This window comes from Polyodon spathula, chromosome 1 (assembly GCF_017654505.1).
Source record: "Polyodon spathula isolate WHYD16114869_AA chromosome 1, ASM1765450v1, whole genome shotgun sequence".
Taxonomy (NCBI): Eukaryota; Metazoa; Chordata; class Actinopteri; order Acipenseriformes; family Polyodontidae; genus Polyodon; species Polyodon spathula.
In genome coordinates, this window is record NC_054534.1 from 81,898,869 (window position 1) to 82,025,594 (window position 126,726).

General features: G+C 36.7%; 1 protein-coding gene across 1 annotated transcript; it reads right to left on the reverse strand.

Annotated features, from left to right (window-relative positions):
* Nucleotides 1–35,279: 35,279 nt before the first annotated feature.
* LOC121325055 (coiled-coil domain-containing protein 171-like) lies at nt 35,280–121,008 on the reverse strand. The gene is made up of 13 exons (XM_041267385.1): nt 120,937–121,008; nt 113,670–113,837; nt 109,765–109,953; nt 107,354–107,846; nt 106,671–106,787; nt 98,505–98,731; nt 97,212–97,394; nt 94,410–94,595; nt 83,716–83,861; nt 82,947–83,001; nt 67,866–67,994; nt 59,099–59,251; nt 35,280–37,021 (listed from the first exon to the last, which is right to left on the reverse strand). Exons 1-13 carry the CDS (start codon nt 121,006–121,008, stop codon nt 36,857–36,859), a joined length of 2,283 nt encoding a protein of 760 aa, XP_041123319.1. The 3' UTR covers nt 35,280–36,856.
* Nucleotides 121,009–126,726: the final 5,718 nt, after the last annotated feature.

Sequence of the window (126,726 nt, forward strand, 5' to 3'; positions counted from 1 at the left end):
GCAAAGCCATTTTAAATAAATGGAACAATCACTAATTGGAATAGTCAATCAATCAAAAATGGTTTCTATGCTTTTAAGTTCCTACTTGCCATGTAAGTGTTCTTAAATGTGATGGTGTTTGGATATAATCTCTCTGAGGTTCAGATACATGAGCTTGTACTATGAGAATTGCATTGGTTAAAATCCAAGCCACTTTATAGGAATTGCATCAACTCACAATACCAATGTATTTCTGTTACTTGGTTATGCTAACCAAGTGTGTACAATTTAAACAGTGAGTACTTAAAATTACAAAATGTATTATACTTATGTATAATATCTGAATAAAATTATATTTGTTCAATGTCTGCATTTTATTCAGTGTCTGGAAGAAAATGGTATTACAATCCCTTAAGGAAACATAATACTGTATCTTGCATAATACTGAAGTATGGTGTAATACAGGGATTAACATATTATCATGGATCAGTATTTGTATAACATGTCAACATAATATTCAGATAATTGCTGTTTTCCTTTATGTCATAATATATTAATATATTTAAATGTATCTTGCAATATATCAATATACAATCCCAAATATAAAAAGCATATTTGTGTATTGTTCCATCTACTCTTCGCGAACATAGAAGGTGATGATTAGACTTATATAAATTTTTTCCGCTATATGAAATGAAGTGATTGTACTTAACATATACACAGATGTCATTGTGTTTTACATTTTAAAATTTTTTTTTTTAAAAAAAAAATTTTTTTTATATTAAGTGTCAGCTGACATATAAGCAAACATTTCTCTCTCTCTCTCTCTCTCTCTCTCTCTCTCTATATATGATATATAATATTATATATATATATTATATATATATATCTCTCTCTCTCTCTCTCCTCTACCTCTCTCTCTCTCTATATATATATAATATATATATATATCATATATATATATATATATATATATATATATATATATATATATATATATATATATATATAGTATTTGCTCAAAAGAGCCATCTTCCCAATGTTTCTGTATGTTTAACATACCTTTGTCAAGGGAAAGTGAGTTTGAAAACAAACATTGGAGGTATTTATAGGCTTCTGATGCCATGGCAACTGAACTCACTTATTTCTATTTAAATCTATGAATGTGTTTGTGATGGCATTTACTACATTGATAATGATGTAACAATCTACTATTCCTTTCTATTTAAACCACCAGGCATCATGATATTGAGTCTATTATCCATTTTTTCCTGCTATTCTTCTGTACTGTACATTGTCTAATGAGCTAATTATAGCTACCTATATCTGCATTTCTCATACTGGTAATGTTCTAGGGAAAAATAAACAGATTTTTGCTTGATAACAATACCAGGCACTTTTATCAACCTATTATCAACTTCAACTTACAAAGCACTCAAGATGTGTAATTATTTAGAAGAAATGCACAACCTGTCATGTCTTAATGCTTAATTCATAAAAAAAAAAAAAGTATACATCAGGCACTTCCCACAATTCCTTTCAATGGCAAAGTTAATAATTAATTATTGAGGATGACAGATAGACTGACATACAGACAGACAAATAGATAGTTAGATATAAAGATAGATAGACAGACATAAATGGAATTATTGCAAAAGCCTGGATAATCTCATACATGGAAAAAGCAATCATTTCATTTATTATCTTTGCTAAAAATTAAAGCATTAGCAAGAAACAAAAAAATCAATACTTCCAAGATTTTAACTGTTTCTTCTCTTTTCAGCTGCTAAACAGCACCAGCAACTTACAAGGATCAGCCATTGCCAGAGGGTGAATCATAGCAATATTGATTTGATTATGTAAAAGCTCTATGGAACCCAGAGCCAGATACAGAAATATCTCATAGTTGAACTCCTAGGGGAGGCACACTAGTAAAAAAGCAATCTTTATATTGTTCCAGATAAAAGCATCATTAGTTTCCTTACAGTGAAGTAGTTTCCTCCTTAGATACCTATTTTTTTTTTCCTCTAGAATCCACTCAAACGTAATTATCACTCAGTTCACTCTCCGGAGTGAGTCCTTATGAGATTTGTACGACTGTACCTGTGAATTAGCTGCCAGGAAGGGTGCCTTTATTGCTCTGTGAATGAAAACAAGCTCTGGCACTGAGCAGTGGCACCCTCTTCTGGAACTTTCTTTATTCCAGGCCCTCCACATTCCTGAAGAACAACAACCTGCACTTATCAACTTGTTTGTGTGGAAACACAATTTAGGGCAACTCTTGACAAACACCATAACGACTCTCTACATTAAAAAAATCAGTTGTGTGGCTGTGTGGCAGAGTGAAAGCCCTTCCGTTGCACTTGTGTGTGTGTGTGTGTGTGTGTGTGTGTGTGTGTGTGTGTGTGTGTGTGTGTGGAGAATATTGGCTTGGCAAGGAGGGGGTTAAAACATGTGGGAATGTGGCTGGAGCTGACAAGTGAATAAATGATTAAATGATTTATTAGGTTCCAGCCACGGGTATGCAAAATAGGTGTTCACGGGTGATAAAATAGAAAAGAATCGGTTTTAAGAATGTATGTCAGTGTTGAAAGTATGTGTGCTGTGCTGTGTTGTGCACGTGTGCATATATATATATATATATATATATATATATATATATATATATCATCTATATATATTATATATAATATATATCTAATATAATATATCTATGTTGGGGGTGTAGGGAAGTTTTTGAAGCCATATTTTATTGAAAGCAGTAGCTCGGTCTCCAACCACGATCTTTAAAATGATACAAAACTGTCTTGTTTTGGCCACCGTGCCACTATTGTTTTGTTTCTGTCTTTTGTTTGTTTGGTTTATAATTCATAATTAAAGTCTACAAAAGCGTGTTTAAACCTTCAGCTTTCTTATCTCTGAGTTTCCTTCCTGGTAGAAACAACCTTGCCAGTGACACTACCCTGTCACAAGATATATAATAATAATAATAATAATAATAATAATAATAATAATAATAATAATAATAATATAAACTTTAATTTATATACCGCCCTTAAAGCATTCGTCTCAGAGCACTTAACAAAATAAAAGAAGTCATCAAAACACAGAACCCAAACAAAAATATAGAATCATAAGAAAGCCTTTCTAAAAAAGTAAATCTTAAGACTCGATTTAAAAACACTCAAAGTAGCAGAGTCCGTAATCTCTATAGGAACAGAGTTCCACAATTTAGAGGCATAACAACTAAGTGCCCTGTTGCCCATACTGTGTAGGCGAGCACGAGGGACACTCAACAATCTAAGATCATGTGAGCGGAGGTTGCGGGTAGGAGTATAAAATGATAAAAGATCAGATAAATAAAGCAGGGCCAGCCCATGAAGAGCCTTATAGGTAAGCAGTAGAATTTTAAATCGGAACCTAACAGGCGGCCAGTGCAAGGCCTCTAAAACAGGAGTGATATGATCTCTGGTGCAAGACCTGGACAGAATTCTGGCTGCAGAGTTCTGGACATATTGCAGTCTGGCAAGGATACAATTTGAGATACCAGCAAACAGGGCATTACAGTAGTCCATCCTGGAGAACACAAACGCATGGACTAGTTTTTCAGCCGCAGATTGCGAAAGCATAGGTCGCAGCCTAGTTATATTTCTGAGGTGGAAAAAATAAACCTTGACAGTGTTCAGTACATGCGGTTCAAAACAACCCAAGATCAAACATCACACCTAGATTTTTCATTTTAGAAGTAAACTCAAGCATGGTGCCATCAACAGATAGGTTTAAGGCATTAGTTTTACCTAGCTGGCAAAGTGGCCTAGAGGTAAGATGTGCATGCTAAATAAAAGTGGGGCCACAATAGAGTCTTGAGGAACACCAGATGTAACTGACCCGACTTCAGAACTAAACCCGCCCAGGGATATGAATTGTTGACATCTTGTTAGATAATCCGTAAAAGAAAGAGACAACCTACTAACCACTATTACTTATCCTGCATTGAAAATCATTTTGTGTGTGTATATATATATATATATATATATATATATATATATATATATATATATATATATATATATATATATAAACAGCTGTGAAGCTATATTCATTACTGTACTTAAATCATAAATTAGGTATCAAAGCTCTTATTATAAAGCTTGTATATTATTTGCCGGCACATACAGTATCACTGCTTAATCACTAGGCTCCTTTAAGACCCAATTTGACAAAGTTTGACATCCATTAGCCATAACGAACCGGGCAACTATAAATTGGCCATTGGTCCTTTCATTTGTAAATGTTCTTATGTTCTTCTGTTTCTTATATTATATTAAGAGGGTTCTGAATACTTTATTGGGAGAACAAACAATATTAAGAGGTACATATAGCCAAAAGAGTTAAAGCAGCCTTTCATTTGACTATACTCATGTTTCCCTCGAACTCACTTCCTACTGGCCCCTACATAAAGGTCAAAACCAATACTTATACGGGAACCCTATAGTACAAATGCAAACACTCATTTATACAAACCTGTTATTTAAAGATGAAAAGGTCACATTTCAAAGATAACGTGTAAGTAACTGATACAAATTATTTATTTTTTGTCCTACATTATCCATGACGATTTTCATATCTTCAAAGGTCAACACCAGTTGGGAAGTGCAAAGAGTTATAACAACTATTAGTTCAAAAAGGCCCACTAGTTTAATAGTGAGGGGTATTTTGAAAGGATTTGTAAATCCTGTATATATACATTAACAGGATGAACAATGGCCTGATCCAATTTTAAATTCATGGTTCCAAGGGATGATGTTATATAATTAAGGAACATTTAATTTAAAAAAAGACATTCAGCTCATGAAACCTCAGTATTTACAAAATCATCTCTATCTACTCTTTATCAGTGAAATGCAATAATTATTTCTGTGACCTTTGGGACTCTAAAAGAATAAGAAAAAAAACAACATCATTACCGTCTCCGAGAAAAAAAAGCATTTTTTGGCCTCTTCATGATAAGAAAGGTAAGAGACAGCAGTGTGGACTAACCTAAGGGTCTTTTTGTTGCTGCTTCTGAGTCACAGGAATGAACAAGAGTGAATAGCCTTTTGACCCTTGACAGAGGGTGAGCTCTACTGGTCAGGGGTGAGCCATTCATAATAAGCAGGCTGTCAGTCCTTTGATGAAAGCAAAATTAACAACAACAATACATGTTGTATCTGTATACAGAGGATCAGTGCAGTCACCAAATACAACACAACTACATGTTTTCATATCCCCCAAAAATGGAAGAGAAAAATGTATATATTAAAAAATAAAATAATATTATAGAGCCTGTTATCAAATAATAAAGAAAGCAAATGTTTCATCGAGGTCATTTTATAGTTTACCTCAACAAACAAGCTATTAAAATATATATATTTTTTTTTTTTTGCTGTTTCTGGAGCTGAACTTGCTTAGCTGGGGGAGTTTGTTGGGCGGTGATCAGGAAAGGCCTTGGCTAAATCAAATTCCTGTGGTTTCTTTTCTGCTTACGGGTTGCTTTAGGAGTCACTCTTGAGTGGAGTATAAAGGTTTGGTCTGGGGACACATTAGGAAACTTCACTATAGACTAGATTCAGTCCACGACAGCTAAAATATAACCATGTGATGGCATTTTCAGTTATTATGAAAGTTTATTTGCATAATTTTAATGAGAATAATAGTAATAACAATAATATCTAAAGTACCAGCACTTGTAAAATTAGTAGGTTAAATACATATGTTTTAGGTCCTATTCTCATTTGTGGGAAAATCTCTAAACAACATCAAGGTCCCCCCCTGACTAAAATATAGCCTTATATTATTATCAATATCATTATTATTACAATCTGTTTCAAATATAATGCAACATAACTCCATAAAGAGTTGAAATTAGATTAGCAAGGTTTATGCTAACATGGTCCTCATAGCATCGGTGTTAACAATACTTTCTAATTGTCAGGGGCAATGTTTTATTTTCTCAGGAGACAGCAGCACTTGAACTTGGTGTTTTTAGTTAAAAGCACCTTTTGAAAAACAGTTTCAAATAAACTTGAGTTGTGATGGTTACGGCCTAACTGCTCGATTACATCGTTTTTCAGTTTAACCCCATTATTACATTGCTGCATGTAGCTTCCTGTTACCTAATTACTTCATCTCCAATCCAATGATCTGGTTGTAACCAGACCTTGTGACCCACTGCAAAGGTACCAGGATGCATCAATGTATGTATAGCACTTGATAAACAAATTAATTTGCAAGTGAAGATGCAAAACAAGTGAGGAGGAAAAACAAGCAAAGAAGCAAAAGATTCTCAGCACAGTACAAGGTCTTTAAGATGTTATAATATTAAACAATTTGTATACATCCATTATTATGGACTGCTCTGGATCTTTCAGCCAATCAGCGCACACGTTTCGCCTTCTGTATTCCATTACACATCACAGAGAAAGCCTCTTCATGACATCAGCCATGCCACTTTCAGGTTTTACTGTGCTGCATTCTCCATATCAGTACAGTTGATGTTGCCTGCATTAAAAAAAAAATCATACCTTAGGAATTTCAACTGCAAAGACAATTCAAAATGGAAATACATCGTGGCATAAGGGCAAGGTGGAGATTGCTTTAAACCAAATATAAGGAATGGGGATTTAAATGAGAAGGTGATTTGGATAGGGCCAAAGTTTATTTAAAAGTTGAGCTTTAGATCCACATCCAAGCCTTAAATGTTTTATTTACCAGTATATATTTTTACACTCCTTTTCAAATATTTTACCACAGGATTTAATACTGCTGTGGTACTAAAATCTTTGTATTCTCAATGATGGTTGTTTAAGTAAATCTGAATGTATACTTTAAGCTTTTTTGGGCTTCCAAGACCAGTCATGGAGAGTTAGCAGAAGAATAATGATCTCTAGATACAGAATATTCCTCTAGTTGACACCTTGTCACAATTATCTTTTACTTTGCACATACAAGGCAAGCAAAGCTGATTCCTATTGATCTGGATCACTATTATTGGAACATGTGATAGTTTATGGTTGTAATACTATAGAATATTGACAGCTATAGGGATTAATGGCAGTGGGTGATCTGAGGTCTTTAGCATAACCCCACAACTGGTCGATAATGCATGTTTACAAATATGTTGTGACACTGGCTTGTTTTCATTTCCTGTTCAGTTTGTTCAGCTTTTACTGAATGCTTAAAGTGACAATATCTTTTTTTTAAGAGTAAGTTGCTTTAAAATATATTTTCATATCTTTTCTACTGCCCCCCTTACCTTTTTTAAGATTTTTGCAGATCCTATCTTATTATTATTCCATTATTGTGTTTTTTCCTTTTTTATATGGTCTGTGTTAAAGCTGTTTTAGTTGCTAGCAATCGCAAATATTTCTTGTGAATATTACTATTAGTAGTAATAGCCTGAGCCATCTAGTGGACAGCTACTGTGGACCAGGTTTCCTTATGTGCTTCATACATAGCTCTACACTAGATATCGCTGACTTTTTAAAAACACATTTTGTAATGCACTTTCGCTATCAAAACTGAAGTGCATGCTATGTAATGATTTCATGACAAGAGCATGATAATAATATAGTTTACAGAGTTAATTAACAGGCTATAGGTTTAAAACACAAAGTATTACTTTCCCTAGCTTTCTGCTTTGTTGTATATAGTATTCTTGCAATATCTTTTTCAACATGATTGCGGTTGTTTTTGATATTTGTTATTAACATATTGCTGGTCATAAATCAGTTTTAACTAGATGATTTTGTTTCACATCGGTTATGCTTTGGGACTTCCCGTCAAAACATTGGCAGCTAAAATCCAACCTTTTCAATCAGAAACATTCGCTTTAACGACTCTTGCCCGGTTTGAGTGAAGATGCAAGATATACAGGGGACATACCTCCAACCATATGAAAATGTGCGTAAGAGACACAAAGAACACTTTATAACCAAGGCAGTGGAGTTTGCTGTCCGTCTAAATGTTGTTGTGTTGCTTAGCATGTAGAGTTCTCTCTTAAGATTTTATTACTGGTTCTTATTCCACCACCAAAATAATAATTGTATTTATTTAATGCCATTATATGGGGCTTCTCCTGGATATTCATAAACCTGTTCCCTCTGAGCCTGTGAGCGTGGAGGTAGGACAGACGGACCAGTCAAAATGCTGAACTTTGGGAAGTCAGAAACCAATGAAATGTTTCTGACTTAATAATTATAATGGCCGATGTTATGAATTCAGAAGACATTTTAATGGGAAAACCCAAAACAAGGTCAAATGTGGTTGGGGGCTACAATAACCAGATCAAGACTGGATATGGCAATCAGAATAAAAGAGTGGTCTGTTTACAGTGTCAAAAATTAAGTTCATATTTTTTAATATATTGGTAGGAAGGTTGAAGTCTGAAGTTTTCAACAGCAGAACTGTCATGAATTTGAATACTTTATACAAAATTATCAATGCTGGCTTAAACTGCAATTCAGTCATTTAATTATAAAACTTAGAAATTACTTTTCATATACAAAGGATAAATACTGAATATATAAATAATTCAACTTCACAGCCTTATCTATAGAAACAGCGATGGGTTATATTTTATTCATTAATGTTAGAAAAGAGTAAATTGGCATTTCAAACTAGACTCAAATTCTGTTCATGTTTTATTGATACTTACATTGATTCATATCAAACAATACAGTGTTTTTAATATAAACCATATTCTTCAAAAAATAGTAGAATGTAGAATTCCTTACAGAAAAGTGATGTGCAATACAATAGCAGTGTTTTACTCTGAATAAACCCTAGCAGACACCAGCAGTACCTGCAATAACACATTGCTACTGACATACTGTAGTTTCAGGGTACTGCAATGGAGTACAAGTGTGTATTCTATCATATCATAGGCAGGTCCAATTATGGAAATGTCACCACAGCTAGCGTTCTACCAATGGTTTCTACCACTGCAGCTGACTGCTCTATAATTTCTATAAGAAACATCTATTAGAAAATAATCATGTGTACCTCTCAAATAAGGTAATTCCAAAGCAAGCTTAAAGTAAGATAAAGGTGGATTTAAAGAAAATTAACATTTGAAGTTTTACTCTTTCATTTCTAACAGCGTATGTCCTACATAATTGTCCACCAGTACCATTGACAGTAAAGACCATATAAGCGATAATGCCCATCGATGAAGGCTCTACAGTGTGGCAGTTGACCGCAGCGGGAGTTATGCATCCTGAGCAGAAGGCAAAGACACTAATGAAAGTCAAGGTCAACTACCCACGGTAGAGCCTTGATCGAGAGGGCACTATCACTATTTGAAAATTAATTTCCTCATTACTTACTCATTAATTTACTTGCAATGATTCATCAGGTACCCTTCCACTGAGAAAACATTTAGGGAAATAGTCCTGAAAATGTTTGTAAAGGATCGTACCTACTGAGAGAAATAAACCAGTAACTTTATAAACTTTATAAAAGTGCCAGATATCTGAATGGAGCAATATTACTGAACTATCAGTTTGTCGTTGTTGAAGGATGCTGAGCTCCATGAGAACTTACAGGCTATGCGGTTACTTTCGTAGTGGCAAAGTATTGACTGGCTAGTTCTGGTGGATAATAAAATACATTTTGGCCAATTGTGGGGTTTGTTTTGTATTTGCTGTCCAATATGAACTGAGCATTCACTGCAGCGAGTCAAAATGAAAAAGCCGGCACTTGCACGGATTGATTTTAAATTTGCCTCACAGTTGATGCTGTGGCGTAGCAGTGGGCATCTACCACCTGATATAAGACCGCTAGAGCTGGAAGCTGATTGGTTGATGGTACTGAACCGTTTTCTAATAGGTAATAGATAGACTTGAAGAAAGTCCTCTTGGACACCTTTTGTGTGTAATATTCTATGATAAAATATTTTCAAAAGGGATTGAAGTTATCCCACCTTCTGCCGATGCCTGGATACAGGAATACTGGGTAGACGGTGCTTGACAATTGCCAGTCATGAAACTGATTTAATCACAAGAAAGACTTTATTGAACATAAAGATGCTGAGCTCAAATTAGGGAAATAATTAAAGAGGGCCCAAGATGTAGCCAACCCTCTAGTAGAGTGCACAGTCTCTGCACATTCATACACCGCAAAGACTGTGTCCGCAATCCAATGCGACAGTCATTGCTTTGAGTGGGGCTGTCCCACAGTCCATATACTGTGACAGACAAAGAGCTTGTCAGTCCTATCCATGTAACACCTCAATGACCGCACCGGGCAGAGGAAATTCAATTTCCTATCATCCTCCAATTCCAGACTGATTCATGTGGAAGGCTGTAATCCCACCAACGCGTCTGATAGCCCTAGGGCTGTCCCAGTCCCATTCAGGAGCCAGACACAGAATGCCAAAGATTGCCTCTAGCCTGACTGAGGAGATCTAGGCGAAGCGGGAACTCCCAGGGCTGGCCTTGTATGATCTGGCACAGGGTCAAGCTGCTCAGTTCACCACTTCGGGAAGATGCAGCACCAGTAGGGACAGCAGGTTTCGTTGTGCCCAAGTCAGGAGCCGGAAGGCGATGCGATGCAACCCCGGGGACTGGATGCCGCCCTGGTGGTTGACATACGCCACCACTGATGTGTTGTCTGTTCAGACCAGCACATGTTTTCCGTGCAACACCGGAAGAAAGAGCTGGAAAGCCAGGAAAACAGCCTGCAGCTCCAGCATATTTATGTGAAGGGCTATCCAATGGCCCGACCAGGTGCTGCGGACTCCTCTGCAGGGCTGGGACCTCTTCTGGTGCCCCAGGAGCTTGCTGCCTCAACAATAGCTCAAGGACCTAGGCCATCTGCTCCATGAGATAAATTATATCTCTCGGCTGACTTGAGCACTTCACCCTTCTCGCCTAGGGGGAGGGGGAGCGACTACGAGGTTTTGGCACAGGAGCCTGAACGCAGGGGATCTCCTGCGAGGGGCTCTGTGAGAGCTAGAGGGGTGGGGATGGGACCCCGAGGGCTGCTGATGGTTCTGCCGTAGAAAACTGAATGTCTATCCCAATGGCACTTCGGAATCTATTGCGTCATACCCTGGGCTGAAAAGCTGTGCATAAGTTGCAGAAGTCCCATGGCCTCCATGGCATGTTGGACCCCTAGGAAACGCACACAGAGTGGGTGCTTGTCACTGAGTGGCATATTCGCCTTACAAGATGAGCAGGCGTGGAACCATGGGATGCTCGTCATGGCTGCAAATACCAAGTGTGGCAAACACCGTGTGCACTAATTGGCCTGCCTTGATTGGTATGCTCACCAAGTGCATCGGAACAGTGTGTGCCCCAAGTGCACCAAGCACTGGAGCGCTATGCGCACCTAGTGCACTAAGCACCTTGCTCACTGAGCAGACCTAGCACCGCGTGCACTGAGCAACGGGTACTATAATCACTGCACTGAGGCACCAAAGTACCACCTGGGTACCGAAGCATGCCCTGCCCTAACCGTGTGTAGTCACACACTTGGTCATTGCATAATGTATACCAGGGGACACAAAGGCTGAAGCCACAGTGGGCAAATCTGTGGATGGAGCACAATAACAAATAAACAATAATAGTGGGAGCACAGAGGCTCAAGCGCTGCTGTGTTGTCTGTTCTGTTTTTTTACATAATTCATTCTTTTTATTGGGTGCTGTCCCACAGGGTGTTCTGTTAACAATGACGTGCGGGACCCCACCGACACACAGAAGTTGGCGGTCCTTCACCCGCCATTACTAACAGAATGACGTAATGATTGTCTTACTGACACACCAATAAAGTGAACAACATTTTACACGATTAAAAAAACTTTTATAATTTTTTGATCGAAAAATTCCACAAACTTTTTTTACATAATACATAGAAAATGACTTTTTTTTACTGACACCTGACAAAGTCCCCTGTGACCTGTTTAGTCACTGAAATAGATATATATATATTAGATATATGATATATATATATATATAGTATATATATATATATATATATAATATATATATACTTTTTGTTATATATGTCACAATGAAACAGTCCATTGCCATAAACATTAAATTGAACATTGCTATTTATAGTAACATTTTTGAGATTAAATAGCATTTGTGAATTGAAAGCAGACTGATTTCCCACATCTGTGGGAGGATTCATGGAACAGCCAGAAGCCACTGCACTGGCACATGGGGCTGACATTGAGGGAGGGGCTTCTGAGCGTGAGGCCGTGGATGGAGGAGACGTCTTCTTGTAAATCCTACTCCAGGTTTTGCGGTCTTTAAGAGAAGCTGTCTTTAAGAGAATATGAACATCTGATTTTTCAAAAAATATTTGTTAAAATATTTCGATATTTGTCACAGCACTAAACAATAATAATAATAATAATAATAATAATAATAATAATAATAATAATAATAATAACAACCCTGGCCTAAACAGTATTTCTGAAAATACTGTTTGTTCCTGGGTAGTAAGTGTTATTTCATAATTGCTTATGCCTCAAAAGTATAGAAAATGGCTATTATTCTCCACAAACTTTGCTTTTGTGACGAGGACAGTGATATTTCAAAATATCACTATTTCCAATGGGAAAACGGGCAAATGTGTGTCTTTTTGTTCACATAAAGTCAGTAAAAAACAACATATGAATCCAAATTAACATGTATTTATACTAAAGTAATACAAAAATGACTACAAAAGATTTAGAAGTGAGTAGTTTTTTGCGATTTACGATTATACTGTATTTACAGAATAATCGTAAATCTCGAAAAATTAATTATTATTATTATTATTATTATTATTATTATTATTATTATTATTATTATTATTATTATTATTTAGTCATTTAGCACTCTTTTATACAAAATGACTTACAGAGACTAGGGGGTGAACTGCAATAGGACCTTGGTTGTATGTATAATGCAACCTTTCAGCTGCTCCTTCTGTTATTGAACCACCAATTTAAAAATTCATGCTGTGTATTATCATATCTACACAGTGTTCTGCTGTGTTCATTTTATGCCTGCAAAGTGCAAGTTTGACATATTGTTATAAAAGTTGATGTGCTGTGCTGTCATCTCTTTAGTAATATTACTTATACCCTGGGTATGCAAAATCAATACCATATTTTCTCTTAATAAATAACGTAGGCTTGAAGAAGGTCCAAATGCAAGCACTGACAGTCTCCTGCAATTATACTCAGTGGTAACAGATGACAGTCCCCTTCCAGATCAGCAAAAATAGACATGGAGACCACTATGTCACTGGCTGGGGGAGTTACTGGAAATGGTTCATAATGGAATAGATTCTGCATCTGCCGAAAAAGCATTCCATTCTATGGATAAATGGATTGTAGTGGATTTATTTTTTGTTAAACCTATGCTACCCTCTCCTGTATCTCTGAGGTAAAGTCAAGCAGTACAAGAGTGGTCTTTAGCACACACAACTGAATAGGTAGATGAAAAAAGGCAAAACATAAGTGACATGCAGAATTTTGAAAATACCATTATAAAATGGTATGCTGGTATTCTTTATTGCTTTAATTACATCCAGTTACAGCACTGTGCTACACACAACTGTGTACTTATTTGGATTGTTTTTCAGCAATTAACTCTGCAATGTAATACAACAGATACACGTCAGTCATGTTTTACCGACTTGTATTAAGAAACAAATCAATTCCCATTATATATATGTAATAAACGAATGCACTTACCCGTCACATGTGATTTCCAACCCCGTCACCAGTATTCTGATACAAAGCTCACCTCTTCAGTGTCACAATTTATTTGATTATCGGGCACAGCCTGGTTTTTGACAGGTTGACGGGAGGCAAACTTGTTACAGGCCTCAGCCAAACTTCTCTCAGCCAAGACAACAACAGATGACCTCATAATCAGACACACTGAAACAATCATCAGGAATAGCCAAATAAGTAAAGTGATTTCTCTGTTAGGTTAGTGGGAAAACTCAAACTCTAATTAGATAGTTTCAAAGGGTTTCTCCTACCAACCTGCCATGCAACTATGGGTGCACTAGGCAAGATTAGACAATAAGGAGCAAAATCTAGTTAATAAGGAAAGGAACACTTACTGTTTGGCTGTAAATTAGTTCAGTTGATGTTAAAACATACTTTATTGTATGATCAGGTTAGCAAACAGAGAAGACACATTCAATTTGCACTAGCAGTTCCATTAATTGAATTTAGAAAAAATGCAGCAAACCTTTTTAATATCACTTTTGTTAATGTAACCCTCTGCTTATTAGTACCACTTTGAAATACTCTATACTCTAGCCAGAATATATATATATATATATATATATATATATATATATATATATATATATATATATATATCACTTCAGTTATTATTATTTATTATTATTATTATTATTATTATTATTATTATTATTATTATTATTACTATTATTATTATTCACATATTGTTCACATATTATTTACAACTGACTTCCAAACCACTTATTTTGAAATTAAAACGTATACACTGTTGTAATCAATGTAATACCTGGCACTGGCATATTTGTGAAATTAACACTAATATAACTCATAACAAAGTCAACTCTGCTTATAGTTATCATCTGTCCTCAATCCCTTTTGAGTGATATTAAAATGACTGTATGTGAAATAAGAAAAGGCTCTTTTTCATTATTACTGTAAAACTTCAAATAATCGCCTGTCTCCAATACTCACCGGGTCTGTAATAAACGCCGGGGCTGCTGGGAAATATGACCAATAAACGCCGGGTCTCTTTTAAAAGCCGGGTTGTGAATAATAATATGATGCACGTCATAATGAATGTTCCAGCCAATACACACACGGCTGCCTCAACCTTACCAATGAGTGTTTCAACGGCGATGAGGAGACCCTGCATCTGAACATACACGTAATGCATAATTACTTTTATGATGTTATTCATTTTAAAACCAGTTGTGAAGCTTTTTTGAGCGTGCTGAAATTGAGCCTAATACAAACTTATTTTCTGATATTAACAGGGTTGCCTTTTAGTGTATTTGTACATATTCTTTTTTGTTGTTGTTGGTTTTTGTATTAACAGTATTTCGTGCATTTGAGTCTTGCAATGAGTATTCGTATGTTGCTCCTTTTCCAGTATTCTTATTTATCAATGTACACATTATAAAAACAAATTAGTTTTAGTTTTGTGATAAAACTGGTACTTTTATTGATTTTATTGTTAATCTTTAAAAAGTTTGAAGCATTTCTGAGTGTGTTGTGGCCCAACAGTATGAACTTATTCTTCGTATTAACACAGTATTTCATGCAGTTGTTTTGCAATGAAGATTCGCTGCTGGTTAATTTTTCATCGATTGTCCATGCTTACCAATGTACACGTTTTGAGGGTGAACAGTAAATGTAGTATGTGTTAATAAAGATTATACTTATTGCTTTTATTAATTTTAAAACCGTGTTTGTTTTTTTGTTTTTTTTTTTGTGCTGCAAGCCTACCTTAATCGCGATTGTCTTTCTGTATTTACAGGGCTGTCTTTAGTGGGTTTTGCTGTTTTTATTATTACAATACAAACTGTTATTACCCACTGACACAACCTTCAATGACGTTACTTATGTAATTTCTATAAGACTGTGTGCAGGCAGCTTTTTCATGATTGCATCTGAAGTATTTGATGTTAGTGATCTTATATAATAAACGCAGTCTCAAATAGTCAATGGTCTCCAATAGGCGCCGGGGCTACTGGCAAATATTGTAAATAAATGCTGGGGCATTTATTTCAAGTTTTACAGTATATAGAGGACTTACATTCTGCCAGTATTTTACAAGCTTACTGGTAAAAGCCTTAAATAGTGAACTCTGCTGATTGTCATCATTTTGCTCAGTCCCTTTTATTAAAATGGCTTGACTGTATATTAAATCATGTCTTGTTTTACCTGAGTTAAGAAGGACATTACACTTCACTACCTACCAATGAAAATTCCTTTAGAGAAGTTTCATATTTATAGAAAATATATACATTCTGCCAGTTAAATGTTTGGTTTTGTTTTTACATTGCACCAAAAGCAAATTTAACATATGTATTCCTTCATAGCGTTTCAGGAGAGAACTGTACCAGAGATATATAATGCTTTTCCGAGGGTGCCCTAAAATATTCTATTTCTGGAGGTAAATCTACAATATTGATTTAAAAAATAAATAGTTCTGGCAGGTTCATTATACTGAGTGACTTCTCAACTCATCACTGTGACCTTTACAAGAATCCTGCTTAGCGTACACTGGGTAACAGGTGTCACTTGTCAATCCCTCGGCTGTCTAAAATTAGCTGTAGAACCTACTTTAAAAAAAAAAAAAAAAAAAAAAACGGAATTAAAAGGAATCTGTCAGTACCAATACCATGAAATTGAGACTATAACATGCACATTATGTATAATGCTCATGACTGAGATGTCTTGGGTTACATGCCTTGTATAACATGCGCCTCTTGTACAATGCAATCAAAAAGGGAGTTGTATACCCTATAGAACAGGGGTCAACAAAGCCCAATCATTTTGGCTGGTGCATCTTGAGAGATTTGTAAACTATAATAAATGAAATAATTTTAAAGGTGTTTAGGCCAATGTAATAATGATATAAATCATACTCTTTGTGATCCTCCAAATACCAAATCCCAGCTTTCCTGTCTTATTGTCAGGGGGGCTGTTTCACTTCCTATGTCTTAGGTAATTTCTCCTCAGCAATGTTGTGAAAGGAGCCAATTAAGGGCTGTTTGTTATATCATATAGAAAATACAAATGCACAGCAGGTAATATTTATAGAAATTCTTTAATTGGCTAATAATCCTTTAAATCAGACAAGTAAAAAATGTGTTTGTGTATTTCACCAACTAGCAGCAACTTCTTTCTCAAATAAAGACTTTTGCTGTGATCCTTGTAGTCAGTACACATACAATCCTTAGGTTTTGATTAAACCATAAAACATTGTTCACTCTCAGCTGTCAATAGGTTGTGTCTAATATAAAATACAATGACTCAGGTATACCACGCACTTCCCAAAATGTGTAAATGGGTGTGCATTATATTCATTAAATTACGGCAGTGTGTATTAAACATGGATATACTTGCTGCCATTAGTCACTGTGGACCATTGTCTTGGAATTAACAAAATGCTACACTGGTTCTCTTAGTTAGAAATTCCAGTAATGACTAGCACTGGTTTAAGCACTAATTGAACTGCAAAAAGTGAAGGCTCTTTGCCTGCAAAATTCCACTGTTGAAAGTATAACTTGTGCTGGCTTTTTCTTTTAAGTAGTAATATAGCTAGCCAGACATCACTGTTCTTTCACAGGTAATACTGGTCAACATGTTATTACTGGTCTTGTCTTTATTTACATAGAATGTCAAACCAGCTCACCAACAAGAACAAGATCCCCCACTCTCACTTTGGAAATTAATTAATCAAAATGTTCTCATGTATTTTCCTTCCAGTTATCCCAGCTGACCGTGCTAAATAACATTCAATAATTGTGTCTAGCCCACTATTAAACCATAAAAAAGACAAGGTCAAAGACCTTGTAATTCAATGGGTGAAAGGTCAGCCTTAATGTCTTAAAGGTCAAGAACATCATGATAGACATTTGTGGGATTCAGTCATTTATTTGACACATGGCTCTGCTTTACAATATTCAGTGTGCCAGCAGTGAGGTAACAATATAGCACAACTATATAGTGTATTTATGAACACTTTTTTTTAAGATGGATGTGTTTAGAACTAAGAAGCCGTATTTAATCTATGCTACATATACAGTACAGCAACTTTTCATTGTATAGCAGCAGTATTCTGAATACATCATTTCATTCATTTAGCATCAGTAGTGCTACCAGTATACTGTGTTCAGGTTACTTAGTCAATTTAGATTCAGGCAACTCAGTTTTGCCAAGGCATCAGGAATCAATTGTACTTGTAGTTCTTACAATCTTTGAAAATAGTAGCAACTCACACACGTATTTTTTTTTTTTTTACATATTTAAGAAAGTGTTGCCTTATAAGCTATTGCCTAATATGCTTGATGTTTGCAAATTTTATCTAGCTTAAAAGTAAGTTCCCTGTCTGAACCCCTTGCTTTGCTAACTATATTATTCCCCCTGTCCTTAATGAGCCACCCTACTCACCTTTTTTATTTGTTTCTTTACAAACTATGTTTTAGATGTATATAGTAAATGGAAGTGCATGATAGGTAAGATTTATGGAATTATGTTAGCTACATAAATAACAAAACAAAACTGAATGACAATGTACCTGGATGGAAGGTCTCTGGCTGTGTGGCTGCAGCAGCAATGAAAGCTAATTTGCTGATCTTGAAGCTGGAGTATAGAGATGCATGGATGTGCATCATTTGCATACATGTAGGGGGTAAAACAAGGGTAGATCCATTACTGAGAGAATTGTATATGCAGCCTTGTGGAGGCATCGTTTCCACTGAGGAGATCTGCATCCAGAGTTATTCATTTTAACTGTCTGTAAGGACTTGAGTAAATAAGGTGATGCCTGTAATGATCTCCCCCTTGAAATATACAGTACCATATTTAATTATATAGTTTGAGTGGCTAGATGTGACATAAATGGACCTTTTCCCTTGCTATATGCTTTTCCCACAGGTTATTGAGCTGATAAGAAGAGTTAAATATCAGGCACATATATATGATGGTGAGTGCGCCAAGGAGATTTTTAAAATCCAGTTTGAGATCACAGCCAAGTCGAATGGGTAGACCAACTAGCATCTGTGTTACCAAGAAAAGCACCAGAAGTTCTAACAAGACTGACTCCTGCACAGCGTAAAGATTATCCACAGCTGAAAGAAGCTTTAGCATTCCGGTACGGCAAAGCACAAAAGAAAGTAATAGCAAAACTCCACCTTGAGGGTAAAACAGGCTAAAGGCAAGTCAATTATCAAGCTAAGACTGCATAGAGGAGTTTGTAAAAATTACGTATGCTGATTTTCCTGAGAGCAGAGGACAAGATAGCTAAGGATACATTTATAGAAGCACTCAGTAAAACCCAGCTTAGGATACAGGTGAAATTGAGCCATCCCCTGACTTTGAAGCAAGAAGTGGAGTGTGTTCGCCGTTTCAGAGTGATGCAGAGAGAAAGAAAATACATGCCATCTTTAATGCCGCTAGGCGGCAATGTGTAAATGAAGAGGCAGTACCTACTGATAGTCGGAGTGCAGTGGCCATCTTTGAGAAGGCAATGATGGCATTAGTTAAGGGCAAACCGGCAAAACTGCCAGTCAACCCCACATGTATCAGCAATACTGCAATGCAATACAACCAACAAGTACCTCCATCTATTTTAATGCAAAATAATAACCAGTAAATGTGTGGGAATAACATTGTTTGGTTTGTTTAACAGAGAAATAAAGGAACTGGAGAGTATCACGTTGTATCAGATCATGTGTCTGAATGGTACAGAAACTGAACAGTTACTGGTGCCTCCCTCCTATAGGAGCACAGTTACCTGTTTGAAGAACATTTAGGAGTAAACAAAACCGCACAAAGCATTTATTGGCTGGGCATTTGTAAGCATGTAGAGCACCACTGCCTTTCTTGCCTGGACTGTAGGCAAACTGTACCCACTTTAGAGCTTCATTAATTCCCCTGCCCATTATAGAAGTCCCATTTGAGCAAATTGCTATGGACCTGGTAGGGCCGTTAACACAGTCTGCCAGAGGCCATGAATATGTGCTTGTGATATTAGATTATATTAGATTATGCCTCCTGCTACACAGAAGTGATTCCCCTTCGGAACACAGCTTCTAAAAGTTGTAAAAGAGCTGATTCAGGTTTTCACATGAGTGGGAATACTGAAGGAGATCCTAACCAATCAAGGCACCCCCTTTTTGTCTCAGTTGATGAAAAATATGTGTGATCTCTTAAGAACTAAACCAATAAGAAAAGCTGAGTATCATCCTCAAACTAACGGGCTGTTGGAAAGGTTCAACCGGACTTTAAAGCACATGTTCTGGAAGGTGATAGACAAAGATGGGAAAAACTAGGACCTGTTGCTTCCATATTTAATGTTCACCATACATGAAGTACAGCAGGCATCCACAGGGTTTCCCCCCTTTGACCTGTTGTATGGAAGGTAATCACAGGGAATTTTAGACATTGCCAAAGAAACCTGGGAAAATCAGGCTAATATTGAGAAAATGTAATAGAACATGTGGTGGGAATGTGGGAACATGTTGATAGGGTGACCCCTATAGTAAGAGAACATCTGGAGAACGTGCATTCAGCCCAGAAGGCTAACTATAACAAACAAGTACAACTCTGTGTTTCAGCCCAGAGATAGGGTAATGCTGCTGGTACCAACACATTGTTTGCCAGGTTGCAAGGAAACTATGAGGTAACAGAGGCTGTCAGACAGGTAAATTATAGGATCCATCAGCCATATCATAGAAAACAGGAACAAACCTACAGGTGCAGTCATTATGACTTCCCCTGACAACGCGATTCGGTGCGTTTCACAGTACTTTGTCATTGTGTTGAGGCTTGTTAAGCATCTTTCTGACCACTAGAGGGCAATACCTAGTTAGAAACCGTTTTGACTATAGATTAATAGTGGGGTTGAGGTCACGTGCTAAAACTAACGAATAACAAAAGGGCAAAGCTAACTTCTAGTAAACCATTTTGTGTAAGGCAATAGCCCAAAATAAACTATACAGTAGCATATATCAATAAGTTAAAGCATGCTTTTTCTTAAGAAATGAATACATGCAAGATGGTTTTACGTTTTTGTAGTTATTATAAAAAGTTGTCTTTTTTTTTTTTTTTTAAACTAAAATATACGGTAGGCTACTAAAACGATTCCGCAAATATGTGCTTATATCAGTAATAGTTAATAACAAAACTCAGGGTAGCCTACAGTCTGACACGTAAAAACAGAATTTGATTTATATTTTCTCAGGACATTTGGCAGCTTTAACTTAAAATAAACATGACAAGAAAGGTTTGTACTTACTGTTTATAAGCCACTTCTCTCATGCAATATTTTTAAGAACATATTCTGTGGTAGAAAGGGAATCCTATGCAGCAGTATTTTCTTTATGATGCAGTGTCAATATTACGACCTTGGCTAAACCGAACATGCAATGCACTTGTTTTGTTTTTACACATTGCAGACAAAAAATACAAAATAAAATAATAATCATTTGGATATAATTTGGGCATCTTGCGCTGTTTTCAGTTTGTTTCTATCATGTGCACATCCAAAGTTATTAAAACCCCCCTCCCAAAAGCGTAAAAAGTTGACAGTTGAGCTTTTATTTGAAATACAAACCTGCGCTTGGCAATTACATCAGTCAGTAAGTTTACTTGCCTGTATCACTCATTTTGGAGAGCTCGATTTGGATGCAATCATGCAAAAGAATGGAGAAAGTTACGAGAAAGCAACATAGAACACATTTCTGAACACCCCTCCCCCACAACACATTGAATAAGCGTTGATCTGCTCCACCCATTCAACAGCATGTCAATCATTTAAATTCCCTTCCCCCAGTGTGAAGAGTTATTTTGGTCACACGTAACAAATTAATCCCTTAGTCCAAAAAATATAAATCAAAACAAGAAACAGCTATCTTCACAATCTCTTAAATAAACAAAATTAGATTTTTTTTTACATTTTCTTTTACACAAAATAATACAAATGTGTTAACTGTAAACAGTTAATGTAGGCTGCGGAGTCTGTAGCCTACATTAAAAAGAAAACCTACCGAAATTGGTTTAAGACGCAAGCTGGAACAGCACAAAACATTGTCCTTAATTTAAATAAAATATATAGGCCTATATTGTATTAAAAATTATATTTAACACAAACTATACCACAAATAAATAGGAATCACAGAGCTGATTTCAAGAATGTGCCAATTTAAAGCGGACGGGCAATATAGCCTATAACCTATCAGAAGATTAAAATAGAACAATCTTGCAGTGTCACAAGGGAAATCAGTGATAGTTTCTAAAGAAAGAGGCAGGCATTTCTATTAAAGTGCATGTGTTTATTCGATTTGTTCATTCAAATATGTTGGATCTTGATATTAAAAAGTAAACAAATAACACATTGATTAGGCTAATAGATTAATCTTTATTGGCACTATGCAAAGGTGATAAGTAGGCTATGCTATAGCTTTATGTATGTATGGTTTCTCATAAAGAATAGGACCACAAATTTGTCTCAAGTGTAGGCTAAATGTGTGGAGATGAATAGCCTACGCTAGCATTAACCAGAATGTATTACTTTTTACATTTAGATTTTAGTTTACAGTTTCTTACTATTTTAATTTTTTAGTTAAAACATCGGTTTCCTTAAGCATAGTCCCTACATTCCAAATTTGACATGGAAAAGATGTTGCTAATATTAGGATATAGGCTATTCAAAAAATCAAAACTAGTGAGTAGCTTACCGCTGGTAAAAAAAAAAAAAAAAAAAAAAAGTGACAGAATAGGCTACTAAATACTTACTAAACTAACGACTACAGCCTAATAATAACTATGCCATCATTTTACACACAGAAACCAAACAAAATATATACCGGCTGGACAAATAATCTGACGCGAAACCCAAGGCCTCATATGTCGACATGCCATTTTTTAGTTCCACCTCCATCCGTCTCTTATATAATTAAATAACAACATGAAAAAAGAAAACAAGGGATCAGTATAGCCTTAGCTCTATCGTCAACCCCTGCCCTGCAAAAAATATTGGGAAGTAGCATTAGTTTTAATTATAAGAGTGGAAATAAATACATTTGATAAATTGTGTTTCTGTATACATTTTATAAATTGTCTGCAACAAAACGCTTGGCCATACTGTTTACTCTTTTAGATTTTTCAAGTTCTGACTTTTAATGCAAATTGAGGAATACTGCATCAATTTAGTTTCGTTGCTCTCCATATTACTGGGCTATGCATTTTGTTAAATATTTAAAAAGATAGATTTATTTTTATGCGGGGGGAAAAGTGCTTTTATAAAGGTATACCGACCCAAAAAGTTACCATTTATGTTGAAAAATAGTCCTGGGAAAGTGGATTAGGACCTGTAGATGAAAGTAATATTGTGCAAAATGATGTTCTTGTCCCCGCAAAGCAGATACTATTGTGAAATAGTTAGTTTTAACTATAGGTAGGGCTTCTGTTTTTTGGTTTTTAGTAATATATTTTTCTGTGCTTATTTTTTAGCTATTTTCAGGTTTTATGTAAATATACTGTATGAAATTAGTGTTTTCAGTTACTTTCCAAAATGCTTGAGTGTTTTTTTTTCTGTCAAAATATGTAAATATTGACAGTACAAACTTTCCTTTGGCTTTCACAACGAAATCCCTTTGGTCACAGGCACATTCTTCTGGGGTTTTTGTGTGCAGGCATTTTTTTACATTTCACCACAATTCTGTTTTAAATCCTCTGTATGTTAACTGTAATATAGCTTTAAATCCTGCTAACAAGCCTCCATTCCTGATTGTAATCTCGCAAGAGGAGTCTCCAATAGAAATGCAGGAATATGCTGTCACTGAGTAGTTGGGGCAGGTTTAAAGTATTCAGAACGAATCAATGATAGATACAAGTCAGCAAGGCGGGACATTGCCCAGTAGCACTGGGAAATGTATTTATTATTTTTTTTTGTATTAGGTTTTATTTTTTAGTGGGAAAAGGGTAAAGTCAACGTGAATTGATTAATGATTTCCAGTTTGTCCGATGTTTATTGGCTATCCACCGATTTTCTTTCATTTTTTTTTAATAGTTTTATCAGGTTTTATCGGTTAAAACTGAAAATCAGAATCCCTAATTATAATGGAAATTAATACATTTTATAAATTATGTTTCTGCTTTAAAAAAAAAAAAAAAAAAAAGGATCATGTACATTACTACAACTATTGTTATTGTAGTAATACAGTAATATAATAATATGAACATGATAAAATAGCACGTCTGCACACAAATCACAGGGAATTGACCAAAACTGCAGCTTTCTCTTTCTCAGAAAGTTTCTGAATGGTGTTTGCAGCAAAACACTAGACCATGCTGTTTACTCCTTTAAAAAAAAAAAAAAAACTCTTACAATTTAATTTACAGAGGTATTAAAACCCATCTATTACTTTCACCGTATAGATTAGCCTGCTAGTTGATGTCACACTAAAGAGACACATTTTATATTTATTTTGCACCCTTGCACCATCTGGCGGTTGACCAGCGTAGTGATCTTTTTTTTATATTCTTATCAGAAAAAAAGGTGGTTTTAAGCAGCAGTATGTTTGCGACGTCGTTGGTTACTGAATGGGGGAGACAGCAAGGGGTCACTTGAAGACCAAGTGCACATTGGGCAGCACACAATGTACCAAGATGGAGGAGAGGTTCATACCAGAGTTTGCTACCATTGCAGCACAGTTAACCAAGCAAATTGGAGTTAAAGGCCGTTCACACCGGACGCAACATGGCACTAGCAATTGTTTTCAATGAAGGCGGTCATGCGCAGCTGCACTCAAACGGCACCGCAGAGGGACGCGCAGTAGTTAAAATATTTTCAACTTTCACCGCACCATGATGTACACTACCAGCAACCAATCAGGGGAAAGTAAGAGGTGTAGTAAAATGGAGGAAAAGCTTGCGCTTCTGATTTCTGATTTTCCAGAGTTGTATAAGACAACATTAAGTAGGTTTGAAGTCTGACTTCATCAAACCAAAGATCCTGTATCAGCCGATGATATTTGCCGTAAGTTTTTCTTTTCTTGGCGATGCCATGGATCCACAGCGATCTTTTATTTTATTTCTTTCTCCGAAAGAGCAGGGCAATTGCAATTATCTTTTTTTGTTTGCTGTTCATTGTTCCAGGTATATTAGATGCACAGAACTACTGACTGTTGTCGCATTTACAGCCCCCCCACCCCCACCCCCCTCCCAAAAGCGTAATGATGCCTTTAACACACACTGTCTTTGCCTATACCTAACATATTGTCCCCCATAGAGTGTAATTACACTGGGCTGACCAGTAGGGGCAGTTGGTCAGCTGAAAATCCTTTTAAAAAAACTATGTTTCCCAAAAGCCTCTAGTCTACAAATGAGGAACAGCTGTGTACCCTTGTTTTAAATGTTCACTGGTTGTTAATGGTGTGTTGATTGGTTGGAATGTTTGTATAAGAGGGATAAAAGCTGTCCTTTATTCAAAGACTGTGAGGGGTGTTTTGGAGGTGGTTATAGTGTAATATGATGTGTTGCAAGAGAGAACCAAAACTGTGGGGTTTTTTTGGAACTTTGGTAGATGTAAGTGTAAAACTTATCACCATTTGTATTTTGTTACAGGAAAATGGCTCTACTGTCCTGTATTAGTTAGGGAACATTACTGTGTTAGGACTTCAAAGTGAAGTTAGGTTTTGTTTGATAGTTTTGTTTATGTTTGCTTCGTGGTGTAAATAATAAAAATAATTTTGAACTGGACTAAATATATACATATAGAGAGATAGATAGATAGATGGATAGATTATTCAACTGCATATTCAGTATCATTTTATCATTACAGTACAAAAATGTGGTCCTTGCTTTCAGTTTGAGTTATTTTGCATTCCATATATTATTAACTGAGGGGTGGTTGGGCATGAAGCCAAAAGGGTTGAAGGCCTTCAAAAATGTTAAAATAAAATATCTGCCAGTTAAGGACTTCCATGCTTAAATATTGATAAGTTTGAGTAAATAATTTTAAAACAATCTTGTAATATTGTAGACAAACCACACTGAATAAGGTAAAGTTAATGTCTGCCATTCATCACATAGCTGTAAACAATGTGTTGATGGAAAATGTTAAATAAATAAATACATTTCAAATGCAAATGAGAATAAACTGCACTGCAGTGGACATCATTAGGTATGACATTTCTAATGTTCCTTTTTTATTTGAAAAATATGCTTTAATTATTTTAGCTTTTATGTATAAAAACGTCAAAGGTCTTGTCTCTTCTTCCCCGACAGATATGCACCCTAGGAGATATTGTTTTTGTTTTTTATTCAGAGATAAAATACCTCGGTTTGCTTTAGAAAAGTCAATTGTTATTGAGAAAGATGTATAGGAAGGGTGCCGCTCATATTAATTTAACCATTCAGTTCAGTGTCTTCTATTCCCTGAAGAGCCCAGTAATCAGTTTCTTCCTGTCTGCTGCTTTTTACCGAGGGGAGGGTTGTGTTAATCGGAACTGGCAACCAACTGCAAGGTGTGAGGAAATGGGAGGGTTTAGAAATGACATCTCACAGATCACTTACTTTTCTGTCTTTGAGCATTTCATTTATTTGTATAAAAAATAAATAATTGGGGGGGGGGGGAACCCACTTCTTTCGCCTTAGTATACAGAGCAAGTTCAAAATGGTCTTCTGTAGCACCTAATATGGTTTGTTTTGTACTCGCCTGTCACGGATAAGCTGTGGTGATGTCAGACCAGGAAGTACAGGACACAGTTTGGTGAGTGTACTGTTGCGCTGGTTTATTATAAAACAAAAGGTTGAACAAAACAAACACTTCACAAAACAAAACGCCACAGTGGGCAAAAGAGACCAACACTCAATAGAAGTATCGCGTAACAATTATTGTGATCTCTTTTTAATTTCTCTTTCACTCATGTCTCTTGTTCTTAATTAATCATTTATTCAATTCACGGCTCCAGCCACATTCCCATGTGTTTTTGCAGGTAGGATTTTAACTCCTTCCCTGCCACCTCTATATTCCCCCCCCACACACACACCCCTGTGCACCACCACTACATACATACATACATACATACATACACGCATACAATAACACTCCACCTATAAGATAACAAATAAACCAAATAAACGGTCACACCGCTGTAGATATCCACAGTATAAACAACAAACAGTAGTTGAGTGGGGAAAGAATGGGTAAGGTGTTGTTATCTTATTAATCTGAAAAAAAAAAAACACATTGGAAATGTGAAAAAACATCAAGTTATCAAAAGTACCCAGCCATTTAAAGTGGAGCTATCAAAAACAAGTTTCAAGAAACCACTGGGGCACCCTTGCCCAGCACCAAGCAAATAGGCACAACTGTAAAACCGATGGGGACCAAGGTTCCCCCAATTTTTTTCTTCCAACTTGTATAAAAAACACAGGCTAAGTTAGAAGAAACAACTGGGGCAACCTTTGCCAGCACCAAGCAAATGGGCACAATTGTAAAAGCGGTGGGAGTCAAGGTTGTCCCAACTGTTTCTACTAATGACTTGGCTTGTGTTTTTAATGTTTGATTCACTTTTATTGTACCTGAAAAACACAAGCCAGGTTAGTAGAAACAATTGGGGCAACCTTGACCGCCATCACTTTTACAGTTGTGCCTGTGATCAGAATCTCAGAATGGTGAGATGACTAAAAAAAATAAACCTCACAAAAATATAACAACAAAGTCCCAAGAATTAATCTTTCGAAACTACTTGTTTTCTCAAATAATCGTGTAGCACCGATAACAGTATAACACAACACACTTGCAAACTGAAGGTTAGAGTTTTATCAAATCCCACTAATGTCAGACCTTTTTTATATTTGTTATATAAAAATATATATTTTGCAGGCAAATGTTCCATTTTAAAACAGAAATAAATAATTTAATACAAATGATGCAGACGTCACAATAATTGCGTTCCCAAGTATATTTCCATGTTGACAAAACAAGTTAATTGTCATTAAACTCAGATGTCCTGTAATATACATATGCGTGAACAGATGTGCCTGGGGTGTGCAAAAAAAGAAGGATACATAACTTTTCCTCATAGATCATTCATATGTGACTTCAATATGTTGAGGTGTGTCCCCAAAAAAACTTGATAACCCATAATTTCAGATTCACCTTATATGGCTTAATATTGCCATTTTTTTTTTTAAATTCAGATTTTAATAAGAAGCAAGGATAGGTTATCTAAAGAAAATGAAATTGTGGGTTTGTCTTTAGAACATTTCTCAATTGTTCCTAATAGAGTAACTATATTAGGTACAGTAGAAAATGTTCCATTAAAAGAACATAAACATTGGAATTAGTGTAAAAAGAGTAGTGTAGCACACCCAAAGATACTCATCCAATCTGTTGCTAAACTCTGAGGTTGTAAAACGGATGTGATAATTGTTTAACTGTGCAGCCATTAAAATTGGTTTTTTACATGTGGGTGACAGAAGCAGTTATTGTGGGTTTTGGTGGGTTTACAGTGCAGGCTTTGAGGGATACTTTCATGGTTATAGCTTAACCAACTGCTGTTTGAAATGGTACTCTTTATTACTGCATTGTAAGATTTGCATTTAAACGGGTTTAATAGTAGTATCTACAATTAATCGACAATAACAATCCAAAGCAAATTTGCTTTTGTTACAGACTTTCTCACAAGTCTGGAATAAACTAGTTTGGCTGTTCAGTACCTAATTAACCCCTTGTAAAAAAAATAACACAAAACTGCTTAACATAAAAAACAACAGGTCGTACAGGTACCACAGTAGCAGCGCAGTTTACACTGCATCAGAGTTCCTGACTGCATTGTAAATTCCAGATTTTCTAAATCTGTTAATGTAAATTAATTTTTTCAAGCAAATTGGCTTCATCACACTGCCATTCTCTATTCACTTCGACAGCCGACACATTCTTTCCCTTGCCCAGCGCTTCTTTAACCTATGCTGCATACCAGTCTGTCAGGGGCCAGGATCACTCGTTGTATGCCACACTGATTGATTGGTAGAGGAATTATTGGCGATCCAATCAAAACCGGCAAAATAAATTCCCCGCCAAAATTTCCTGTTATATATATATATATATATATATATATATATATATATATAATATATGCATGCAATGGCCTGTCTTTAAAGCTGTAATTAGCATTGTTAAACCCTGGGCTGGATTAAATTGAGTTTAGATATTTTGTAGCTCTGCATTCCTTAATGAAGACTGGTGGCTTTCCTCTCACTGTGAGGATGTAATCGTTAAACTTCATACCACTGATTTTGTAAAATAGCCCTACAGATATTCTGTCTGGATACACACGGCTTGTTAAACTTAACAAATAGCAAAAATGTAGAATTAGCAAAGTATTTTGGAACTCCCCCATTCCCTTGCAGTCAATTGCACTACTTTCAAATCAATGTAACGATCAACATTGTTCAATGGGAAAACTATTTACTACTGGAGGCTAAAAATAAAAGGGCAGTTAGTCATGTCGTGGCAAGAAACAGTTATACATCCATTAAAACAGACGTAAACTTACCTTGTTAATCTACCTTCATTAACGATGAACGTCGTTTCATGAGTTCTTACTGAAAACATCAAATGTCACTTCTATTTGAAGCCATTAATAATAAAAAAAATAAGATTGTGCCTTACTTGATTGTCTGTTGCAGTAACACAGTTACAAAAGGGCACAGTGAATAAAGAATAAAAAAGAACATGACAGAGAAGACGTCAGCACTAAAAATATAGAGTTAGAGTATGAATTCTTTGGTTTAATTAAATTAAAATAAGTGGCATACGCAACGTGGATTGGTCCTTCCTACTATAAAGAAACACATTATAAATATATTGACATATGTTAAGTTAAATATCCTTTATTCTCAACTGTTTTAAGAGTGGTTCTGGAAGTTACAGAGATTCATTTTTAATGGTTTCATTCCAACATTATTAAGCACAGTTTCATAGTGAAATTAGCTGTTAGGTCAGGACCTGTAAAGTAAACGTTGTCTTTCGCATGACAGTCCTTGGTGCTGATACTATCAGTGATAGGTTGAAACAATGAACCCCTGCCCTTGCATAGCAATGCTTAGTGATAATTGGTTGAAACACTAAATGCCAGCACTGACATGGCAATACTAATTGGTTGAAACAGTTGTTTCCTGACTTTCTTGGAGGCAGTGCAAATTTATAAACTAAAGTTAACGAGAAAAGCTGCTGGTACGTCAGCACCACCACCTCCCTCGGCATGTGGGGGTGCCACTTTCCATGTCCCTGTAAGCGTGACAGGCTTGCAATGTGCAGAATGTTTCCATTACATGCATTTAGCAAAGTGTCCTGTCCTCAGCAACACTGGCAAAGGGCCGCAGTGCCCAAGGTGCTCAATCTGTAAAATATCCCTGTAGTTGCATTCTCCAAAGGCTCCCTCTTCATTACCTCTCACCCGGTAATTCCACACTTGGGTATAAGGACACAACTGACTTTTTTTTTTTTTTAAGTGTTATTTATTTCTCATTGATATCAGAAGCATACTTTGAAAACCTGTGATCTGCGTTCCATGCTATTGACTATGCCATACAGGTGTGGTAGGAACAGTGGGTGTGGTGAGTGGGGGGCAGTTGAAAGGGGTTTTCAGCAGGAGTATGAGTAAGGGATCTGCATCCACAGGCAGGGTTCTTGGCTGGCTTCATGCTCAGATTCGTGTCTCTGGGGCTTCCGAATAGTGTTTTCAGCATTGTGGGTTTGTTTTACAATCCTCACTTCTGTATATGTTTATGTATAGTGTAAGGAGCACAGGTCAGAGCTACTCAGGACTTACTTTAAGACATTTTTTTATTATTGTTCCACTTTAAGTATTGGGGTATTTAGTCACACACCTCTTGGACTTCTGGTGTTAAATGCTGAGGTTACTCTGTATATACACTGCATGAGGGTCCTCCCTCAATGTACTGTGGGCTATATGCCATGAATCCTCATTGGTCCTTGGCCAGAATGCTAAAGGCAGTTATCTTCCTTTTTAGCACATCAGCTGGTGCTGCAAGTCCTTCACTTGCGACGGCTTGGGTATTCTATCCCATTAGGTAATGGTTACATTTCCTACTTGAAAGGGAACGTTAGTTTATTATCATAACCCTGGTTCCCTGAAATAGAACTGTAACCATTAACCTTCAAGGTCACTGCATTCACTCCAGCTCAGCAGGCCTGAAAATAAAATGGCGCTGAGCCTCATGTGTCATTCGTATTTATCTCCTGGGTGCGGAGGTGACGTCTGTCGCATACAGGGCTCTTAAAGAAGTGCTCAGGTATTTCAGGCTGTAAGAGGCTATATCCCATTAGGTAACAGTTACATTTCATAGTTGAAAGGAAACTGTATGACTTTTTATACGTAGATATATAGATGCATGTGTGGATCAATGAACACATTGCTTGTACTCTCATAAATGTCAAAACAATAATGAAACCAATAAAGATATACAAATAGATACATTAAACCATAATTCATTGAATAACTAGGTTTATTTCAATATTTTTGTATAAAAATATAAAAATATAATAACAATATATAATAAATAAAATTACCAGTAGTGAATGACAAAATATTGAGAAAAAGAGTGCAACAATACCCTATACTGAACAGGTATGTCATGACATTTGTGAAGGTTAGGTTTCTAATTCTCTGCTTGTGTCAATCATTTTGTTCAAAGGTCACAATGTTTTCTTTTTGTTAATTGGGGACTCAAATGTCTGTATAAGCCATAGCTGCATGAATGGATTTTTGTTTTTGAAACATGGATATGTTTTTTTTTTTATTATTTTGATCTCTAATACATTTTATAAGAAACTGTTTACTGGAAGTGAACGTGTGTCGTCTGGTTTCAGCTTTCCACAAACTCACAATCCTCACGTCAAAGGACAAGGGTCTAAAGATAGGAATTTTGCCTACAAGTGAAATATTTACAGTGGAAGGTGCTTCACCTTTAATAGAACTATCAGAGTATATTTACAAAAATTGATGTGTCTATTGCTTCCTTCTCTTTTTCCCCATGTGAATCAAACCTACTTGTACAATTCTGAATGTCTTATTGCAGTATGTTTATGTATAAATAGTGGTTTGCTGAAACTAGCTGCAAATAATACGTATGTGTAATAGTCATTTTATTTTGCAACATTTTTAAAACAATCCCATTCCAGCACTGAGGAGTGACTGTGGATAAAAACTAAATGTAGATGTTTTTAATCACAGTTTGGTGGCAGTCATGCTGAACACTGTAACTGTATGTATTAAACATTAGCCCAGCAGTCATTACCTACTGAACAATTGATGTTGATGACAGTTAGGTGTCCTGAACTTGACATTGGCACTCAAGATCAATGAGCACTGCTTAGTTTAATAATTGTATTATAAACCGAACAAATGTTTAGTGTGTGAAGATTTTTTATTTTTGTTTGTTTTAATATGAGTTTAGGTTTAGGACTGGATCGCTTAGGATGCTTGAAATTGATTTAACTGTTTAAAGCGAGTTTCAAGATTTTTAGAGTATGTCCCTGCGGGATAATGATTGCTCAGAACCCGATTGGCTGAGACAATCTACAAGGATTATAATCAGTTACTATAGTGCAGTATAAGAACTGTGCTCAGCTATAAGCATTGTAATAAAAATGCACTGCTAAACCTCTATAATAACAGAACAGCAGTTTTTTTTTTAAAAATTTTATTGAAAATGTTATTAGGTTAGGGAACTGGTCTGTAACACTTTAAAATACAATCCCATAACATATTGGTCAGTGCTCTGTCAATAAGCTGAACACAGAACAGTGAGGAAAACTAAAAAAATCCCTACAGTACAGAGTACAGTGAGAAATGAGTGGAGCTCTAAGTGAGAAGCAGAGAGGGATGTTTTATGAAGTGACCCAAAGTAGACAGCGGACTTTTCTGAGGAGGTATTAAATAATAATAGCATTTCATTCCCTTTCACAAGAAAGCCAAAATGTACAGAAGCAGCTCTATTGTCACCACGATAGGTCCCACACTCCCATAGTCTTAATGGCATCATAACACAATAGGGTCAAACTAAAAAGGATTCCTTATGAATTTTTTATTAGCAACTTGGTTTGTAAATTGCTACGGGAATGGTACCTGCTCTCTTTTTCCAAGGTATGGCTCACTTGCACTGCCTCACCCCCACAAGATATTAAGGGCACTCAAACTGAATTAACACCAAATCAGGCCGGTGCACTTAACAAATACAAATGCACTTAAGGGATGCCTCAGAATGATTTGTGACTGATGAAAGAAAAGCATAGATGAGCCTTTAAGACCACAATGCTGGTGTAATGTGTCATATACAGGAAAAGCCATCAGCCTAAGTTAGCATACCGGAAAAGAGTGAACTTTGGGGCCCTCCGGTACCTTTAAAACTGTCACAGAGTACTTTGTGTTTTTTGTGGTGTTGAGGGAAATTGTTTGATCTGTTAATAACCATAGTGACATGAAACTTCCAGTTATATTGACAACATTGTAAGTGCTTTACTAACTGTGCAAATACACCATTCAGTTATGGCCAAAAGTTTTGCATTCCCCTATAGAACTAAAAAATGTTGCTTCATAAAGTCAAATGAAACCTGCTGAATAATATTACGTTAACATATTTAATTAAAAATTCCATATACTTAACGAAAAAAAAGTAACTTTTCGAAGTCTAAAAAATCTTTTTTTTTTTTTTTTCTGTTTCAATCTAAACATTCTTGGATGTAAAACTTTTGGCCACTGTAAAATATCCTATATTTTTCCAGTCCTATCACCAACACACATGGTCCATTGAATAGATCAAAACACTGGTGGATCCACATACTGGTAGAGAGATTGTTTTTCACAAGTGTAACTTCTCAGCATGGTTTTATTTATTATTGCTTGAAGTTAAAGGTGCTTTTCTGTATTACTTGTACATTACTGTGTTTTAGAAAGTAATATGAAAAATAATCAGTTCTTACTGATTGGCTACACAATGTAATACACCTTTTTCAGTGGCTAAGGCCCTTTATGTCAACAGGTTTTTATTTATTTATTTTAAACATGAAAAATGACAAACAATTGAATTGAAGATATTAAGAAAGACTGACAGTCAAATCATTTGCAATTGAACTGTATTTTAATTGAACTACTTGCTATTTTATAAAAAAGATTAATAAAGGTAAAAATGAAAAATCTATCAATTGCAACACACTGAAACATCAACTGGAATAAAAATGTATTTTTAGTATTTGGAAATAAAATAATGTATAACTAAGACGCTGTTACTTTAAGACAATTTTGTTTTAGCGATTCCAGCAATGGTGTGGAACAGGTTGACTACATCTCTTGCTGTGTATTTTCACTGAAAGAAGACCATGCACTGCTTTATATCATGACAAGCACACAAAGGTAGCTAGGCATATCAAAATGTTGGTAAAACATGATTTAACTTTATTGCTTGTTTTACACGATGCATGATGAGCCTTTAAACGCCACTATGGGCCACAATGTTTGCATGAAAATCGTTTTATGGTAAGAACAGATTGTTAGTACCAATAACTCGGATAATTAATTCCCACATTATACAGCTAGTGCCAGCTGTTGAAAAGAATTCCTGGAGACTGGAGCAAAGAAAATTAGCTATGCTTGCCAGATTGCACTTTAATTTAGTGAATCATTTACATCAATCCATTTCAGGATTTTTAGTTTTGTTTTTATTTTCAGCACAGGTAAAAATACTTCTACATTCTGCAGTGAAATAAGGCCACAGACAACCTCTTAAATTACTATTTAATTAATAATAAAGGGGTGTTGTTCTGAGCATTCACTCTCCACTTCTACAAAGATTATAACAGAAATAAGCAGCAACTAAAGGAGCTGTAAATCCACAAACGAATACATCTTTTCAAAATAATATGAAGAAACAGTACGTTATCCAGAGAACGAGGAACTTCTTTTATGATACATAAATGGGATTTTAAAAAGATAGCCCTATCATATTAAAATAGCAATGGTACATAAGGAGATCAATGCTAGACTCTATGTGGCAAGATTGACCACTTTCAGGGGTTCAGTTAATTGTTTAAATTGAATTTTTAATGTTTAGGCAAGCATCTAGCAAATGAATTAGCTTGATTCTAAGTGTTCACCATTTTGTTTGCAATTTAAGCAACACATTTTCTGACATGTACTACATACTATGATAATAAAAATTAAACTCAGGCAAAATAAAACTGATGGGAAAAGGATTACTGTTCATTTCAATCACATGGAATCAGTTCAAATATACACAAAGATGACAACTATTTTATACCAAATAGAAAGTGGAACAAATGTTTTCAAGCACAGCACACATACTGTTTTTGTATGTTTTCTTTTTTATAACAAACATGTCACCCAAAACATTAGTTTTGTTGATGAATTAGCATTATTTTCAGGTTTCAGAATACAACACACACATAAAAGAAATAAAAAAAAAAAAATCTACCAAAAAAGAACTTTAAAAAAAGAACAGAACATGTAATATGGTTTACATAAATACAAATATTACTTTCACTTACTGTACAATTAAATGTTCTTCATAAAAAAGAAAAATCTAATTTTGTCTTACTTAGTGTAGCAGCAAACCCATTACCTTATTTTTTCCTGTTCTTCATGATACAAAAAAGGTCCTGGTTGGGAAAGGTTTTAAGTATTCAATCCTATCAAGGGGGCAAAACCATCTATGTTTTACAGTAAAATAACTTACTGTGCTGAATAAACTATGACTGTAGGATGATGGGGTCAGATATTCTAATGAGCTGTGGAATATCTTTGTACCACAAACATCAGAAACACACTGCTGGTAGCATATTGTGAACCCATCTCCATGCTCAAGGGGTTAAAGAGATTAATCTATGTCAATGCCTGATCTTTTGAAGGCAGTACAGAACAGACTGTCTAACAATACTCTACAGAACTTCACTTTAAGTCACAGAGCACCCCAGCACTTGTCAAGTAAGTTGCCAGAAACTGCCTTTTGGTTAGCACTCAAATCCTTCCTGCTTGACCTATTATTTGATATTTGACCACTTGGTTGCAAGACACTTGCTCTTTCAAGCTGAAATGTCACTGGGGCATCTTGTCAGCTCCCCGACATCTTGGCCTGACATGTGATTTTACTTTTGTGTGCTACAAGGCAGAAAATGCAGGGCAATGGCCTTGATTCATGCGCTGTCAAACATGGGCGTCACCCTTGGGGTACCAGTGAGAATGGGAGACTGTCTTCGAAGGTCAAAGCAGCATTTTCATGGAGAATTAAATAAAAATAAAAGTCAGAGGTTTTAGTTGCAGTGCCGGAATGGGAACAGTTCTTGTTAAGTTAATAAACATGTCATCTGAATCCTTTGCAACCCCTGGTTCTCCCTTATCAAATATACACTAATAAAAAAAAACAGGTTTTAGGAGCCTTCTGAGACCACAGCCAGCAGTTAACACATTCAGATGTGCATGTGTTAGCATGTAGCTTTACAAGAAGTAACCTAACCTTCTCACATTGACCAGGAGTGACATTATGGTGCAGAAGGGGTAGCAGTCACATCATTTCTGTTTGCAAGTTTGCAACTAAATGCTTGTCTTCAGCTGAGCTGACAAGAGAAAAGTGGGGGTTCAGTGAACCATGGCAGGGCTGCCATGAAATGACAGGAATCGTTGGCATACATTTCAAATAGCTTGCAAGATCCTATTAAAGTGCCGCATTTCCGCTTTAAAACAGACAAGTATGAAACAACTTTGATAGATAGAGACTAAAATGGCTTATTGATTTTTTTTTTTTTTTGTCTGTGGAAAATTACCTAAAATGTGTCACTTTAACAATTGGAAATGCATAATAAGCATCAAACATAAATCCATATTTTACAAAACGCAAAGACATTTTTTTGCATTGTCTGTTCAAGGCCCCTGATGACTTTTCATTCATAAGTAATAGACAAATAGAATCAAAATAAATTACAAATATACATTACTAATGAACAGATAGGAAAATAAAAGGCTACAAAACAATAAATCATTTCAGCATTCATTTTAATAGCATTCCCACAGTAGCTCGCTGCACTTTATTTTAATGCAGCTCTCATTTAAAGGATTTCTGGACCCTTTTGGATGTATATTTCGTTACAGCAGAAGAAGAGTCCTGGTTGATGCGTCTGCTGCTTCCTACTGTCTCTCTCAGCAAGCTGTATGAGGCGTCTATCTCCGGCTGCAGTGTGGTGAAGTTTTGATTGGGAAACTTCTCAGACTATAAGGAGAAAAAATTAGAAGTCAAAATGGGATCTGGCATTATTTGGAGGTACATACCAAACTACATTACTCAAAGCAGTAGTTTAAAACCCACATAAAAATGTTTTGAAAAATGTCATTCTGTGACCACTGTAACAGACATCAGGATAAACATGTGGGTGTTTTCCCCAGACGTTCCAAAGAGGAGACATTCACACAGAACACCAGCTCTCTCCAATTTGAATGTATTTATTAATGTTTTACTGTTCGGGATCAAAAAAACATAAACTACTGTATAACATATTACCATGTATACAAAAAAAATGATGAAGTACCTACTGTTTCAAAAATAGGCAAATATAAAATATATACATTGTTGTAGAATATAAAACATGCATCTAACAGAAGTAATTGCAACAGAAACACTGTGTGCTTTTCCATCATTGTTTTAGATAAATGTTAATTAAAAAAAAAAAAAATCATGAATTTTGTTAGAAAAATATAGCTCTAGGTATCAATATAATCTAAAAATTAACACACAGAGAAAAAAATCGTTCCATATTGATTATTCGAAATAGAAAATCTTCTGACATTCTTAAAATTAAAAGATATAGTTATATATATATATATATATATATATATATATATATATATATATAATTATATATATATATATATTAATAATAACTATATATATATCGAATGAAGAATCTTAACTATTTATTGAAAAAACAATCAGAATGCTGCACTGCACACAGTAATAAAAAAAAATCAGCTGTCTAGCTTTAAAAAAGGAAGGACAGCAAAACATTGAAATGGTAAAAGAAATCTCCAATTACACACTAAGTCTGATTATCGAGCATTACTGTCTGGTACACATTTCTGCATCATACTCGAGCTTCAGTACACCAATTAATGTACAGGTGCACTATGACCATATATACATTCCCAACCGATTTTATATATATATATATATATATATATATATATATATATATATTATATATATATAAAATTATCAGATTTTTTTTTTTTTTTTTTTTACGGTACAGCTGTACCGTACCTCCAAACTGTAAATTTAAGACTGCTGGAAATGGTGGTTTGTGAATAGTTACATACCAAACTAAATCATACTCAATCTTAAATGAACACATAAATAAAGCAAATTTTATTTAAAAAATCTGTCATTGTGGCATCCTCTAAATGTGAACTATAATACATGAACTACAAGAATTTAGCGATGGAGTACGCCAGAGAAAAATACCCCTCACTCATCCTAGTGATTCTTTTACTTTACTTTTCTTTCTTTGATTTCCTCTTTCTGTCAGTCAAACACATAATGTTGTTACTTAGGACTACTTTGCTTTATATAGTGTGTTCAATTGTTAAAGTTCCTGACTGCACCACTAAATAAACCTGGTTTCAGTGGGTCTTTACACAGTGCACAATTGTCTATTTGGGACCCCATTGCACTGTCATCAGTATCACTTCTGCGAATGTTACTGATGGGGCAGGCACTTTAACGGGGAAAGACATGTCTTCAGAATACCATTTCAGTGCAGTATTTATGTATTTTTTTACGTCTTCACTCCATTTATTTCTCAATACAGGTAGTAAAGTTCCCGCTCAAGTCATTTAATTCATAGACAGTAACAAGAGATGTTTGTGTTAATAAAAAGTTTTTTAAAAAAGTACAGAACAAGACAACTTTCTCTTTTTCTTTGATCAACTATGTAAAATAGGTAGTCCTATGAAAAAGTGTATATAATATATAGATATATATATATATTATATATAGATATATAATTATATATTATTTAATCAAGTTATTTAAATCATGATTTATATCAGCCAACCCTGGTATAATATTCAATTTCATACGATTTTATTCATTAACAATTTGACAATTCAGTATCCACTTCTGTACAAGGTATTTTATAGCTTAAAAGTGCTACATTTCTCCCACAAGGTACGCCGCCTTCCCTCTACTTCAGTGAACTACCATTCTACTGTAAAAGAAAGAAACACCTCCCATTGTCTGTATGCTGTGCAAGAAAGCATTTTTGCTTCCACAGGATCCACCCACACAACAAAAGGAATAATTCTGTTTAAGGTGATACCACTGAGATGCACAAAGAAAAAGAAACTCATTTTGTAGTTCCTGGTTTTCTAAACTATAAATAGCTATCCTTTTTTTTGTTTAAGTTGTCAATAAAAATGAACTGATCCACAATTCACTCAAATAAACACAGTGCGATCAGTACAAAACCTTCTACTTTGGACCACACTCTAAAGAAAAGTACCTTCAATTTGAAAGCTAAGCATGCAGATGGAACAGCTCTAATAAACCGCTATGTTAGCAAATACAGAAACACAAAATAAAGAACCCACAATACAAACTATGGCAAGAAAAAATAGAACACAAGTCAACAAACTCATTAATTATTTTGTGTTACAACAGACAAACAATAAAACAATCTTATGCATACTATTAAGCAAATTAAAAAAGGTACAAATTACACTGTCTAACTTGAGGGCAAATTATTATTTAGTTCCCTTGAGTCTAACTAGTGGATGACTAGATGTGCATTGTCACCTTTTTCTAAGGCACAAATATGCTTATCTTTATTGTGGTCTCAGGAAAATAGTTTTCATAATCCTTTGCCGTCTTTAAAAACCCTGTAGGAGTGTCTGATACAACCAAATGCAGGTTAACTCATAACACATCAGTAGAACCATACGTTATTGGAGAAATAAAGTAAGCACACACCATTAAAAGCATAAGAAATGGCATCTTTCCAATTGAGACTTGCAAAGCAAAGCCTCTCAATGTTCCAGCCCATCAAACTTACAGTTTATATATAGGTAACAGGATCCTGTTTGCTATTCCATGACCCAGACATGAAAAGGGCCCTTTTTATTTGCAATATCATTTTTATTTGTCAGCAGCAAGTTTCTTTGGAAAGTGATAGCATCTTCCTAAAGCAGAAATCTAACTCAATATATCACTCAAAACCATGTACATTCAGTTATGAGCTTATCCTCCTGTCAGGATATTACTTTGTTTTTCAAAATCAAATGTAAGGTCAGAGGAAACTATTTCAAAGTTTTTAACTGCCATTTCCAACAGTTATCAAAAGCAGGCCACCAACAACCAAAGACCCTGAATACTTATGAGAATGAATCCCTTTTTATAGAACTGGATTCAACTGGAATCCTCACCCCACCCCGCTCCCTGAACTCTGTTGACCAAAAGTAATTTTAGATATATTAAATCAGTTAGTAATAACTTTCAGTCTGATCACACACCAAATTGTGACCACAATTAAATGTATAAGAAGAGTGAATTAGAGATTTAAAGTGAAAAAAAGAAAGAAAAACAATGTCCCCACTGCGACTGACTGTAAATACAAAACAGAGGTATTAGAACCATGAAAAAGTGGATCACCATGACTAAAATCCACCATATATAAACAAACAAACAGCTTCCTAAATATGGAAGCAATGATTACACCGTGTAACAATTTTTTTTTTTTTTTTTTTTGTTCCTGGGTAGTAAGTGTTATTTCCTAATTGCTTATGCCTCAAAAGTATATTTAGAAGTGAGTAGTTTTTCGAGATTTATGATTATACTTTACATTTACAGTATAATCGTAAATCTCAAAAAACTACTCACTTCTAAATCTTTTGTAGTCATTTTTGTATTACTTTAGTATAAATACATGTTAATTTGGATTCATATGTTGTTTTTTTTTCTGACCTTATGTGAACGAAAAGACACAAAAGCACCCGTTTTCTCATTGGAAATAGTGATATTTTGAAATTTACCTGTCCTGGTCACAAAAGCAAAGTTTGTGGGGAATACTAGCCATTTTCTATATTTTTGAGGCATAAGCAATTAGGAAATAACACTTACTACCCAGGAACAAAAAACTGTGTTACATAGTGTTATATGGACCATTCTGAAGAACAGATTTCTACCAACTTCCATGGAGACGATAATTACAGACGAACAGTCCAGAATAATTTGACTACTTTCCAGGCTTTTCACACCTGTGCTGTCCTGGCAGATTGTGGCGGTCCTACACCTTATGACAGGTGTTATAAAGAGTTTTTATTTATTTATTTATTTATTTATTTTTTTGTCTAGGGAAAAAATCGCTTTTAGAATGAGACTTACTTATTAGAATCATTTTTGTAGTATGTTTTATGTTAATATTGTCATTGAAAACACAATCCACTATAAATAAAGACAATAACCACATTAAAACATTTTAACAATAAAACAACAATGGGCAAGATCAAAAAGAGATGCAAACCTGCATTCCAGCTTTGAGTGTGTGTTTTGTACTCCTGTTTTCCCAGAACATTAGAATATATTGTACAATCATCTGAATGCAGAAGGGTTAGGGGTAATGCTTAGAGCAAACAAGGGTTGACACATACAGTGTGGAATGTATTATTTTGGAAAGGATGGTGAAAGCGAACCACTTTCCAGTTCTCTAACAGTGCTATAGTCCACATGAACTTTGTGACAGGCCTGTCTCTCAGCCACACTTGACTGGCTCTTGCTGACACTCAACTGTCAGACAGCAACCTTTTACCATGCCCCTAACATGCTCTACAGCTTCACCCAATTAACTCGCTTTCACTTGACATCGCAGCAAAGAGCTTCATAATAGGTGGTCAAGGTGCACACTGTCTGCCTGCCCTCTGACTGCTCACGCACAGCAAGCAGCTTAACTACCTTTGCTTCTTGCCTTTGTGCTTTTCTCCAGGACTCTGGATCCTTTCCATGGCAGTCTGTCCATTTACTGGAATGTGACAAGAGAGAGCTGTGAAGTGGTAAGCTGTGTGAAACAAAACTTTGATTCAGTGTCTACATATAGAGGCCTTAGTTTACATATCACAGCAAAGGGCTATTTGTCCATCTTTTATAGATTCAGTTAATAAAGAAAAAAAAAGGTGACAGGTGCTAGAGGGTTGCTAACAGCATCCACCGGTGCCTTATCAATCTGAGTGGAATTTTTGGAGCGTTGCAAAATGGATCAGTGCCCAAACTGAATATTTTCTTTGATGCTGAAGGTGGTTTTAAAACTTTTAAAATGAAAAAAAGAACCAGCAGCAAGATTTGTTTCATAAAGGTTTTCCACAATCCACCAAACTACAATCTGTAGTCTCGTACCTTGAAAAAACACATCAAAACAAGTTAAGTGTAGCTGAGCTGAGGACTGTGAGCTTGGAAATCAGGCATGGCTACTGCGTAACCCTGCCAGCAAATCACCTTACTTGATTAGAGATTAAAAGGCTCAAGTTATAAGTAAATAGCGAAAGCCCACTTTGAAAGACCCGAGACATTTCAGTCTAGTGATCTAGGTTAATTGAAAAGTTCTTATACAAGGTTTCAATGCAGTTACCTTGCAAGCAATCTTTTAAATAAAAAATAAAGCAGACACACTAATTGATATTCAAGCAGCATATGAATTAGTCTTCCTTCTGGTCTTGAAATGAAACTGAATTAGGCCCCAAAAAGTAAATACGTTTCTCCCAGCCACTCCATCAGTATTGATCACAGGTATTGACCATTTGCCAGCTGCAGTCACTAGTACATAAGCAAACAGCAGAGGAATTAAAGTGCCTGTGTTTACGGCATCCCTTACGAAATTCAAACAAAATTACTTCAGAGACAGAGTTTTGTGCCATATGGGCCATTAAAGCACCCTTTTCATCAGGAAAAGAGTACCCAACAACTGTTCCCAGCAGGACGCACTGTATGCGTGGGAGCTACACTGCCTATAGAAAGTCTGCACCCCCTTTCAAAATTTTCACCTTTTGTTGCCTTATAGCCTAGAACTAAAATGCATTAAATTTTTTTTTTTTTTTTTTCATTTATCTACACATCCTACCCCACAACTTCCGAGTGAAAAAAATATTCTAGAGATTTGTACAAAATTAATTAAAAATAAAAACTGAAATAGCTTGGTTGGATAAGTGTACCCCCCCTGCTGCCCTCTGCAAGAAAGCTGAAACTGGGACGGAAGTTCACCTTTCAGCACGACAACGACCTACAGCACACAGCCAAAGCTACAATGGAGTGGCTGAGGAACAAAAAGGTAAATGTCCTTGAGTGGCCCAGTCAGAGCCCCGACCTAAATCCAATCGAAAATTTGTGGCATGACTTGAAGATTGATGTCAACTTGACAGAGCTTGAACAGTTTTGAGACCTATCCCAACAGACTCATAGCTGTAATTGCTGCCAAAGGTGCTTCCACCAAGTATTAACTCAGGGGGGTGGAGACTTATCCAATTATGACTTATTCAGTTTTGATTTTTAACATATATATTTTTTTCTCAATAAAAAAAAAATTCCCCTTAACAGTGTGGAGTATGGTGTGTAGATATGTGGGAAAAAAATCCTCATTTAAATGCATGAAACTCTGAGGCACTGACACAGCAAAATGTAAAAAAGGTTCAAGGGGGTGTAGACTTTCTATAGGAACTGTACATGTTCCAGGCAGTTCATGCTGTGTTAAAGGGCACCCACTTTAACTAACGTAAAACTTGGTAAATTACTAATGGTATAGGTGGTTATTTCCTCCCTGTGCTTTAAAGTACAAAGTATGCATTTTAAATGACAGAGCACTACAACAATTTTTTAGAGACATGTTAAAGAAAGAAATTATGGATATAAATATAAATACCATAATTAATGGGCAATAAAACAAGATACCCAAGGTACATTAATGGTTTTTTTTGTTTGTTTTTTTTAAAAGAAGAAAACAAAACTCATCCACAGTACGTCAACAGAAAGCGCGTAAATGCATAAAAGCAAGAACTGTAAAATGAATTGCCAAAATGCTTGAAATAGTTCACTTTGTATTTAAGGTTTATTTTGTTGAATTGTAACATAAAAGCTACAATGTCCTACAATAAATAGTGCATTTTACTTGCAAAATATGTCTCCTTGGCATTTGTTTACAAAACTCACCTGGGATGACAGTTCACTTTGTTTATAAACAATAGTTGTAGCTGTAGGGAAAGACCCCCCCCCTCCCCACCTTTTAAAACCTACTTACCATTACATTACTGTTACTGTGTGCCAAACTGGGATGGTCCTGCAGCAGTAGGGTGCTATTGAAGACATCTTCAAGCTCTATTATACTGTAGTTTAAGAAGTAAAACAACCCCCTCCCCCCAAAGAAAAATGCCTACAGAGCTGACAGTACAGTATATGAACAAAATTTATAAAAACATGACTTTTAAGCACTATTAAAAGTTGCTTTTGTTTCAAATTTAAAACAAACCATTACTTTTAGATGAATGTAAATGAGATTTTGTTCAATGCTAATGCCGATCCAAGATCAGATGAAAGTTGAATAATCTGTTCAACGAACACTGTACATTCCGATACTCTCAAACCTGGTATTAAAGAATGTCCTTAGCAAGTTTCAACACAATAGGACAAATGGTTCTGTAGTTACTGCAGTGATGTCCGGTGGATGAAATGTATGGGTAGGCATTACTGTTAGGTCACAATATTGGAAACACATAATACTACCGAAAACGCGTAAAATATAAACCAGTATTGTTCTATGGTACTTGTTACACTGCACAAAGGAACACAAAACAGTGTTTGCATCTTAACCACAGAGCTTGTTTATTCACATGCTTAAGATGGCATCTCTGTCGTACACACACACTGGGTGTGTTAAGTAATATGCCCTGCAAGTGAACAGGATTTATTTACATAAACACACTGAACAGGTCACACGACACTGCCACAATGGCAGCGCACGGAGCACATACAACACTGTGTACGAAAACTTTGGTAGGATCTGCAACATCTGAACTAATCTTCTCTGTTCAATAATAAACTGAAGAGCCTTGGTGCCTCGGTACCTGAGAGACATAATGCTGGGCTTTCACCCTTGAACCTTCCCCCACAGGACAAACACACATTGTGTGACCGGTGCTTTGGAGGGCAGAACACCTCTTCTGCCTTAGAAGATAGGATGTTCTGCCCCATTTTCACCAATTCCAGGGACAAAACCCTGCACAAGAGGTGCTTGTGGAGTGAGCCTCCAGCTTCCTCCAGGTTCCCGGGAAAGCAACACCTGAACAACACTGATGTGTGTTCAGACCGGTACACGCTTCGACCCCCCAGCCTTTTCGGGTATTCCTGGAGTTTCTGGAAGAGGTCAAGTCCTCCTGGCAGCGACCGGCCTCTCTGGAGGGTGCAGAGGCGCTGGGGCTAGCACAGTTTACGCCGGTGGATTCCACCATAGCAGCTTTAGTGCGATCCCCTCCAGTGGGAGGCCTGTCTGAAGATCCTGTATGCCCCAACAGCCAATGCAGGATCACAGAAGCCCACCTCAAAATGGTGACCGCAGCTGAAGTGCAGGTAATGTGTCTGGCCAACACAGGAGGCTTCTTCACGGCCTACCTGGATGGTATGCTGCAATCTGTATCCCAAACCGCTAGCTTCAGAGCTACGCCTGGTTTTGAGTAAGTTATTACAGATCTCCAGCTTCCAGGGGCAAGAGGGGTGAGAGAAGGTGAAGCGTTGGCGTCCAGAAGTTATTACGCTAACCCAGACCTCTGTGGCAACTAATACACAGGGCCGTCAGCAAGGACGGGGAAACAAGGAAGGGGAAACACCGAACGTGGGACCCGCCCCAGGCAGCCTCCAAGACAGGCTCAGCAGCCCCAGCAGGGGCCCTGAAGGCTTGAGGCCTGAGACACTCCTGTTCGCACAACACCAGCTGCAATACTAGCACAATTGCATGTCAAACTCCTGGGTGCTCGTCAGCGTACAAACCGGTTACGCACTTCAGTTCCGTAGGGGACCTCCTCCATTTAGAGGGATCATGGTTACATCTGTGAACACCCTCTCCATGTCTTGGCTCTCGGGCAAGTAGAAACACTACTTCTCAAACAACCCATGCGTCTCAGAAGGGTTCTACTCAAGACACTTTCTGGTGCCAAAAAAGGATGACGGCCTTCGCCCCATACTAGACTTGAGACACCTCAATGGATTCTTGAGGAAGAGGACGTTCCAGATGATCACACATCACCACATCCTCCAGTCTGTCTGGCTGGGTGACTGGTTTACCACCGTGGACTTAAAGGACTTGTATTTTCATGTCCTTATTTGTCCCGAGCACAGGAAATATCTCTGCTTCACCTTTCAAGGAAACGTCTTCGAGTTTTCCGTGCTGCCATTCGGCCTCTTCTTAGCCCCCCAGCACATTTTCAAAGAGCATAAATGCCATCCTAGCTCCCCTGCGGCTGCAAGGGATCAGGGTGATGAACTACCTGGATAATTGGTTGATCTGCTCAGTCACAGGAAGGAGCAACAGCCCACATGGCGGGGTCTTACCCTCAATGATGAGACCCAAGACTGGGTCTCACCCTCAATGATGCCAAAAGCCAATTAATACCGGTGCAAAGTATGGTGTACTTGGGTCTCCGGCTGGATTCCTTTACGATGAGATCTTACCTGTTGGATGACTGAGTAGCCTCCATTCACAAATGTTTAATCCTGTTTCAACAGGGGTTCACGGTACAATTGGTGTTGTGTCAGAAACTATTGGGTCTGATGGCCGGAGCTTCATCAGCCATCCAACTGGGGCTACTACACATAAGAACATAAGAACATAAGAAAGTTTACAAACGAGAGGAGGGCATTCGGCCCATCTTGCTCGTTTGGTTGTTAGTAGCTTATTGATCCCAAAATCTCATCAAGCAGCTTCTTGAAGGATCCCAGGGTGTCAGCATCAACAACATTACTGGGGAGCTGATTCCAAACCCTCACAATTCTCTGTGTAAAAAAGTGCCTCCTATTTTCTGTTCTGAATGCCCCTTTGTCTGATCTCCATTTGTGACCCCTGGTCCTTGTTTCTTTTTGCAGGCTGAAAAAGTCCCTTGGGTCGACACTGTCAATACCTTTTAGAATTTTGAATGCTTGAATTAGGTCGCCACGTAGTCTTCTTTGTTCAAGACTGAACAGATTCAATTCTTTTAGCCTGTCTGCATATGACATGCCTTTTAAGCCCGGAATAATTCTGGTCGCTCTTCTTTGCACTCTTTCTAGAGCAGCAATATCTTTTTTATAGCGAGGTGACCAGAACTGCACACAATATTCAAGATGAGGTCTTACTAGTGCATTGTACAGTTTTAACATTACTTCCCTTGATTTAAATTCAACACTTTTCACAATGTATCCGAGCATCTTGTTAGCCTTTTTTATAGCTTCCCCACATTGTCTAGATGAAGACATTTCTGAGTTAACAAAAACTCCTAGGTCTTTTTCATAGATTCCTTCTCCAATTTCAGTATCTCCCATATGATATTTATAATGTACATTTTTATTTCCTGCGTGCAGTACCTTACACTTTTCTCTATTAAATGTCATTTGCCATGTGTCTGCCCAGTTCTGAATCTTGTCTAGATCATTTTGAATGACCTTTGCTGCTGCAACAGTGTTTGCCACGCCTCCTACTTTTGTGTCGTCTGCAAATTTAACAAGTTTGCTTACTATACCAGAATCTAAATCATTAATGTAGATTAGGAATAGCAGAGGACCTAATACTGATCCCTGTGGTACACCACTGGTTACCACACTCCATTCTGAGGTTTTTCCTCTAATAAGTACTTTCTGTTTTCTACATGTTAACCACTCCCTAATCCATGCGCCCGATCCAAGCGTGGCTCAGTGCCTTCCAGCTACACACCAAATACGACAGACACCGTCAGCTGACCATGTCTCACTCATGTTAGGTAGCCCTACGCTGGTGGAGGCAAACCTCTCACTTGCGTGAAGGCATAATTGTGGGAGTGATACACAGCCGTCAAATGGTGACGAAAGACGCCTCCAACTCCGGTTGGGGTTCGGTCTGGACAGGCAGAGGAGTCAGCGAGTCCTAGCCGGATCACTGCACATCCCTGCACAAATACGCTGGAGCTCTGAGCAGTTAATCTCGCTCTCCAGCCAGGGTTACATCTGTTACCTAATGATTTCTGTCAAAGAAAATGCACAAATAAAACTGACCTGCAGTAACTTTAGAAATTGAAGCCTTCCTAAAACTGCAAAGATCCTCCAAACGAGGCATACATAAATCATGACTGTTTGCTTCTGAGACCTTGGTTTGAATACTATCCAGACCAGAGTTGCAGAAAACTCATTACTTTCTAAAAGCAAGTCCAGGGATATAGACCCTTGTGATTTAGACAAAAAAGTGATGGCAGATAATAGTTAATATATGCAGGGGCTAGACAAAAAAAATTGAAACATGTGCAATATGTAGCACACGCAATACACATGTCTGATGATGACTTTTCCTAAATACATGTTTTAAATACCCTGACGGTGTTTGCAAGGCATGACCACGAAAATAAGGAAGTTATAATCCCGCCCCCCCTAGACCCGCTAAAACAGTAATTTTGACTGCCTTTTACAATACTTTTTTTTTTTTTACTTTGAATAGAACCTACAATATTCTATATATACACTGAGTGTACAAAACATTAGAAACACCTGCTCCTTCCATGAAATAGACTGACGAGGTGAATCCAGGTGAAAGCTATGATCCCTTATTGATATAAGCTGTTAAATCCACTTCAATCAGTATCGATGAAGGGGAGACAGGTTAAAGAAGGATTTTTAAGCCTTGACACAATTGAGACATAGATTGTGTATGTGTGCCATTCAGAGGGTAAATGGGCAAGACAAAAGATTTGTTCCTTTGAACAGGGTATGGTAGTAGGTGCCAGGCAGGCCAGTGGTTGAAAACGGCTCATTGATGAAAAAGGCCAAAGGAGGCTGACATGAATTGTGCAGAGCAACAGACTGGCTACAGTTAGTCAACTGACAGTCCAGTACAACATTGGTGCCAAAAGACCCGTAAAAGAATGTACACCTCGTCTTACCTTGACACGAATGGGGTATGGCAGCCAACGACCTAACAGAGTTCCACTTCTTTCAGCAAAACACAAGAAACTGCGGTTGCAGTGCGCTAAGGAACGAAAACACTGGAGGATTGGAAAAACATTGCCTGGTCTGATAAATCCTGGTTCCTGCTATTTCAAGCTCACGGGAGGACTAGGGTATGGAGAAAACCACATGAGTACATGCATCCATCGTGCCGCGTGTCAACATTGCAGCCTGGTGGTGGTGGTGTGGGGTGTGTTTTCATGGCACACATTGGGCCCCTTGATAAAGGTGGAGCAACGTTTGAATGCCACAGGATATCTGAACATCACTGCCAATCAGGTGCATCCCTTCATGGCAGCAGTGTATCCATCTGCTAATGGATTTTTTCAGCAGGATAATGCCCCATGCCACAAGGCTAGGATTGTACAAGAATGGTTCCACGAACATGACAGTGAATTCAGCTTACTGCAGTGGCCTGTCCAGTCACCAGATCTCAATCCAATTGAGTATCTATTGGGTAGACATCCACTACCAGCCAACTTGACACAACTGTGGGACGCATTGGAGTCAACATGGGCCAGCATCCCTGTAGAACGCTTTTGACACCTTGTAGAGTCCATGTCCTGATGAACTGAGGCTGTTCTGAGGGCAAAAGGGGGTGCAACTCAATATTAGGAAGGTGTTCCTAATGTTTTGTACACTCAGTGTGTGCGTGTGTGCCTCTCTCTCTCTCTCTCTCTCTCTCTCTCTCTCTCTCTCTCTCTCTCTCAACTCTCTATATATATATATATAGAGAGAGAGAGAGAGAGAGAGAGAGAGAGAGAGAGAGAGAGAGAGACACACACACACACACACATATACACACAGCAGACTACTGCAGCTCAACCTGGATTCAGTGTTGCACCAAGTGACACACACGCACAAGAGAAACCATATGTTACGTTTGTTATAAATAATTCTGTTTTTGCAGTTTTGCTGAATTTTTTTTTTTAATAGTTTTTCATTTTTTTTTGAAGTAGTGCTTATATGTGGTAAGAAAATAAACCCCTTTATATTTAACTGTTCATTTAAATACAGTGTTTTGACTATGATGTGCCTGAATAAAACTTTTGAGTTGTATCCGATAGTTTTTCTTTCATTTTAATATTGATGTTGTTTAAAATGTAACTGTCATAATGACCGCTGGCTGGCGGTTTTAAGGTGTAAGTATAACCACAGCAGTTCTAGTGTTAACAGTGTCTGACATGCTCTGGAATCTGGAGGCTTAAATCAACATTGTTTTCACAGCTGTAATTAAGCCACCTAATCAGAAGCACATTTGACAGGACAGATTTTGCAACCAGACACAGCAAGCTCTTGTACTGTAGAGAAAAACAAACAAAAAAAACCCTAATTTTAAACCAAACTTAAAGATAGCTGAACAGAGGCACCTTTAGTTAGGAGGTGCGATAAAAGTGCTGAGAAGACGCAGGCCCATGTTTGCTCCGTAGCCTTGTTCAACTTCACATCCCACCCTCGCTAGGCCCTGCCGAGTCACCAAGTCTCAAATGGCAGCTGCATACAGAGAGATGAGGGGCCTGGGCCAAAGTCAACAGATGAGCTGTTCTGAACTGGCTTTCTGTGTGTTCTGATTGTAAATTGTGCTGGTGATGATTAGAGAACTCTAGCACAGGATGTAGGCTCTTAAAACTATCCAGAGAAAATAATTTTGTACTATGTTAAAGAAACTTTTTTTTTCCCTCTCTCTTTTTTAATTTAAACATCATGCTTGTTAGATGTTGGTACGCCTGTTGCTTTAAAATCCTACATGTCGTTTTCAGATTCAAGCTCCTTTTCACACACAGTGATTGCTACTGTATAGGCTGAGGATTTATTTGTGTGTGTTACATATATATGTTTCTTTTACCGGTCAGTAATGTCTGTACTCTGGATCAAATGTCATGTAAATTTCAGATTTTTCTAAGCTCTCCAGTTGTCTAGAATTTGTTACTCTCATTTCATTGCAGCTTTACACATTTTGTCCACATGTTTGCACTGGTTGATCTGAACATGAGTAAAAAGGGATAACTCATGCCCTTAGTGAGACTTTCTGTTCTCTGTATTATCTGAAATTAACTGGAGAGCCTAACCTGCCACTTCTAGGTTACTTGAAAACTTAAAAGCTCTAAACTGTCTTGCCATCGGGAACAATTCTGTACTCAGTAGCCTTTCAATATCAATACCTGCAAACAACTTAACAGAAACACAATAACATATACTTTTATATTAAGATATGTCTTACATTTTAGTGTTTTCCCTCCTTTTCTTTACAGACCTTCGTCTTGAGCTTGCTAATTGGTAGCATGATCACACGGGCAAATAAGCAACATGACCTCTATGTTAGACAATCCAACTAATGGACAAGCTACAGGATATAATGGCTCTCACCTCTGAATCACACCATATGTTTTAAAATGAAGTCAGTAGTGCCCAAAGTTATTTCCTTCTGACAGATGTCTAGATGCCTATGTGAAGATTGATCTCAATGGAATTAATAGTGGGTTTGAAAAACCTAGACTTTCTGTGCTCACTATGAAGCACTACAAAATAATGGATACATCTAAAAAAAAACAGTTTGCATCAGTTTTATTAGACCAACAACAACATCATCTTTAATCTAATTTTAATCCAAATGCTCCAATTGAATTCATTCATATTAAGTTGTATGTGTTTTGACGTTTCTGAAACATAAAATAAGGTCCGATACTGTACATGGCAATAAAACAGTATAATCTAAGGCTTGAATTGTTTTTAATACAGGCATGCAGTCAATTGGTCTGATCTGAGAAATGTGATGTTATTCCAGTACATGAATTTTCCCCACAGCTAAAACATGAGTTAACCCTGGTTGGCATTAATTTTAACAACCAAACACAGAAAATGAAATTCACACAGACAAACAAAAATGACCACACATTTTTGCAGCTTTTTCTTTTTTTTTTCTTCTTTTTTAAGATTAAAAAAAAACATTAAGAAAAAAACAAAAACTCACACAGACTATTTATATTTAATAAGTGTGAGCGGAATTTCACAAAGTCACTCAGCGCCCTTAGTAAACTTCCGTTCCACCATTAGCTCTGCTCCGGGTTTTCTATTTAACATAACGTTGGCGCGCAAGCTTTCAACGGAAAATGAGTACAGTACTGTAGTAGAGAGCGGCAAGTGAAAGATTTGTTTTTATTTGATCAGATATGTCAAAACAAATGCCTTTGGATCGGTTTTTCAGAACTAGTAAAAGTTCAGGGAAACATAACTGAGATGAGGAATGCAATGAAAGGGAAGGGCTGGAAAAGACGAGGAAACACTCAGCTTTCAACAGAAGATGTACTTTGCTGCGAAGAACTGCCACAAAATACAACTGGTGCTGAAATTTTTCGAGTTCTAAACCAGTATGTGACAGGACGTGGACTCCAGTGGGACCCGCTGCATTGGAATTTGCACTGACGGAGCGGCCACAATGACAGCCAAACATTCAGGTGTAGCGGCAAGAGTGAGGAAAGTTACAGCAGCTGCTCAAGCAACACATTGCTCTCTGACTCTGATCCGCAGAAAGGAGAGCAATGGTTTTGTGACCCATTCTCATCTCCAGACACAGAAACCTCCCTGTTGCCATCGTTGGAGGACAAGTTGCGGGAAATGTCAAGTGATGTGGGTCTGAAGTTACAATTTCAAAAACTTACTCTACTTGTTTTCTGGATCAAAGTCAATACAGAATAGCCATAACTCAGTGAACTGGCAGTCAAAAACTCACTCCCATTTCATTCTACTTACCAGTGTGAAAGTGGATTTTCAGCAATGACTGCAACCAAAACTAAATACCGAAACAAGCTGAGCATTGGAAAGTGTTCCGAGTGTTCTTGTCCGAAATTCATCCCTGTATTGAAAAACATTTGTCTACAAGGCAGGCAGATAAATCTCATTAAGAGTCTGGTGAGTGAATCCATCTGTTTATTTATTTATTTAAACCAAAATATTTCTAATGTACAAATTCTGATTATTACTCTGTAAAAGTTATACGCACTCATCTAAACAGAAAACAACAAAAACAAAACATGGTCTGGTCCTTAAAGTGGTACGCAGTAGTTTAGGAAGACAGCAGGCCTGTCCCTGGCATCAAAAATGTTGAGAAACACTGGCTTAGGATCTGCATGAGCATGAATGTGTGGTGTCTCCAAGATCTGAACAGTGTTGACTGAGATTTACGTGTGGGTTTTCTAGACTGTACTTGCCATAGGCCTCCACAGATGAGATCTTGTTTCTTTTTTAGTTAAAATGTCTGTGTGACCTGACTGGAACAGTGTGTCACTGCTGCAGGTTTGGCAGACAGCCTGCTCCTTCCTCCCACCTTCACAGAAATGCTCAGCTTGATTTAATTACAAAAAAAAAGGACAAACCAAACAATATAGGGACAGCGCCGACCCCACAAATGTGGCACCTTGGGAGGTAGACAACAAAGAACATGGAAGGGGGTGGAGGAGTTGGTGAGTTGTGAGAGAACAAAGACAATCTTAATATGTCCCTTACGTAGCAGTGAGAGCCAGGTCGCAAACAGAATAGCTTTGACAATAAGGAAAGTATTTCCTACTGTGGTTAATCTCATGTTGCTCAGTTCAAACTTTAGAAACTGCATTCAATTCTTGTTGTCAAGCTCCTTGGGGAACAGCTTCATTTGCACCTGAGCTGATTGACAGAATAATTTTAATATGATAAATTCTGATATAAACATCCCATTGTCGTCATCAGTGCAGTGTAAAGGGCAGGGCAGTGTGATGCACTGCCGTTATGGATTCTGACCCTTGTACATGTTTGTTTTCCAGTTCAATAAACAGTTAAACATAAGCAAGTATAATACTTTAAAAATAGGATGGCGTGGTGTATGTGTGGGAAGAGGATGAGGGGGGTAGGGGTGTGTGTCAAAGTGCCCGCCCCTGTGTGTATTTTGTGTTGTATGTTGTGTGTTAATGCTGGTGTATAGTCATTGGTACACAGGATATAAACGGTTCTGTGTAACACGAGTGTTTAAAATGTATATTTGTATTTAGGCATGAGGACTGCACACTTCACATGCAGGTAAAATGTAATAATATGCGAGTACGGGGAATTGCACTTTATTAATTCACGTGCAGTTGTACCGCGACTCCAACTGAATGACTGATTAGCAATCGAGTCTCGGTACAGCTGCATAAAAGCAGCATGTTTTCATTCACTCGGGGTTGTGTGTTCGGTGAGTGGAGACTGAGGTAATTGTAACAATAATAATAGTTAAAATAGAAGCTCACTGTGTTTTGTCTGTATAGTCCGTTTTGTGTGTCTTTTTTGTTTTGGCGACAAGTGCCATGTCCTGTGTCTTGTTTGTCTTACAACCTTTTATTTTCTGTCTGTCTGTTCATTATTAAATACTGAGTGAGACCATTCGCTCAGCTTCACCAAACTCCACCTCTGTTGTTTATTTCCTGGTTCCTGGTCTGACGTCACCCACTACAGCCGTCTTTGTGACAGGGGGGAGAAGAGTCAATATATGTTAAATATCCCAATAAATGATTCTGTACTGGTTGTACTTTTTTTTTTTTTATCTTTCCTGTGCAGAAGGGCCATTATGGACTTATTATGCTATATGTTGTGCCCAGTGGACAGGTATTAGTGCAGCCCTCTCAGAGGAAAGCCTTTGCTCGCCCCCGTGTAAAAATATCGTTTTTACAAAAAAAAAACTGCTTTACTTACATTTAATAAATCAAGTACAATTTTCAAAATAGCTGTCCAATGTTGTCTGCTTTTTACGATTCGCCGCCTCCAATTGTAAATCCTTCTCAATTTTCCGAGCAGTTTCAATGGCAACATTGGCAAGTGCATCAATATCAATGTGCTCCTCGCTGTCTGTGGCAGACACAAATCCTTCCTTTCTGAAGCAGCTGGAAACAGGTCTCAGGGAGAACAGCGGCTCAAGACTAACTAGGTGAAGTGCATCAAGAAACGTTATCTTTTTCACAGCATCCTTTGCTCGCAGCTGTGGGTCAATATCCAGACAGGCAATAATGCGTGTGTTGAGACGAGAGCAGTAGTGTCCTTTTAAGTTTTTAATGACCCCCATGTCCATTGGTTGCATGACAGAGGTCGTGTTCGGTGGAAGAAACTGCAACACAATGTGAGACAGTTCAATGTTGTTTGGATGAGCTGGGCAGTTGTCAATTAAAAGGCAAATGTGATGGTCTTGTTGCATTAGCTCCTTGTTCCAATTTTTCAGCCACTCTATAAACAGTGAACTTGTCATCCAGGCATTTACAGAACTCCTGTAGATCACAGGAAGGTGCCAGTGATATTCTGGAAAACAGCGAGGGCTTTTACTTTTTCCAATCACAAAAAGAGGGTGATTCTCTGTCCCATCCATGTTTGCGCAACACATCTATGTAATGCAGTCCATTGCTTTTTTCACGCCTGTAAACACTTCCCCCCTTAAACCAAGTCCCCTGTCTGGAAGACCCTGGTAGAACAGAGCGGTTTCGTCAGCATTGAAGATGTTACATGGCTGGAACTCACGTAAAATCCGAGGTAAGGTGTTTGTTATCCACTCAGCAGCTGCTGGAAGGTCAGCATTTTGTTTCTCGCCGTGTTCTTTATGTTGAACCAAGTTGTGTCACGTTTTCCAACAACTGAGCCACCCATCTGACGGTCTGAACTCCTTTCCCTGCTCCCTTGCTAGCTGAGGAGCTTTCTGTTTCAGAAGGGGTCCGGAGATACGAGCACCTTGCACTAGTTTCTGACAGAACCAGAGGCATAAAACATCGCCAACATCTGCCTCCTTTTCGTCATGCTGGCGCTTACGGCCTCGGTTTGTGCTGTTTTCATACTCCCTCATTATGTTGTCACTCATCTATAGAATGCGGCAAACAGCCGATTTTGAAATGCAAAACTTTTCCGCAACGTGCACTTGCTTAGCTCCAGGTGCATGTAGAGCCTCTAGAATCCTAACTTTATTGGCTATAGACAGGTCTACACTTTTGGTAGCCATTAGTCCTACACATAAACAATCCGCGTACAGTATATAAATGTAGATCTATAGAGCGTCCCGTCTACTTTGTAGGCTATCTGCAATTGTACAAGGGTAATTTCAGTACATTATGACGTATACAGGGAAGATAAAATGCGTGTCAATTTTGCATCCCGCTCATTCTGTAACATGAAAACTTTTGAAAAAGTTGTCTTTAAGCGGCATGCCATTGTTATTATCCGAAATCCAATAGCATTAAAGTATATGGGACGGGATTGGTTCCCACAAAAATGTTGATAATAACCGGAAGTTGTTATTATCAGGATTGCTAATAAGTGGCATCTACTGTATATGACACACAAAGAACAACATTCCTCCGTTCACAAGAAATCTCCAAGAAAAGGTATTAAAACCAAAACTTGTCTAAGACAACTGAAAGCTGTCAGATGTTGGACAACGGTGATTGCCAACACTAATGTTCGACCTGATCTTGTCTTGTAGTCTGGATCAGCACGCCTTGTTAACCCGGAAGAGTTAACAGTGCCATGGGAGGATGCTGTGGATGAGGCGTACGAAAGGAAGCAACTTCTGCTTCAGCAGCTAGTTGAGCGTACCGAACAGTGAGGATGGAGAGTCCAGGTTTACCCAGTGGCAGTCGGTTGTCAAGGATTTGCGGCATACTCCACAAACCGGTTTCTCGTTGGATTCGGTGGCCAAGACTTGCAAAGCATAGAGAAGAACTTATCTGAAGCAGTAGAGAGGGGCAGCAACTAGCTGTGGTTGAGACAACAATATTCTTGTTGGGGATCTCAAGCACAGTAGAAATAAAAAAAAACGTTGATGGAAGGTAAGTAAGCTGGGCTGGTGATGTTGGGACGCTAGAATCACTGTCGAGCCCTACCTACTCTGCTCAGTCCAGACGGTTGTCATACTGATGCGCTAGGGAGGCCGCACTGTGGTTGATCCCTGGAGCCAGTACTGTAGACGTTGTGTGTGCTGATGTGCCACAGAGGCAAAATGGGTGATTCCTGGAGCCAGCATTACACTTCAGCAGATGTATCACATTAGTTTACAGTAAAAGAAGCTATGTCTTAGTTGGTGCTTATCTTGGCGAGAGCTGAGTCCAATATCAGCATGAAGTTTTAACACCTACTCTCATGTAATGGAAATCATAATAACACCATAGGAAATGGCATCATCCTCTGTGGGTTGCACTGTCAGGATTGGCGGTGGTGGTACAATAATGTACAATGCAAATTAGTGACTAGAACATGTGTGATTTTATTAACACTATATATTTTTTTTATTCTCCTTTTTTCTTTTTTTTTCTTTTAGCAATAAACAGTATTTGTTCACTGTTCGTCATCTTCCAGACTGATCAACAAGACAGTGGGCTCAGCAATATTTCTCAGACTGTCTCAATGGACATGTGCTGTTGTCATCACCCACATCCAGCAGGGTCTGTGGAACAAGCTGCATACATACTGTGTTCTTTGTTTTCTAACCATGTAGGATTCACCTGCCCTCAGGATAACTATGTATGTGTTCTTAAGAATAAACAGTTACAACCCCACTATACAGGTCCCAGGATGCACATCGATTGTAGCATGTACTTCTTCTACACAGTTTTCTTAACTTGATCAGATCTCCTACATTTTTAAATCTTGAATTACAACAAAACTGCCTTCATAGCTTAATTTCAGAAAAAAAAAAATCCTACAAACCACGCCAAAGTTATTAAAGTGCAGTTAGGGGTTTAACATTGAGCACCCAACTCAACCCTAACTAACTATATATATATATGTACCCTATAGCCTGGAGATCGCAAGTTCGAATCCAGGCTATGTCACTTCTGTGAGTGAACAGGAGTTCCTAGGGGGTGGAGCACAATTGGCCCAGCACCGCCCGGGGGGAGGGAGGGCTAGGTCGACCAGGGTGTTCTCTGCCCACCGCTTGCCTGTAAGCTGCCCAGAGCTACGTTGTCCTCCGACGCTGTAGCTCTGGGTGACTGCATGGTGAGTCTGCAGCGTGCAGGCGGCTGACAGCACACGCTTCAGAGGACTGCATGTGTTCGCCTTCGCCCCTCCCATCAGCGCAGGAGTGGTTGCAGTGAGCTGAGCCTAAAAATAATTGGACACGACTAAAATGGGGAGAAAATAATAAAAAATTATAATTGCCGACGACTAAATTTATAAGAAAAGAAAAAAATTAACTATGAACTTCAAAAACATTTTGTTATTTATTTATTTACTTATGCTATATCAGGTATATTTAATCAAAATACATGTCAATATTTATTTACGTATGCTTCAGCCATTACAGCCCCATCTGTAACAATAGTCTTCCCTAGGGTCAGTAGTTTTCTACTACAGCTCTCTCGCTCTCTCTCATTTTTGTACAAATAAAATACAATTCAAGGCAAGATATCAAATATGATGCATTAAGAACATAACAGAGGTTACAAACGAGAGGAGGCCATTCATCAATGCCCCTTTATCTACTCTTTATTTGTGACCCCTGGTCTTTGTTTCTTTTTTCAGGTTGAAAAAGTCCTCTGGATCAACACTGTCAATGCCACTTTGTTGGCCTTTCTTTTTTTAATAGCTTCCTCACATTGTCTAGATGGATCTTTTTGATAGATTCCTCCTTCAATTTCAGTATCTTCCCATAAGCATTTACATTGGACATTACTATTGCCTGCATGCAGTACCTTACATTTTTCTATATTATATGTCATTTGCCATGTGTCTGCCCAGTTCTGAATGCTGTCTAGATAATTTTGAATGACCTTTGCTGATGCACCAGTGTTTGCTTACTATACCAGACTCTAAGTCATTAATGTAGTACTCCACTGGTTACCTCGCTCCATTTAATACAGAAGAAAAGCATGTGTAATATAATAATATAGTTACAATAGTATTTTAATTAGCAAAAATATATCCACTAAATAAATTAATCAATAAAACACAGATTTATTAAATATGCAAATATTATTACTTTAAAAAAATATATATTTGGGTGGCATTCAAAAGAATATGAATGATCAAATCCACTGTTAATTTCTCCTTATACTTTTTCCCATTGAAATGTGGTGTTAAATTGTCTGTCAGTATGAAACAGATTACAAAACAGAGACTTACTGAAAGAAACTCCTCGTTGTCACGCAGACATGCGGTCTGCAGTTCAGCTTTCAGGGCTGCAATGTGCTGCTGGTGTGAAGACAATTCAGTTTGGAGTGTAGATATCTTTGAGCATGCCAGCTGGTACAGGTCCATGAAGCTTGTAATAAAATTCTAAAATGACACAAAAATGTAAACACAATTACAAGATTGCAAAACAATTTCGAAACATGTTTTAAACAATTGGTATAATAGTTCCCATATTTGGGTTAGGCTGACAAAATGAACACCCCTTCGTTTTAGTCCTGGGCCTCTATGAAGCAGACTTTGCTGAACATGTGGTTTTGTGATATAGACCAACGTCACGTTGAAACCACAAAACTAGTTTCATGAGAGACGTGAGCCAGATTCAAACCCTGGCCTCCATCGCATATTGTTATAATAAAGCGTCCCCAAAACACTGTAAAAACCTATGTGCACAAAGAGCCTTCTAGTTCTTTTATCTACATTAAATAGTTCTGTGAGTTGTTAAACCCAAGAACCTTTATATTTGTTTTAATGTAATGAATTAACTAGATATTTAGTTCATTATTTTTGTCAAATGTTTACAGAACTGCTCAGGAAAGATTAATTTGAAACAGCACAATAAGCATCTGGTATATAGAAACTAAACAGCCCCAGACGGTACAAGTATGTTTGTGTCATTTTTAAATATGGCCTTTATCCAACAAAACTACAATTTACTATAATTTATGTAACAGCACCTTTCAGTAAATTATGCCTTTTGATAACAACATGATTAGACTGCTCAATACAGTTCCCTTTTAGAGCGTTAAAACAGACCACTCCACATTGTTTTTTTTTGTAATATATAATACAACATTATGACACCCTACTGGAAACAAGTATGCTTGTTTTACTGTTGTTTCAAAATTATGATGAAAAAGTTAATGGCCATAACATAGATCAACAGTATATACAGAATAGTATAGAATAAGGAATGGCAAAGAAATGTTTAAATCACAATGCAACAAGCGGTTCTCATATATATGCAAAAAAGTGTGACATACTGACAGACACGTCCATGTGCTGCCTGAGTATGCCAAATTAGTAAAACCTGGTTATTTTGGTAAACATCTGCACAAAACTGAAAATAATGAATTAGCCTCTTTGTCTGATAATTGTGACAAATACAGTTACAAGTCTGCTTAAGTATGATTTAACTGTACAATGTGTACATAACTATTACACTTGTGGATTTTCATTCCCCCCTCCCAACTGGCTGTCTCAAAACAAAAGGAGACATTTCACTTATCTTTGTTACATGAACTACTAACAACCAAATGAGCAAGATGGGCCGAATGGCCACCTCTCGTTGGTAAACTTTCTTATGTTCTTAAGTGTGGGGAATTATCAGCTACATTTTGACTTTTGCATTAATCAATTAATATAATAAGTTAACCCAAAAAACTATTATTAAAATTTGTCAGTCAGTTTAATAATAAGCATTTAATGCCATGTTCAATTTCTTTATTCAAAGACAATAACAGAATGCTTTTCTTAATTATTTAACAGATTACTCAAGACATTTGATAACATTTTCATGCAGCACTACAGCAACATGTTTGGAAATCTTTCCATGAAATAGAGATTTGTTTGGTCTCTAAAACTATACATTTTTACATATCTTTGATGGTCCTGTTAAAGGGTAGGTATCACCAAAAAAACTTGTTCACACTATACATGAACTACATAGTAATTGTGTGTCAATTCATGAGGCTTTTGTGGATTCATGTTGTTTCTTACACTCATTTAATTAAACTGCACTACAAGAATGAAAATGTGTTGATTTAAAATGTATAAAATATACAAATATGTCTAGTTTATTAACAGAACAAAAAAAATACAACCTTTGCTTTCAATTTAGTACCTACATTTTGCTTTCGTTGACAAAGAAATAGTTAGACTTAACATTTCACAAAAATATGGATATATGCTAATACCAGGAAGTTATATGACCTTAAAAAGGGCAGAATTACTTATTTTTTCTATTCCATACATTTTCTATCTTTCTTTCACATTATCGGTTGCTTGCATATTCACGTCTGAGTTTGCTCTAACTGCTGTCACTTAAATTGCCATGCAGAACAGGGCAAATCAGGGCCAGTTTTTGTCAGCAGCATCAATTGGGTGAACTTCATCAGTCTTTATTTCCAGGCATTATGCAAGAAAACTGACATTACGAGAGCCTTAACTGACAGCAAATTAAATCAAATCAGCAAATCACTAGGCCATAATAAACTCTCGAGTTCATGATAACCCTTTCCAGCCCAGGTCTTTACACACTTTAAAGATTGCTTTAATTGAAAAATGAACTCAGTTTCATAGTTCCTCTCGCATGTTAGAAATGCCAATGAACATACCATATGCTGCAGTAAAACATGTATTGGTAAAAAATGTATTTGAGAAAAAATGTTACCCATAAAAATTAAAACCATTTTGTTAGTGTATAGACAGTAACATAGGTTACATGTAGAGAAACTAGTATTACTGTGATTTACGTAATGGAGCGCTAAATATAGCAATGCTTTTTTTTCTAAAGTTAAAACACTGATTATACGAAACACAGTCAATTCACGTTAAAACAAACTCAGATAAGAGGAATTTCCTGAAACTACAATTTTTCTAAGTGATCCCGGTCAAATTTAGCATTCACTTATTGTAAATTACTTCTTATCATACAAATTTACTTAACACATATTTCATGTTATTTTTAAAGGATTACATTGTGCTGTCAATGAAACTACTTTAAAAGACATCTTTCGGTCAATAGAATTAAATTGATCCCATCCTGACTAACCATAAAAAGCATTACAAATGCCTGCATAATCTTGAATCATTTTGAAAGCGAGTGTGTATTTTTAAAACTGAAAGACGATGACTGCAGTCTTGTAACTATATTCATTTAAATGCTCAGATGAGTGACATGACCATTTTCCTCCCATTTAAAACAACAACAAAAAATTATTTTCTGGTATTTAAACACAAAACATTATAAAAAATAAGAAACCCCGTTTAAAAAACTGCCTGTAGTAAACATTGTTTTTATTACACTTATTACCAGGTCCGACATTACAATTTTCCCTTTCCAATCAAAAAGACGTCAAGCACAGGTCTCTAGTCGTTTTTTACCCGGGAAAAACGAGAAAACCTTTCAATGGCCGAGTGAGACTGACAGGAGCTGAAAAAAGGGTGTGGATCTGAACAATATAGATAGCCCCTGCACCACAGAGATAACACTGAGATAACACGGGGGGGGGGGGGGGGGGGGGCTCACTGCGCACCAGCAACCCCTGTAGACTGGCCAGGTGTCTGCGGGCTTGCCAGAGTTGCGTTGTCCTCTGACGCTGTAGCTCTGAGGTGGCTGCATCATGGGTCTCCAGTGTGAAAAGCAGCGATAGGCTGATGGCAGATACTTCGGAGAACAGGATTTTGCCTGGGTTTGAAATCCGTTTTCATAAGATTTCTCTAGCAAAGGTCAAGATTTCTGTAAATCTAAAAGAGAATTTGATTGACGTTGCTGGTTATTCTGTTTTGAGAGATAATTTCAAAGTTATGCCTGTTGATCAGTTCTGGCTCTCAGTTAGAAATTAGTTCACTGAATTGTCACAAAAGAGTTATCGAAATATTTGTATACCTGCCCAGTCTCCAGTCTTCAATCCCATATAACTTGTGTGGGATGAACTGGACAGAAGAGTCAAAGCAAAGCTACCCACAAGTGCCCTACATCTCTGGGAATTGCTGCAGAAGAGCTGGGAAGACATGTCGGGTGATTTCCTGCTGAAACTTGTTAACCAAATGCCTCATGTTTGTGAGGCTGTTATTAAGGCAAAGGGTGGCTATTTTGAGGATTCTAAGATTGAGACAATTTTCAATTTTCTTGAACATTGCTTTGATACGCCTTATGTTTTGTTTTGTATATTGTAACATGTGTTTTCATTTTCAAGTATTTACAGAATCGTACAAAACGTAATCATTGTCAATTATGAAAAAAAACTAGTTTCCAGCAAGTATACTCAAACTTTTGACTGGTACTGTGTGTGTGTGTGTGTGTGTATATATATATATATATATATATATATATATATATATACACACACACACACACACACACACACATATATATATATATCTTTTCTCATTTTAAAACAGTAATGTATTGAATTATAGCACATGTAATAACATCTACAATCTGCATAATTTTATTGTATAATTTAAAAGAATAGAATAGTTATTTTGTATCTATCGCCACAATGTTAGAGACGAACTTTTTTTTTTGTATATTCTGTTTATCTGCAAGTGAAATTGATTTATTTCCAAAGGAAAAAAAAAGGATTTGTATATTTTTATTTAGACTTTATTTTTACTTCTAAATCATTGTTTTGGGTAGTTTTGATTTTTAGGTTTTAGATTTTACTAGGATAACTAAAATCTGGTGAACTTAACTAGAAGTGTTATCTGGTAAGATGTGTTTTATAAACCTTTTTTCAATTTAAACACCTTTTTTATTTTAGTATACTTCCACTTAAAGCAATTATAACAAAAAGCACCATGTTCACTGGTAGAGAAACATGTCTCCATATTTCTTTTCCTTATATTTGTCCTTGTAATCCCCTTTAAAAAGTCTGTGAATGTAGTCAAAAGAAACTCCACTTACAACATATTTAAGTGACTCTTGCTGAGAAGGGATCAATTGGAAACCTCACCTCAGCTGAGACATGATTTCCAAGTCGTTTGAAGCTTTAACATGTTCAAGATATTAACACTACTAGGCAACACATTAACACTACTAGCTCCTTCCATATGAAGTTTGACAACGAGGGTGCTACTATGTCACAGATTTTCAACGACAAATGCATTTGTGGGAAGTGTTCAGTGTTGGAGAGCAGTAAAAAGGACTAAAAGGTTGTTACTATTGCACTTGAATCTGCTTTCGGGGTTACTGTAAACCTTTGATCTCTCTTAATTTACTGCATGCCACGGGCATGTGGAATAGATGTAGAAATATGGCTGCACTGTTTTGATCTTTAATGTGATCAAATTACTTTTTGGATGGGAATTATAAATACAAGACACACTGCTGTGATTTTATGTTAACAAAATATTCACCATATGCACCACAGGGGAACTCATATCCTCGACACAACCAAGTCAATAAGCCGTATTTGCAATACATTTTGGTATTGCGATGTACTCTAGCACTATATGAACAAGCTGTAAAGAGTAATGTAGTTGGATCTTTGAGGATGCTAAAACAACAGATTACAGTGGATTGTGTCTGTCACGTCAACATGAGGTGTCCACTAGCCAGCACATCTGTAGCACAGAATACATATCCTTACAGGTCATTATCACTTAACACGGTAGGGACATATTTATATTGTTTAATATTACATGATTTTAAAAAAATGTGAAAATTGCGGATGGTTGATAGTTTTTGCAGAGGGTGTTGGTTTTCGCGGATTCCACAAATGAATTAACTGCACCGTTTTCTATTGGCCCTGCTAAAGGGACACAAGGAACTAATCATATCTTATTTAGTTTCCTACTAGGAGAAAAGTGAGGTCAAAAGATGATACAATATTAGACATTACAACTCCAATTTGATTTAAAAAGTGTAATTTAAAAAAAGAATGACACTTTGATTTGATCTACTGAACAATGTTACAGCTAAAATGGTTAAGGCACAGCAATAACAAGCAGGAAGGAAAGAGTAGACTGGTAGGCTTCATGTCAAGACCAGCAGACATTGCAAAAGACGGCTTCATAAGGCACTGCCAATAAACTAAACCACAGGCCTACACTCATCTTGAACTGTATAATGTGTTCAGTCACACACAATTCATAATGGAATGCACAAAACAAAACTCAGCACACATGAATATCTGAACACCTTATCAGCACATCTGCACTGTGTGCACGACATTTCACGGTCCATATGTAAAACATTTTAAGTGGATCTCAAATTCAAGTTTATTTAAATTTTTAACCCTCGAGCGTTTTCAAGGTCTTCTTTTTTTTTTTTCACACTCCCAATTTTTTATCTGGTTGATACAAATACTGAATAGTACATCACAGGGACCAGTGAAAGGAAAATCCAGTTATGCAGAATTTCCAGTATAGACGAAGTTTAAAAATACATAATTAGCTTTCTTTTAAACCAATAGTGTACCACTTCACAGTTTCCGGATATCTAATATAAATGTCCAAGGTTCAGGTAAGTTGGCTGTTACCCATCGAACTGTCAAATCAGTGCTAGGGAGCCAGTACTACTCTTGAGTTACCAGGATTGTGGATTTGCTGATGAAAACCCCAAGGATGGATGGTACCCACTTAATGACTCATCAAAGCACTCTTAGGCTTTATGTTTTTATGGATATTCAAATAATCCAGACTGCCAAACCTGACCAGACTTTACTTGATCATAAATCAATGAGAAAGTTTATGTAGGTAGAGTTTAGGTCTGTTTAGGGCAGCATTATTGATGGGGCCAGGTGTCCTGTCCAAAAACGCCAACATTTGTAGTTTAATTTGACATTAGTACCCAAGTCTGTAATAAAACAATGGCATACAAAAATGTATGTTTTGTAAGAGTTTGTTTGGGAATGAGCCATTTGGAACCTATAACCCCCCTTCCCCCTTCCCCCTTCCCCATCAATCCCAATGGAGGGAGATTTTGGATTTTCATGTCATGTAGGTTTAAGACATCACAGAGTTGTACTACATAGTATGTTCTATTGTAGGGTTCCTGTAGCTTAAAAAAACAAAACAAAAACAAAAAAACAAAGAACATACTAGATTTGGTGGTGTTTCCACATCTGGCAGCAATACACCTTTTCGGCATTTTCCAAATACATCACCCATACACTTACAAGTGTTACAAGGCAGCTGCGTTCCCTTTCCACCGGTGTCTCCCGAGTTGCCGAAACTTATGGTCCTATTTCTAAACCATGAATTAGCTGAAGGTACAGAAATCGGCTGAAAGGAGCGCAATAAAAAAATAACTAATTAAGATTTTCAACTACCAATGGTTGCAGACAGTGCATTTCTGCAAAACGAAAAGATAATAAAAAAAAAATGTATTCTGAAACAGCGGCACTGGCACGTACCAACGTAGTACTGTTCAATATTAAACGTTTCGCTCAAGACAGACGGCTACAGCTGGGACTGATTTCAAACTTAATAATATGTATAAAATACATTAACAAAGCAGGTTACTCTTGATCTCTTAATAATCATCCTGTAATATTTGTTCACAGACACATATTCTCAGTAACTTTTAGAAGCAACAACACTAATTACGTTCTTGAAGTTAATACATACAGACATGTTTTTAATTTCATGGAATATTCGATTTCATTAAAATTATCGATTTGTTGTTGTGGGGTCCCAATCGATAAATAATTTGATTATTATTGTTACAAACCTAATGGAATGAATAACTTATTTTACTTCTAAATATTTATTTTTGAAAAAAAAAAAAAAATAGAGAGTAGTGTCCATTATTATGTTTATGTCATTGCAATAACAATCACTCAGGTGAAACAATGTCTTGTAATTTGCCCAAACATCAATATTTTTCAACAAATCTTTCAGGAAGTATTGTAATTAAAATAGAATAACATGTTTTACACATGTATCTCTAAGCAGAATACAAAATAAAAAATACTTAACTTAAAATATATATATATATATATATATATATATATATATATATATATATATATATATATATATATATATATATATATATAAAAAAATGTGGGGGAAAAAAAGCAAAAAGTTTGCATGGTTTCTGAAGTACTTTAAAATGTTCCCCAGTGTTCTGAAAAAAGAGCACCACTTCCAATATGCTACTGTAAAAATGCTGGGTCCTGAAAGAGTTAACTGAAACAGCTTTATAATGTGAAACAAACACTAACTAAATAACTTAACCATTACGAACGCACATTTGTCTTGTCAAAATTACAGACCTCTTTTTTATTTATTTAGCATTACTTTATATATAATAAAAAAAAAAATCTAAATGTCTGGATGTCATGCTAAAAAAGGCAGGCCAAAACATACCACCAATCCCGTTTAATTTACAGCCCACCAGAAGTGGTAAGTAACATCCTTTACACTCGCTAGTCATTTACATTTTTTTCAAATTGCTTCCCACCCACCTCATCTTTGTATTCCATTTTTTTCATATGTACATCGAGCGAAGTTGGCAAATAATAAGTTGCATTAGAAATTGATTAATGGTATTTACATTTACTGGATCCGAGAACAACCCAAGCCCCAGTGCATTATTTGTCAGGCGGTTTAGTCAAACAAAACTCTTAAACCTGCAGAATTGAGACACCACTTATCTACAAAGCATTCAGAATGAGAAAAATGTAAACAAAAGAAAAAGGATCTTTGCCATCAGCAACCTTCACAATGCGCAAAATGACAACTAGTCCTTGCTGACCTGGTAGCCAAGATTCAAGCCCAGGAATCTCAATAAGTTAGGTATGTTATATAAATACTTTATTTACTACATTTACTTATACATTAACACATACAAAAGTTTCAAAATGCTGGTGTGAAAAAATGTGGCACGTGGTCTGTGGGAAGAATCCAGCTACCAAGGTGGTCCCTACATTGAAAAGGGTTGGGAACCACTGCTGTAATGTCTTTTCACCCTTAAGGAATTATATTCAGATAAAAATGTGATTAAAAAGGTTTATGTATGCGTGCCAACCTGACAAGCTACAACTTCCGGCCCACCCTTCAGCCCTTCTGCTCCAAAGGTCTCCAGGTACTTTGGCACCTGCAGGGTGAAGTCATTCTTGGCGGCTGCAGTCCATGACAGTGAGAGCCGTTGGCTGACCTAAAGAAGAGAAAACAGCATCAATGGTAATTCCCCTTCAAACACATTAACTGGGATGAACTGGGTCCCCCTGAGCCTGCTGAGTGGACTTGTATTGATCGCTATGCCTGAAATCCATGAATAAATTTAGGACTAATTGATTTTTTTTGTTTTTTGCTGCAAATAAATCTCTAATTCTGAGCAGCGGCAGAGAATGTTAAAGAGGGGAAAGTGGCTTCCTCTGACTGAAATTAACAGAAAGAAAAAGTCCCTCTCCCCGTATGACACAGTTCAGTCAAATGGAAAACTTGAGAACAGTTAACAAAAAAGTTCACCCTGAGCTTTTTTAAAAACAAAACAAGCAAATAAACTGTTCAGTATTTGGGCGAATGGGGCGAATGGGGATGTAACTCTTTCTGGACTAAAGACAGCAGCTATTTTTATTTTTTTTATTGATTTCAGTGTGCATTCTAATACTGGTTTGGGGGAGAAGATGGTGTCAGATCTGCATTGTATACTGGAGTAGTTGTTTGCATGTGGAAAAAAGATGTCTGTAAAAAACTATATAATAAAACCTATTTTTAAACAAAGGAAAACAAACTGGTATGTTACAGACAAAAGAACTACAAAATAAAATAAAAACAGTGCTTATACTCTAAATGAAAGACCCGCACCACAAACTCTGTCAATCCACCTAAAACCCCGTTACAGGATCAGTACTAATTTTTTGTAGTGACTAAACTGGAATTAAAAAACAACAGTCAGATATATTGAATAAATTAAAGCTCTATAAAATCATACACATATAAACTAAATGAAACAAAAAATTGCTAGGATCAACTGCCCTGGAGAAAGATTTTGAATATTGTGGCAAAATACATAAACACATTTAGTTTTCAGGTACCTTTGAATACTTTATATTTCAATGCTAAAATAATTTTAATTTACTAATAATACCTTGACACCATCCACATGGGCAAAGGAATTTAAAAGCATTAGAATCTCTGCTTAAGATTTTAAAAAGACACAGAGATGCTCAAAAGCATTTAAGTACTGCAGTGCCACCTAATGGACAAAACCCTATGCCAAAATAAAAATGTAAGCAAAACATCACATTTATAGTCAAGATGTGAAATTGTGAGTAAAACAAACAAGCAGCCTAATATTCAAGTTTAACTTAATGTGTAACATTCTACAAAATATGGTGACTCTTGAGCTATGTTCATTCAATATTTTGCCCGAAAATTCAGTTTGGACGCATTTCAATGTTAAAACTATTCTGTACAAAATGTGAACACTAAGTCACAGAGTAATCTGAATTAAAATGTCTATATCCTTTGCGTTAGATGGGTATACAAGTCAAGCTGTGGAACAAAGAAGTCTACATTAGATCATATTTATTTATTTGGTATACTGCTATACTTTTAGTATTCACAATCAGATTATTTTAATTGTGGATAGTTTGGGCTTTTGTTTAGGATTAATGTTAATTAATTGGACGTCTCAAAAGATATATATTAAATACAGTTGCAAATTCTGTAGAATGAATGCTGTACTATAACAGTAACAATTTAAAATTCCCTAATTAGAAGGGGTTACGTAATACACTTCAACCTCATATAAATTCCTAGGAAGCCAAACATTTGTTCAAATAAAGTGCATGTTCTGCAATTGTCAATTTTGAGAACCAAGATACAGCAACTGTATGTTACAAACACCATTCTAACACAAGTTCATACTGAGGGTGGGGTGCATTATTTCATGTCAAGCAGTAAGGTTTTATTATACCAGGTAACAATTATAAAGTAAAAATCAACAGCTTCATTAAATAATGTTAACAACTGAATATTAAAAAAAAAACATGTCAAAACACCTTACTGTGCCTTAACTTTATTACCAAATAATATTGATTACATTTTTATATGCATTTTCCCCTTTAATTTTATGCTTTTGTCTTTGGGACTTTCCAAGTTGATGTAAGGATGTTAGGTCAACATCTATGGCCAACAAATACAGAACAACAACCTATAATGCAATAGGTACTTGATGACTTACACAATCTTTGGGGAGTTCATTTCATGTGTATTCAAAGAACTGTTCTTTCACCAATGTGAAATTACCCCAAACACACATTTCTTACCTAAAAGCCTTTAAGTGATGCAAAGGTATAATTAGAAGTTGCTACAAGTCAGGGAAAATTCTTTAGGTCCTCTTTTTTCCCTCCAGAAACCCCAGATAAAAGGAAACACTCATGTGAATTAAAGTGCTCAGAATTTATCAACATCAAACCACCAGAGTTTTGCCTTCTACATTTTTGAACCACAGTCAATAGATCTAAATATTTTACTGCACCCTGGCCAATTTATTGTTTGATGTTTAAAAACTTGTGCAGAATCAAAGAAAATTCATAAAATCTGAGCCCCCAAATGAGATGCTATCAGCTTTGAAAGTCTAGTTTAACTGTGATATTGATGATTCTCTTTCTTCTGTGACAAAAGTCACCAGGGAGGCTACTAGTGTCGGAGTACAAAAGCATATTGCCAATAATACCGGAGAACAATATATACGCCATGTAGGTAAGATAGGGAATGAAATCTGCTACTGACACCTAAACTCAAGAGCTGCCAATAATCTTAGGGAAAAAAAAAAAAAGCAAATATTTTCAACAAACAAGAAATGCATCCCAATCTCCAACAGGTAAAAAGGAGAATGGTTATGACAACAGCTCAAATGCTGGTATTAAAAAGTTTACCAATTCGCTGTACATTCAGTTTTATTTAGATGCCTTGCATTTTTATGTAAGGAAAACTGTCCCATCATAATTATTGTTTCTATTTTAACTAGATTACTGTTATTTAACAAAAAAAAAAAAATGTTAATTTGCTACAAGTAAAAATAGCTTTGTATTTCCTCAATTTTGTTCAACTGAAATCTTCCCAAAATGTATCTCCAACAAAAACACTAACTGGCAGTAAGTTAAAAGACGACAAGCATTCACAGGTAATCAGGAATATATTACCTATACCGATTACTTGTCAAAATCCTTGGAAATAAACAGACTGATCATATTTTTTGAAATTATTATTATTATTATTATTATTATTATTATTATTATTATTATTATTATTATTATTATTATTATTATTATTATTTTAACAACCATACAAAATACAGTACTCATAAACAAATATTATTCAGTGTGGATTTAGTATATTAAGGTATTCCTGTAGTATGGAAAAAAACTGCATATCATGTGCACACAATAGAAGGTAAATGAAAAGGATACAAACATAAATCTAACTTGTACCTTATGAACAATGATTAGTGATACAGACTGTGACTAAACTATATAGCCTGGTAATGTAATTATTGCAGCTCAGACGTAACTGTGCAATGTGTGTTTGCCAGGATTGACAAACAGCAGCAAAAACAAAGGTTGTTATGAGGAGTGTATTACGCAGTTACTGTAATCAGAAACATACTGCACAATGCAACATCACCTTTCAAAAACCAAAATCGCTTTCACACACAGTTAAGTTCACAATAGTCTGTTTTTTATTGATTCAACACTCAAAACGCGAAACGATAAAAAAAAAAAAGAATCCTGGTTGCCAAATTAAATATTAGAAGGCACCAAGAAACTTCATTGTGGTGAGATTTCTAAAGAAATCATAATTATCAAACATTTACCCTAAGAATAATCCACAGGAAGAGCTATCTATTAGCTGAGTTTATATAAATAATACTTAAAAGCTGAAAAGGAATCTTTGGCGCATTAGCCAACCATAATATTTTTGCAGTAGAATATATTGGATAACAGTCTAATAATTTTTAAGGCACGTCTGGGCTTGAACATTTTTTGAATGTGTACGTTTCTATGGTTGACATATTGTTTAACAAAGTTGTAACTTTTCCTCTAGTGAAAGATCAAAGGACACAAATGATGAAAAAATGCACTCACAATTCCAATAAGCCAAGAGCTTACTCGTATTTTTATTAAATCGTCTTATAAATACAAGTCTGAACTCATACAAATACTAAATGCTACTAGCACATTGTTTTTAGTATGAATAAAATATGTATTTATTTTTAAAATCAATCCTTTCATAGTAATTGAAATCTGGAATTAACTAGCGAAAGAATATTATGATTATTTATAATACGTTTGGTAATTACTGTTGCACTTTAGTTTATCATTACAGTTCAGTTTGAAATATTCTGTAGTTCTGCAAAGCTCTACTTTAATTTGATAAAAAAAAAAAAAACACCTTTTCCACTATAACTGAGTGGAGAATTAATCTGCTTTAATATTACCACAGAATCAGCCTGCGGCATCTACAGACCGTCATGTCACATACACATTTAAAAGAATTAAAAAAAATCTAATTAAAAAAAAAAAAGTTTTTTCCTTTTTTAGATGCTTCCCCCCCCCCCCCCCCCCCCAGTTTTCAAAGGTTTTCTGATCAATGTGAATTAAAGACTGCTAAATGACAAGTTTGATTTCTTCTCACCCAAACTAAGCTGTATTAGCAATAGTCAAAGTAGTTATAATAGTGGAAAACACTAGTGGAGAGTAAATTGTTCATGCTCATAACTCGATATATATTGTAATTCCTGAATGTGTCTAAGACTTTTGCACAACAGTGTGTGTGTGTGTGTATATATATATATATATATATATATATATATATATATATATATATATATATATATATATATAATTCAAGCAGAATACTCTCTTATTATTTGTGTACATTGCTGGGGTACTGGAGTAGTAATACAAGGATTCCTATTTTACTCCCCCACTAATGTCAGCCTTTCCTCAGCACACATTCATTATCATTAGCATCCCTCACTGTTCTTTTTGATCCCAATGTGCCAAGCTTGTCAATTCAAGTGCCCAATGACATCTGTTGTGCTGGTAAGAGTGTGCTTCAGACTCCTGTCCACCAGGTTCTGAGTTTCACATTGCACAGCCTTAAACTCATCTCCCAAAAGGCTATCAAGTGGAATTACCTTTCAGGGGGCTGCCGGTGAATACAGCGGAATTCAGGTGCCAGAGGTGAAAGACTTGTATCAATGCTAACAAACATACTGTGCCACCAATTCCCCTGCCCCAAATCAAATCTAGTGCTGAAAGTTGCTGAGGCTGGCTTAATTCTTTCAGGTTTCATTGGTTAGGAGTAACACAAAACAAAAAGGCCAATTATTATGTTTACTGCCTACTTTATTTTTGGGTTTTTTTGTACTGCCCAGTTTTCTCGTTTATGTTATCTACAAGAGATGTACAGTCAACTTGTCTTGCACTGAACCTTGCTTCTGTTACACAATGATTTCTCTTTATTCATGCTTTAGTAATGCAAACAAAAAAAGACTACATTAGATGCCAAAAAGGGGTGTTGGTGACGGATTTTAGTTGATAATCCATCTGTCTGCAGTAAGATTTTCACTAGAGAGGCCTTTCAGCCAGAGTACATTTTTTGTGTATACAACTTAAGTAAACAAACAAAAACAGTTCTGCTTATCATAATAATAAACTTTACCCATTGCTAACAATGTGTCAGGCAGCGTATAGCAGACTTGTCTGCTCATTACAGTCTGAAAATGACATCATTTAAATTAGGTCCAAAGACTAAAAGAGTTTTTTCTTTCACCAAATCTGTGATGGGCTCCTGTTTTTTTGTTTTTCCTTTGGTATTGAATATGGTTACATTTATATAACTAAGAAGTAATTGGTTAGATGTAAAAGCAGTTTGCTCAGGAGGGCAAACATATTTAGATTGCACGGTTTAATCTATGGCTGAATGGAGACAGCAAGAAAGTGCGTAGTGTGTATAACGCGGAGCTGGTCACAAGGGAGCACTGTCTGGATTAGTTTAGTGGCTCATCCAAGGCCATGGGTTGCCCTTGCTTTGTAACAAAAGGGGCTACCGACTTGATTAGTGCAGTTATTTGCCATGTTACTTGTTAAAAAATGTAATGTAGGAACTGATCTAAGTATATGTTTCCAACTGAGATACGTTAATGATCTAAACCACAAAAGATATTTATCCTAAAATTGATAAACTTGCCCTTTCTGCAGATTTCTTTCTACTGTATTGTTTTTACCAGGAAGTTTCTTAAATAGAATTTAGATCCACTGCTGTTTAATTATTCAAACAGACTCCAGGATTTCTTAAATTATCATGATGTGATGTTTATTAAAATATTAAAATAAAGTATTTTGTTCAATTAAAATGCAAACTTTGCAGTATCACAAAAGCTTTGTTTTTTCTGAATTTCACACATTTGTGTTTTTAGGGGGTGATCAAACTAATCTACTATGACAGCTCCATGTGTAATATCATCCCACTGTTTGATTTTCTACATCACATTGTTTCGAACACCTTGACAGCATGCCTTGTACCTAACATCCACATTTTTTAATAGTTTGTTTGTAAAACAGAAGCTTAAATGAGAATTAGGGGCTGGGGAGGGGGGCGTTTTCTTTATTGACTGATAAGGGTGATAAAAGCTTAACCTCGTCTCCAATACTTGTGTGCTGATTGCACAGACAACAGTAAGAGAATACAGTGCAAAACCTGTGTCCTTCATAGATAATCTATAAAAGGTTCAGATTTGGCCTGTCAAGGTTTTTAAACCTCTCAGGAGGTAGAGTGCCATTGTTAGCTGATAACAGCACAGTTAGCTAATGACAAAGCTACCCAAATGGCTAACCCCTGTATGCCCAGTACAAACAACCTTTAGAATAAACCTCAGAAATCACCACAGACACACCTTCTTTAGGGAAGAATTACATGTTATTTTTAATCCTAAGAACCTTCGTCTACACTGGCCCTAACAAAGAACACCTGTCCTAAATCTCATGTGACACACGTGTGTCTGGATAAGTCAACATATAAAAAAGTAATGTCAATTAGCGATGCACCAAATCCAGGATTCGGTTTCGGATTCGGCCCGAATACCTATTTTTTGAGCAGTGTTCGGAATCCTACATTGGCCCAGACGAACATTCATTTTAATACAGCCCTTCAATGTGTACAGTTCTTTAAATAAAAGACACAAATCTGGTATCGAACGTCTCTGTTGTATTTAAATATAAGAACATGTTTGATGAACTCTGTCACAGCTCTCAACTCCCTAAATTACTGGTGGCACATGCACTGAACATGTCATGCAGCTGCTGAATGCAAACATACCCCCAGTATACCATCATCCCAAGCATACCAACAGCACATTGACATCACACTTTTCATGGAGTAAAGTTACGCAGTAAACCTGTAATATATAGTAACAGCAAACTGTTGTAGACTTTTGTGCTTTGTTACTTTGTCTGGCAAAGTGTTATAAAAAATAAAATAAAAAATAATCGGTGCACAGAAATATATTTTTTGTAACTTTACAACTGTCAGTTGTGCAAGATGTTGTTGAACAATATGCTTTAGTAAATTACATTTTACATTATTGTAACGTGCCAATACAAGTTGAACCATTTGAGAACTGCTGTGTTTCATGAAAATATTTATTTTAGTATTTCATAGCCTATTGGATATGTTTTACACACACTTCATTTAAATCAACGTGGGTTTTATTTTGCAGGGAGATTCAGGTCACTCACAGTCATTTTTCCTCATAGCTCTCAGATCAGGTGACACAGGTTGAAACGTCATTAAAGAAAATAGAGGGTTAGGCAAAAATGAAGCTCTCCTTTCTTGTAAAGGTAAAGTAAACTGTTCTGTATTTTGATGTTTCTGTTGTGGGGAGAGAGGGCCAGCGGTAAACTGTGTAAGTTTCAAACGGAAATCTTATTCAGTGATATATTTCCATACAGCAGTGCATAATTTGTAAAGAAAGAGGTGCCGGGCGCAAGCAATGACAATAATACCGTCCCAAAGAACCAGACGTTCAAAATCATAACACATTTATTTGACAGAGTATTACACGTACTAGTGTTTGATGTTTACATTCACATATTATACATCATATACAAAGTAGTAGTACGTGCAGAAAAAATAATTAGGACAAGTAATACATTTTTTTTTTTTTTTTAAAAGCCTGTATACATGTTTTGTTATGTTTTTGCATTTAAATGGCTTAAAAAACAAACAAATTAAAAGGCATTCACAGGACTTGGTTTGACCACGGTCTGCATTATATATCAGCAATGTGTATGCAACAGAAGCTGCTACTAAAAAAGTTGTCGCTGTTTGAGGAAATTAATCAGCTTTCACATTTTGTTGTGTACTACTCATTTAATCAAGCCAAGTAATATAAGAAGTTGCTTGTATCGTTCATGACGTTTTTCAAATCAAGTAAGCTTATTTGTGTATAAAAAATGGCAATAGAGTTGCAGCCAGTGTCATCTTACTTAAAGGCACTCAAGCTGAAATTGTAAAGTAATTTAAAGTAGTTTACAAACGTGGCAGCGGACTATCTCTCTTTAGAGCACGTAAGAACTCGCAGACTTGATACAACTGTGTTGAGAATTTAAAAAGAAAGCATTTATGAGATTTTTAACTCAAGGTACCGGGAATACGGCTGCAAGCACAGAGGTTCTATTCTGTAATAAAAATACTGTTAACTAAAAGGCTCAAAACTATAGATTGTGCGCATCCCTTGTTAGTAGCTGCCAGTCAGTTTTTCATTCAACAGTTTCCTTCAGTTTTCTTGACAGTTTTTGTAGATTCAGTATTCGGCAGAATCTTTTGAGATGGATTATGTATTCGGCCGAATCCCCAAAACTTGGATTCGGTGCATCCCTAATGTCAATATAATTAGGAAGTGAATTGCCTGGGCATTTCTTTTTTTGTTATTTTAGGAATAAAACATTATTCCAGAATCTTTCAGTGCTGAATAATTTTCAAAAAGATGTATATGAATACTGACTATTGAGTAGTATTACAGTATTACACAACCATTACTTACTGTTGCTTCCTTGTGCAATGTGTTTCATTGTTGCAGTTTTGTTTGAAAATAGAACTGCAGGTGCTGTATAGAAGAGGAGCATTTTACATAGTATCCCAAAATGAAAGTTTTAAGTCATACAGATTCAGTCTCTAGTACCCCTTCCCCACTGGCACGTCCGACGAGTGAGGGCTCGGTATGGTACGGGTACGGGTGGTTCTCCACTGGCTATTTGTCGAGCCGAGCTGAGAACCAAACCATGAAACTCCAGCCTCACAAGACTGAATCCGGCTGCGAACCGAGCGGAGCTAGGGGCGGGGTTAAGGATTTGTGTTATTACATTGCATCAGTTAGTACGCTCCACAAAGAAAAACAGCAAACATGGGACGCTGAGGAAGTGCAGGCTCTAGTTTCTCTGTGAGCAGATAGAAGTGTTCAGGAAGATCTGAAGTCGTGTATAAGAAATGTTTATGCTCGATTCTAACACACACACTCAAAAACACAAATAACAATTGTCTTTCATTGCGTGTGACGTCAGTAGCATGGCTCGGCTCTGCAGTGGATAAACAACCCAGGGTCCCTTAACCGCACCGTGAGGGCTCGGTAAAGCCCTGGTGCAGCTCAGTTATACAGTGGAAGAGGCATAGGGTGTATGTCAGCAACCTAGAGATAAGAGAACCATATGTATACTCACCAAATACAGTTCTACTTTAAATATAAAATACAAAAACAAGTAGCCTAGATGAAAGTTGACATCCTTAATTGGGCAGTATTTTACTGCTGTTTTAGCATATTACTCCCTTTTTAATAATATTGTGGCAGGAAATGGCGTAGCGGTGACTCAGACCAGAAGGAGGAACAACAAAAACAATGGTATAGTGCAGTGGCGCGTGAGCCGTTTTATTTAAAGAAAACAAAAATAAATAAAACATTTAAACAAAAATAAACACTTGTTCGCAGAGCAAAATAAAAGGTTTGAAATAAAACAAATCTCGAACACAAAATACAAACAGACCTAAGGTCAGGCAGGGCAACTGCCTTCACTGATCCTTATTTATTTTAAATATCTCCTCTCGCTCTCCAGTTCCTGCTCCGAACACCCACCCCCGAGCAGGGACAGCTGCAGGCTTAAATACCATGACTGTCGGCTAGTTTAACAACGCACTAGCCGACAGCCACTCATTAACACAAGGTTTTTAATGTGGGGTTTCCCATCCACGTTACAAAACAGTAACACACATTTTCAAAACACACAAAATAAAACACAATAAACAAATACAATAAATAACGCAGGGACGGAGGGGGAGACCCCGTTCTAAAAATAAACAAACAAAATATATTTAAGCAGGGCTTTCCTACCGCCCTGCTACAAATATTTTAAAGAATCTTAACAGAAACTAATCAACATATTGTATGTTTGTAACTACCGTAATTGTGAAGGGTTACCATTAGTTTCTAAAATACAGAAGCCCATGAGGAGGGTACTTCTAGAATTACTTGCAAGTATAGCTAAATAATTCTGCAGCTCAAAAACTAATTTGATGACCCTTTAATTTTTTTCCCCACTTTTGAAGTGACAAATATTTAGTCTGTAAAATATTATGGCCAACTGCACAGATATCGTCCCCTCTGCTCTTCCACTTCCGGCAGACTAGTTGTACCCCCCCTCCGCTCCCCCGCCTCCACAGCCTACTCCTTCTCCAACCTTGCCCCTCAGTGGTGGAACATCCCACCCACAGATATCAGGACTGCTCAGTTTCTGACCACCTTCCAGCGTCTCCTCAAGACCTGTTCAGACAGAATCTGTAAACCTCACAACTCTCTATTACACTGGACTATATGGCACCCAATTGTACCAGTACTTGCATCAGCTTGTACCTGCACTGAACTGCTCCATACCTTGCCGCATTCAACTACTGCTCCTAACTAGAACTACTTACTGTATCTTGTATTTGATTTTACTCTTATAGGTAACCGTACTCACGTGTTTTTGTAATTGCTCTTATTTGAAATCATTCTCATCCATTTAACATACTTACAATGTGTTCTTACTGGACTTCACTCATATAAGCAAATATTTACTGTAAGTTTAAACTGCTCTTACTTATAATTTGCTATATTCTTTATTTTGCTCTTACTTAAATTTGATCTTATTGTACTTTCATAAATGCTCTTACTTGTATTATGATATTCTGTACTGTGATATTTTGCAACAAGAAATAAACAAACAAAAAAAAAATTAATTATTATTATTATTATTATTATTATTATTATTATTATTATTATTAATAATAATAATAATAATAATAATAATAATAATAATAATAATATCTTTTTTTGTTGCGTAAAGATGTAAAAAAACTAGCCCAGACTACAACATTCACAATAAGAAACCACCATTCAGTAGCCCCAAATACAAACAACAATAACAATCATGGGGTTTCCATGCGGGTCAGTTTACAAGTGAAATGGCGATGTGCATGCACGTTTGGGAGAATTACTTGTGTAAATCAGGTTTGGGGCCGGAAAAAAAAGGCCAAAGAGAGGGACAGGGTAAATCTACTTGTGTAAATGACAAAACATACAAAAAGCCACACCCGGTTTCGCATGGAAACCCTCATTTCAAATGTGAATGTTAACGAGTGTGTTTAGAACTATAAATATTGCAAGGGTGCAGGTCAGTTGTTACTGTGGATTCCAAGACGCCAGAAAGTAGTGGCTGATGGGCGATTTTATGGTTAGCAGTGGTGTAGTTCACTTTAATGACAATGTGGGTGGCTTTTTTTTTATTTTGTTTTTTGCTGTGTCATGTTGTATATCTCTTGTGGGTTTATAGTTCTGTATAAAACCACTTACCATGAACTGTGTTATGCCCTTGTTACAGTATTAAAACAGCTGTTTGGGAATACCCTTGCTGTAAAAAATACACTAAAGATAAACATGAAGAGCAAGTGAGCTGCCTAAATGTAACTGAATTAATTCCCATCCTTTTTTATTACCAACTATGCACAAAGACAACGGGTGTCTGCCCTCCACATCAGTAAATATTGTTGGTGAGACGTCATGAGCCAGCACGATCGCCCAAAACAGCGCAACAAGAATTCAACAAGTTCTCGATGCCCTCTCAGAACTACCAAATAAACTGCAAATTAAAGTATTGATTGTGTTTTATTTATTTGCATCATTAATATTTAACACAACAGTAAATCCAACACAACTTAAAAGAAAGGAGAGAATCTCTGACAGCACGAGACTCCTCAGATCGCTGCTGTCCAACTGAAACTGGTTGCTGAGGTAACCTTCACACTTGCCAAGTCTGCTTCTAATAAGCGTAATTTGACTTGTTTTTGAGAATTGCGGGTTATAATTTGCATAAACACCCACTCTAACATGGGTTGCGCTTGTTTTGGGCTTGTTGTGATAGGCAGTGCTGCTATTTTTTTCGTGAGACTAACCTTCCCCGTCTGTCTCACAGGCAGCCACTGATTCCTGAACACCTCATTTTGTGCAGGATACAGCAGGCAGTATCAATTTTGGGAACAAATTAATGTACTTCGGTCCATTCCATCAGTACCTGCCACCTCCCTTTCAAGTGCTCACTTGCCCAAATGTGGTGTTGAATGCTACCTCAGCAAGGGTAGTATCATCTGATCCCTTATATGCTGTATTGCCTGAATGAAAGGGGGAGATTATATACATATATATATATATATTATATATATATAACGTCTCCGCCGGTTTTCAGCCATGGTGATCTGCAATACCTGTTGGTCAGTTTCATTTTATACTTCCAAGTTTATTTTTAATTAATGAGTCGTAAGATAAATTAGTTGAAACAGCATTCACTACTAACGACATGACACCCCACTAATGGCATTTGAAAAACAATTTGGGCAAGAGCAGTAAAACACATTATTAACCAACCAGGCTTGAGGTATTTTGCTTTATTACAGCAGCTTAGATTTACTCGTGTACCAGTTCTCTGAGCATGGAAACCACATTTTCACAAAATTTCACTAGTAATCTTCAAAAACAGCACGAGTACTTTACGCATAGCTAATTTACATATCAACCCCCACCTCTCCCATTTATTTGAATGACGTCGGGTGAAAAGCCTGGTTTATTCGAGTAAAATAAACTGAGCGAATGGAAACCCAAAAAAGCATTTTACACAAGACATTTTTCTTGCGTAAATGTCTCGAATTAAAAAAAAAAAAACTTGCATGGAAACCCCAGGAATGATGCTGGTCTAAAAGAAACCAGATGAATACAAACAGACAACATCGTAATGTGGTGGGATCTTGAGTTAAAATGTTTACCTAGTTCTGGTTCTAACATTTCATGTGTATCACTTCCAACCTGCACAGGAAGCAGTCAGCTGAGAAGCATGAATAGGAGGACAGTTGGGACAGCTGACATTAACAGACTACAAGTTAGACAGCACTTTGATAGATGACACCAAAAGGCAACTCAACAGGAAACAAAATTTCTGTATGTACAAATAAACACCCACAGTAGTTGGCTGGAGGTAATCAAATGATTTGTTGTTTTCAGCAGCTGTTTCTTTTATTTATTTTTTATAAAGACTAAATAGCTTCAAATTACATTTTAGTAGTTTCTTGTTTTTACTGGCCCATTACATGATGTTTGAAATCATTATTTACTGTCATCGTCATAAGAAATTGTGACACTAAGAGAAAAAAAAAATGCAGGTATATCTGGGTTAATACTGTGGTTTATGAACAGGGATCCTAATTTTCCGCAATGAAAAAGAAAAAAAATCAGCGTTATTCCACAATTAGGCTAAAATTGAACTCCCCTCTCCCCATGTGTCACATTATAAGATACACAAACAGTACTATTGAATAACAGTTAGCACAGGAAGTATTTATTGGTACACTTTCAGATTCTAAGGAAGTTACAAGCTCACCAGTGCCATCAAATCGACAACATAAAGAAACTTAACATTTCACTTAAAACATTACAATTACTTCTGTGTAGTAATAACAAAAACCAAAAAACTGTATTCATATTAGTTTATCTCCAAGTTAGTCTTTGTTATCTGGATGGCCATTGCCAAACTTTTTTTTCTTTTTGTTCTTGTTCAGTAGTAACAACGCACTGGATACTGAAGTAAACTGCAACTGCGTTTCAGCATGAATGTGATATTTACGTAAATGTAAAGAAACATTGCCTGTGATTATATATGATAAGTGCATTGATTTGGTTGTCAAACAAACAAACAAACAAAAAAAAGCCTTGCTTGTTTTTTGCCCCGCCCAAAGTGTAAAACAACAAATTCTCTGACAGCATTGAAAAGTTGTGTTTTTTTTCATGTTATTCTGCAACAAAACATATTCTATATTTAAAGTCTTCTAAATGTGTGTTTTTATTCGTGGCATTACAGTCGCAGCAGTCCTACCAGTCTCAGCACTAGTAACAGCAATCTTACCAGTGTCAGCACCAGTCCTAGCACTGGTAGCACCAGTATTACCAGTGTAAGCACAAGTCCTAGCACTGTCAGCACCAGTAGTACCAGTGTCAGCACCAGTCCCAGCACTGGCAGCACCACTATTACCAGCCAGCAGTGTCAGCACTAGTCTTATTAAACCCTTTTTATCAAGTATATTGATGAGAGAAAATAATGTAAGGAATTGGGGCAGTTCTTGCATTTGAACACCAGCTATATATATTAGATCAAATACTGTACATATCAAAATGTAATCATAACAATTTTAAGAACAGATTTGCTGTTCTGCCTAATAGTGTTTCCAGAGCTATAAGAAAGAAATAAGATATTATACAAAAATTAACTGTTCCTTATAAATTCATTTGAGATGAATGTTTTTAGATGTCTACTGTATTCTATGCCAAAAACAACTGCAAACTACATCAGTATCAGAGCCATATGACAACTAATCCAAGTTAAGTGTATTCCCTCCTTCTGCTACATTTAAGTCTGCTGCCTATTCACAAATTCTCATGTTTTTATCTGGTTAACAAATTTACTGTAGCTTTCAACATTCTAACAAGGTATTGAAAAAAAACAACAACAAAAAAACAGCTTACCTCCTTAACACTGACTTCTACTGAATTCATGTAGCCAGCAATGAAATCTTTACTCCTATAAGCAATAAAAAAAATAACATTTGTTATATGAAGTGAACAGACACACATTACACTTTGATCTTAAATTAGTCTTGAATAGTGCTAACATATATTTTTATATACAAAATGCGTTAGGAATAAGATCTGTATTGTTGATATGGCCAGTGGTTCAAACAATAGCAGTAAATTTGTACGTGACAGCTAGTTATGGAACCTGACTGAAAGAATCCTAGAAAACAAATGTGTGTACCATGTGTAGAAAGTAGTCTCTCAAAAAGAGTGGTTTTTGGCATTGATATTTACTGCACAACGAAACCTAACCTGCGCAATGAAACCTAATTGTCAAAATCACATACTGCAAAAAAAGTTTCTAAAAACAGTGTTCTGTCTAGAAACCAAAGAAACATTGAAGTCACAAGACCTCAATTTGGTTCTTCTGTTCGCTATTTGTTCTTCATTGTAACAATTTATTTAATTCGACTTTCTTGAAATCCATGTATGAAGGTTATTGTAACATGTAACTAGTTTGGGTACATCTTTGTGTGTGTGTGTGTGTGTGTGTTTGTTGTGCGTGATTGTGCCAGATTGTAGAAGTACATTTCAAAAGACAGGCAGCTTCTGGTTTTCTGAACTTTTTTCTTATTATCTTGGGCTGAGCAAAGCTCTGTACAAATATAGAAAGAATTGATCTTGTGTCTCTTAAGAGATCTCCCCAGGCTCTGTTGCTCACTTGGCTGCCATGCAGAGGGCGCTCTCTGCATCACGGATGCTCTCCTCCAGTCGACGCTTGTCCAGCTCCAGCTGGGAAAGATGTTTGCCGAGCTGACGCAGAGATTGATCTTTTCTTCTCAGCTCCATCTTTGCCTCGGAGAGACTCTGGAAGCAAAACAGAAAAACAGCAATACTTGTCAGTCCTAATTCATAACTTCTATTCATGCCATTGGCAATGCAACAACAAATAAAAGGCGAACAAAGACTTGGACTGGGCTTGAGTTGTCATATGTGAGCACTCGGCAAGATTAAAGATCAAAAAGCGTGCCTCACAAAACTAAATAATCTGCAAAATTATGTTGATTTGTTTTAATTCTCCACAGCAAAAACATGTATGTAGTAGAAACCTCTCAAACTCTTGATAAGAAAAAAAATTGCATTCATTATTGTGCATCAGCAGCAAACCAAATGCGATAACAAGACAGCTTACCAAACGTCATCACCATCAGTGTACACCCGTTCGCTATATTTCAGTATAAGATCAAACAAATGCTTACACTCCCACTGAGCTTTCTTAGGCTGTAAAAAATGTATAGTGTGAAGAAAAATAAACTCCCAACAGCTCAGGATATTTTGTTCATGAGTGTTCACCTGACTCCTGTGCATTTATATTACTCAAGAGCACAAGCACAAAAAACCCAACACATTACAAATAGAGATGTAGTACCAAAAAAAACCTAAAAAAAAATGTTTATGAATTTTGTGCTTATGAGGGACAATGCTACTTGCTACATTCATGCGTGATGCCAGCACTTCTGCTCACAGCTTTGCAGGGTGTACTGAATAGAGAAACTTGATAAGAACATGAAATAGTTAAATTCATGTGTTGTTATTGCTTTGATTCACTTTGTATGATTTTCAGCTTTAGTCATCACATCCAAGTTAAAGACCTGTGTGTCCTCAACAGAGCTCTCACAATCATATCTAACTTTCCAGAAAATCAGGTACACCTGATAGTAAACATTAACCTGTCCCCTGCCTCTAAGACATACAACAGTAATAAATGCTACATGGAACAAATGTTCTACAAGATATCTAAACAACAAAGAATATATTAGTTAAGATAACTATTTTCATCCCTATGCCAACTTGCTCTTTAAAAGGGTACCTGTAGTGGTAGTGAATATAGTCATTTCAATAGAAAACATGTGGCTGAAAACTTTTGGCACAATTTAAAGCCCCTGCTCTGCCAATTTCCAATATAAAAGCATTAAAACATCTATTATTATGGATAGAAAAAAAAAATTAAACAGAAGGGTACTATTGAGGTACATAGAAGCCTACACAGCACAAAGCACTCTGTACCGTAACTGGTTACTGTAACTACAGAGACAGATTTATTATTATCATCATGATCATCATCATCAGTAGTAGCCATTTACAGCCCTATACATAACATTAGAACTCCTGGAGTTGACAGCCTTATTATGTAGGCTACCTATCTTATTATGTAAGCTATGCAGTAGCGGCTCGTGGTCCAGTTTCAGTTTTGGATTCTCCAGCTGAAAGGTTTTCTTTTATTTCTGTCATAGACTTTGTGAAATTGTCCAGTGAGTGTTTCACTGCTACTGCATTTGAACTCCGTTTCTATAAAATGTTGTAAGGAACTTCAACATGAAGCATTGTAGAGTGAAAAGAGTTAAAAAAGAAAAGGAAATCTTCATCTTCAAAAGCTTTGCCAGCCCAAATGATTGGTGAACTGATCCATCATCCCAGCCGTCCTCGCTCTGGATTTTCTCAAGGCCTTCCAGTGGAGCATTTTGATTTTCATAAACCATGTTTACTGTTCTGCTTTTAAAGTTCCACTGAGTTGAACCAGAACTTGGAATTCGACTGCTACACAGGTCGTCAAGAATAGCTGTTCGTTTTGCAGATTTTGTGAAAAATCTTGAAAATGAGAAAAGATTTGCAAAAAAAAAAAAAAAAAAAACTTGGACAGGTTTGACAACTGAGCAGACTTGTTGCATAATAATATTCAGCTGATGGGCATAGCAGTGTACAAAGTGTGCATGCAGATAATTTTCTTTGAGTTTTGCTTGCACTCCATTCAAAGCACCACTCATTACAACTGCACTGTCGTATGTCTGAGCGACAAGTTTCTCTTTTAAATTGTAGGTCTGTAATTCCCATTTCAAAAGAGTAGACAATCCATGAGTAGTTTGGTCCCAAATGTCAAAAAATCTATGGAATCTCTCCACTACAGAGGCCCCAGTTATATATCGTTTTACAAAACACATCTGTAGTTTCATCTGCTTGTACTGACTTCAGTTGCTATTTTATTTTTGTACACGGTGAGCATGCAATCCAGAAGTTAATTCGGAATGGTCTTTGATGTATTTTAAGACACCTTTGCATATGCAAGGTTCAGCTAACTGACTGTCTAATACAGAGAACTGAGCAACTAAATCCAGAAATACTCCTCGATTCAAAGAAGACTTTGTCTCATCATGACCTCTGGAGAGGTAAATCATGACTTCCACAAAACTTGATGCAATCAATTATCCAAGACAGAACATGCCTATCCTTAAACACAAGCTCATTATGCCTAAGAACTGAAATACGGTAATCTTCATCAACCTGAGCGGATATATTAACGCTTCCCATCATTTTCAGTTTAACACAATTCCGCATGCGTACATAAAACTACTCCTGTTTCTTACAGGTGTTTTAAATCTTTGATTCCGTTTTTGGTCCATGCTGCATCCCCTCCAAATAAAACGCATGGGAAACAGAACACAGTTTGTTTCTCTTCACTCACCGTAAGAAGCCTTCCTGTCAAACCATGAAGTACAGAAGCTTTGGTTCTGTTTCCAAGTCACTTTGCTTCATTTTAATGCCAGGCAGTTGATGAGCCCCCCAGCCTTTTAATCTCCAACTTCTCTTCAACCGACATAGAAGAAAATGACTTCTTGAGCAAATTACCAATGTGATTCATTGGGTGTTACAGTGTATGAAGTTTGAAATCTCTCTTTCCTTTGCGCTTTATTACAGCAGACTCAAGTGTATGTCAGCAATTTCCGTAACTACTCGGATAAACTGGGGCAGCCTAAGCGGGATGCACTTCTATAGTCTGTCACTTCTGTTGTGAAGGGAGTTCAAAAAGTTATACAAATATACAAAATTGACAGTTTTCTGCAGAAATGTGTTGGAAATGTGAAGAAGCGACAACAGTGACCCAAACAGCAGTAAAAAAAAAAAAGAACATAAAAAGCTTGTGCTAAATGGCTTGCTTTGCATGGTTTCCTGGCAGATATTTTTGATCACTTAAATATTTTTAACATATCACTCCAAGGGCGAGATATTTGTCTTTTGTCTCATTGGCAAAATCAGAAGCTGCCTTGAAGCATTTGTAATTTAATTTTTATTTATTTATTTATTTATTTTTACTGTTGGCTGTAACAAATATTGCATAGTCATTTTTATTGCTAGAACTAGGGGGTCACAGTGCAGCGAAGTTTGAGAACCTCTGCTCTCCAATAACAGATGACATTTTCATTCATCTTTGGCAAGTACAGTGGTTTAAATTATCATTATTTTTTTAAACTAAGATGTTTTAGTTCAGTAGTTGTGGGCACAGTTTGTTAAAGTTGCAGTTTATCTGTCGTCATTTTAAGCAACGAAAAAAAATCTTGTCTTATATACTTGCTTTTAAAATGGATTCAAAATGGCCTATCAGGGAAATCAACAATTTGACGTCATATTGCTGCTTAGAAGGCTCCAATATGTCAGCTCCTTCAAGTGTTACTTGACCCAGAAAGTGGCAACCATCTGGAATGGGTTGGGTGGGGACACTTTACATGGACGCACAACAACTCGGGAAGGCTCGACAGTGATGCTGGTGCCCGAGCACCACTCCCCTCCAACCCCCCCAAAGACTCCTTAAGGCTTTTTCTGAAGTGAGGCAAGGAACCATATTAGTAAATTATACAATAGGATATTAGTATAGTATATCAGTATTTACAGTATATTGACACAGGCTTCAGTGCACAATGCTTCACCTAAGAACTTCAATGCACATCACAATCTTAATATGCTTCCCCACTTCACTTCTTAAAAACCTTGAGGAGTCTTTCAGGAGAAATACTTGCTGGAATAGCTGCATGGCAAATAATGAACAAAGCATAAAGATGGTGAAGAAATTCTGCACCTGCTTTTAAATCCTGTATTGTTCATTAACTCCATTGAACTTTGGGTCTCTAATATGTTGGAAGTTATACAAAGAAAAAAGAAAGTCTGGCAACATCACAAAACATATATATACAGAATACTGTACATAGAATATTACACCACTGGTGGGTGAAAAACTGCCTACAGCGCTTGAGAGTTATTAGCCTCTCAAACTCTCAGACAATATTAGGTATACCACTTTCGATTCCATCTGCAATATTTTTTGTAGTGAAAGTTATTTGGAGCCCTCAACAAAAGACGATGCACCTTTATTAAGCATCAACTGAAATATATATTTTTTTCTTCTGAGAAACCTTCAAGAAGCCCCATCTCTTTCTAGAAGGAAAAGATAGCAAAATGTAACAGTCCATACCGGAGGTTAGCACCCACACTAGGATAAACTCACCAACCTAATTGGTTATATCTGCAACATGTCTGCCTTGCTGTTGCGTTTAACTCAGATACTTTAATAAAATAAGTATGCAGTTGTGTTAACAGTACACTGACTAGTGAACTTAAAATAACTTGCTGTAAATATATGAACATATTTTAAATTGTACTTACATGGTCAATATTCCATTATGTATGTTAAGTGTGTGCACATTAATTAAAACAACCCCCTGCCTTTGTAACTTGATTTGTTGTACAATGTATAGCACCTTTTTCATTTGCAAATGGAGAGTTCAAAGCCAGGCCAGTTCATTAGTGTGGTATAATTAAATACAGATATTCTGCTGTAATATTAGCAGAAATTTAACTACAGCAATTTAACATTAAGATTTGTTTTAAATCTTAAAAGTAAAGTTATTTTTTTTTTTGTTAAAAAATGACGTGACCACAGTGTATTTCTTTAAATAACCATTTAAAAACGGATTACAGAACAATTACATTATACCGTGGTATGACGATAACCGTGGTATATTTTTTACAGTTACCATACCGTCAAAATTTTACACCATCACATCCCTATAACTGCGGTGTACAAAAATGAATGATATAGAAAAATATTAAGTTTTTTTTGGATGTCCACAAGGTTTAATAATTTAACTAGTTTCTAATGTATATGTATAGATACAGTACATGAGGTCTAAAATGTACATTTAATGTGTATTACCGAAAGTATGTTTGCTGTAATGTGTATTACAGCAAACCACTGCGGTGAATACATTATACAGATTAAACAGATGATTACTTAACTATGTCTTATTACTAATTAATTCGTATTACACGACTTAGTGTAAAATATTAAAATAAACATGTCATCTGGTCCATTTTAAAAGAAACGTAATCTGAGGAAATGGCTGTTCATGAGCTAGTTTGTGTTTTGATGTTTTTATACTGTTTTGCTGTCTAAAATGTACATTGAATTTGTAATACCGGAAGTTCACAGTATATAGCGGCGATTAATAAATTAACAGATTTAGTAAATCACACAGACAAACTTCAACGAAACACTCACACATGCGCATATCTCAAAGTAGTGCACAATTCAGCAAGGGGCAGAATACGGAACTACAACGGCAACTAGATGATTTATCCATTTTCATCAACATACCTGCCTGTACTGAAAATATCAATAGCAATAATAATTTATTTATTTATTTATTTATTAAAAGATGTGTTGGTTAGCCGGTGCACTAAATTTTAATCTGTCTGTAGCCTTTTTTTGCAATAACTAAGTTTCACTTTTGCATACTTGTAATAATAAACATTAAGGAATACAAATCATGGAGATTAAACTGCAATCACCATACAAATTTAAAACTCCAGTGATCAAATTGTAAACATTTTTTTTTTCAAAAAATAGATCAAATCAGTTTCCAACTTTTAGACGCAGTGTAAAGGTTGGTGTAATCTGATGAAAAATAAATGTACTTTAAATGTACTTTATATATTCAGTTAACTATCTCTGCTGTATTACAAATCCAATGGACAGCACCGATTCATATCACAAATCTACAAGCCCTCATAACTGAAGCTGACTAAACAGGAAGATGCAACTTTTCTATGTTATAGGAAACAAGCTATACAGCTGTTATATTTCTTTGAACCTGTTTGTTTAAAAGCAATTTGAATAATTGTACGTGTAGGTTAGACACAAAACTCAATTACCCACAAAAGCCTGCAATTAAGAGAAATCAATGTTTTCATTTTCTACCGGCCCAATATTTTCCTCCTAATTAGACTTCAAAACTGAAAAATAACCTTACAAATACTGGTGATTCTAAACAGAAGTGGGTTTATTTTAAATCGGCTCACACTTTTGTTTGTTTAATTGAACCAACCACCAGACAAACTTCATAGGCCACAATATTTGCTGCGAGTCCTGTGACTGCGAGCAAGCAAGAGAGTGAGGGAGGGAGAAGGTGCGCCTCAAGGCAGCAAAGCGGCAATGGTAAGTTGCAGGTTAGCCGCTAATTTCTTAACAAGGGTTGCTTGTGGAAGCGTGATGGCCCGATACCCAGGAAATGGTTCAGGAGAGAATAGGATAAATCAAGTTTAATAACTATGCTCCTAATTGTTCCCCCAATGCTCAACTCTAATTACTTGGAGAACTCTCTAGACTGTCACCTGATATTAAACTGTTGGAGGCTGAGTGTGGAGCTGTGAGATAATCAATAAACATTTAGTGGGGAAAAGAATGAAGATCCTGCTATGCAGTGGGAACTTGCAGCACCCAAAGCCCTTCTGTTCGTGAGAAAGCCGATGGGATAGCTGGAATGATTGCAAAGCAATAATCCAAAGTACCGTTTCTAGGCCTTGAGACCTTCAGGCGATAGTACATTTGAGAGAGAAAGGTGAACATGGTCACCCTAATTACAGCCCACTTTCACACACTTTAGGCATAAGAAAAGACAGGCCAATTAGGTGGAAAGGAAGATAAGGGAAGTTTTATTTGTATACTAATTAAACCCCTGATGAAATTAAAGGAAAAACATACAGCTCTGTAATTGTGTGTCTGAGAAAGGTCACTGTAGGTGCAGTTATCTGAACAGCACAGCCTTCAAATTATTTCCCTTAATCCAAAATGTATCCCTCAAGCTGCACCTTAGGTCCTCATAATTTGATACAACCTTATGAAAATTTCAGAGTTGACAGCTTGCTCATCTAAGCATTTACTGTCTATCAGTGCTTATTATTTTGAAGGGCAAAAATACACACATTTTCAAATTTTTTGAAAAGAAGCAAAAAATCGAGGATACAGACCAGTCAAAACATTTATCAAAGAATTTTACTAATTTCATATTTCTATATAACCTTGTGACAGAGACCGAATGATTCTTGATGTTAGATCTCCTTCCCAACCTGCAAGGGTGCTGTGTGGCCCGACAATTCATTCCCAGGGTTCAGTAGAAGTCGGCTATCTAGAAAGGGGGTGGAGCTATGGTACACTAAATCCGTGACCCAGAAGGTAAGTGGAGTGGCATCTGCGGATTGGAGGAGCGGCAACACTCGTTAACCAAGGGGTCACGGTTGACGGTATATAAAAGGGACGTAGTGAGGTGATCTATTCCTTTATTTATGGTTACACTGAAACCAAAAAGACCTGTGTATTGTTCTAGTGTACCATGATTGTTTTGTTTGTTTTGTCTGTCTGTCTAAAACTATGTTACTGTTCATTGTTCACTAGACTAGATGTCTAACATGAACTGGAGCTGTCGCACACAGCCAGCACTAAACCTGAACAACACTGCACTACTTGTTCATCATTGTTGCACTAATAAGCTGTACTTCACCACAAGCACTAGAGCACTCACTTCGGACTTGTGACCGTGTTTGTGTCTAATTGTGTTTAGTACTGTGCTTATTATTTATGGGACTGCAACCCTTTATCATTACTGTGCAATACACATTGCTGTGGATTGCAAGCTCTTTATTATTTGCTGCGTGGTCATAAGACCACTGGATTATAAAAATAAAACAACCCATTTCACCCATTGTGTGTTGTCTGTTTGTATCATTGAATTACTCCACCTGCACACTAATTACCACTTTGCCACAATCCTATGATTGGGTGTGTTAGTTATGAATGAAAATGTTCTAAATTTGCAAGCTGTTACACAGCAGGCGTATACTGGAGACTGATTCATGGTTTTTAATCCAACTAAGTCCAAAATAAGTTAAATTTTGTTTTAGAACAGTTACCACAAACCAGTTAAGTCAGTAACTGTGAGCACTGTATTTTTTCTTCTGAACTCCTCCTTATATCTACCTCATTTTCTGCCTCCATGAGGGCGGGGGTTGGGGGTGGGTGTTTAGTAATCAAAATTTCAAGACCGCACCACTAAAAATCAAAACCAAGTATTTCAAGACACTGTGATAACATGCTTTTTTTTTTTAAACATATGTGTAATATATAAAATTAGAAACACTGAAATCGTATTTTCTGACACTGTTTGGAAAATCTATTTGATTTAGAAAGCAGATTAGTTCACAGGGCTTACTGTACACTTACCAGATGAAGATGATGTCAACGTTTTCTGAGACACCAAGTAAACTAAGTAGAAAGGGAGTAGGGGTATGAAATCAGCCTTGTGATGCAGTGTGTTTCCATACAGAGATCAATTAAATTAATTAATTAACTTACTACTTACTTTGTGCTACTGCACCTATGACCAGCACAGTTGCATCTCCACTGTTTAAGTACTTATATAAATTAAGCAGGGCAAGAATATAACATGACTAACACTGATAGGTCACTTATTTTTGCAATCAAATGACTGGCTCCCTTTCAACTTGAAAAAGGTGTGAAGTACACAACTGACAGTTAAACTGCTCTTTACCAACATGAAAGATGGAAAAGGAGGACACATCTTTATCACATGGTATCTCTTCTATAAAAGGTTTAATGACAGATCAACCTATCCCTTACAATTCAGTTCTTCAAAATGTCTCATCCCTTATTAGAGATTATCTTCACAGAAACCCCCACAACGCGTTGTCACAGGAAGCCATGTTGCTTGGGAATCAAAGAGGGTGCCCCACAGAGCTCTGTTAAATCTCTATATTATTCTCAGCAGGGCACCTTGTTACTCATTTCTTAGCTGAATCTAACACATTTACTGCCCTTGCTTTAAACTGAAATGATTGCAGGCAAGACAAAAATATTAATAATTATCTAAGAGTGCAAATGGGATGCTTGGAGTTTGCACAAAAAAGGCACAGAAGTCAAGAATTAAAAAAACCCGGAACTCTGCAAATGTATTATATAAGGATCTGTTTTTAAAGTTTTAGACTTACTAGAACTAAGTGCATTGATAAAATGGTAAGCTAGGAAAAGTTGTTTTGTGAACCATAACAAAGAATGCCTGTAAAAATGTAAGGGGCATAACATCTTTGATCAAATGTCATGTAAAAGCGGGCCGCTCATTACTAAAGAATAAGCCGAGTTTAATATCTATATATATATATATATAACAGAGCATTTACCCTTTGCGGTCCTATGTCGGACCAGGTACGACATCATCAAAAAGACGTCAAGCACAGGTCTCTAGCCATTTTACCTCCGTTAAAAGTCGAGAAAACCTTTCAGTGAGACCAATAGGATCCGAGAGAAGACGAAAAAAAGGGGCAGATCTGAGCAATACACATAGCCCCTGCACCACAGAAATAACACGGACATATCTGCTTCTGGATCCAGCACTCAAAGAATATCCAGACATTTGCAGAGCTTTTTGAGATGTTATAGCAATAATATAATGATTGGATCGCATTCTTGAGGAGTTTGGTGATAAAACGAGCGATCAGGAGATGATTTACCAGTATGAACGACTATGAAGATGTATGTGATAAATACAGCAAACAAAGGGAGGGACGGGGCTCGAAATGCAGTACTGAGTGTCCTGTTGATATGCAGTGCCTTTTAAAACCTGTTTTACTGTGAAAAAAAAAACTTTTAAACAGCGCATGTAAAATAAACAGCGTCTGTGAAAATCAATTGGACCGAACGGGCCTGAGAGGCGCTGAATAAATGAACCGCAAAGGGTTAATATCGTACTGTTACCACGTAGAGCATAATAATACAAAGCAAATTAAATATGTAATGGCTGAATAGTTTTTTATTTTAGCCAACGAGTTGTTCAGTTGTAGCAGGCAGCAATGTAACAAAGGCACAGGGCAGTGACATCTCCTCCTGTGTCTCCTATGTAGGGAATGGGTTCTTTCAATGCAGCGGGTTTGTGCATTTGAGAAAAGAGAGGAAGACTAATGAAATTACTTAAGTTGATGAGAAGCAATTACCCTCTGTAGTACAAATTAAAACAGTTTGCTGTTTTTGTTTCCCCCAAAATGAGAAAACGTAATTCAAAGTTTAAAAAAATATTTACAATATATTCATAAGCAAAATTGAATTAATACACTAGGCCACATGCAGCCTGTGATCCGCGACTTGCGTGTCCCTGGTTTAAATCATTAACATAATAACAATCCAATTACAGGAATATATGGGTAGGAGTCAGGGTTAGTACATTTGGAAGCAATGCCTACCTTCACAGCCTCAGTAAGAGTCTGGTCCTTCTCAGCTTCCTCGCCAGAATGCTGCTCCAGCCTGAGACCCAGCTCTTGCAGCTGCTGTGCCTGTTCATGGAGCAGCATTTGGGCCTGCTGCTCTCTTAGTAGGGCATTGTTCAGTTCTTGGCACACATTTTCAAACCGCTCTAAAGGGACCATTGCCTAAGAAAGAGGACACAAAAAGAAGACACCCACATATATTTTCTTAACTCCAGGAATAGATTATGTACACATATTTTGTTAATTATTGTGTATGAATAAATTAGCGTATATTTAGGAAAGCAGTACTAAGGATATTGGGTCAACAAGCCAGTTTGCTAAGATTCTGCTGGACGCAGAAAAACTAACTGTTGTCAATTTGCTTTTTCATCTCCTCTGAGTAACACAAACGCACTCCCAAAGGGCATCCTCACTGACTCTTCAGCCTCAAACTGTACTGTCTCTGACACCAGTGAGCGTGACTACATTTACTCTCTGTCACAATGGTGGAGCCAGTTTAATTGCAAGACTTCGTTTATTTAGGTAGTTACATTCAGTGTTCGACATTAACCATGGCCCAGGGCCAGTAGAGTGCAGTTTGGCTGGTAGTTATGAAGCGCCACAGGCCCGACTGGGCCGGTTATATTTAACTAAGTATATATATATATATATATATATATATATATATATATATATATATATATATATATATATATATATAGTGCATGTGGCTTCCGTTTTATGAATCCAGGAAAATGGGACAGTGTGTCAAAAAGCTGAAAATTAATTTACAAATTATTTTTTAAAAACATAACTACAAACTAATCCTAACTTTCCCGCCATGCGTCATATTTGTTGTACAGTCAGAATCTGAGACTACGTACCGAAGTGCTGTGTTGGTACTTGTTCCCGCAGCAAATCTTTTACAGATCGGGTTTTCTACAATTAAGCAACCAATAAGCCAAAAGGAAAGTACTGAAATCAATAAATCATAAAGAATGTAACTATGAACAAAAAAAATGAAGACAAACATTTAGAGTGGAGGCTTCATTATGACAGTTTCCCAGACTTGCAGATAAAATAGCAGCTTTATTTGTTGTGAATTCATCATTTCGTTTACATCATATCCAGTCTCACAGTAAGATGTCCCAATGGATACCCAGATACGCAATCGAACTGTCTAACTTTATTTGGGATCCGATGCGTTCAGGTCAAAAATGCCATTCACAATCTTTCCAGGACTCGCTGGTATCACTCAGCAAGATTGGAGCCGATATGGGAGAGGCTACACAAGTGACAACACTCTATATAGGATTGCTATTATTTTCTATTATGAATATTGTTTTAATAGTGTTTATAACTAGGATTAGGGGTGGAAATTTTGAATAGTTTCCTATTTGAATACACAGGGTGTAATCGTTTTGTGTATTGGATTACCCAAACACTGGTCCCTTACCAAGAGTAAAAAGCAAATGAAAGTGCACACAGACAGCATAACAGTGTAAGCCGGTAAAGTTTAGCCAGGTTCACAAAGTGTTCAAACAATGTCCAAGATGAGATTTCTTCCCTCTTTACCCTATTTCCTTAGGCACAAGTTTTTTCTTTTGTTTACTGAATTAAAATACACAGAACTCAATGAGCAGCAACGTCACAGTGCGTATCTCTTCCAATTAAAGCAACATCAGCATAATATTGCGCAAACCACCAAATAAGTTTTGCTGTGGTATATTCAGAATAAAATAACACCTATCATATAACAACCTAAATATTCTACATCTGTTTAATTATAACAAATAATATTTATAAAATAATCTTAGTGTAAATACTGTAACCTGGCCAAAATAGAAAATACATTCCAACATTACAATAGTTTAGCATTACTAATTATAACTAGCCTTCAAGTAATGACATTAGATTAATCGAAGTCAAGTTACTTTGTTTATTCAATAACCTGTAAATAATTAAAAACAAGGACACTTGGCTGTACTTTTAATGGTCCGTGCAAATGTTGCCGTTACACCATCCATTCACAGAAAGTCATCAGTAGATTGAACAACAGTCAGAGTTAAAATAATAACTCCTTTCCAACTCCAAGTATCTTGCCTTTTCTTATAGTCACTGCGATGTTGTGCTTAACATTTCGTATGTCTTTATATTCATCATAACGTTTATTACTTTATTAATTTCAATGTTACCCAGGTTTGGATTACCGTACTTAGCACTTGCTATATACATGTTACTGTAAATGGCTGAAGTAACATATTGAAAGGCTTTGTTTAGCAACTTTCTTTTGAGACTCTCTGGTTACCATACGCAGTTAGAGACATACTGAAAATAAAAACAATCATGAAAAAATATATAAATATATTGGGCCAGATAAAATTGCATATATCCGGGCCAGTAAAAACACTAGCTCAGTGGCCTGAGGGGCCAGTAGTTAAAAATCTAAACGTAGAGCCCTTACATTTCTTTAAATAATAAAATTCTTAGTGGATACATAGCACTAAATGCACATATTAAGCACAGAGCTAAAAAAATATTCTTACCACGTGAATGAAAATAGCAAAACACGGATGTTCATATTTACAGTCCAAACACATTATACTGTTATTTTATGTCCTATAAACCTAATGCACGTGCACAAAACATCCGGCTGTAGTGTACAGTGAGGAGTAGAACAGTAGAATGGTGATACAAAGGGGTTTACAGTAAACCTTACCTTTTTGTACACACAGTAGTTTAACAGTACATACATTTTTTAGCACTACAGAGGCTTTCAGAATACCGCAATATACTTACAGCTTGTTTAAACTCTTTCAGTTTTTCTTTCAGCCCAAGTGCTTTGTCAGCCTCCTTTCTCATTTCATTCATGCTGCGCTTAAACTGTGAGAGTTCCATACGTAAATTGCGACGTTCCACTTCAGCAGCATGCAGGCGTTGCGTAAACTCAAGAATGTGACATTGCAAGATGGACACAGTTTGCTATCCATGAGAAAAAAACAAAACATTATGTTCCTTTCTTCCTTCATAAAACACATATATTTCACAAATACTTCATAAATATTCGCTATATATGTTATGGCCATGTCACAATAACCAGATAGCCAGGACGAAGATTTCTCAGCCTGCTTGGTGAAAGGCCAGAGCACACTGTCATGGCATCAACATGTGGAAGTGAAGGTACTACCTTTTATCAGTTTTATTTAAAACCAAAGTGCAACGATAAAACCAACTGTACATAAGACAATTTAACAATTTAAAAGAGCAATAATTCCTTTTGCTCTAACATTTAACATTTCCAAAGAACATAACATTGTACATTATTGGCGGGCTCTAAAAAGGAAACTTGTTGTAGAATATCAGTGGATGAGAAGTGAAGACATGTGTATGTCATTTGATTCACAGCACATTTATGGTGGAATTCAATGCAAGTGGCACATGTCATAAGAGCACGACCGCATGGTGTTCAGGGCAAGTCATAGTCAGGGGAGCACATGTTCACATCCTGGCTGTGCAAAGTCAGCAGTCTTTGATAGGGATTCCAGAGGCAACGTTGATTTGGCTATGGTGCTCCTGCGGGTTACAGAAGCAAAATCGGCAGGGGTTGTTTCTCCTCATAGCGCTACAACAGACCCTACTGGCCAGGCACCTAGTGAGTTCAGACAGATACCTGCAGGGCTGGCCTTTGTCTTCCAGAGGCCAGTAGCTCGCTGATATCTGCTCTCGGGTTCCTGGGTGTAAAAGAGGAAACTGGCTTGGTAGTGGGATTGGAGGACTCCCACTGAATCTTCGCTTTACCCGAGGAGTAAAATTATTGGGCAAAAAAAAAGTAAACGAAAAATATGATTTATATGAAGTTTGTACAGTGGTTTCATTATCCGGGAAGGCAATGTGCTCTATATATCTAGAAATTAAAAACATTATTCCAACTTCTTAGTGGTAGTAGAATTTTACTGAAACTGAATGCCTCTTATTTCAGATATGTTCTTAACTTCTAACTATTAGAAAAGTACTAATTGTCATTAATGTTACCACCTTTAATAACTGAAAAGGGCCAGATATTCTTAACATACTCACATTTAATGGTCCTACCTTCATGGGTACCGTGGCAGGCATTCCTGCTTTAAGCATCCTTGAATTCAATTTGTGCAGTCCATATCCCAGCCTCCTCACCAGGGTTCCCTTCTCTCCATATCTAATGGGTTTGACAGATTCCCCAGAGCCATTATCCATTTCAACCCTCAGCCGATCCATGAGCTTAGAAAAGGAGTTCTGAGCAGCGCTTACCAATATACGGCTTGCAGATGGAGCACTGGGATCTAAAAGATCATCAATTATTGAGGTTATACAAAAGAAACTATAACACTGTACATACAACTTTGTTCAAGCAATGTCAATCTTGTCATTTCTTATATTCTCATACAATAATAATCATAATCGTACTCCCTGGGGACCAGAGAGCAGCGAATGTACCGGTACATTCGTGCTACTCAAAAAGGTTAATGACATACTGGTTGATTTTTGCCTTGGCTGCCAATGTTGCTGCCCTGATCCTGAAGGAGTGCAGGGTGTAGAGAACAAGAACAAGCAATGAGGAATACACCAAGTGGACTTAGGCACCGCCCAAAATAACCAAACTATCCAATCACAGGGGTAAAGAGTCCCGATTGATCACCAGAGAAAAAGTTGAATGAACATTTGAAGTCAACATAAATTGAAATATATTCAATTTAATGAGCTAGCAGTGCCAGAGTTTTGCGGTGAAATATCCCAGACATAACCAGACAAAGAGTGCACGTATTGGTGGAGAAATTGCTGTTTCAGTGGAATGCCTAAATAGTTAATGACTCTTGTTCTTTGAAGACATTTCTTTCGTACCCTCAAGTGAAGACGAAACACGAGGAAGGTAGACCCCGGAACCTTGACCTGTCCTTGCCAGAAGGAGAGCCTTCAAGCGCCTATATTGTTGAAGGCAAGAAATCAGCTAGAGGAGGCAATGATTGCCCGTTAACTATTCAATCAGTAGTGTTTTAACCCTTAGCATCCATTTATTCAGCGCTTGTCAGGCGCATCAGGTCCAATTTATTTTCACATAAACTGTTTATTTTACATACGTTGTTTACTTTTTTTTTCCCCCACAGTAAAACAAGTTTGAAAGACAATGTATATCAAAAGGACACTCAGTACTGCATCTCAAGCCAAGCCTTACCCCTTATTTGTAATCAGTACAGTACGAGGAGACGAGGGACACTGACGCTTATTAAAAGGATACACATATACCTCTCAAATACCTCTTCATAGTCATGCATACTGATAAATCTTCTCTTTATCACTCGTTTTATCACCAAACTTCTCAATAATATGATCCAAATCATTATTTTATTGCTATAACATCTCAAAAAGCTCTGCAAATGTCCATGATACTCTTTGAGGTGGTGCAGGGGCTTCTCTCTGCTCCTGTCAGTCTCACTCAGCCATTGAAAGGTTTTCTCGGCTTTCTCTGGAGAAAAAATGACTAGAGACCTGTGCTTGACGTCTTTTTGATGCTGTCGGACAGGGTCCGAATTCGGACTGAAAAGGGAAAATTGTAATGTCGGACATGGTCCGACATATGACCGCAAAGGGTTAATCCTCTCATGATTTGTTTTAGGTAGAATGCAAGAAAGGTATTACTGCTTTCAATTCATGCTTTGAAGTTAATTAACACTATAGTAACTGTTTGCATGTGATTTATACAAATTGATGTGGGTTTTAAAAGGCAATTATCATTCTGCGTTTAAGGCTAGAATTCAAATTTAGCTGTCTTGATAACAGAAATTCTCAATAGGTTGTCTGGACGCAAAGAGCAAGAGTGAGAATTGCCTTCTGAACCAAAACTATATATACGAGACTGATTGAACGATGCTTTGATTATCAAATATTAACGAAAGCAAATATTTGTGTTACTAACGATACCCCTGTTAAGACTAACCTTTGTCTTAAATAGCTATCAAGAATGCAGTTGTAACCTTTAAGGGAATCTCCCATAGATTAAGTTGGATCGCTGATCAACCAGCGGGAGTGGGGTGTTGTTGTTTAAATTTTCTTTTCTGTACTGTTTAGTTCATTCTTCCTTTCTGTATTATTTTAGTTTAGTTGTTGCACCTTTAATTTTTCCTTTAGTTTTATTTCTAATAAAACTGTTCCTTTGTATTCACTAGAAACATTGTCTAGTCTGATTATTCCGAAAGAGGTTGGGTTCTACATGACTTGAATTCAAACAATTATTTTATTATTGCAATTTAAACTAGTCCAAATACAAATATACTATAACACTACAACAGGAGCAGTAAATTAGAAGAGCACTAGCTCCTACCCCCTGAACCTCACAAAAGGTTAACATCAATTGTATAATCATACAGAAAGTTTATGAAAAAGCACATTTATTTCCCACAGTTGAATTTAAAAGTGCATACTAATGAAAACCTTGAACAGCTACTGTTTAAAAATAAATAAATAAATACATTCAAAAAAGTAGTTATTTCATAATAGCAATAAATTCAGACTAGCTTTTAGTACTTCAAGTCCAGAATAAGGTGACTTCACTACTTGGAACTGACTCCTGTAGAGAAGTTCATAGTTCATGGCTGAGCAAGAGAGGAAAATAGTCTGCTCATAACTTTTAATTTAGTGTCACAGGAAAGAGACTACTTGCAGCTTATAACTGGCCCTACAGTAACAACACAGTTCTCACAGCTCATGATTTAACTCTTCATCCCTCTTGCCATATAGGCATATCTAGAAACAAGGTGCTATAAATTGACCTTGCATTCTGGGACACTTAAAATTTTACAGGCATTACTTACTGCCCCATAGAACCTGGGTAATCACCTGCGTATAATGGGTTCGTGGCCTCAACACATCAGCAACCTGAAATTGCATGGGGCCGGATGATGTTGAAAAATGTCAACATTTGCTGCATGGTCGTACGTCGGTAACCAGCACTGAGCAAGACTTCGTGGAACTTTTAATTGAAGATATTCGTAAACTTCCACTTTTATATAACCTATATAACCTTTTATATATAGAGAGGCCCAAATAATAGAAACAGCGTTGGTGTGTATTATTCAGAAAAAAAATAGAATAGGACTGGAGCGAATGTAAAGCACGATGGAGAAAAATGTGCAATAGATTTGTAAAGAGCAAGAAAACCCTGAAGTAAAGAATGGAAGCTTGAGGCCACACTTTGCTGGGAATTGCCAGTTTCTATGTGCAGTGTGACTGCAAGTCTTTCTGCAGGTGTCACTGGCATCTCCTAAAATGTCAATTTTTTCAATTAGGCGAATACAGTCTTATTTAAAAGTATGAATGAAGCTGTCCCATCAAAAGGGCTGCGACATGATGCGTCCTTTGTACAGCAAAAAGTGAAACTACAGCTTTTATAGGTCTGCGGCTGAGATGTCACAGTCATCTGCGACAGAAGTATGAACCAGCCCTTAGTATTTTCTGAGTTACTGCATTTAAAAAGAATTTGTTGGCAGGTATTAAATAAATCAAAAACACACCTATTTATTAATGTGTTGATTTCAAAACAAGAAAAGCTACCCTTCCCTCACCTTTACAACAGAGTACCAATCAACTGCCATTTTTACTTCCAAACTGAACTGACAATGAAAATATGATGTAAAACTAGCAAATGCAAGTGATTCGTTCATGCCCTCTTTCCTGGTCCACTTCCTGGCAACCCCAACAACCTCTGAAGGAATCATTTATTACGTGTCCAGCTCCTACATGCTGATTCAGGCAGCATCTGCTCTGAGAATCAGACAGATAGGGCAAATGCATGCTGCTAAAGCAATAGGACTTTAGCAGCATCTGTACATCATCTAGAGTCTGGAAGTAAGGCGACTCAAAGATCTTAACCACTTCAGCTCCAGGACGTATGCATGTACGTCAAATGAAAGAGCACTTGCAGTATCTATTCTGTGTTTTTTTTTTTTCAATCTGATCTCTTTGTATACATGTCTGTCAGGTGGTGAGTGGTGTAGGGTGACAAAGTGATTGTCCAAACAGTCTTACAAAATTACCAAAATAGTCTGTTTTTAATTAATAATAATCATTGTACTGTGTTATTATTTTGTGAAACCCATACCACTGTTGGTACAGCGGTAAAAAGGTGGGTTTTCAGTCCCAATCAAAAAGGTTTCACAAAATAATATAACAACACAGTAGAGTAATCCACGATTACACAGGAAAGTGCTCCGGTTGTAGTACAGTGCTGCTCTCTTGTGCTGGGTTGTGGTGTGCTCTGCAGTGCTAGTCTTGCTCTGGGGTATGTGTGGGCTCTGAGGCTGCAGCTCCAGACTCCCTAGTCATCTGCTACACAAAGGGGAGGCTCTAGCTGCGTCCCCTTTGTACTGAGATTTGCATCTCAGATTCCTTTTCTCTCTCTGACAATGCCCTAAAGCAGTGTTAGTGATGTGATATGTGTTTTGAAGTCGAGAAGGAGAGCTCGAAATCATCAGGTGACTATTATCCAATTGCGTTTCATCCAAAAATCCCTATCTATGCGTGAAGACATTTAGAAGAGTATAATCTAATTCTAAATCTACAGTATATAGAAGTATAATCTATAGTATATAGAAGAGTATACAATCTAAAGTATATATATAGTATTTCATTTTACCAAAAAAAGTTTTTGTATTCCTTTTATATATTGTGTGCGTCACTTTGTACAACCTTTACATAAAAAATTATATATTATATAATGTTATGCATATAAAACATTTATTTCACTGTGTATACATTTTGCTAATGCTAATTGTGTGTGTGTGTGTGTGTGTGTGTGTGTGTGTGTGTATATATACATACACACACACACACACAGAATAATAGATGGGCTTCAGTGAGTTACAGGAAAATAATTCCATCTAGGGTTTCTGTGACATCATACATTAGGAGACCGAGGGTCGAGTCATTTATACAGTGTCACAGAAACCCCAGGTGGAATTGCCTCTCTAAGATACGAATGTACAAGCTTTACATATTTTTTATTTTAAAACGTGCTCTCATTTTGTTGATCATTAATGAACATTTCTGTACTGTGGGTGTTGTCGGGTGATTGAAAACAAGACATTTTGTGTTTGAATTGAAAGTGGTGGTCTCAAGGAATCGAATGGGTCAAAGTTCAAATATTTTTTCCTCTAGAAGAATTATCACTTTTTGACGTCACTACTGTGGTATTATGCCTTCTTTTTTCGAATGGCTCAGGATGCAAATATAGCCTTCATCCATATTTTTATATTGGATATCTTGAGAAAGATATGTACAACATATATCGAAACGTTGAGTAGCTGGCTATATATATATAGTTTGTTTAAAAAAAAAAACACTTTTATGTCTATTTTGCTTTATTGAATATGGCCTAGTACAAGGAGCCTAAAGTGTTAATAATCTTTTTTTTTTTTTTTATAAATGTATTGAATTTTTTCCCAAATATGATTTTTGCATCTGGAGTTGAAAAGGTTAATGTCAAATCAAGTCTAGGTGTGTGAACTATGGACATTTTGTTTAAATGTAAGACTGATTTCCTCCCCAACTCAACTTATCTGTGGGGTAACTTGACAACCTTCTGTAAGGCCAGAGAACACCACAGCGGTGGTCGACTCGTTAAATATGTAATAGTAATATTCCTCACAAGGAATCTTTATTTTGTCAACGCATTTTTACTGGGCAGATTAACTTATTTTCCAAAACATTACGGTAGCCTATGTTATTAGGTCCTCTGTTCAGAATGAAAAGCAACATTGAAATCAACAAAAAGTGCAAGAGATGCTGGGGCTTACAATTTCATTTGTTTATTTACCAAACAGGATTAAAACGGGTGGTAAAATGTTCGAAAAATCTAGAAGTTATACCATCAGGGTTTCTTGTAAATATAACTATGTTTTTGACTGAGTGTAAATAAACTTTTCTTATTCTGTTAAATAGAAAAATATTGTCTGTAAACCAAGTCTGGCTGAAGAATGGTTTTATTCAACTATTTAGGGCAACAATACATATTTAATTATTTTTTAGCACCATTGGTTGCTTAGCATCCTCATGTCTTGGTACTTTCCCCTCCAAATTACAGAATTATGATTTTGTCTAGTTTCTAATCTTCCACTAGGGTCGCTAAAACTGATAACTGCACCGTAAGAATTAAGGATCTGCAAATCTAGTTAATTCTGTTGCAGAGAAGGTCTTGTCACTTTAACCCATTCAGATAAAAATAAAATTGTCTTTCACAGATGTATCTTGGGCTCCAGCTTGCACACAAAAGGCTAACTTTCTGACTAAGAGGTTGCTTTTTTGTCAATTGGATCCAGATCTATTCAGAAGTTTTTTTTGGCACCAACCATGAAACTGACATTTTTATTTCAGCAATATAACCTTCATAAATGAAAAAAAAAATCCCATCCAAGCAGACAAAGCAACATATCTGAGAAATATAGTCCCATGGACAGGTATCTGAGAGAGAGAGTGCACTGCCTGGCTTCTAACAGTATAAAGACTTTTATAAAAGCATTACATTATTTATACTGCAATGCACATGTCAAAACTCCTTAGACACAGACAACAATAGAACTGTGTACAAATCAAACATTCAATGCATAGACAATAAAAGAAACACGTTTGAACATACAGTTGTCATGCGTTATACCACCTCCCTTTATAACACCACCCTTGCATACCGCCAACTATTCTCTATGAAAAAATGTCACCAATACAAAAACAGTGCTATTTCTACCCGTTATAACGCCACCCCACTGTTCGCCACCTGCCAACTTCCCAAGTCAAGCAAACGTAAATATAAGCATTGTAGTTTCCCTCATTGTAGCGCCAGAGAAATAATCATGGCCAATTAAAACAACAAAGTTATGCAGTCAACCTTTGACTCGCTTTCCTAATTCGATGTTAACAGAACCAGTGGTCCTCAAAGTCGTGCCCGCGAAGCCAGGCCATCGTGCCTGCGGCAGCTGTTAAATTATGGGTTGTGAACATATTTCTGGCGGGTCGTAGCGTGGAAAAATAAAGAAAGCTTCAAACACATTTTCCAACAAAACCGCCACAGCATTCTGCTGATAGTACTGCTCGCTTACGCTGTGCTTGTACGTATGCAACACTTTTATTTTTATGAATGGCTTTTGCGACACGATCAACCAATTGAACACCTGCATTGTCTCTGCGGTAGCCCAATCATAAGTTAGCTGGGTGGGACATAAACCGTGTCTGTTTCAGGTGCAGGTATAGACAGTAAGTTTAACCAATAGGAGAGTCAAATATCTGCCAAGTTTTGCACAGTTGTCCAATCATAAGCAGAGGCCGTTCACGGTATTCTGCATAAAAATTGAAGGCGAGTGAGTAGCCAAAGGAAAAGTGAAAGATCTGACAGCTGTCCAATCATTCGTAAGCAGAGGCAGTGTGTTAATATGCCAGGTAAGCACTGAACTTCACCTACTGTTATTGAGAAATAATACATTTTAGTATTTAGAATTTAATTTTCTATCTCTATCACTTTTTTTTATTTCACCAGACAAGGGAAACACCATAGTATATTTAGTAACGAATCCACTTTCTCTGAATAATTGTACTGGAGATGAGCGATCTTTAAAATGGAGTAGTGTTGATAAATTTGTCAAATTGAAACAAAGCGAGACGCTATCTACACTTTTATTTTAGTTTATTCACGGTTATCTATGTAAACATGCTATTTTTACATATTTTAGGTAAATTATTTAAAGAATAAGTGCAACATGCACAATTACTACCTGAGACTTGGCCTTATTAGAGTGAGCCAACAAAACCCCCAGAACTCTTTATTTATTTATAATATATATATATTATATATATATATATAGTATGTATAGATATATAATATATATATTATATATATATATACAACACATCGTGCCCACAAAAAGCCAAGTAAGATCAATTTATGCCCAAATTACTTTGAGGACCACTGGTTTACACCAATGTCATCAACATGTAGGAGAGTTATCTAATTGCTTGTCAATTACTTGCCAAATTATTAGCATTAAAAGACTCTCTCCAAAGAGATTCCAAAAGCTATAGGTATGCCGATTTAAGGCGGACATGGAAAGACGTTTTGGGGATGATGTAAAAGAATGCAAGACAGATGGATTCAGCCAAATTAATTTTGTAATAATATTAATTTCTTAAGCTTGTGGACAGCAACAAATGAATATTACAAGTTGTGCATTGTATTCAACTTACCTGTTTTAGATATGGTGTCTTGTAATTCCATCATCGAGCTGACCACTATAGCCAGAAGATCAGAACTTGTAAACCACTTCAGGGCTTGAACGCCACGTTTCTTTTCTTTGTTTTTACCTATTACAAATAGACCAAAATAGACCTCCATTAAAGTACTATTAACTATATTTTAACTAATATATTTAAACTGACAGTATGGGAAATGCAAAACATAGCCTTATATAAATATTTTTAATGAGATTTTTAAGCTCCAGATTAAACTGCATCAGGGTCTATTTTAATGATCTAAAAAGTGGCGGCTCCAAATAGCTAAACTCTTTAATTCTATATTAAAACCAAGCTGGGTTTAAATGTCTAACCAAGAAGAGAACACACTGAGACTTACATTTAATTAATAAAGGGATGGTGGTAGACAGTATGCATTCTGGTACCTGCAGCCCTTACCTTACACAGGCAACTTCTGTGTAACAATGACATTCATGACTTACCTGTTTATTACTGAGCAGGAAGGACGGATGGAAAGCATCGATTTACTGTGCAGTACCTCGTTTGGCACATTTTCCATTACTTAAAATTAGATCTGGCCTATTTTTCTGTATCTTTAACCCATTGAAACTCAGCATGCAATTCCAATAAGTTCTAACAAGGATACGGATAGGTATATAGACCAAAAAAGTACATACTTTTTGATTGTTGACCCATGTAGACCGTCAGGCCTGGGAGTTCCTGGAAGCCATCTGCCCATGAGAAGAGATATCTTGAAGCCTTTCCTAACATCCGGAAGCGTCTGGCTGCAATCACAGCTATGACACCTTTCCGAAATACTTTAATTAGTCCTTTAGACTGCAGTTTCGGAACGTTGACTCCCTGCTTCTCCTCTTTTTTGTCCTCCGAGGATAACGCAAGGACCAGAGTCTCGATCTGATTTTTAAAAGCCAAGGTGGCATTGACCTGCTCCAGCAGCATGTCCTTTTGACTAGATATAGCACACAGGTTACAGTAAAGGGGGTAAAGGGCCCCCGCCATCAAAGCGCAGGCGGACAGGAGTGCAGCATTCTCTCTTTGGGTTCCAGGTAACACCTGCTTGAGATGCAAGAGTTCAAGTGCCATCTGATCCTTGATCTTCTCTAGACTAGCCACTTTCTCTTTGGCTTTATCAGCTACTCCTTGACAGTTCTGTAAAGTATCAGTCATATTGATGTTGAGACTGAAAATATTAATTGAATTACGAAACTTCACCCCCATTTTCACTAACATGTAACATCACAACTTGAAAACACAGGTTCTAAAAGTTATAAAACTCATCCCATATTTTCTTTTAGGGTTAGTTTCTTTTTCTCAGAGTGAATGGGTTAAGGACACATGTTGCTTTTATTGATGTAGAGAGCATGATATATTTAGAAAACAATAAAAACTAATTTAAAAGAATCGCTACTTAACTAGCAACAGGTTTTGTTATTACAATTCACTGATGAATCAATAACAGAAGAGTGGAACTATGTAGTACAGGGGGAGTGCAACAGTGGGGAAGCAATGTCTAGCTGCCCCCTACTAAGCAAATACAAAACACAGCCAAAGAGTTGTTGGAAATATGAAAATGATTAGGAAAAAAAATATTAAAAAAATTAAGAACTTAAAGAAAATGAAATTACTAACTCACTATCTCAACTCCAATTGAATGTCATTATTTTTCATTGCACATTCAACAGTACTGGCATATTATTACCAAGTCCCAAAACAAATGTATTTAGAGCTACTTCTCCAGTGACCAAATATACATAAAATGTATAAGGTCACTTTTTAACAGTGTTTGTGTTCTAACTTTTACTGCTGTGGCTTAAAGTGAAAATGAGGGGTAGCCAAATCCCTGTAAGAAATGCCACTTTGCTGACCTCCACTACAAATTCTAAAAATCCCAATTCGCCCATTACATATTTACTGAAATTACTAGGTAACCATTTCCTTTAGCTTAAAGTTACCATCAATTTAAATGTCATCAACAACGAGAATTCAGAGCTTTATGTTTAAAATTATATGGTGGTAGGTCTAAGCAACTCTGTCATTCAGATCATTCAAATAGGGCATTCCTTGGTGTTTTACATATTTTACTGGCAATAACAGAATCACATGCACCATTAAATGTTTCATTTTAAAACTTGGTACACAATGGGCCCTATTTATTCAGAGATGTTGCTAAATTGATACCAACATGTAATACATAGCCTCAGCATTCTTTTTTTGTTATTCTTTGCTTCATACATTTAAACATAAAAAGCCAGTGAAAATTATTATTATGTTTTGTTTTTTCATTATTTAGTAGTCTCCAATTAGTTTTATTATTTTCACCCCAATTTAGAAATGTTCAATTATTTTTAAGCTCGGCTCACCGCTACCACCACAGTGCTGGCTCGGGAACGGCGAAGACGAACACAGGCTGTCCTCCGAAGCGTGTGTCGTCAGCCGACCACTTCTTTTCACACTGCACTCACCATGCAGCCACCTAGACAATAGGGCAACTTACAGGCAAGCCAGCACGCACCCGGTCAGACTACCGGGGGGTGCTGGTGCGAAGTGAGCCGAGGACACCCTGGCCGACCTAACCCTCCCTCCCACCAGGGGTGCTGGTGCAAACATTGTTTTTAAGGGGTGCTGGTGCGAGGTGAGCCGAGGACACCCTGGCCGACCTAACCCTCCCTCCCACCGGGGGTGCTGGTGCGAGATGAGCTGAGGACACCCTGGCCGACCTAACCCTCCCTCCCACCGGGCGGTCGCTGGTGCGAGGTGAGCCAAGGACACCCTGGCCGACTTAACCCTCTCTCCCACCGGGGGTCGCTGGTGCGAGGTGAGCCGAGGACACCCTGGCCGACCTAACCCTCCCTCCCACCGGCTGTTGCTTGGCCAATTGTGTGCCACACCTTGGGAGCGCCCCTTTTCGGTCGGCAAAGGAATAGCCTGGACTCCAACCAGGGATGTCTACACTATAGGGCGCATCCAGCACTCCACGCGGAGCACCTTTACTGGATGTGCCACTCACGAGCCCCTTAGCCCCTGCAATTTTTTTTATATCAAATGTTAAATAGTGTGCTCACTGTACCTGCGCTCTGGCATGAACTTCCCCAATCAAAGCAGAATAATGCTGCTCCAAGTCTTTCTTCTGCTTCTGCCAGCCAGCTTCACGCTCTTTCACTTGCTCTGCCAGTTTACAGAACATGTTTTCCTGGGTCTGCTGCAGCCCGTTCACTGCATCATCTTTGTTCTTACAAACATACTCTAGATGGGATATCTTAAGACAGAAGCAGAAAAGGCCATCAATGTTCTCCCTAAACCTAGAATGTGTGCTTTGAAAAAAGTGTCCCCAGGCAATAGTTGTGACTGCATTTATCATTACAGACCTAAAATTAAACTAGTCTGTATTATCTATCTGAGGCTTCTTTTTGGATTGTGTTGCAATCACACGTCAACACTTAGAACACTTTATTTATTGTTTAATCTAAAATTGACATCATGATTATCATAATATTTTTAGCCAATTATCGATAAAGAAAAAAATCATTATCTACAACACTTCAGTACCATATGGTTGCATTTCAGCAGTGGGGCATATAGACGCTTTGCCGATATATAGCATTACAGTAGAATTAGAAAATTAAAAGGCTGGATGTGTGGAAAAGAGTAGCTGTTGGAAATATGAGAATCTTTCAGGAGACTACTCATTTGCAAACCATTTTCCTTTTATAAAAAAAAAAAAAAAAAAAAAAAAAAACACATTTTAAAATCGAACATTGTTTTAATGGAAAAAACACATTTTAAAATCGAACATTGTTTTAATGGAAAAGTCACCAATCAAAATGTGATAAGGGGATTACTTCAATTGTCGTGGGGGTTAAAGGTTGGCATTATTAAACTGGGTCACATTGTTTTAATAGTTAACATTTTGACACTAAAGATGTAAGGTCAGCCTTTCATGTAGTCCATAAAAACTGAAGTAAAAAAATGACACAAGCATGGTATAAAAGAGAAATCACATATTCTCTGGAGAGGAACTTATACAATCAAACCTAACTGGAGAACCTCACAACATGCTATTCAAGCCAGCATTATTAAAAAAAAAAAACATGGCTATTAAAACTGTACATTTTCAAAGCTTCCCAAAATAATACAAATACTCCATTTGGACACTTAGAATCATTGGGAATAGGGTAAGTTTAGAAAAAAAATAATGTGGCCAATTTCATACAACATCTTAACTCTTTTCCCCCAGGTGATCCCCAGTGGTTATACAGAGTGCTATAGCCAAGTTACAACTCCAGTTCTGACTGCATCTATTATTTGAAGTATTATGGATTTACTGCATCTTGTAAAGTGCTTTGTGATGGTGTTCCACTATGAAAGGTGCTATATAAAATAAAGATCGATTGATTGATCTTATTAAAGTGGAACTATAAAAGGGGAAACAATCATATGAACAAACACTGAACAGTATAAAATGGTTAAACATATTTAAACGCTAAACAATGATCTTAATATATCATGGTTAGGTATACGGAATATATGAGAGAATTTGGCACACGTCACCACTATAGAAGTGATGCACTATTGTTCTGGTTGGTGAAAACTCAGCATTCAATTCCATTATAAGAAATAGTAATGGTTGGTTTCCTTGTGTTTGTTTTGATTTTTCTAGCTGTTAGATAATGGTATGTTTGTTGCAGCAGTATTTGACGAAAAAATGTGTGTGCAAGCATCAGTAAATATTATTATTATTATTATTATTATTATTATTATTATTATTATTAATTAGTCATTTAGCAGACACTTTTATCCAAAGCAACCTACAGAGATTAGGGGTTATGCATGAACTATGCATCAACAACTGCTGCAAAGTCACTTACTAGGACTTCGATTTTAATATAGATCACGAACTACAAAAAATTACACATTAAAATGTAGAAATGTTCCTTTTATGACACACTCTTCCAATTTCTTTTAAATTTTCTAAAACTAATAGAAAACTACTCATTCATACATTAAAATCAGGAAACAATGTATATTCTGAATTATAGGCTTACTTAAGATAACATTGCAAATATTTAAATTGTTTGAATTCATTGTCTTAAAACAGCTTTTATGTGAATATTTCTTCATAGTATGAATATTCCCTTATTATTTCACTGAATTTTATTGGCATCAGTATTTAAAATAATCCCAATACCTCACCAAATTACCTTACACAACTGCTGCAGAAGAGCAGTGTCGTAATTAATTTTCGGATGATTTATAAATGTATATATTACGTTTATATTTACGTTATATTAATGCACAAGTTACCAAACTGGGGGCTGAGAATCCATTTATACAACAAGCATATGGGGGGGGCTGGGTACGCCAAGATAAAGTGAAATATTTTCAAAACCTTAAAGTGTTCCTTTCCATGGCAGGATTGCTACATTGATCATGATGTATGTACATAGGAGGAGGCTTTGAGTTAAGTATAGGAGGCTTTGAGTTAAGTGTTATGGAAAAATTAAGTACATTCTAGAACCATTTAGCTTTACAGACTCTGAAAAATGTTTTGTTTGTCACAGTCTATCCTGTCATGTTTTCATAAAGAAGAAAGGGGGTTAAATCGTACCAGTGTACAACTGGTCTATAGTTAATGGTAGTAATTTTTCTGCAAAATGCTAAGCTATCAGTGTTCTACAAAAAGAGAAAGTCTGTGCACTGTGTGTGATATAATACATGGCTTGTAGCCAGTGGCTTGTCACTTTTAGCAGACAAGTTACACATTTTGATTTTGGCATTTTTGGAACACATATTATCATTGAATTTGGGTGGTCGTTCATTCAAGTGCACAACATTTAACATTTAAATAGGTCAGGCGTGAGAATGGTCTGAGTAATAAACACTTAATGGCCAATAAAGACCGGACGCAAACTGAATAATTTTTTTTTTTAATTACATTATTTGAGGAAAATATAGACAGATGACTCCCTAATCTCATTCTGGCAGTTTATCTCTGTTCTGGTAAGTCAATTACCATATACTATATATCTATATGTATAGCATGTTTAAAATTAAACAAACAGTCACAGCATTTGATGGTATTGAGAAACCACAGAGATCAGGATTCAACCACTGTTTGAATTATTTGACTAATACTATACCCCAGTCATTTAGGCCGCTGTGGGATACTTTGAGATATATAAAAACCCAAATGGTGCTGCACTGATTCCACAGTGGCCAAGTAGCACCTACTCCAATAGATTATATTATCCAAAGAACTGCTATGTAAAGACAAGATTGAGAAAGTAAGTAAGCTATTTCGAGCAACTATGGCAATTAAAAGAACTGCTAGTCTGCTCTTTACTGGTACACTTTATGTATCCACAACCAATTTGTAAAAGTGAAAATTGCTACATTATACCCTAGCACTTAAGGAAAATGATTACCCTCACTTTGCTAATTGGTTAAGTTTCAAATACTTTAGGCCTGCTGCTCATTACTTATTCAGTGTTTGTGGGAGGGCACAGATATTGTGCAATTGCAAACAGAAAGTTTTAGAGAATTTTGCACTTGTAATATAAATGTTTGTATGTGTTTACGTTTCATGGGTTGCAAATACATAATTTCTCGTTTTGTGCTGTGATTAAGAGTGGGTTAATTGCTCGAAATGAATGCCCTCTTTGATTGCTTCATCAGTATGCTTAATTCATGTTCCGTTAATTAGGTCCTTGTGGCTAATACTGGTTAGTAGCATTAGCAAGTCCTGTGCAGAATGTGGAGCAAGAGACTTCATGCAGACATCAGTCACATTTGCATGCCCACAGCAATGGCATCAAACTGAGTTGTAGACCAGTCATAATTAATGCTACTGAATTATTAACAGACAAATCCTTTTTGAAATGAGCCAAGTGTCAGCCCTTCTTTATGATGCAATGATGAGGACAAATGTCATTAAATATAAAATTGGGTGCCTGTCATGCCCCCAAGGACTTTTACCCTCTCATTAGCTCTGTGGAGGTCAGATGTCAAGGCATCAACGTGCTCCTGCAGGACTGTACACAGCTCTGGCCAGGAGAATTTTCCCAGCAAGCCCTCTGGTTGTTTTATTAACACACAGCCCGCTACCAAATGCTGGTACAGATTATGTAGAAAGGTCAGCTTCTCCTGTGGGGAAAGAGTGGGATTGTTAGAAAGCAGCTAGTTGCTACAGTATGTGCTTCTAAAAAAGCAGTACATGTACTGTTTTGTTTAAAAGATGCCTACTACATATACAGTCGTACAACAAAACAAAGAATAGAAGCATCACCACTGCTCACATTTTTCTTGACTTTAATATCTTTCTTCTTTTTTTGTAGGTATTTTTTGTAGATATTTCAAAGATAACACTATAGAATGAAAAAAAAGGTTGTTTCTTTCCAGGTACACATTAAAATCCTGTGCCATCAGTCAATGTATGTCCAGTGGTCTAGCTGCAATCAGACCATTTAGCCTTCAGCACAAGAAAAGATTTCATATCAGGAAGCAATTTAAGGAAATAGTTAAATCTGTAGCATTATACTTAAATAATCGTTAAAATCCATAAAACGAAAACAGTGGAAAAAAAAACAAACAGATGATTGTGAAGGATTTTTTATTTTTTTTTGCAATGGATATATATAACTATTAATCATATACCTAATATATATATATATATATATATATATATATATATATATATATATATATATATATATATATATATATATATCCCAAAATTTCTATTGGAGACTTCGCTTGCAAGATTTAAAACAAGATTACAATTAGGAATGGAGGCTTGATCGCAGGATTTAAGGCTGTATTACAGTTAAGATACGAAGGATTTAAAACAGAATTGCAAACTGTGGCGAAATATTAAAAAAAAATGCCTACATTCAAAACCCCCAGAGGAATGTTCCCATGACCATAAGTATTTAGCTGTGAAAGACAGCAAAGGAAAGCAGGTACAACTTAAGTGTGCAAGTACTGTTGAGTTACTATACATATTTTGACAGAAAAAAAAAATGCCCAAGCATTTTGGAAAGTAACTGAAAACAATAATTTCATACAGTATATAAAAAGCAAAAGCCCCCCAAAAAAAGATTTACATAAAACTCGCTAAATATAAGCACCAAAAAATTAAATCAGTAAAAACCAAAAAACAGAAGCCCTACATATAATATACCCATTGTGTTTGGTTTTTCTCATTATTAAATGCAAAAAAAGAATTTTTAAAAAACAAATCTCAAATTATTAGTGCCACTGCCAATATTAGTCCCTTCTTCAGAAGTTCAGCAACCACACCTAAACATTAGCTCTGCCCCTAACAGTTTAGACAGATTGCGACACAGATTTTGCAGACCATATTGGGTCTTTGATTTATTTAGCCAGCGTAACCTAATTTTTAATAACCAAATGCCTGCTGAATTACACATCTTGAAGAGTCCTGTTTTATAGTATATGCTACATTCCCTCTGCTTGGTTTTGAGATAGTCTGGTTGATGTTTACAATGAATGAATTGTGTCCTAATTCCTCGCAGCCGCTTCCAAAAAAATAAATAAATAAATAAAAGACAGACAAAGAAAGGAGAACTCCAAAATAGATGCCTTTCTCATCAATTCTATAAATACCAAAAAATATACCATTTAGATAAAAGCAGTACCAGGAACATGGCTCTTTAGTTTAGCCAGTGACAACTTAAACTACATTTGGATGGTAAAAATAACAGCAAAAATAAATAAAAGAAAGCAAGCAAGGCTTGCTTATATAAATAAATGAATGAATGAATGAATGAATGAATGAATAGTACTTATTAATGTGCATTATGCATGAATAGGCTTACTTTATACAAGAGGGACTGAATAACTTGGTGAACATCCGAGTGAGGGACTTCCGAACCGACTGTAATTTGTATCAAGTTATAAGCTACCCTGCAAACATTTAAGTTGCAAATAACTACATATTTTTAAATTTTTAAATACTGTACAGATAAATTATTTAGCCATCAGCTCAGATAGTTAATAATAATTCAATTAAAACAAAATACTTTTTTTTTATATTTTTAACCTTAAATGCAAAATCAGTTTAACTCAAGTGACCTCTTTAAAGAACAGGACTGTAACACAGCCATTTCGTTTGGTTATTTTTCCTAACAAGCTAGGGAAATATCTGATGATTTATCAAGTGTATGGTTTATTTATATATATATGAAAATGGATCACAGATTTCCTTTAACCTGATTGGTCAATATAAGGGCTTAAATCTCTGATAAAAGACCTTGAATGTTACCTTTCAAACTATATTTAAATCGAAAACAATCTGCTCGAAAGTATTTGTGTATTTATTTTTCTTTTTTTCTGCTTTTTTCTTACATGCCCTCTGAATGTTGTCTGTCAAACTATACTGTTTCGCTTCCTTGCTGTCCTATCAACCTATTTAAATTTAGTAAAGTATCCACCACATACACCATACAGGGTTATTCCGGGCAGCCGTTTATATTGGACAAATAGCATTTGCTGTTCCCATTGATTTCAATAACAAAGACATTTAGACCGTGTTAAGCAAGTCGTATATTTTGGGCAAACTTAGCTGTTTGGATCTCGTTATGCGCCATTCACATAGATTTAAATAACAAACACACTGCTTATTAGCTGTTTTCACCTTGTTACCTTGCCATTCACTAGACTTCAATACAAAAGGCAGCACTTTACTGTAGTAAAAGATCAATCAATCAGCTGGTTGCACCCTGTTACTGAGCGATTACCCCTGTACTCTACCTTGGTTATTTAATCCCTGTACGCAGTGCCGCGTTTACAGTTTGAAAAAAACAGCACTGACCGCAACAGCAAGCATGGCTGGAAAGAGAAAAGCGATCACCATCAGCACGAAAATTCAATGTAAATAAAATGTGTCTGTTAGATATTGAACACTTGTTAAAGCACGTTTGGAACTCTGGGTCAGTCAGCAAACAATGCAACATTGCTTCAAAAAAAGCTGTGATTTCTGTAGTTGAGGACTGCTGATGAAAATACAACCAAAACTGAAACTCTGACAAAACCAGAGGGAGTGACACCGATAGACATAAATGTGTGTGCTGCGCTTGTAACACTGCTAATATGGAGCAGTATCTAGATAATGAGCCAAAATGAGATTTTTTTAGAAAACGCTGACAAGGTTTGCCATCCATAAAAAGATCGACCAGATGCGTATCACATCGTTCTCCTCTGGAAACAATGTGCAGTAATGTAGCCTACCTGTACTGTACACTTTTTAATACATTCATAGGTTTTAATACATCTCTATTGGTGTAATGAGTGTCTGTGACAGAGAAATAATTAATCTTGGTTATAAATCTCCCTCCCGACCCGACCGGGAGCTGTGTAAAGGGAACAGTGTGCCCTGGACTGGTTGGTCTGACAATTAATTCCAGGGAAAGGTGGAAGTCAACCATCTAGGAAAAGCGATTGCACTCGCTAACCAAGGGGGAGTGGCTAAAGGTACAAAATGGGATGTGGCCCAGCGAACTGCTCCTTTCTTATGGTTGGCAGAGAACCGCTGGAGGAGTGAAATAGAAGAACCGTGAGTGTTTAGTGTTTTTTTGTTTTGTCATTTATAATTGTACTCATTTTTTTTGGTTAGACGGCTAACATGTACCGGGAGCTGTCGCATAAGGCCAGGACCAACCTGGACAGCACTGCACTACTGTTCACAAATAAACTGTATTTGACCACTTGCAAGTTAGCACTCACTCTGGGCTTGTGATTGTGTTGTGTGTGTGTGTGTGTGTTTATAATGTGTTTACTATCTCTGGACTGTAACTTGTGGTTTAAAGTGCAATACATATTGCTGTGTATTGCCTGGGATTACTATTTACAGTCGCCAACACGACCTGGATTACAAATAAAACAAATAAATAATTGTCTGGACCGTGAACTTTGTTGTTTGTCATCTGTTTATGCATTACATCACCTGTACACCTGTGCACTGCAAACCACTTTGCCACAGCTTGTTTGTTTTGATTACTGTACTGGTGACTGGGGGACATTTTGAATGTCATGTTATTGTGTGGGAGTTTATACCACCCATCGCTTACTGTGGATGAATCACATTAACACAAACGCGTCCGTTCTAAGCAGTGGTAATTGTATAGCCAATAAAATAAAAAAATATATAAAATAATCAAGTATATTGTCAGCGGTAACACAGTAACCAATAACAACTAGTCTCCAGTTTGAATGACGGGTTGAAGAAATCAAACAACTGTATGTAGTCGGATTACTTTCAGCAACTTTATTTAGGCATATCATAGTAACACAGGCACAGCGCTCTCTTCTCTAAAGCCAGGAAGGAGGTTTGACTTTATGAACACACACTTTATGAACAAACGGCACGTTCAGGATTAACACATACTGTAGGCAACTAGATATTTTTTAAATACTAAAACTTTTTTTGTATTTATTTAGCTAATAAATGTTAGGACGTAATGGTAACTTAAATATTGAAACGTACACAAATACACGAACATGCACTAAATCCAAATTAAAATGTTTGTATTCTTTACATGTTCTACAAACAGTTTACAAACCATTTTCACTTTTATGTATGAGGTACTGAACTGAAGAACAGCTCCATGTAAGTAGAAGCTTTTTTTTGTATTACTTGGCAACTGGAAATACCCATGAAGCGTCCACCAACACTGTGACGAAGCCCAAGTGAAGGCTAACAGACCTCATTACTCATAGAATGAGGAAGCATTTGTATTCAATAGCAACAAAAACTAGAGCTGCATAAAATCCTGAAAAAAAACAAACAGACAAAAAATTAAAATATCCATTTTCTAATAACAACATAACCCTCAAAAGAGGGCAAGGCCCTTCTCATTATGTTAAATGCCCTCGCTTTGCGACATTTAATGACACATGGCAGGCCTTACCAGACAATCTTCTTTGGGTTCCATTGCTTAATTAAAGGGAAAACTGCATTTACAATTCACTTATAAAAACTCTGGAATACTTGGCCAGTAATAACCATTACTCATGGTAATGGTATTTTTTTCTTCATTGCTCAGTTTGTTTTTGATTGATTTATATCCAGCATTTGCCCCAAAACTATGGATAATACATGAAATGTTCAACATGTGTAGATATTGTCAAAAATACCCAGTAGCAAAAAGAGATCAAGTATGAACTCTAATCCCACAGACAAAGACTGAGAACACAAGTTCCTTCCCTGATGTTAAATCCAATCGTCGCCATTTGGGCTCAGTTTGCTTGGGCTGTGAGAATCCATGCATGCTTAATCACACTTTGGCCTTTGGATCATAAACTTCAAGACCCAAAACCAATTTACACATGTTAAGCTTAACCACCATTCTGTAGACATGCTGACTTTACATTATACTCAGGCTTCTAGTTTCCTACACTTTAATCAATAGCTCATGTGCACAACTATTCTAGTAGATTCATATGCACAATTAGGAGTGGAAAGAATGTCTACCTCTTGCTCAATTGGCACAGGCATCAATATTTGTCTGAATAATCACATCAAGATGGAGGATTAAAAAACCTGACAAAGTTTTATTTTTTTTATTTTACATTTATGGTCTAGTCAGGCAGGATGAAAACTGAGATAATGTCGTTTTTCTCGTAATAGTCCCCACCTTTTTTAATAAAGACAAACCAGTTATGGTAATCAGAACAGAAATTACATCCTTGTTTCCTTGTGTCAACAGGCAATATGATTTATATAAGGACCATGAACTCCATTTACCTTCTATGGTTTTGCTCTAAAAAAAGTTATTTATTAGACTAGTAATATAGGCAACATGTGTTGATACACTTGGGTACAAACCTGCTGTCAGTTAAAATACAGTTACTCTGTTGGTATTGTACATTCCCTAGGGCTGTGTGAGAAGGCTGGGAAAGAAAGTTAAAAAGCTGACTTACTTACTTCTGGATTTCCCCTTTCTTTTATCTCTACCAGACTTCTAACATGGTACTGCCAACCCATGCACTACTGGTTAAAATGCATGATCTTAAATTGTGTTTCAGATATTCTGCTTCACTCTAGGAAAACAGCGGATATGTATTGAAAACTGAGAAAAATAAACTTAATGAACGCATCCCACAATCAATTAATGAATCAATTAGCCAAATAACAGGTCAAGAATATCAGTGACTTTTCAGCACCTTTGTAAGAGTTTAAATGTTATAAACGTTTTAATTTACCATCCCTACAGTCATGACAGCTGACCTTTATTAATAAACCTTTTAACCCAGAAAGCAATATTGAACTTAGCATCCTAAAATCACAGAATAAGAAAATCATTTTTTTTTTTTTTAACAATAACAGCACTCACAAGGAGATAAAACTCTTCCAAGAGTACAATCTGATGCAGTTTTCTTGAAGTATACTCCATACACAGCTACTGTAAATAGTGTATCATTTTAACTGCTACTGGTAGTGAATTAATAAATCATTTTAAAGCCAAACTATTTCTACACCATTTTTCTAGCCACTATAATAAACTAGGCTTTCAATAATACAGTACATATGTACATTTAAATTACATGACATGTATGTTAAAAGAATATTTTACATCAACTATATTTTGGTAATATTCATTTCCTTATCTGTTTAATTACAGTATACAGTAAAAGAACATCCCTCGGGGAAGCAAGCGAAGTGTTCTCCAATACGGAGTTGACCACCAGACACGATATGAATCAATAAATAAATACATATTTATTACTTGTCATCATACATGTGCATCAACATATGAAATGAACAAAATAAGTAGGAGAAATGTGTATGTTAATAAACTTTAATAATAAAGTAACAGACAAAGTAATGTAAATAAACTGTCAGCACCCCGACACACGTAAAAATAAAAATTCTCTTAGGCAAAGTGTTCTCTTAGGAGGTGTTCCTATACACGGAGACTACTGTATCAGCAACTTACAGGCTCCAGTACACACTATGTCACTTATGGACTTCACTGCAAAGTGCAACACTAATATGCTTTCCCACAATTAACCAATAATTATTTTCAGAAGCAAATAATGATTTAGTCATAAACAACAATACAGAATCACAAAGAAACACAAATAGGAAAGCAAATGTAGGTGTGTGACAGGGGGACGATGCCACTGGTTCTTGGGTGCGTGCATTGCTAAGGAAGTAATGACGCAGCTGAGACGCACAACAGTAGACGTGTTGCTAAGGAAGTAATTAAGCAGGTAAGCTCACCCGGCGCTGAGCTGATCGGGAGGTCTGGCTGGGGGGCGTGCCCAGGGAGGCTGCATGGAGCTCAGAAAGCATCTGCGCCACAGCTTGAGGCTACTGCACGGCCACAGCCATACGTATGACGTTGAGCAAAACATTGCTGTGTTTTGTTTCCTATTGTGTTGCATCCTGCAACCCAGGAGTTGAAGCTATGGAGCCAGCACTAACCCCAGAAGGATCTACCCCTGCACACGACCACAACCCAGGAGAGCATCCGCTCCGCAGGATTAACTACTACGGAATTCCTTTAAACTGCAAGACGGTGCTCGTGAAGGCATTGCTCAGCTGAGGCCGTGTGAAGTGGCAGGAGGCATGTTGATATTAAATCTGCGTGCCTGTGTGGCGTGTCAATGTCCAATGCTCTGTGTCTGGCTCATCATTATTCAGTGATGACCCACACACGTAACACATTACCCTGTTACAAGGTGAGTGAGTATATGTTCTTAAAACCTTTCAATGATAACTAATTTAACATTAAAGCAATGTTTAAAGAGTGCAGTATTAGTTTGAGTGCTCTGAACAAGATGGAAATTAAACCTAAAACTCTAATTAAAGTTTCTCTCTATTATGGCTAGAAATATCTGATTACATTTTTGGGTTTTGAAATCTAAACAGAGGGGTGGGACACTTAAGCGATTTAAAACAGAGGTGGTCTGGTTAACACTGGCTCCAGTCCAATCCCATGTGTGACCCAGTTATTTTGGCCTGATTCAGATAATTTAAGTTAAAAAAAGAAGGGCTGGAGATGATGTTTCCAAGATGTTAGGCATGAGCTATGTGGCTGAAAAACAAGTCTCCACTTCACCACAAGGTTCTGTTGTGCAACACAAATGCACAGTAGCTTTCTTTTCAAGTTGCATCTGATGAGAACAAAATGCAGGAAAACCAGTGAAGAGCTCTCCAGAAATGTGGTAATTATGCTCACACTACTTTAAACCTTTCATTAAGTGTTTCCCAATGCTTGCCAAAGGTTAGAATAAATTGTTTTTCATTTTAATGAGTAATCTGCACTACAAGTGTATTGGTCCCCCAAATATTATTAATTAACTACCAATGCAGAATATCATTTGTACCAGACTTGACAGTATAAAGAACAGTAGAGGCCACACCTTTGTTTTTTTGTTACCAAAAGTATTGTGGATATAGAAACACTCACATGATATACATATACATACCATATAACGGGACATTTTGGCTGGTATTAAATTCGGCGGGTTTGCTACCTTGGTAGATTTTGACAGTTTTTTAATTGCCGTTTTTCAAGAAATGCCACAGTTTTACATTTCTACTTTTCATTTAACAGTACCTCATTTACAGTAACTCATCATAGCATCTACAATGTTACTGCAACAAAGAAGGCTTTCTAAAAATTAGTTACAGCATTATTGTTATATACAGTGGCTCTCAAAAGTATTCACCCACCCCCCCCCTTGGACTTTTCCATATTTTACTGTGTTACAACATGAAATCAAAATGGATTTAATTAGGAGTTTTTGCCACTGATCAACAAAAAAAGTCCATAATTTCAAAGTGAAAAATAAAATCTACAAATTGTTCTAAATTAATTACAAATATAAAACAGAAAATAATTGATGGCATAAGTATTCACCCCTTTTGCTATGACACACCTAAATAAGCTCTGGTGCAACCAGTTGTCTTTAGAAGTCACATAATTAGTTGAATGAAGTCCACCTGTGTGCAATTAAGGTGTTTCACATGATTTCAGGTTAAATACACCTGTCTCTGGGAGGTCCCACAGTTGGTTAGTACATTTCCTAACACAAACTACATCACGAAGACGAAGGAACATTCAAAGCAAATCCGGAATAAGGTTCTTCAAAAGCACCAATCAGGTGTAGGATATAAGAACATTTCCAAGGCATTGAATATTTCCCGGAGCACAGTAAAGTCCATTATTAAGAAATGGAGAGAATATGGCACAACTGTGAATCTGTCTAGAACAGGCTGTCCTCAAAAACTGAGTGTCCGGGCGAGAAGGGCACTCGTCAGGGAGGCCACCAAGCATCCTATGGCAACTCTAAAGGAGTTACCATCTTCCACGGGTGAGCTGGGAGACAGTGTGCATATGGCAATAGCCCGTATGCTTCACAAAACTGTCCTTTATGGGAGAGTGGCAAAAAGAAAGCCATTGTTGAAAAAAACTCACATCAAATCTTTGCTAGCGTTTGCCAGAAGGCATGTAGGAGACTCTGAGACCAAGTAGAAGAAGATTCTATGGTCTGATTAGACCAAAATAGAGCTTTTTGGCCTTAACGTTAAGCTCTATGTTTGGCGCAAGCCTAACACCGCACATCATCCTAAGAATACCATCCCTACCGTGAAGCATGGTGGTGGCAGCATCATGCTATGGGGATGCTTCTCTGCGTCAAGGCCTGGAAAGCTTGTAAAGATAGAGTGCAAAATGGATGCAGCAAAGTACAGAGAAATCCTGGAGGAAAACCTGCTGAAGTCTGCAAGAGACCTGGGACTTGGGAGAAGATTCATCTTCCAGCAGGACAATGACCCCAAACATACAGCCAAAGCCACACTGGAGAGACTTAAAAACAAAAAGGTCAATGTCCTGGCTTGGCCTAGTCAAAGCCCGGACCTCAATTCAATTGAGAATATGTGGAAAGAGTTGAAAATTGCTGGTCACCAAAGGTCCCCATCCAACTTGACAGAGCTTGAGCAATTTTGCAAAGAACAATGGGCAAAAACTGCAGTGTCCAGATGTGCAAATTGCTGCCAAAGGTGCCTCTACCAAATATTGACTCAAGAGGGTGAATACTTATGCAATCAATTATTTTCTGTTTTGTATTTGTAATTAATTTAGAACAATTTGTAGATTTTATTTTTCACTTTGACATTTTTGACTTTTTTTGTGTTGATCAGTGGCAAAAACTCCTAATTAAAATGTGGAAAAGTCCAAGAGGGGTGAATACTTTTGAGAGCCACTGTAGACCTTCATTTTAAGATACCAGTATTTGGAAAGTATTACTAGCTGCAGTACACTAACAATAGGCATTTGCTTACTTTCAGTTTTAAAACATAGCTCTGCTTCACTAGCATAACACAGTCGATTGATCACAGTATCACTTAGTAATTGTAGGACAGTATTGTCACGTCTGAAAATTTTAACAATAAAGCCTAAACAAACATGCTTTAAATTTAAAACTAGTTAATAGACTAGCAAGCACTGGCAAAATTAACTAATTTAACTTTATACGGTGCAGAACTAATTAATTTTAACATATTGTTTAGGGACATTGTGGTACCTGCTTCGTGGGTGTCTTAATAGTAGTGTCTACAACTAATCGACAATAACAATGCAAAGCACATTTGCCTTTGTTACAGACTTTCTCACAAGTCTGGAATAAACTAGTTTGGCTGTTAATGTACTTAATTAACCCCTTGTAAAAAAAAATAACACAAAACTGCTTAACATAAAAAACAACAGGTCGTACAGGTACCACAGTAGCAGCGCAGTTTACACTGCATCAGAGTTTCTGACTGCATCAGAAATTCCAGATTTTCTAAATCCATTGTGAATGTCCAGTCTGCTTTGAATTTTTCAAGCAAATTGGCTTCATCACACTGCCATTCTCATGTTCACTTTGACATCCGACACATTCTTTCCCTTGCCCAGCGCTTCTTTAACCTATGCTGCATACCAGTCTGCCAGAGGCCAGGATCACTCACTGTTTGCCACACTCTGATTGGTGGAAGAATTATTGGTGGGTGAGAGAGAGAGAAAATTGTGCATCTGCCATGTATACTACAATGTATAGAAGATGCAGGAGAGAGAGAGAGAGAGAGAGAGAGAGAGAGAGAGAACCAACCAGGGTTGGATACCGAAGAGTAAATAAGCAAGTCGAAATTGGCAAGAGCCGGACGAGTAGCTGGAGTTCATTTATCATTGAACAGAGAAGAGTATTTCAGAGATTGTAGATCCCACCAAAGTTTCCGTACACTGTGCTATTTTTACTACGTGCATTACCATTGCTGGTAGTGCCACATGAGCTGTACAGTGTGTTGATATGTAAATAAATCCTGCATGCCTGCGGCGCGTATCACCTTCAACCTCCGTCTCGATTTCCTGCCTGTCACTCAGCAGCAAATGCACACACCCACACGGCAGACGGCTACCTTGTCATAAGCACTATACCCTGTATCTTTCTAAACAAGGTATTTAAGAGTGCTCCCTAATATAAGAAAAATCTCAGAACAATAATTATGTGAATATAGTAGTTGTTACAGCTGTCTATAATGGTATATAAAACAAGATTCATTTATCTGACTTTTTACACATCCGCCCTTAGTTTGGTCCCACTGCAGTCGGATACGCAACGCACTACTGTACTGTATTACAGTGCTTTGTTTTGCAATAATTTCACAATTTTCTTTGTATAGTATTAGTGTAGTCCCGTACTTTTGTGTTTTAAGACTGATTCACACAGAACTCAAAAATCACCAGATACACAGCTGTGAATTTTTACCAACATCGGTGAAATTTTGTTTGTGCAAATCGTCTATTTCTTTTTATCCCAGATAATTCTCAGAGGTCCTCAGCTTTATTTACAGGACATCTGGACCTTCCATAAAATTTTAAACTCAGGCATCCTGTGTCTTTTTACTGCCGTGAGAATTGACCACGTCAGTATTGTGTTAAAATTGATAAGCATTTCCAGGGGTACTCGCCTCAAAAGCAATACCAGCCTTTACAATAAACCATAATAGAATATTAAAATTGCTACAATCTGTCCTGAGAGTTTAGTGTTCAGTAAAACACTACGACTGGGTATAACCAAACTGGCGAAAATACAAAAAATAATGGCCGAATCTTAAATTCACACTTTGAACAAAGCATTTGAAGGTACGTATGGAAATACCAAAGGATAAAACAATTATTCACTGTGGTCAAGGAATCTGTAACCTTTGGAGAAGAAGGTACAACTAAACGAAAAGGCCCTCAGTCGATACGCTTCGTTCTTCCTCTATCTTGCACAAGTTATTTACATCTGATTTGATTGTTTACAAATCATGCAAAAAAGCACACACTCTGGCCATAAGATCACATTTCATTTTTAAATGTACCAACTTTGCTTGAGGAAAACAAGCCCATGTCTGGGAGGTTACTAGACATCCTCTGCTTTTGACCAACTCTGATTTTTAGTCCCATACAAATCATGCTTTAGACATACTGATGTTCCTAACATTATTAATGTATAATGCTTCAAAATTAATAAAGCTACTACAATGTAGTATAATGACTCCCTTTGAGATATGACATTCACACATATTCGATGGACCCCTGGAACCAACTAAATTGGATGTGACAGGTTCTACTGTACACATTCTCAGGAATATCCCTAGCTGATGAGGTTGCTCCATTCAAAAGACCTTTTAGTTGTATTTAGTTACATTTTTTTTTACACATTTCAGAGGTTTCAAATTCTGGGCTGGACAGTCTGATATTACAGTCACTAAAAACAATAGTGCAAGATTCTAAAAACTGAGCGTACATTCTTCAACAAAATAAGGGACTTCAAATATTTGATATGGTCAGTAGGTTAATTTTCTTCTTACGCAGATATGCTTGCGATAGATCCAATGACTACATAAACAGACAAGAAAGTGGTCTGTGGATTGAAATCAACAATTAAATGCTGAACAAACAACCATTCTGCATTATCCTGGGAAGTGAATGTGTCATGACTTTACATAACTGTGTCATTCTTTTGACCATAACATATC

Coding starts and splice junctions, on each gene's coding strand:
- LOC121325055 (XM_041267385.1), bottom strand. CDS start 121,008: ATGCTTTCTGAGCTCCATGCAGCCTCCCTGGGCACGCCCCCCAGCCAG. Junction 97,395..98,504: donor CTGCCACGGTACCCATGAAG/GTAGGACCATTA, acceptor TCTCATGGATAG/CAAACTGTGTCCATCTTGCA. Junction 83,002..83,715: donor GCCCTCTGCATGGCAGCCAA/GTGAGCAACAGA, acceptor TATTGCTTATAG/GAGTAAAGATTTCATTGCTG.